Source organism: Acomys russatus, chromosome 17 (genome assembly GCF_903995435.1).
Source record: "Acomys russatus chromosome 17, mAcoRus1.1, whole genome shotgun sequence".
Classification (NCBI taxonomy): Eukaryota; Metazoa; Chordata; class Mammalia; order Rodentia; family Muridae; genus Acomys; species Acomys russatus.
The window spans coordinates 42,175,769-42,315,604 of record NC_067153.1 but is presented as its reverse complement, the minus strand read 5'-3'; the positions used below and the strand labels follow the sequence as shown (position 1 = coordinate 42,315,604).

General features: G+C 51.4%; 3 protein-coding genes across 13 annotated transcripts; 2 read left to right on the top strand and 1 right to left on the bottom strand.

Moving 5' to 3' along the window:
- Positions 1-25,314: 25,314 nt before the first annotated feature.
- Csnk1e (casein kinase 1 epsilon) lies at positions 25,315-64,210 on the top strand. Of its 6 annotated transcripts, XM_051159980.1 has the most exons (12): positions 40,210-40,309; positions 43,348-43,435; positions 52,991-53,101; positions 53,553-53,701; positions 56,968-57,196; positions 57,768-57,938; positions 58,498-58,646; positions 61,718-61,778; positions 62,512-62,704; positions 62,826-62,965; positions 63,662-63,725; positions 64,182-64,210. In XM_051159980.1, the coding sequence occupies exons 2-11, from the start codon at positions 43,360-43,362 to the stop codon at positions 63,676-63,678; spliced, it is 1,296 nt and encodes a 431-aa protein (XP_051015937.1). In that variant the 5' UTR covers positions 40,210-40,309; positions 43,348-43,359; the 3' UTR covers positions 63,679-63,725; positions 64,182-64,210. The 6 variants fall into 6 exon arrangements, with proteins under 6 accessions (XP_051015939.1, XP_051015937.1, XP_051015942.1 ...); XM_051159982.1 differs by lacking the exons at positions 40,210-40,309; positions 64,182-64,210 and adding an exon at positions 25,315-25,387; XM_051159985.1 differs by lacking the exon at positions 61,718-61,778.
- Positions 64,211-78,870: 14,660 nt separating this feature from the next.
- On the top strand, positions 78,871-123,502 carry Tmem184b (transmembrane protein 184B). Of its 4 annotated transcripts, none has more exons than XM_051159979.1 (10): positions 78,871-79,016; positions 103,412-103,660; positions 108,929-109,094; positions 115,322-115,412; positions 115,525-115,600; positions 118,825-118,916; positions 119,647-119,816; positions 120,191-120,385; positions 122,012-122,032; positions 122,796-123,502. In XM_051159979.1, the coding sequence occupies exons 2-10, from the start codon at positions 103,469-103,471 to the stop codon at positions 123,035-123,037; spliced, it is 1,245 nt and encodes a 414-aa protein (XP_051015936.1). In that variant the 5' UTR covers positions 78,871-79,016; positions 103,412-103,468; the 3' UTR covers positions 123,038-123,502. The 4 variants fall into 4 exon arrangements, with proteins under 4 accessions (XP_051015936.1, XP_051015933.1, XP_051015934.1 ...); XM_051159976.1 differs by lacking the exon at positions 78,871-79,016 and adding an exon at positions 79,285-79,376; XM_051159978.1 differs by lacking the exon at positions 78,871-79,016 and adding an exon at positions 79,588-79,692.
- Positions 123,503-127,237: 3,735 nt separating this feature from the next.
- Maff (MAF bZIP transcription factor F) lies at positions 127,238-138,790 on the bottom strand. 3 transcript variants are annotated; one of them, XM_051159974.1, is made up of 3 exons: positions 138,596-138,790; positions 128,541-128,607; positions 127,238-128,190 (listed from the first exon to the last, which is right to left on the bottom strand). In XM_051159974.1, exons 2-3 carry the CDS (start codon positions 128,574-128,576, stop codon positions 127,756-127,758), a joined length of 471 nt encoding a protein of 156 aa, XP_051015931.1. In that variant the 5' UTR covers positions 128,577-128,607; positions 138,596-138,790; the 3' UTR covers positions 127,238-127,755. The 3 variants fall into 3 exon arrangements, with proteins under 3 accessions (XP_051015931.1, XP_051015930.1, XP_051015932.1); XM_051159973.1 differs by lacking the exon at positions 138,596-138,790 and adding an exon at positions 138,110-138,404; XM_051159975.1 differs by lacking the exon at positions 138,596-138,790 and adding an exon at positions 137,933-138,102.
- Positions 138,791-139,836: the final 1,046 nt, after the last annotated feature.

The following is a 139,836-nucleotide window of genomic DNA, read 5'->3' as shown; positions in this document are numbered from 1 at the left end:
CAGATGGGAAAAGTAGGGACTTTTCTTGTAGGCAGCAGGAGCCATGGGCAGGCTGTCTGGGAGCAGCAGAACAGGAGAGGGAGGCGGGATCCGGAAGCTACACTCTGGCGGCTGAGTGGGCTGGAGCGGGGTGGGTGGGCGAGGAGAGCTTACGGACCCTTGTCAATCCTCAAGTCTCAAGGCCCCTGAAGGAAGCTGGGGGAGACAGCGCGGAATGGAGGGGACCAGAGCCTGGGGCTCAGGACCTGCCAAGCCTGTGAGTGATCTCTGGGTTGGGAGGCGCAGAGAGATTAATGACAGAGAGTGGAAGGTTTCCAGTTCCTTCTGACAGGTGAAGGGAGGCAGAACATGGGCAATGGAGCTGGCAGAGGAGGAAAGGGAAAAGAGGCTATTTATGGCCTGGTCCCTGTAGAGAAGGTGTGGGTAAGGAAGCTCTCTCTTCCTGGGTAGCTTTGCCACACCCTGGTGGCTGCCAGAGGACTCAGGCTGAGGGGCAAGGAACGCTAGGTGTACTGAGGGGTGTTGGGTTTTCTTTTCTTGTTTTCCTTCTTTCTTTCTTTCTTTTTTTTTTTGACACAGTTTCTCAGTGTAGCCTTGGCTGTCCTAAGACTCACTTTGTAGACCAGGCTGGCCTCGAACTCACAACGATCTGCCTGCCTCTGCCTCCCAGGTGCTGGAATGAAAGGCGTACGCCACCATGCCGGGCTTACTGAGGGATGTTGGGAGAGTGGAAGGTGGGCAGTGAGTGACTGGAGCAGGTGGGGTATGTGGAGGTGAACCCCGGATCCCTAGACTATTATCACAGCTCCAAGTTCTGGGCTCATAGCATCGCAGCTTATGGGTGTGATATGATTTGCAACTAGAACATTCCCCAAAGGTCCTTATGTTAAAGGCTTTGTTGCCAGTATGTAGCACTGTTGAGAGCTGGTGGGACCTTCAGGAGGTGGGTCGTCATTGGAAGGTGGGGACCGTGATCCTAAAAGTAGAGCACTTGCTCTGTGCGTGCGTGCGTGCGTGCGTGCGTGCGTGCGTGTGTGCGCGCGCGTGCCAGAGACCTAACTGGGATCTGTCACAGAAGAAAGCCTTGAAAACCAAAAGCAAAAATATACCGTTCAGGCTGAGGATGTGGCACAGCTGGTAGAGTGGTTTGCCTGCCACACAAAGATCCTGGGTTTGAGCCCCAGTGCTACACCAGGTGCTGTGGTGCACACCTGTAATCTCTTGAGAGGTGGAGACAGGAGGATCAAAAGGTTCAGGTTATTTCTAACTACAGAATTCATTTGAAGCTGGTTTGAGCTACATGAAGCCCTGTTTCCCCCTGCCCCTCCCCCATTTCCCCAAAACCCACAAAATGTACTTCTCCTCCTCATTTAGTTGATTTCTTTGTTTTGTTTTGTTTTTTGTTTTTGGGGACAGGGTTTCTCTGTGTAGCCTTGGCTGTCCTGGACTCGCTTTGTAGACCAGGCTGGCCTCGAACTCACAGCGATCTGCCTGCCTCTGCCTCCCGAGTGGGGACCAAGGAAGGAAGACGAGAGAATGGGAGACGGGGGCGGCACACAAATGTCCATTCTATGTGACTCTGGCCAAGGTCTTGCCAGAGGTCCCACAGAAGCTAGTGGCTTGGGGACAGCTTTGTTCTGCTGTGTGGCTGCAGGTGAGCCTCTCCACAGCTGGCCACGGCACTGCTTGCTCATCTGCAGGAGGAGGAGGAGGAGGACATGAGGACCGCCACCTTGGGGCTGCTCTGAGTGGCCAGATGAAGCACTCAACCCAGCTAATGGCTGCTATTTTTATCTCCATCCTTCAAAACTCACCTCTCAATTGAGGTGCAGGGTTGACTCTGGAAGGCTACCAGACAACCACAAAGGCCCTTTCTAGTCCTTTTCTGCAGTGCCTGGCTCCTGCCCTGACAGAGCCTGGTGCCCAGTCTGCTGGCGGGAAGAACAGGCCCAGCCACCTCAGGGGCATCTGGAGACCCTCAGTTGCCACACCTCACACCTCTCTTCCACTGTGAAGCCCCAGATCCTACTGCCACATCAGCTGAACTACAAGGTGCTCTCCATTGCCTCAGTTTCCCCTCCTGCCTCAGTGGGCCACAGAATGACTCTCCTTCCAAGAAAAGCTCATCCACCAAAGTGGTTAGTAATCAGGAAAGTATGGCAGGCAGGGGGGTGGGAGTAGGGAAATATTGGGGGTGTCCCTCCCCACAGCACAACCCAGTGGTGGGCTCCAGGACTGCAGGCTTGGGCTGCAAAGAGAATGGATTTCAGCAAAGCTGTGTCTGCATCCCTGTTGGGAATGCCTGCATTTGCAAAGTGCATTTCGCCCTGCATTGATCCCATGCTGCCCTAGAGCCAGGGATGAGAGGCGAGGTCCGGTAACCACAACCCTAATCCACTTCCTAGTTGTTCTCACCAGAAGGTGCCACGCGTGGAAGATACCTACTGATTACAAAGACTTGGCATTAAAAACAAATGTAACATCTCACACATACACACACACACATATGAACGTACGGGCTGGGGATGGATCTCAATGGTAGAATGCTTGCCTGATATTGGTGAAGTCTTGTGTTTTAATTTGCTTCCGATCACTACGATTAAATGCTCTGACCAAGCTGGGCAGTGGTGGCACACACCTTTAATCCCAGCAGAGGCAGGGGGAAATCTCTGTGAGTTCAAGGCCAGCCTGGTCTATAGAGCAAGTTCCAGAATAGCCAAGGCTACACAGAGAAACCCTGTCTCAAAACAAACAAAAATACTCTGACTAAACGCAACTTGGAGAGGAATGGATTTATTTCACCTTACGCTTACCTAGGGAAGCCTGAACAAACACGTAAGGCAGGAACCCACGCACAGGAAGTAAGACAGAGTCCGTGGAGGAATACTGTTTACTGGCATGCACCTAGGTTCACCCGGCCACTTTTCTTATAGAGCACGGGCTCAGTCGGCCTAGGGATAGTACGGCCCACAGTGGGCTGGACCTTCCCACAGCAACCACTAATCAAGAAAACGCTCCCCCTCTCCCCAGCGCAGAGCAAGCTGAGGAAGCTTTCTCTTTCTAGGTGACTCCAGTTGGGCCAGGCTGACAACACTAACCAGCACACCTGGGTTCGCCACCCAGCGCCCTCCCCACCGCCCATCAGATCCTACAGCTGCTAACAATGATTGCGCGAATGGTTTCTTTAAGCAATACGTGTTCATACAAAGCACAAAGAACCGAGCTTTAACAAACAAATCACAAAGAAAATGAGAGGCCGAGTGGGAACCATGGGGGCGGGGGGGCTGTTGACCATCTCTCTCCATTGTCCTCTCTTGTCCCCAAGCCCCTCCCTCTTACCTTAACGTCTGTGTGTGCGCCACCACGTTCCATCAGGCTGCTTGCTTGGTGTAGTTTAATTAGCCGAGAGCGCCAATGGCTTCATCACCGAGGGACCCATAGTGGGTGGAATCTGAGAGACGCTGATCAGTCAGTCATTCCAAAGTGACCAGCAGGGACTAAATACTGCCACCTGATGTTGCTGGGGGATTCTTCTAGGGTGGTAATGGAGTTTGGGTTTTTTTGTTTGTTTTGTTTTTTAAGAAAGGTATAGTGGTACACTTTGTTTGTTTGTTTGTTTGTTTGGTTTTTGGTTTTGTTTTTCTTTTTCTTTTTCCTTTTTTTTTTTTTTTTTTTTTTTTTTTTGGTGTTTGAGACAGGGTTTCTCTGTGTAGACTTGGCACACCTTTAATCTTAGCACTCCAGGAGGCAGAGGCAGGCAGATTTCTGTGAGTTCGAGGCCAGCCTGGTCTACATAATGAGTCCCAGGTTAGCCACCGCTTCCTGTGGCCCTATCTTCAAAACAAACAAACAAATAAATAAACATTTCTTGAAGCTAATGCTCAAATATGTAGAGTTGGTCTTCATGACATGAGATTTGCCTGAAGTCAGTATGGGAGCTACAGGCACTGGGTCTAAGTGACTACTTAGGGTCTCATTCGGTATGATGCTGTTCTTTTGTATATGCTTGAAATTTTCTATGATTAAAAAATATTTTTAAATAAGAAACTGAGTCACCTCTTAGTAAGGCCACCTGGCAACTTGGAAGTGATTTGACTCAGACAAGAAGAGGAGGCAGCGATGAATTGCCCTTCTGTGTTTGGAAAAAGATCAAAAGAATTGTCATTATCACGATGTCAGACGAACTAGACTTCAAGGCAAAGGCATTATTAGAATAGACAAAGGAAGGTAACGCCAGGAAGAGGTAGCAGTTCTAACCGCTTACACACTTCCCAACATTAGCAGGGGGCTGGAGAGGCGGCCCAGGGCTGACGAGTGTGCGCTGTGTTTGCAGAGGACTGCAGTTTGGGTCCCAGCACTCACATCAGAGGGCTTACAGCTAGCCACCTTTAACTCCAGTGCTGAGGGGATCTGACTCCCTCTTTTGGTGTCTATAAGAACTGCATATACATAATTAAAAGTTAAATCTGTTTCTACATGTATATATAGGACAAAACAAGGTGACACGAAAAATCCCACCATAGCTAGTCGTGGTGGCACACGCCTTTAATCCCAGCACTCGGGAGGCTGAAGCAGGCAGATCTCTGAGTTCAAAGCCAGCCTGGTCTACAAAGTGAGTCCAGGACAACCAAGGCTACATAGAGAAACCCTGTCTCAAAAAAGAAAGAAAGAAAGAAAGAAAGAAAGAAAGAAAGAAAGAAAGAAAGAAGAAAAAGAAAAGAAGAAAGAAAAGAAAGAAAGAAAGAAAGAAAGAAAGAAAGAAAGAAAGAAAGAAAGGAAGGAAGAAAGAAAGACCCACCCACATAAATTACAGATTTTTATTATAGCCTTTCAGTGACTGACAGATGAAAAATATGAAAAAAAATCACTAAAGATATAGAAGAGCTAAAAAAAAAAAAGAAAAAGAAAAAAAAAAAAGAAACTCAGTATCATTAGTAATCAGAGAAATGCAAATCAGAGCCACAACGAGTTGGAACCTTACTCCCACTAGTTTGGCAGAAATTATTAATTTGAGGCATGCCAGACTTGGTGAGGATGGAGAGCCTCGGGGATGCTCATGCATTCTGGGTGGGAGTGTAAGCTACCTCACCCTCCCTGGAAAATAGTTCAGTCTTGCCTAATAAAGTCTAACATGTTCCACACATGCTAATTTAGTAATTCTCATCTCAAATTGATTATTTAGGGAAATATATTCTGTGGTCCATCTGTAAGGAAAAAAATCACAGGAGGAGGGAGGAGGCATTTCTGCAGGCTCAGGGTGTGCTTCCAAAGTGTGAATTTCAGGAGCCAGGAACCCATAGGTGAGTATCTCCATTGTTTTTCTTTTTTAAAAAAAATTTTATTGTACTGTTTATGCATATGGGAGTGGGCAATGTGTACATGAGTGCAGTACCCATAGAGGCCAGAAGAGGGCATCAGATCCCCTAGGGGGCCGGAGCTACAGGTGGTTGTGAACCACCTGACATGGGTGCTGGGAACTGAACCTGGGCCCTCTAAAAGTCTCTCCAGCCCCTGTATTGTTTTTATGTGTATTTTGTACGTCTGTCTTATAATAAACTAATACACTTGCATATGTCACATCTGTATGTAAATGCAAATGAGGTGTGGCAGGAGACCCAAGACTACAGTGGCTCATCCTAGAGAGTGCGGTGAGGGGAGAAATGGGGAAGAAAGAGGAATCTATTTTCCCCCCAGCTATTTCAGTGTTAGAATATTTTTACTTAAGTGTGAATGACTTGGTAATTTTAGACCTAATTAAATCAAGTAGAGCAAAACAAATCCAAATGACATTGACTCTCTGGGCTGGAAATGCAGCTCAGTGGTAGAGTATTTACCTCACATGCACAAGGCCTTAGGTTCAAGGCCCCAGCACCCCAAAACACACAAACCAAATGAATAATATTGGTCACTGGGAAATGGCTAAGTCAGGAAAGTTGCCGCTAGCAAGCAAAGGACCTGAGTTCCGATCCTAGAACACACGTAAAAACCTGGGAAAGCCTGTAATTCCACAGCTGGGGTAGAGTGGAAATAGATCCCTGAAACTCGCACTGAGAGACCCTGTCTCAACAAAAACATCAAAAATAAGGCAGAAAAGCAATCAACAACTGGGGTTGGTGTTCATATGCACACACACACAAACTGAGCACATAAAAAAAAAAAAAATGGCAAGCCAGGCGTGGTGGCACAGGCCTTTAATCCCAGCACTCAGGAGGCAGAGGCAGGTGGATCACTGTGAGTTCGAGGCCAGCTTGGTCTACAAAGCAAGTCCAGAACAATCAAAGCTGTTACACAGAGAGACCCTGTCTCAAACAAATAAAAACAAAAACAAACAACACAAACAAAAAAGATGGTTCAGCAGGTAAAGACACTCGCTGCCAAGCCAGACAACCTGAGTTTGATTCCGAGGCCTCACATGGTAGAAGAATAGAACTGACCCCCAGAAAGGGAGCTGTTCTGACATCACCTCTGCTTGTCTTCTGACTTCTGACCCCCACTACAATGCACCGTGACACATGTGTGCCCCCCAAAAATAAATGGATAAAAAAAGAGTAGAATTCCGAGGTGATGTCAGAACACCCCTTTCTGGGGATGGGTCAGGTGACCTCACCAAGCCCAGTGTCTGAAGCTTCAAAATGGAACTACCGGGCTCTCATCCCTGGCAGCCTAGGTGGATGAGGTATGCAGACATGGCAAAGTGGGAGGAGTGTGTGGTTGATTCAGAGGAGGGTTGAAGACACAGGGCTGGGGTAGGGGAGGTTTCAGAAGAGGTGACATCTGTGCTGGGCCTTAGGGGACTAGGAGGACGTAGAATGTAGGTGACATATTTGGCTTGGATAAAGAGGGTGAGGGGAATCTGTCCAGGCAAGCCTTGGGGAGGAGAGATAGAGAAAGTGTTCCTTAGGGTGGCAGAAGCAAGGATAATACAGGCTTTATTTGGATCTAGGGAAGTCATGCAAATATATGCAAAAATCATGCAAATGAGTCTGGCTGAGTGGCCGTCAGGAAGAGGACCCAGCTGGTGATTTGTTCCTCAAGTGTAGTCCAGGGCCACCTGTGACAACATCACCTGGAGAGCGCATCCTGGTTGCCTGCCACCCCCAGACCTGCTGGGGCTGCAGCCCATGTTTAGGGAGCTCGCCAGGTGAGTGTTTATTTCTGCATCCATTTATTAAACACGCACATGGGAATGCATTATAATTATAACACATTAGGATCTACGCACATTACAATATATAATACAAACATTCAAACAGAAAAGTAAGCCTTCCTCCTCTGCATTCTCCTCCCCCGTCCGCAGAGGCAACAACCAGTACCAGTTCCAGAAGGTGTGTCCTTCTGGAAGCTTCTCTGCAGGCTCCCACGGAATCCAGCTCTGGTCTCTCAAGCCCACAACTTCTTAAGAGTCTCAGAGTGATGCCTCTATGTCTGAAGCCAAACTGTTACTCACGAGTGTCTTTGGCCATTCGCTCAGAATTCCCCAGGGCCTTTGCAGTACCACACTTTGCTAAAGTCCAGTTCCCAGAGAGTCTGGTTGGAGACAAAGCCAAGTGTTCGCACAGGCGATGTCTTCTCATGGTTACAGGCTTATACAGCCCAGATGCCTGGGCTCCACAGGACTCCATCTCTGACATTTGATACTTGGTCCCCAGTTGGTGTCGCTGTTAGGGGAGCCCTAGGAAGTGTGGTCACATCAGAGGAAATGTGTCACCCTCTGGCTTTAAGAGTTTAAAGTTAGGTGCCGTTTTCAGTTTCTTGTGGCTCCAGATGGGCGCTCTTAGCTTTCTGCTCAGCCACCAAGCCTCCCAGCTAGCATGCCCCTCCAGTGTGAAGGTGATGGGTTTTTTGTTTTGTTTTGTTTTTTTCTTTTTCTTGAGACTGGGTTTCTTTGTGTGGCCTTGGCTGTCCTGGACTCGCTTTGTAGACCAGGCTGGTCTCGAACTCACAGCGGTCCGCCAGCCTCTGCCTCCCGAGTGCTGGGATTAAAGGCATGCGCCCGGCTCAGGTCATGAGTTCTTATCCTTCTGGGTCTGTGAGGCCACGTAAATCCTTCTTTCTCTAAATTGCCTTGGTCATAGTGTTTTATCACAGCAATAGAAAAGTAACTAATAAAGTTGATAGTAGCCCCACTCCTTCCAGGTCAGCCAAGCTGTGGGTCAAGGTCTCAGGCAGTGAGAGGAGTGGCCTCTTAGGTCAATGATCATTTCCATGCCAGAGACAAAGCCTCGCTTAGGGCAGCAGCCCTGGATGGAGGTCGGAGAGTTTCGCTCTCCTCTGAATGGAAGGGAGAGGGGAAAGCTTGCTGACCATATTGCCACTGAGTCTGGAATTCCCACGCTGTAGAGTCTAGACTGGGTTGGAGCAATGGCTCAGTATTTAAGCAGCATGTGCTGCAGCCGGCCTTGGTGGCACACTCCCCAGCACTGGGGAGGCAGAGGCAAGTGGATCTCTGTGAGTTCGAGGCCAGCCTGGTCTACAGAGTGAGTCCAGGACAGCCAGGGCTGTTATGCAGAGAAACTCTCTCTGTGTGTGTGTGTGTGTGTGTGTGTGTGTGTGTGTGTGTGTGTATGAGAGAGGAGAGAGAGAGAGAGAGAGAGAGAGAGAGAGAGAGAGAGAGAGAGAGAGAATGTACTGCTCTTGCTGAGAACAACTCTGTCTCTAGAGTCCACTCCAAGTGGCTCACAACCACTTGTAACTCCAACCCAATGCTCTCTCCTGGCCTCCAAGAGGACCAGCTCTCATGCACATATGATCACACATCTATACAGTTAAAAACAAATAAATATTTTTTTAATGGGGCAGGGATCTGGCTCAGTTTATAGAATGTTCGCCCAGCGCAGACAGAGCCCTAGGTTTCCCCAGGACCACATAAGCCAGATGCAAAAGTGTCTATCTATAGTCATGCTGCTCAGAAAGGGAATCAGGAAGACTCAGAGTTCAAGGTCATTCTCTGCTATATAAAAAGCTTGAGAGGGCTGGAGAGATGGCTCAGAGGTTAAGAGCACCGCCTGTTCTTCTAAAGGTCCTGAGTTCAGTTCCCAGCAACCACATGGTGGCTCACAACCATCTATAATGTGATCTGGTGCCCTCTTCTGACCTGCAAGTGTACATGCAATCCAAATACCGTATAAATAAGAAACACATCTTTAAAAACATTTTTTTTGAGATCGGCCTGCTATACATGAAATCCTGTCTTAAAAAAACAGGGCATGGGAAGGAGGCTGGAGAGTCAGCTCAGCTTGCTGGTTTTTGTCTGTGTTTGTTTTTGTTTTGTTTTGGTTTGGTTTTTTGAGACAGGGTTTCTCCATGTAGCCTTGGCTGTCCTGGACTCACTTTGTAGCAATCCTCAAACTCGCAGCAATCCTCCTGCCTCTGCCTCCGGAGTGCTGGAATTAAACTCAAGTACCACCATGTCCGGCCTCTTTTTTTTTTTTTTTAAGATTTATTTATTTATTAAGTATGCAGTATTTTGCCTGTACTCCAGGAGAGGGCACCAGATCTCATTACAGATGGTTGTGAGCCACCATGTGGTTTCTGGGAATTAAACTCAGGACCTTTGGAAGAGCAGGCAGTGCTCTTAACCTCTGAGCCATCTCTCCAGCCCTGTTTGCTGTTCTTGAAGAGGACAGAAGTGGAGTTTTGTTCAAAGTGCCCATGTCAGGCAGTTCACAACTGCCAGTAATTCCAGCTCTAGCACATATGATGCCATCTTCTGGCCTCTTTAGGTACCTGTACACATGTATGCATAGCACATACATACACATACACAGGAAGAAAATTCAATATCTATTTTTAAAAATCCATTGCCAGACATAATGGTACCTGTCTTTAATCCCAGCACTCTGGAGGCAGAGGCAGACAGATCTTTGAGAGTTTAACGCCAGCCTGATCTACATAGTGAGTTCTAAGATAGTCTAAAAAAAAAAAAAAAAAAAAAAAAGAATAAGTAGATAGATAGATACAACCTACCTTAAAAATAGATTCTAAGCCAGGCAGTGGTGGCACATGACTTTAATCTCAGCACTTGGGAGGCAGAGGCAGGCAAATCCTTGAGTTTGAGGCCAGCCTAGTCTCCAGAGTGAGTTCCAGGACAGCCAGGGCTACACAGAGAAGCCCTATCTCTAAAAATCTAGACACACACACACACACACACACACACACACACACACAGACACTAGATTCTGATCTTCTCAACCCAAGGATTGGGAGTGCGGCTCAGCATTGGCTAGCATCCAAAAGGTCCCAGCATAGCACAGAAAAGCTTAGATATACCCTTCCCAAGCTCTTTAGAGAGAGGCAGATTTTAAAAAAAATTTGTATTGGTTCCTTGTGAATTTCACATCACGTACCCCGATCCTATTCATCTCTCTGTCCCCTTATACTTGCCCTCCACCCCTGCAACCTCTCCACAAGAGGAGAAAAAAAATCTCGTTATGTAGTGTGTCCCACGGTATACCCTTTTGTCCACAATCCTTTGCTTGCAAGTGTTCATGGCAATGAGTCACTGGTCTGGTTCAAGGCCTCTGGCTTCTGCTGCATTATCAATACTGGTTCTTCACTTAGACTCCTCTCAGATATCCTGTTGTTGCCCTGGGTCATGGAGATCCTGTGGTTTCGCATGTCTAGGTCCAGCCCCTTCACATGCTCCAGCATGTTCACTGATGGGGGTAGATGTTGGGGTGGGTCAACTCAAAGTCCTGGATCTGGGCCTGGGAGGGATCTGAGCTGGTCAGCCTGTCAGCTCTCCCCCATCCACACCACTGGGGTGAACTCTCCAGCATTGCCCCGGCCAGTTCATCCTATATCACAGCCAGCAAGGGGCAGGGCCAGCTCTCCTGCTTTCATACCCTCAGGGCTGGCCCACTTCCACCCAGGTGGTCATCAGGGCTAGCTCTGCTGTGCTGCCCAGGCAAGGCGCAGAGCCCACTCTCCAGAGTGCTGAAGCAGGTAAGGGGCTGGACCAGCTCTCTCCATCTCAGAGGAGCGTTTTTTGTCTGGTTTTTGTTTTGTTTTGTTGTTTTTTGAGACAGGGTTTCTCTGTGTAGCCTTGGCTGTCCTGGACTAACTTTATAGACCAGGCTGGCCTCAAACTCATAGCAATCCACCTGCCTATGCCTCCCGAGTGCTGGGATTAAAAGCAGGCACTACCATGCCCAGCTGAGGAGCGTCCTCACTTTAGAACAGTGCCTCCAAGAGGTGAGGCAACTCCAAGACCACACATGGAGTTGTCTCTGTGGGTGCTCTGCATCTGCCCTGGCCTCTCCTCAGGCTCCTGCCTCAGAGCCTGGCTCCCCCAGCAGCAATGCCACATGGCAAAGGTTTGGGTGGTGAAATTCACCAGTCCTCATCACTGGTGGCTTTGGGTGCCTGGCCTGGCTTACTCTCCCCTACATCTCTGGACCTTAATCTCATGACAATGGAGCACGGCCGAGACAGGGCTTGTAAGGGTACCAGTGCCTCTCACCTTCCCTCTGGGCTCTCTTGACCTCTCCTCAGGGCTAGTCCCACAGTCCCCAATGCCCTCTTAGAGTCATCTTTTCTTGGTCTCACTTCCAGCCTCCAAGTGCCGTAGCTTCTCCCAACAAGAGCCCCGGGTGTCCTCTGTCTTCACTGCTGCACAGGCTGGTTGGGTTCTAAGCGTACCAACTGTAAAAGGGGGACTGGAGGGTAGTGGGAAGAAATGCCATCTCCACAACAGGTCCGGGCTCTCCCGGTTAGCTCTGTTTGGGACACCGAGGGATTACTTTGCACAAATGTACACCAGGATTCTGGAGGAGCAAAAGAGGAAGCGGACGTTTCTCCATCATATAACTGACTTAGAAAACACCTGCCATAATGAATGTGCACGTACATGCCCAGGCCGGGGCCTGCCTGTAGTGCCCAAGGTGACCACACGGGGGCAGCAGCCGAGTGCAGCTTGAATGCTCCAGTCTGGACTGGGCCACAAAGGGCAGAGTAAGGGGCAAAGGGACGGACCTGTTGGCGATAAGGTCTTTTGAGTGTTTTAAACCACCCCAAGAACCTCAGTTTCCCCATATATCAAATGAGCTATATTGAGTGCAAGGGGATTTTTATATTTGTCAATCCCCGAGGATTTGGTTAAGCGTCCCTGCTCACAAAGCGGGATTGGACCTTTGTCCCACAAAAGCCTGGCATGTACAGAGGGAAGGAAGAAGATGGGGGGGCGGAAACCCAGTTTCTGGAAAACTCATAACCACAGGCTCAGGACTTGGTCCAAGGAAAACCCAAAACAGAGTCCTGAAAGGGACAGGAAGTCGCCACCTCTTTCTCTTAACATGAGGACAGGCTAGGGCACCCTGAGCAGCAGAGATTGTCTCCTTCAAGGTCTGATGACTTGGCAGCCCTCACTTGTCCCTCTCAATTGTCAGTTCACTCTCTACAGACCCTGGTGCACACAGGAAGGGCTGCGTGGGGTTCTGGAGTCATTCACCACCACCCTTAACCGCTGCAGGGGCTCTTCCCTGCCAACATCCGGGCAATGGCCTTCAGCAACACCATTTGACCTCAGGAGGAAGGACAGAGCTAGGATGAATGAACAGCCCTGTGGCTCGGAGACCCATCCATCCCTGGGTAACAGCGCAGCAGCCATCAGAGGCAGAGAAAGATCCTGAGGTTCAGAGAGGGGGGGGGAGGGGCAGAACTTGACACACACACCCTTCTTTGTCTCTGGGCCTGTCTACGCTGAGCTGTCGCCTCACAGTTGGTGCAGATAAGGAAAGCAAGGGGAAAGGCCACAGAGCACTCTCTGGGTCTGGCTCTGACCTGAAGGCCGCCCCCTGCTCTCTGGGTTCCCCAGCTCCACCCACGGAGGGGAGGGGCCATCTTGCATCCTATTAAAGTTGAGGCTTAGGCACCACCTGGAAAGGTGGCTGACTGATCCTGCCTCTGCCTCTGCCTCTGCCTACTGAGTTGCTTCCTTGTGTGTCTCCTGACCCCATAGGGTGTTCAGGAGAGTACTTTTATCAAAGATGACCCAGAGAACACACTGCTCCATGCCTCAGTTTCCCTAGCCCTCCCCAGTGGCCTAGGTAGCATGTGATGATTACAGACAGAGCTGGGGCAGCTGGCCTGTCAGGGCAGGCTGTCTGTGAGCAACTTCTGCGGCTGTGTGACCAAGGCAAGCCTGAAGGCCCTTCAGCCACAGGAACCTAGGACCAGCAATGGGGAGGTAGGGGGTGAGGGGTGGTGGCTGGGAACATCCCAGGATTCTAGGCTCCCAGGTTGAGAAGAAAAAAAAAAAAAAAAAAGAAACAAAGAAAGGCAGGGACAACCAGAGTGTCTGTGGGGTGGGGGTGGGGCAGAGATGAGCTGGTGCCTTCCTTTACCATCTCCTCATGCAACTTGGCTCTGCTTAATCTTGTCAGAGGATGGGAAAGACATGATGCTGGTTTCTAGAGGCCACCCTGGCCAAGAAGGACGTCCGTTCCAGATAGGGTGCCAATGAGAAAACGAGATTCCTTTTGCTCGTTGTCAGCAGCAGCAGCAGCAGCATTACCATTGTCATTATTGTCATCCTCGTCATCCTCATCATCCTCATCATCATCGTCGTTGTCGTCGTTGTCGTCGTCATCATCATCGTCGTTGTCATCGTCATCCTCATCATCATCGTCGTTGTCATCGTCATCCTCATCATCCTCATCATCATCGTCGTTGTCGTCGTTGTCGTCGTCATCATCATCGTCGTTGTCATCGTCATCATCACTGTCATGGAATTCAAAGCAATGGGAAGAATTTTCTTCTGTGAGGAGAGGGCCGAGAGTCACAAGTCTAGTGAAGACTCTTGAGGCCTCAGCCAGAGCTGGGGTCTGGGCTGGGGCCAGTAAGGCCTAACGTTTCTTGCTGGAACACCTGGTCTTATTCCTAGGGGAAGGCACCTGTGCCAGGGCTTAGGAATTGAACAGGTTAGAGCTGGTTGGAAAGCTCAGTGGCAGAGTGCTTGCTTAGCATGTAAAAGGTACTAGGATCAACCCTAACACAGCCCCTCCCCCCAAAAAAAGGAAGGGCAATTCGTGTGACCAGGTCCATTTTTGTGAGGGACCTGGAGTGGATGAGTTCACAGAGACAGGGAGAGAAAAGTTGGTTTCCAGGGGCTGGAGGTGGCTGCCAAGCCGGTGGGTTTTTGTTTTTTTGAGACAAGGTTTCTCTGTGTAGCCTTGACTGTCCTGGACTCTCTTTATAGACCAGGCTGGCCTCGAACTCACAGTGACCCACCTGCCTCTGCCTCCCCAAGTGCTGGGATTAAAGGCATGTTCCACCATTGCCCAGCTCTGAGCCGGTGTTTTAAGGGTTCAGTTTCAGTTTGAGGTGATGGAAAGTTCCAGAGACAGATGCTGGTGACGTTCATAGAGCAGTGTGAATGTATGTGCATGACATCATCAGACCTTAGAAATAGCAAGCCCCGTGTGGCAGCTGTGTCACTACTATTTTAATAGTTACTTTCGTTTAAAAAACTGAAAAGACATAAACAGAAAGCTGTTTGTGGTGGCGTATACCCATAAACTCAGCACTTAGGAGCTCAAGGCAGGAGGAGCAGGAGTTCAAAGCTAGCCTGGGATAGATGAGACTCTTTCTCAAAAATAAATAAGAGTTGAGCTGTGGTGGTAGCACATGCCTTTAATCCCAGCCCTTAGGAGACAGAAGCAGTAGACCTCTGAGTTCCAAGCTGATTAACCCCCTCTATTGATCTACATAGAGTGTTCTGCATAGTGGCGCACACCTTTAATCCCAGCACTTGGGAGGCAGAGGCAGGTGGGTCACTGTGAGTTCGAAGCCAGCCTGCTCTACAAAACGAGTCCAGGACAGCTAAGGCTACATAGAGAAACCTTGTATCAAAAAAAAAAAAAAAAAAAAAAAAAAGAGAGAGAGAGAGAGAGAGAGAAGGAAAGAAAAAAAGAAAAGAAAAACAACAACAGAGAGAGTTCCAGGCCAGCCACGCTACACAGTGAAAAGCTCTGGAAAATGCATAAATAAATAAAGTAGCTCCCTAAAAGTGTGGAAAGGGAAACAGATTGTCTCCAAAAGGAAATGGCAAGGAATGTGGACATGCACTGTGACAAGGTGAGTGAGTGGGGCTGGTGACCCTGGCAGCCAGAGCCAGAACACTCCCGCATCCTGCCAGGTCCCCTAGCTCAGCACCCAGAGCCTCCACGCTGCGCCACACTGCACAAGACCCTACAAGACCACAAGGGTGTATTCCTGCACCCCTCCACACAGGGAGCTGGGGAGTCTTCCCATTCTTCTCCCCACCCAGCAGCTGTGCACACCTCTGAGGTGGGGTTGCCAGACCCTGAACTATGGGCACCTGCACCTGCACTCAAGACGTGGCCCTACCAGGATCCCCCGCCACAATTTGGACTCTCTGGGAATATGACCTCCAGCCTTCAAGGTTGACTTTGCTTTTTAATCTGAGAGCTGACCCCGTGGACACCGGTGCTTTCCAGCTCAAATTCTACATCCTACTCAGCATGCATTGAACGTACAGTCAGGAGCAGGCGAATCCTCTGTGTTCCAGCCCCGTCCCACATTTACTGTGTGACCTCAGGTGAGTGTCTCCCCTTCTCTGGGCTTTCCTTATGATCTTCTTAGAAAATGTGACCTACCAGGCAGTCATTCCCACAGGATGTGCTCTGTCAGCTGGAGAGGCTGTCACCTGGATTCAACAGCGTCAAGGTCATCATCCCTGTAGCAGTTGGCTGGGCACTCAACTCACTCAGCACTCACAGCGCCAGCCCCAGCAGCTGGAATGTCAGGGTGTGACCAGAGCTGTGACATCATTGTCTTCATGCCCATCCCATCATCCTTAAGAAGTTCAAAGAATTTCCTTCTTTGCAGAGCGGCCTTCAGCCGGGCATCCTCAGGGTGATCTCTGGACAAGGCTAGCTGCCTGCACCTCAGACTCCTCAGACTGTGTGCTCCTGCCCTCCTCAGATGGGAGGGAGAAGGGTCCCCCCCTGGACGCCTGCACTAGGCCTCACCTCTGGGAGGTCCTCAAGGTGGAATTCTTACTCCCAGCTTACAGGTGGGAAAACTGAGGCCTGAAGCTCTCACCAGGAAGGACAGGGCTTACTCCTAGCCTGCGCTTCTCAGGAAAGGGGGAAAACCAAGAAGAAGAGTGGAGGGGTGGGCAGTGGATGAAGTAGGAGTCCATGGTGAGAAGATATGTGCCTTTACTGTAAACAAAGTTCACAGTCTTGTTTTGGGATTGCCAGAAAACATCTTGAGAAAGGACCAGGCCCTACCCAAGGTCTGAAGCCTGGGTCGTTGCTATTTTAATCATACAATATATATATATGAAAGGAAATAGAAAATATCCACTATGTCCTGAGCACACCAGTCCAGAAATAGAGGAGCACACTTTGAATAAGTTTACAAAGTTTAGAGGTTTGAATGACAGTGACTTGTCATATACTCCGCCCACCTTGGTAGCCAGGCTGAGGCACATGCAGGTGCTTTTCTTCCAATCTTAGTGAGCAATACTAACTCTCAAATCATATGGCACACAATAAATACACCTATGTGTCCTGATGCGTGGATATGGGTTAAGGCCTCGGTGGGCATCCCGGAGGCTTCACCCTGGCCTGAGAAGGAGTCTGGAAGGGGGATGCTGCTGCTGGAAACGCTCTGTAACGCTGCTGGGGTTAGGTTTGAGGAAGCTACAGCATTCAGTTGCGAGGTAAAAGGCTGAATGGGTTCAGGAAGGAAAAGGCGAGGATCCGCATCTAACCTAGGATGCAGTTAAGAAGACATCACCAGAGCTGGGCGGTGGTGGAGCACACTTTTAATCCCAGTACTCAGGGAGGCAGAGGCAGGTGGATCTCTGTGAGTTTGAGGCCAGCTTGGTCTATAAAGTGAGTCCAGGACAGCCAAGGCTACACAGAGAAACCCTGGCCTCTAGGGGGGAAAAAAACCAACAACAACCAAAAAACAAAAACAAAGAAAGCAACAACAACAAAGAAGACATCACCAATAGTGGGGGGCCAAGTCCTCTGTCCTCAACACCCTGGGTGTCAGATGGTTGGTGTGGGGCCATGCTGTTGTAGAGTTAAGCGTCCATCATGGGATGGGGTCTAGGTGAGGGGGTTACACTCTATCTGTGGTTTGGGATATCTGATGAGTACCCAGGCCTGGTGTACCTAATATGAACTTAATAGGTCCATGTGAGCTCAGAGTTTCAATTCTGGGCCCCCTCTCTGTTCCCAGGAACAGGCCATTTATTGGTCTGCACTGGTTGGGTGGCGCCTGTCAGGAAGTGTTCTTTCTGGGCCCACCAGGGGCTGCTGTCATCCTTCTCCCCAAAAGGGGAGTCAAAAGCGGCTGGCTGCGGCCCACACCCTTTGGCTCCGGTACCCAGGGGCAGGGGCAAAGGCAGGTGGTTCTGGGTGAGTTTGAGGCCAGCCTGCTCTTTGTGGTGAGCTCCAGGCATAAGAAGTGGCTTGCTGAGGCTTGGAAAATGGCTCAGCAGCTAAGAGCATTAGCTGCTCTCCCAAAGGTCCTGAGTTCAATTCCCAGCACCCACATGGTAGCCAGCTGTCTGATTTCATCTTCTAGTATGCAGATGTACATGCAAACAAAATAGCATATGCATATGATTAATTAATATTTTTTTAAAAAGAAGTAGTATTTTTTTTTTCTTTTCACAGAAAGGATTCATATTTCTGGAACCTTCTCACATCAGTTAGCCAGTCATGTCAGATTGTCAGAGCTCCTGCTGATAAGAGGAGACTAAGTTGCCACCTAAGTCAGGCATTAAAAAACCGAAGTCACATTGGTCGTGGTGTGTGCTAACCCCACATGAGTTTTGGAGCCCACATTTCACAAAAACAATTGCCTCTTGGAGTTTCCACCTTGTTCCTGTGTCCCTTTGCGAGACGCTGAGATTATTCATCATTTGTAACACAGGCCAGCCTGGTCTACACAGAGAGTTCTGGGCTAGCTAGGGCTATATAGCTGGGACCTTGTCTTAAAAACAAAAAAATTAAAAATGGCTGCTTATAAATGGCACCTCCAAAAATAAAAACAAAAATATAAATAAATAATAAATAAATGAATAAATAAATAAATAAATGGCACCTCCTAGGACAATTCACAGCCTGAAAAGTTAGTGTTTTCTACACTGCGGAGTGACTTGGAGCAGAGGGACAGCCTGGCCTCCTGTCTCTGTGTTGACAAGCTTTACGGCAAATGCTAGTGGTGTTGGAATTTCAGAGAGGGTGGGCTCCTCTCCCTCCCATATGCCATGCCATGGCTTTCCTTGGCCTTCTAGGCCTCAGTCAGGGGTGGGGCAGCTCAGAGAGGTTGCTGCCGTACCTAGTGAGAAACAGCCTTCAGAGCCAACCAAGGAAATCTCAGGAACTCCTTAGAAAGATCTAGAAACATTCAAGAGAGGTGGGAAACTCAAATCTTGAAAGGAGGGACCATAATTTAATCAGGAAAGCAACCCTGGTGATTTCATATAAAAAACAAAACAAAACAAAAATCAAAACCCACAGTTAATTACATTTCCTGGTAAATCTGGGCCTATTCAGAAAGCTGGAACATGCTGGCTTGACCTGGTGTAAACTCCAAACCACTGTTGCTGGATGAAGTTTCTGGTGAGCCAGGGTCAGCCATTACAAGCCTGTGACACTCAGTCTGCTTAGCCCTTCAAAAATGCAGTGTCAACTAGATAAACAATGGCCCACTTTGGGCAGCGACCAGAAAATCTAGACTGAACTTCTTATCCTCCTGCCTTTGCTTGGGCATTAATATGAACCGGAAGCCAGCCTGTACCCCTGCCTCTGCAAGACCACATGCTACCCCAGTGGGCAAAGTGGCTCTGTCGTGTATGTTGGCACCTGTTTTCTTTGTTTCTTTGTTTCTTTCTTTTCTTTCAAGACAGGGTTTCTCTGTGTAGCCTTGGCTGTCCTGGACTTGACTTTAGACCAGGCTGGCCTCGAACTCACAATAGTCCGCCTGCCTCTACTTTGCAAGTGCTAAGATTAAAGGCGTGTGCCACCATGCCGGGCTTGCCTGTTTTCTTCACTCTAAATTCTTTACCTTTTACCATGTGGGTCTGGGTATCAGATTCTGGCGAGTGAGGTACCCTTATCTGCGTAACCATCTCACCAGCCCATAATCTTTATTCTTTAAGCCAATTCCTGACAGGGAGGCGCATTGTTGGGCCCCTACCATGCCGTTAGGCTGACCGTCCACCTCAAACTGCCTCCTTGGTCAGATCTCTCTCACAGCTCTTGTGGCTGGCTACACACTATGACAGTCCTTTGTAAACGAGGAGGAGACTGAGGCTCGGAACATGAGGTGGGCCTCCTGCCTTTGATGAGTCATTTGGTAATTCCCGTCAAAGGTTTGTTTGGTTCACTCTGGCTTTGGTTAGCACAGACTTGGAGGGGCTGTCAGAGATCAAAGAGAGAAGAGGGCAAAGTCTTCCCAGGGGAAGGAGACCCACAGCTGGCCTTCAAATCTGTGTAGGAGTTTGCCCTGATGGAGTAAAGGCAGAGGAATTGCTTTGCCACCTGAGTAAAGACTGAGGTGTGATTTGACCTGTAGCCAAGGACAACTTAGCACAACTGTCTACCCTTGGGCAGGAGGAAGGAGAGCCAGGCCTATGGCATGCTCAGGGTGAGTGGACATTGCTGTGGAGTGAGGAGCACCCTGAGCCCTGGCCAGGGGTCAGAGGATGAGGGCTCCACACGCTGAGGGCAAAGTCTGGGTCTGCGCCTGGGTGTGGGTCCTGTCCCCGAGACATGCTGGGCGCCCAATAATCACACCCAGATAAACCCAGCGCTCAGGAAACTGAGCCGGAAGGATCATTGTAAGTGCCAGCCCAGCCTGGTCTCCTGTCTAAAACCAAACCAGTCTAACACAGTGTAGGCATATTTGTTTACAAAACTTCATTTTGGTTCTTATATCTACCACCCGTCTCCACCCCAATCTCTCTCGACACCCCAGCACTAGGTAGGAGAGACAGAAGGTTGTATAGGGGGCAGTGTGAGATTTTTTTTTTTTTTTTCAGTTTTTCGAGCCGGGGTTTCTCTGTATAGCCTTGGCTGTCCTGAACCAACTTTGTAGACCAGTTTGGCCTCTAACTCACAGCAATCCACCTGCCTCTGTCTCCCAAGTGCTGGGATTAAAGGCATGTGGCACCATTGCCACCACAGCTGTATGTGAGATTTTTTTTTTTTTTTTGACTACTTCCTGCTGATTAGGGGCATTGAGTTCCTTGGGGGAAGCCCAGTCTTTGTCTCATCAGGATATTTCCAACTTCTTATTGTCTTCTTTCCCTTATGACCACATGACAGAGCAGCAGGAGGCACAGCCCTGCTCCCTGTCTTGGGGCTCTGATCTTTTCAGACCCTCTCTAGAGTCCCCAGAATTAAACTATCTTCAGCTGGCAGAGTCACGACCCTGCCAGAGCATGCTCCAGGCAAATAGTCAACTGCTGTGGACAGTCTGAAGCAGCCCCCATATCCCACACCTGGGATTAAAACAAAAACATGTTTACATAATGTAACTGGGTTGTTGTTATTACTATTATTATTAGGGTTTTTTTGTTTGTTTGTCCCCCCCACCTCAGACAGGGTTTCTCTGTGTACTACTGGCTGTCCTGAACTCACTTCGTAGACTAGGCTGGCCTCAAACTCAGCAATCCACCTACCTCTACCTTCCCAGTGGTGTGATTACAGGCAAGCACCACCACACCCAGGTTGTAACTGGGTTTTTGAAGATACCAAAATTCTCACTACAATGCCAGGCGTGGTGGCACACGCCTTTAATCCCAGCACTCGGGAGGCAGAGGCAGGCAGATCACTGTGAGTTCAAGGCTAGCCTGGTCAACAAAGAGAGTCCAGGACAACAGCCAAGGCTACACAGAGAAAACCCTGTCTCAAAAAGCCAAAATAATAATAATAATAATAATAATAATAATAATAATAATAATAATAATAATAAAAAAATAAAAAACAAAAACAAACAAACCAAAAAAAAAAAAAAAAAGAAAAGAAAAAGAAACATTGGAACTAGAGCTGGGAGGGTCAGCAGATCTTCTCCAGAAAGGAAAAAGGCCCCAGGCCAGGACCTCAGGCACAGCTTTGGACCCTGAGCCAAAGCCCAGATCCCTGGGCCACTGATCTAAAATGAGCCCTGCAACTCCACCTGGAAGCACCCACTGTCTCTGCCGAGGTCCAGAAGAAAACAATTAGGACAAGCCATGCTTTCTTTAATAGCTAAAGGATCCCTAGGAAAAAAATAATTAAAAAAAATAAGCCACCAATATAATGTAAATATGACTACAAGTCACAAGAAAAAAAATCAGACTGAAGCTGTCAACCCCTATGAGGGGGTGGCTAGGGGGAGGTGGGGGAGGATGTGGGGTGAGCCTAGGGGTGATACCCAACCTTTCTATAGATTTCATTAAGTTGTCAGGAGAATAGAGGTGGAGGAGTTAGGGAGGAAGGGGTATTATTTACTTATTTTTAGTGTAAAATGTATTAAAATTCTCTTATTCTGTACTTTGCCTGTATGTGCCCATGGAGGTCAGAAATGGGTGTCAGATCCTCTGGGACTAGAGTTCTAGATGGTTGTGAGCCACCATGTGGGTGCTGGGAATTGAACCTGGGTCCTTCTCCAAGAGTAGCCAGTGCTTCTAAGTGCTGACCCATCTCTCCAAGGCCCTAGGGGGAGAAGATGCTGGTGGCCATGGTGGTATGGCAGAGTGGTGTGGTATAATAGGGTGTGGGGTGTGGGGGTGGGGTGTGGGGTGGGGTGGGGTGGGGTGGGGTGGGGTGTGGGTGTGGGGTGTGGTGTGGTGTGGTGTGGGGTGTGGGTGTGGTGTGGGGTGTGGTGTGGGGTGTGGTGGTGTGGTGTGGGGTGTGGTGTGGTGTGGGGTGGTGGTGTGGGTGGGGTGGGGTTGGGGTGTGGGTGTGTGGGGTGTGTGGTGTGGTGTGGGTGGTGGTTGTGTGGTTTGAGTGTGGTGTGGTTGTGGGGTGTGGTGTGGGGTTGGTGGTTGTGGTGTGGTGTGGTGTGGGTGTGTGGTGTGGTGTGTGGTGTGGTGTGGTGTGGGGTGGGGTGTGGTGTGGTGTGGTGTGGGGTGGTGTGGGTGGTGGGTTTGGTGTGGTGTGGTGTGGTGTGGTGGTGTGTGGTGTGGGGTTGGTGTGGTGTGGGGTGTGGGTGTGGTGTGGTGTGGTTTGTTGTGGGTGTGGTGTGGTGTGGTGTGGTGTGGGTGTGTGTGGGTGGGAGTGTGGTGGGGTGGGTGTGGTGTGCGTTGATGGTGTGGGGTGTGGTGTGGTGTGGTGTGGGGTGTGGTGTGGTTTGGTGGGGGTTGTGGTGTGGTGTGGTGTGGGTGTGGGGTGTGGTGGGGTGTTGGTGGTGTGGTGTGGTGTGGGGTGTGGGTGTGGTGGGGTGTGGTGTGGGTGGTGGGGTGTGGTGTGGTGTGGGGTGGGGTGTGGTGTGGGGTGGGGTGTGGTGGTGGGGTGTGGTGTGGTGTGTGTGGGTGTGGTGTGGTGTGGGGTGTGGTGTGGTGTGGTGTGGTGTGGTGTGGTGTGGTGTGGTGTGGGGTGGGGTGGGGTGTGGTGTGGTGTGGGGTGTGGTGTGGTGTGGGGTGGGGTGTGGTGTGGTGTGGTGTGGGGTGTGGTGTGGTGGTGTGGGGTGTGGTGTGGGGTGGGGTGTGGTGTGGGGTGGGGTGGGGGTGGTTGTGGGGGTGGGTGTGTGTGGTGTGGTGTGGTGGTGGGGTGTGGTGTGGGTGTGGTGGTGTGGGTTGTGGTGTGGGGTGGGGTGTTGGTGTTGGGGTGTGTGTGGGGTGGGGTGTGTGTTGGGGTGTGGGGTGTGGTGTGGGGTGGTGGGTGTGGTGTGTGGGTGTGGGTGTGGTGTGGTGTGGGGTGTGTGTTGTGGGTGTGGGGTGGTGTGGGGTGTGGTGTTGGTGTGGTTGGTGGTGGTGTGGTGTGGTGTGGTTGTGGGGTGTGGTGTTGGGTGTGGTGTGTGTGGTGTGGTGTGGTGTGGTGTGGGGTGTGGTGTGGTGTGTGGTGTGGGTGTGGTGTGGTGTGGTGTGTGGTGTGGTGTGGTGTGGTGTGGGGTGTGGTGTGGTGTGGTGTGGTGTGGTGTGGTGTGGTGTGGGGTGTGGTGTGGTGTTGTGGTGTGGTTGTGGTGTGTGTGGTGTGGGGTGGGGTGTGGGTGTGGTGTGGTGTGGTGTGTGGTGTGGGGTGGGGGGTGTGGTGTGGGGTGGTGGGGTGTGGTGTGGTGTGGTGTGTGGTGTGGGGTGGGGTGGTGGTGTGGGGTGGGGTGTGGTGTGGTGTGGTGGGGTGTGGTGTGGTGTGGTGTGGTGTGGTGTGGGGTGTGGGGTGTGGGGTGTGGGGTGTGGGGTGTGGGGTGGGGTGGGGTGGGGGGTGGTGTGGGGTGTGGGGTGTGGTGTGGGGTGGTGTGTGGGTGGGTGTGTGGTGTGGTGTGGTGTGGGGTGTGTTGTGGGTGTGGTGGTGTGGTGGGTGTGGTGTGGTGTGGTGGGGGTGGGGTGGGGTGTGGTGGGGTGGGGTGGGGTGTGGTGTGGTGTGGTGGGGTGGGGTGGGGTGTGGTGGGGTGGGGTGGGGTGTGGTGTGGTGTGGTGGGGTGTGGTGGGGTGTGGGGTGTGGTGTGGTGTGGTGTGGGGTGGTTAGGGGAACTTGACAAGGAGTATGGAGAGATGGAGTGTGCTGATTGGTGTTCAAATCTTAGAGAACCAGCTGTTTGTCAAAGATACTCACCAAAATTCAGTCCTCCTGCCTCAGTCCTCCAAGTGTTGAGCTTACCACCCCGCCTAGTCAGAAAGCCTATGGAAGCTGGTGAACAAACTGGGGGTACAGTTCTCTGGTGGGGCTTCAGCCCGCACCTGCCCGCGGGGGGCCTCTGTCCCATGGCTGCAACTGTCACCCCTTGGGGCTGAAGAGGCCCACCCTCTACAGGAGAGCAAGCTAGAACTCTGCCCCCACCAGGTGGTTTCCAAGTCATGGACTCCTTTGAGGCTATTGCCAAGGATATAACCACTTCCCAATTCCTTTAGCCCAGTGAAACTGGTGACCCTTCTGGCCTGGTGACTTCCCAGAGCTCAGTTTAGGAGGTCCGGTTGGCCTTGGGACAGAGTAGCCCTTCTCTGACCCTTTCGAGTCATGTGACTGGAGACTCGGCTTCTCAGACCTTCATTTCCTCCTCCGAACTCAGGGAAGTGTAAAGAGCTTCCTCCTTCTGGTGTGCAAGGGCTGTTTGTCAGAGGGGCTCTCCAGGTTGTGGTTGGCTAATGAGAACTTTTTAGAAAGTGAAGGCTGGAAGGTGGCTTGGTGGAGGAATGCTCGCCTCTTATTCACAAAGGCCTCAGTGCGGAGAGCGAAGTAAAAACTCTATGGAGTGAAATGAGCCCACTGGACGTTAAGAAGCAAGGCCGGACAAGCCTCATCGTGCTTCCACCCACAAAGGGCACAGCGAGCATTTTCTTCCCAGTGCACAAATTGTGTTTTGTTTTAGACCGTGACTGTGTCTACATCCTGCTTTTAATTCTCTTAATGTTGTAGCATTTCCTCATATTATCCTAAGCTGTTTGTAAACATACCCTTTGATGCTTGCATAATATTCCATTGTGTATTTGTGCTGTTCAGCAACCCCTCACTTCGTTGGGCATTTAGATTAGTTCCAGTTTTGACCAGTGTATATAAAATTAAAAAAAAAAAAAAACAAGAAAACAAAAACTCCACAATACATGTATTCCAGATGACTTTGTTAGGACAGACTACCAAAAACTGACTTGCTGGTCCAAGGCACACACTTTTTTTTTTTTTTAAGCTTTGGGGGTGCCCACTTCTTTACCTGAGCCACCTGTGTACAGTGGCGTGACTAAAGAGACATTCTCAACCAGGCTACCTTTACCTAACCCACAGGGTTCCATAATCCGGTCTCCCAGATCCCTTAGCAGGGGGAGGCGGAATGGGGGAAAGTCGCGGGGGGCCGGGGTGGTGGGTTAGCGAGCTGGTACAAAGAGACTAAAACATTCTGGGAACAGATTCCTGCTCCGTCCCAAGTCACTCCAGCTAGCTTCAACCTAGAGTCTGACGTCTCTTTACTAACAGGAGAGTGGGTGGGGGTAAGGAGACAGGGCAGACGGCCAGGAGCCCAGGCACGCAGGGTGTGAGTGTCGACAGAAGTGTTCAGCATCTCACCCAACAAGCACGAGAACCACGAACCCCGAGGGCTGGGAAGCCGGGGCGGGGCCAGGAAGCAGGGGGCGGGCTTGAATGTGACGTCAGCCCCGCCCTCTCCGACTCTCTCCTCCAGGGCTCACGGCTGGCCAGCGAGTCCTCACCTGGAGTGACAGGTGTGCGCGTCTTGGAAGCCGCCGAGGCTGACCTCGCTGCATCAGGTAAGCCCCGCAGGAGAAGCTCAGAAGCCGGACATGGCAAAGCGTGTTAGGAGCTGGGTCTTGGTGGCTGGAGGTACCGTGCTCCCAAACTCCGTCCTTGTCTCTTAGACACATTTACCTGGATCTCTAAACATAGGCCTTGGAGGGATTTGAATCTCGGGAAGTTGCGCCGGAAGTAGCTGGTCTCCAGTACTTAAACCACAAATACATTATTACTGTTTTATATGATGCTGTCCTTAGAGAGACGTGCACTGGGTGACTGTTAAAGAAGGGAGCTAGGGACGCAGTCCTCGGTGTCACTGAGACACAAACTGATCTGCCGTGGGATTTGAGCTTATGTCCTCGCAGTCTTTTCTGTGCTTGGGGATTTTGGCATCATTTTCTCATTCTGTATTTACAGTTCCTATGTCTTGCTTTCCTCTCAACATTGTATAAGCATCTTCTGGTGTTGCTATTAGTCATGTGTGTGTAATCATTCTTTTAAATGGTTGCACAGTGAGGGATGGGCAGTAGTGATTGGGCGCCATTCTGAATCCCAGAGGAAGGAAGTGAGGGGAGCCGGGTATGGTACAGAAAGCAGCATTTGCCGGCAGAGGTCAGGAGCCCTAGCCCCTGCAGTGGGAGCTTGGGAAAGACCCTCTTGCTCTGAGGAGTTGAGACGCAGAGCTGCTTTCTCAGGTGTGTGAGGATTAAATGAGCTGATATGATCAGCACGGGGCCTGTGTGGTTAGGGCTGAGGACAGGGAGGACTTCCAGAATGCAGGTCTCTGGTCTGGAACAGGTGGGTAGGCACCAAGAGGGACAGTGCAGGCCCACCCGGTGGGGCAGACACAGTGTCCCAGAGGCAGGACCAGTGACCATCAGGCATGTTGTATCAGCCTCTTGGTTTGAGCCTAAGGAAGAGGTTCAGAGTGGATGAAAAGAAAGGAAAAAGAGGCTGGGCAGTGGTGCACGCCTTTAATCCCAGCACTTGGGGAGGCAGAGGCAGGTGGATCTTCATGAGTTCGAGGCCAGCATGGACTACAGAGCGAGTTCCAGGACAGCCAGAGCTGCTACACAGAGAAACCCTGTCTTGAAAGAAAAAAGAAATTTTTATTTTTGTTTAACATTTACATGGGCACTATAGTTCAGGATTATAGTCCCAGCCCCAGGGAAATAGAGGCAGGAGGATCAGCAGCTCAAGGTGAGTCCCTGCTACAGCACAGGCTGCATGAGCCCTTGTCTTTAAAGTCTCAAAAAAGCAGCCAGGACGCAGTGTCACACACCTGTAATCCCAGCACTTGGAGAGGCAGAGGCAGGTGGATCACTGTGAGTTCGAGGCCAGCCTGGTCTACAGAGTTGAGTTCCAAGACAGCCAAGGCTACACAGAGAAACCCTGTCTCCAAAAACCAACCAACCAACAAAGCAGGGGGTGGGGGTGGGGAGCTGGAAGAGGGTTAAGTGGGTAGAGTGCTAGCCCAGCTTGTACAGAGCTCTGGGTTTGACCTCTCACCTCTAGCACTACTCCAACTGCGTGTGGTGGCATACCCCTGTCGTCCCAGCACTCTGGATGTGGAGGCAGAACTGGATCAAAAGTTCAGGCTCATCCGCAGCCACATTTTGAGTGTGAAAGCCAGCCTAAGACATGTGAAACCCTGGCTTATAAACAGACACCCCTGGCCCCTTCCAGAGGACCCAGGTTCAATTCCCAGCAACCACATGGCAGCTTAGGACTATATGTAACTCCAGTGACACCCTCACACGGACATACATTCAGGCAAAACACCAATGCACATAAAATAAGAATGAATAAATCATTAAAAATATCTTTCTAAGTGCCAGGCATGGTGGTGCACACCTTTAATCCCAGCACTTGGGAGGCAGAGGCAGGTGGATCACTGTGAGTTTGAGGCCAGTCTGGTCTACAGAGTGAGTCCAGGACAGCCAGGGCTATTATACAGAGAAACTCTGTCTCGAAAAACAGAAAGGGAAAAAAAAATATATATATGTATATATATATATACATACATACATACATACATACACATACACATGCCAGAATAAAAGCAAAATTCCACATTGGGGGCAGGGGTGTAGTGGCAAGATGCCCCAGGAGGCAAATGGCCTCCTGCCAAGGCTGAAGATCTGAATGTGCCTCCCTGAAGCCACCTGGTAGGAGCAGAGCACTGCCTCCTGAAGGTTGTCTTCTGCCCTCCACACAGCCTGCTGTGGCACACGGGCACAGCATCTCAAAGCTTGACTGGGGCAAGAGGAGAGTGGGTCAAGGGTGAGTCATCACTGTCCTGGGACCAGCTAAGGCTTGCTTAGAGAAAACAGGAGTCTCTGTTGAGTCTCCACTTCCTCCTCTGTGAGATGGGTCTGATAGCTCCCATCTGTATTCACTGCCTGGCCATGCATAGGAAGCCTGGCCAACTTCTAGTCATGCACCCCACCCTGCCTCTTTTTATTTTTTTAAAGATTTATTTATTTATTATATATACATTGTTCTGCCTGCTTGTACCCTGAAGGCCAGAAGAGGCCATTACATCGCATTATAGATGGTTGTGAGCCACCATGTGGTTGCTGGGAATTGAACTCATTGAACTCAGGATCTCTGGAAGAGCAGTCAGTGCTCTTAACTGCTGAGGTAAAGCAGCCCTGTGGACTCAGGGGATGGGGGTGGGGTGTAGGGCAGTTCTGGCTATTCCTTCCTCTGCTTCCAGCCCTGCAGCTGCCTCCCCTGGGACTCTGAGCTTTTTCCTGTGATCTGCTCCTTCGTGCTCCCACCAGATGAGAAGCGAAGGTGGCCTAGGTCTGGGGTGGCCCCTAAGTGTCAGGAGTTTGTAGGTAGAGTCTGTAGTCCATCAGGGGTCTCCTTCTGCCTGATGCTTCAGGATGTAGGTAACTGGGCCCCCTTATACCCAGGAATCTAAGAGGGAGGGGGTTCTGTTATTGTGAGAGTTGAGGTAGTCACCAGGCCATTCACAGACAATAGGTCTCATTTTTGTAGCTACAAAATATCTATGTATCTATCTATTTATCTATATATGTATGTATGTATCTATCTATCATAGGTTTTCTCTTTGTAGTCCTAGCTATCCTGAAACTCATTCTGTAAACTAGGTTGGCCTTGAACTCACAGAGAGAGATCCACCTGCTTCTACCTCTGGAATGCTAGGATTAAAGATGTATGCCATTACCATCTGGCCTGCCTTGGGCTTGGGATCCATTCACTTCTCTTTCACTGATGTGGACAAGACCCATATCTCCAGTCAGACTTGGAGGTATACGTCTGTAATGGGAGTGGCACTTGGGAGGTAGAGGCAAGGGGAAGATTTTCAGCTTGCGAGTTCTACACTACCTTTAGCTGCACTGCCTGACTAAAAACAAAAACAAAACAAAACAAATCAACAACAAAACAGAGAATAACCAGGCATGGGGAGGCAGAGGCAAGAAGATCACTGTGAGTTCGAGGCCAGCCTAGTCTACAAAGGGAGTCCAGGACAGCCAAGGCTACACAGAGAGACCCTGTCTCAAGCCCCCTCCCCCCCAAAAAAACCAACCAAAAAACAGAGAATAACAAAATAAAAGAAACAGACCACCGACACTGCTGGCAAGCCTCATGCCTCGCCATTTCTCTATGTCTTTTACAGCAATGCCAAGTTTGGCTTTTTGTTCCGTTTTGCTTTGTTTTTTGTTTGCTTGTTTTTGTTTTGTGGCTTGCCTTGAGCCTGTGATATAGCTGAGAATGACACTGAACTTCTGATTCTCTTGTGCTGGGAGTACAGGCATGTGCTACCTACCATGCCCAGTATAATAGGGCTTGAGCCCAGAGCTTCCTGTATGCTCAGCAAGCGTCCTCCCAAGCAAGCTCCATCCCCAGTTCATAGTTTACTCTTGTGCTGGGAACTGAACCCAGGGACTTGTGTTTGCTAAGCACCGAGTACATCTAGCCCTCAGAGCAATGCCATGAAAATAGGTATGTTGTCATCTTACAGAGAGGGAAACTGAGGCACAGAGTACAGCCAAGATCCAAACCCAGGCCATCTTATATCAGTATGCTTCTGCTTCTGGGAGTGTATCAAATTCCATACATATGAGTGTTTTGCCTGCACGCATGTTTGTGTATCACCTGCAAGCCTGATGCTGGCAGAGGCCAGAAGAGGGCATCAGGTCTCCTGGAACTGGAGCTACTGGTGGTTGTGAACTGGCTAATGTCGGTGCTGGGAACCAAACTCCAGTCCACTGTAAGAGCAGCAAGTGCTCTTAACCACCGAGCCATCTCTCTAGCCCCTCAATTTTTACAACTTTTTTTTAATGTGTTTGTTTGTTTGTTTAATGTGTGCGTCAGAATGGGGTGCATGCCACAGCATACCTGTGGAGCTTGGAAGACAACTTGTAGAGTTAATTCACTCTTTCCACTGTGAGTTCCAAAGATGGGACTCAAATAGTCAGGGTTTCTCTGCACTGAGTCATCTCACCAGGCCATTTTTGAGACAGGAAACTAAGGTTAAGAAAGACTCTTTAATCCCAGCCTCCCTGGCTACCTTGGAGTAGCCAGTGAAGCACTAGTGTCCTCACACAGATGTGGACATGTGTAGCCCGCTTGTCTAGTCCTGTGAAAATACTTTGAGCATGCATTTTGTGCTTTTATATACATGTTCATAGCATATAAGCTCTGCTATGTTGGCAAATGTATTATAAATATTGCAGTAGAATACTTAGGGGCTGGAAGGATGGTTTTGTTGGTAAAGTGATTACCATGCAAATGTGAGGTCTGAATTTAAGCCCCAGCACTCAAGTGAAAAAGGCATGCGCGGAGGCTGCCGTCTCTACTCTTGGTGCTGGGGAGGCAGAGCTTTAGGACTTGCTGGCCAGCCAGTCTAGGCAAATTGGAGAATTCCAGGTTCACTGACAGACCCCATGTCAAAAGTTACCGTAGCTCCCAGACCCCAAAGAAGGTGGTTCTCAGCAGAGGCAGGCAGAAAGTTCAAGGTCACCCTGGCCTACCTGGGAGTCCTGAGATAGCCCAGACTACAAAGAGATCTAGTCTCAAATTAAAAATTATAAATAAGGTAGAAGGTGAGGCAGATGCTCGACGCCATTCCTTGGCCGCCACCTGAATGCACACGCATGTAAACATATGCCTGCACACACATGCGAATAAATACGTGACATCTAGAAGATTAAATTGGAAGCTGAATGAGAACACAAGTTGTAGTTTTTCTTTATCTATGCTCGCTGGCTCTTACTGGGTTCAGCGACTCAATCAGCTAATTTTGTATTGTTTATGGTTTTTATTTCTTCTTTTTTCCTCTTTCTTTTTCTTTTTCCCCCCAAAGATTTATTTATTTATTTTACTGCATATGAGTGCTTTACAGAATAAGGCAGCAGATCTCATTATAGATGGTTGTGAGCCACCATGTGGTTGCTGGGATTTGAACTCAGGACCTCTGGAAGAGCAGGTGGTGCTCTGAACTGCTGAGCCACCTCTCCAGCCCCCTCTTTCTTTTTCTTTTCTTTTCTCTTCCCTGCCCCACCTTGAGACAGGGTTTCTCTGTGTAGCCCTGGCTGGCCTCTAACTCAGAGATCCACCTGCCTCTGCCTCCCAAGTGCTGGGATTAAATGCATGCACTACCATGGCCTGGCTTCTTTCTTTTCTTTTTTCTTTTCTTTTCTTCTATCCTTCTTTTTCTTTCTTTCTTCCTTTCTTTTGATATAGGGTCTCACTATGTAGCCCTGGCTGGCCTGGGACTCCCTACAGTATAGACCAGGGTGACTTGAAACTCAGAGATCTCCCTGCTTCTGCTTTCTGAGAGGTGAGCTTCAAGGCATGCACCACCACACTGGATGGTCACAGCTATCTGAGAGGTTACCAGAATCCCGGGGGAGTGGATTGTGGTGTATAGACGGGTAAGGGGACTTTTCACTGAGGACCTTAGATACCAGGGGCAGGTCCCCTTTGGCAAATATGAAGGACGCAGAGGCAGAGTGGGCTCCAGGCTCCAAGGCAGGTCTACAGATGCTCTCTGGACTTTCACAGTCTTCCTGAACATCAGCTCAGATTCTCATGAGCTCCGTGACACAAGAGCTCATGAGTACAAGTAGGGTTGCCTTCCACCCATGGGACTAGAGTGTAATTAAACCAAATGCACGAGCAATGCCTAAGAGGCAGCCAGGCACATTGTCAATCCCATACACACCAACTCTGATGCTCCCTGGCCTCCCTCCCCCAACCCCACCTTGCACGCAGATTCAAAGAACTGCTCTGAGCAATCTAGTAGCTGCTCCCGCAGAGTCCTGGAGCTGAAGTGTGTGACCATCAGCACCAGAAGAAAGAGTGAAAATGGGTCTTGGATGCCAGCTGACTGGTTTCTCAAGAGTGACTGAAGTAGAGTGCTTGCTGGGTTTATCTCCTCAGACTTTGCTTCTTCCACCACTCAAATTCTACCTTCCTCCATGCCATACCAGCTCCTTCCCACCACACTGTCAACAGCAAGAGGGTAACTCAACTCCTGTCTAGAATGTTCTCTCGATACTATTTGCCCATCTTTCTTATGTATGACGAGCTCTGTGGGTGATCTTCAAGTCTCAATGAGCAGGCTGGAGCGGACCTGTCAGGCCCCTCAAAGGAGCTGGCATCAGGAAGTGTTTATGTCCACAGACATGTGACATGGCCAGGACAGGAGTCACACGAGTCACTGAGCTAAGGAGGAGGAGAAATCCTCATCCGGGGGGCCCCAGATAATAAGCGGTTGTGAGTCCCTGGGACAGGAACCCTCACCTCCCAGAGAGAGGAGGAAACACATGTTTGGAGACTGTCACCAGCCTTACAAGCAAGGGACATTGTTAGAGGAGTCCAGAGGAACAGGGAGGTGACAGACAAACTGTAGGGAGGCGGGGCTGAGCTGAGGGGAGGGTGAAGGGTCTTTGTGGTACATGGGAGATTTTAGAGTTTCTTGTGGTGAGTACGGCTGGCCCCTCTAGGAACTGATGCCCTGTAGGAGATCCACAGCTGGTTTGCTCACCTCTGGCCCAGCACAGAAGGATGACAGAGAGCCACAGGGAAAAAGAAAGAGCACAGGGCAGTCCCTGAGGAAAGAGTGAGACACAGACTGGCCTTGGTGGGAAGTATCTTCCATCTTCTCCCCTCCAGTCTTCACACAGACTCTCTCACTGTGGGGGCATCTGTGGGCATGCATGAGGTGGGGGTTACCTCTCTTGAATTTTTTATTTTTTTCAAGTATGTGTGTGTATGCGCGCACACAGGCACACACCCACCCACCCACCTACACACACACAGAGCTATATGCACATAAACACAGGTACCCTCAAAGGTCAGAGGCATCAGATCCCCAGGAGCTGGAGTTACATTTGTGAGCTACTGGACAGATGCTGGGAACTCAACCCCAGGCCTCTGGAAGAGCCGCGGGCACTCTCAACAGCTGAGCCATCTCTCCAGCCCCAGGGTTTCTCTCTTGGACCTTATGTTCAAAGACACGGAAAATGGTCTTTCAGCCTGTCTCAGCACTGTGGAGAAAATAAAGCAGGCTATCTTCTAAAGGACACAGAAGAAGTCCACTTCCGACACTGTGGTTGGGGGCTGGAGAGAGAGCTCAGCAGTTAAGAGCACTTACTGTTTTGTGTGGGGGAACTGGATTTCAGTTCTCAGGATCCACATGGTAGTTCACAATCATTCATAGGCACACATATACACCCATAGGCACACATATACACCCATAGGCACACATATACACCCATAGGCACACATATACACCCATAGGCACACATATACACCCATAGGCACACATATACACCCATAGGCACATATATACATCCATAGGCACATATATACATGCAGGCAAAACAGTCATATGCATGAAATAAATACATATTTTTAAAAAAGAACCTATTGGTACAGGCCTGGATTCCCAGGTACTCAAAAGACAAAGACAAAAGACAAATTCAAGGCCAGACCAGACAACTTTTTTTTTTTTTTTTAAGATTTATTTATTTGTCATATATACACAGTGTTTTGCCTGCATGCACACCAGAAGAGGGCACCAGATCTCATTATACATGGTTGTGAGCCATCATGTGGTTGCTGGGAATTGAACTCTGGACCTTTGGAAGAGCAGGCGGCGCTCTTTTTTTTTTTTTTTGTAGACCAGGCTGGCCTCGAACTCACAGCGATCCGCCTGCCTCTGCCTCTCAAGTGCTGGGATTAAAGGCGTGCGCCACCACGCTCGGCATCAGGCGGCACTCTTAACCTCTGAGCCATTTCTCCAGTTCCCAGCCCAGACAACTTAGTGAGACTCTACCTCAAAACAAAAAGTACAAAGAGGGCTCAGGCCAAAGCTTTGCAAGGTGCTAGGTGCAACTCCACAGTTCCAGAGCTGGGTGCTGCATGGTCAAGGAACGTCTTTGAGAAATGACTTGAGCCATGGGTACAGGCAGCCAGTGAAGAGTCTCAGGCAGGTCAGTCTAGGCAAAAGCTTTGGTGTACGATCACATGAAAGACCAGTATGTGAGGTGTGAAATGAGGCCTGGGGCACTTAGGAGGCAAAACACCATGGTTTGGAGCAAGTGGTTTTTTTGTTTTTGTTTTTGTTTTTTTAAATATTTATTTATTACGTACAAGCTGTTCTGCCTGCATGTACACCTGCACTCCATAAGGGGGCATCAGATAACACATTATAGATGGTTTTGAGCCACCATGTGGTTGCTGGGAATCGAACTCAGGACCTTTGGAAGAGCAGGCAGTGCTCTTAACCTCTAGCCCTTGTTGTTGTTTTCTGGTTTGGGGGATTTTTTTTTTTTTTTTTTTTTTTTTTTGAGACAACTTTCTCTGAGTAGCCCCTGGCTGTCCTGGAACTCTCTTTGTGGACCAGGCTGGCCTCATACTCAATGACCCGCCTGCTGGGAATAAAGGCGTGTGCCACCACCCCTCAGCTGTGGATTTCGTCTGTAGGTGTATCCGTAGCTGAGGGGAGGTTCTTAGCGACTGTCCAGCTATTGTAGTGTCCAGGTGAGAGGCAGAAGGTGGAGCAAGAGTGGAGGAGGAACACAAACAGAGAAGCTAGCTCAGTCTTGAGTAGGGGACAGCAAGGGGCAAGCCCTCCTCCGCAGAGCCTGGGCTCATGTGTCCTCAGGGAGTTCCCTGGCACAGAACCCTGGATCTGGAACACAGAGATGGTCCCTATCCACTCCAGCCCAGGGCACAGGGTGGGGAGACCTGTGCAGGTCATCTTGCTCAGCCCCCAGAGAGACTTGAACTCTGTAGGATTCTATTGAAGTCCAGAGACTAGGACTCTTGCAGCCTTGCCTCCTGGCTCCGAAGAAGGAGCCACTGCCAGGGGCCTGACCTGGGAGGCTTGTTTTTGTTGTTGTTGTTGTTGTCTTGTTTTGTTTTCTGAGACAGGGTCTCTCCATGTTAGCTTTGGCTGTCCTGGACTCACTTTGTAGACCAGGCTGGCCTCGAACTCACAGGGATCCACCTGCCTCTGCCTCCCAAGTGCTGGGATGAAAGGCATGCGCTACCACAGCTGGTCTGGGAGGCTTGTTATGAGACCCCCAGCAGCCTGATAGTTAAACAAAAGACCCAGCCTGTGGCTGGAGGAACACCTAGAGCGTCTCCTAAAACATCTGAAGACGGGCAGCTGGGGCCCCACTGAGCAGTAGGCAGCAGCCATAGCCTGGCAGGCCCCTGGGGGATCTCGGAATAAGGGTGAGCTACAAAGACACCCAGGGCTGACTGCTGGAGGCTCAGAAACTCAGAGCAAGACGGGCCAGGCTAGTGGTTCAGTTGAGTGCAAGTAGGCCTGCAGCCTTCCATCCTGGTCCACCCCTGAAGGGGCCGATGATGGTCCTTTGGAAGGAGGATGAAGGAGGCAGGAAGTGACCAGCTGTAGCTTACAAGGCTAAAAGGAATCCTAGTTAAGAGGCCTTGATTTAAGTCAACTTTCCAAAGAGCAGATACCTACAACTGCTTCCTAGTCTTCTAAACAAAGTTGGTTTTGTGAATTTTTTGTTTTTTTTCGAGACAGAGTTTCTCTGTGTAGCCTTGACTGTCCTAGACTTGCTTTGTAGACCAGGCTGGCCTTGAACTCACAGCGATCTGCCTGCCTCTGCCTCCCAAATGCTGGGGTTAAAGGCATGCGCCACCACGCCTGGTGAGTTTGGGGGTTTTTAATCTGCATCATCCTACACTTTACAAATGAGGCTGGAAGGAACTTGCCTAGTATTGTCCCACTAGAAAGTGGAAAATTCATCATTTGAAAACAGCTTCTTCTTCTTCTTCTTGTTTTGTTTAAAAAAATACTTATTTAAAATTTTTAATTATGTGGGGGTGAGGGGGGGAGTATGTGCACATAGGGCAGGCTTCCATGGAAGCCAGAAGAGCTGTTGGCTCCCCTGGCTGGGGTTACTGGTGACTGTGTGCTGGCTGACGTGGGCTTTCCACAGGAGCAGTCAGCATGAGCTCTTAACTGCCGTCCCGTTTCTCTGCTCTCTTGGTTTTGTTGTCGTTGTTGTTGTTTGAGTCAGGGTCTCTGACATACAGCCCTGGCTGGCTTCATACTCACTCCTGAACTGCTGGTGAAGTGTGCTTTACTACGCCTACCCTGAGATGCCAGCCTCTTAACATCACAAGGAGGACTCCTGCTTCCAGTCTCAGCCAGGCTCTTACCCTTCTTGGACATCAAGTCTGTAGGTGGAACTCAGTGAAAGAGAATGAAAAAGCCCCTGGGACCCCACAGTTCTCTGACTGGAAGACCAGAGTTTTGAAATAGTTACTACGACAACGACGACGACGACGACGATGATGACGACGACGACGATGATGACGACGATGACGACGACGACTACTACTACTATATTTTTCAGGACACGGTTTCTTTTTGTGCCCTGGCTGTCCTAGAACTCACTCTGTAGATCAGGCCGGCTTGGAACTCACAGAGATCCACCTGCCTCTGCCTCCCCAGTGCTGGGATTAAAGGCGTGTGCCACCACGCCTAGCCCAAAAATTTACTTATTAAAAATTTTTTTTATGTTTATGGGGGCTGGAGAAATGACTCTAGAGGCCCTTAACTGATGATCAGTCTCTCCAGCCACTTTAGTACTTTAAATTTGCATTTATTTATTGTGTGTGGGCCGAGGAGGCGAGGACACCTGGCTGGAGTCGGTTCTTTCCACCACTCCAGTGGCAGGAAGTAGATGCAGGTTGTCTGGCTTGGCTGCACGTGCCCGTGCCTGTACCGTCTCCATGGCTTTGGAGTTGCTTTACTGGACAGTTTGGAACAGGAGCTGGAAGAAGAGTGCCAAGGACTTAGTCCTTCACAAGCCTGGGTGAAGAAGCTCTGGAAGGCCACTGCCTCCCTTGGGGATGCATGGGACTGTTTTGCGAGTTGAGGCTGGCAATGTGGTCTGTTGCTAGGGCCTTTATACCAGGGACTAGCCCTTCATGTTTGGATGAAAGAGGGAGGGCAGAGGCCTCTCCACAGCCCATTCATTCATCAGTTATTTGTTAAATTTCTCCCGGGTGCCAGACACTATTATAGATATTCACAGCACAGTGGAACCCAAAATAGCATCAGCTCCCTGGTTTCATGAACCTTAGTCCCCTAAGCAGGAGACAGAGATGAACAGCAACGAAGGTAGCACCTAGAGCGTGTTATAGCACTGAGTGTTCATAGACAACAGAGTGCAGGAGAGATGGCAACCCCATGGGGTCTCGGGTCCAGGGTCCGGAATGAATTTTATACAATTGATTTAAAATTTTTGTTGGATGATATGTGGGTGGGTGGGGGTGTACATACATGCCTCAGAGCCCCTATAGAGGTCAGAGGACAGCCCTGTGAAATCAGCCTCTCCTTTTGTTCTTTCTTTTCTTTTTTTCTTATTTTTTGAGACAGGGTTTCTCTGTGTAGCCTTGGCTGTCCTGGACTCACTTTGTAGACCAGGCTGGCCTCGAACTTACAGAGGTCCACCAGCCTCTGCCTCCCAAGTGCTGGGATTACAGGCGTGCGCCACCACATCCAGCTGTGGGCTCTGAGGATCACACTGGGGTCCTCAGGCTTTTGGTGGGGTAAGTGCCTTATTCAATAAGCCACCTTGCCCAGCCAGCAGTAGAATTTTAAATCAGGAGACAGGCAAGCCTTCTCTTAAAAGGCCTGAGCATGGAGCCTCAGGGAAGGGCTTGGTGAAAGTGTACCAGGCAGTTGAATGGCCGGGACCAGGGCAGGGGCCCACAACAGAGGAGCAACCAGGTTGTCTGGAGAGCTGCAGGCAAGGCCATGCAAACGGAGGTCATTTTTAGGACCAACCCAAGCACTTGGCAAGTTAGAATGTCCACAGTCAAGAGTCTAGCTCCTCTGCCAGGTGCAGGACTCCTCTGCACCATGCTGCAAGTTTAAGGCTGTGCCTGAGCTCCGAGCCCAGTGCTCTGGAGTGCCCAGTGGTTATGAAGGGTGTGAAATCAAGAGACAGTACAAATGTCCTGTTCCAGAAAGGAGCAGGGAAGTGGGGGGGGGGGGGCAAGCTGTTGCTTCTGACCACACAGAACGAGCAGGTGTGGCCCCTGGCTAACTGGGTTGCTGTGAGTGGAGGGTGGCTAGGGGAATGCCATCCCGCTACACCTTTGGCCTCCATAGTTGGAAGTTGAGGAGAGGGGAATCTTAGAGAGGTAACACAATGAGCTGCTAGAACTAGGCAGGATTCCTGCTGGGTGGAGAAGTGTCGTGTGCCCGGCCCCCCATGCCCCCCCCCCCCCCCCCCCCCCGCCTCCTGCCTTCTCCTCTACTGGGTTTTGCGTCATGGTTGTTTCCCCTTAGAGCTCAGCTGCAGAGCTCTGTAGAGGACTCACAGCTTGGACTTCTGGGGGTGTAGGAGGGAAGAGGATCAGGCACATGTGTGGGGAGCATCCTCCCAAGGGGGTGGGGCAGACCCGGGAGGGAGTCTAGGAGGGTCCAGCCCCCCTTTACCCCGTGCATTGGAGCTGGGGTCTCTTAAGATCAGCTACCCTTGGATCCCCACCAAGGTGCTCTACAGGGAGAGGGTGTGGGCCGCCAGGAGAGACTGCAAGGCCTGGAATGGAGGACAGGAGACAGCATAAGGTCAGGAAGCTGGGAGAGTGGACTACAGACAGCGCAGTGGGCATGCGAGGGATCAGGCAGGGTGTGGAGAGTGGGTTTAGGTTGAGCTGGCTGGGTTCCAGTCCCCATACACGCTGACCCACACTCTCGAGTGAGTGCTGAGGAGCCTCCAGTCCCCTTTCTGGAAACTGAGGAGTGAATGTCAGTCCTGCCTGCCGCCCTCACTGGAAGGGGTTAAGTGAGCCAGATGCCTCTCCTGGCTGAGGAAGAGCAGGTCCACATTTGGAAAGCAGGGCCCAGGTTGGAAAGTTTGGGGGTGGGGGTGGGGGCTGAAGATAGGACACCACTGGTGCTTGCTGTGTTCTGTTCAGTCTCTGCCTGGGCTCTGACCACAGGGGCTGACCGCTGTCCAGACCAGCTGCTTCTGGTGAAGATTTGTGCCCAGTGTGGTCAAGGCTTCGGGAGAATGAGGGCCTCTAACACAAAGTCAGCCAATTGTGAATCAACTGACAAAAACAAAGCCAAGAAGCACCAAATAGGCCAAGCTCTGCCCACCAGCTGGCTGATGGTCCCTGCCTGGGTAAAGGTGGTACAGAGAGCCAGTGCCCCATTTACCATCCCAGTAGCCTTCTGGGGGTGGCTCCTCCTCTCTCTCCTGCTCTTCTGGACAGCATCCTCAGGACCACCAGAAGACCTTGGCCATCTTGCTGGGCTGGATGGGCCTGGGCAAACCTCTTGCCCTCTCTGGGCCACAGTACCCTGTCCTGTGATAGGACCTGTCTGTAGGATTCCCAGCAATTTGGAGAGCATCTGAGTAAGTCCCTTGGCCTTGGGGAGAAGATGCAGGTATTAGGAAGTGCCTCTTTCAGAGAGATGTGCTTCCGGGGTGATCAGAGGTATTGTGGTGTCCACAGTCACTGTGTGTGTGTGTATGTACACGTGTTTGTGAGAGAATGTAGGTGTGTCATAGGTTGGAGCTTTGCATGACCTAGTGTAAATATCATCATTTTAATAGCCTCCTTGTGCTGGGACCTTTCATGGCTGTGCTGGAAGCTGGTGGGAAGCCTTCATTAACTCTCCCGTGACCTGGGGAGGGTATAGTCCTTTCTCCTTGTTTGTAGTTAAGGAAACCCAGGCCTTGTTTGGGCAATGACTTGGCTGAATGAGCTCCTCTGGGCCCCTGACTCATGTGTGAGTTCTTGGTGGAAGCAGGGGGCTCAATGGTGCGAAGAGACTACATTGGGATCTGAGGGCCTGCCACAGTGGAGGCGAGCGGTAGGGAGGAAAGAGAAAGTCTGCCCTGAGCTTTCTTAGGCTATCTCCTTGGCCCTTGTCCACCCGGCTCCAACCTAGCCCCAAAGCGCCTAGACAGTGTTCTCTGCAGCCTCCAGGCCCCAGAGCCCTACATCTCTTTTTGCAGCGCCAGGAGTGTCGGCCGCTCCTCCCGCTCCTCATCCGCCCCCCAGCCCCCGCAGCTTTGACTGGAGATGGGGCCAGAAGGACAAAGTGTAGGAAATCCAAGTTTTGTGTGCCCCTTCACCCTGGGTGGCAGCGTCAGCGCGCGTTCCCGGGGGCTGCGGGCCCTTTAAATTCTCCGGGGCGGCGGCAGCGGGCGGGGGATGACATCAGCGGGCGGGCCCGGGGCTCAATGGGAGCCGCGGGGACGCGCGCGCGGGTCGGGAGCGCGCGAGCCGGCGGCGGGGGCGGGCAGCGGGAGGCGGCGGCGGCGGCGGCGGAGCGCGGAGCCTGAGCCCGGCCGGGCCGAGCGCAGCGCAGCGGGCCGGGGAGAGGCTGGCGCGCCCGCGGCCCGGCGAATCCTCTGGCATCCGCTCCCGCGGGCCGCCCCGGCGCGGTGAGCATCGGGGGCCGGGAAAGCGGGGTTCCCTCCACCTCTTTGTGTTTTCTTATTGCGCGAGCGCGGGGCGGACACGCGCGTCCGCGCAGGGCTGGGGGCGCCGCCCGTGAGGACAAAGGCGCGGCCGGGGACGCGGAGGGGACGGGCGCTTCGCAGGCCATCGGCTGCACCGAGGCGGCCCCGGGCTGGGGCGGGGGACCTGCGTCAGGGGCCTGTCTAGGGTTCTGGGGGCACAAGGGTTCCGGGCCGGGTGCGACCCCTCCTCTGTGCCCTGGGCTCGGGGTCAGCGAGGCCGTTCGCGTGTAGTGTGGGGGCTCCTGGGGGGGGTCCTAAGTGATCGGGTGCGTGGTCACCCGGGCCACCGGCTTTGTTTTCCTTTGTGGCGAGAAGAAGGGAGGGGGTTATTTATCGCCTGGATTCTCATTGCGGTGTGTGAGACAGCCTTGTGCTGCAAGCCTCCGAAAGCTGGGTGCCTGGGCGCCTCAGAGGCAGGACTCCGACTTAGGCCAGCCCCCTCCCCCTACTTTGTCCTGAGTTTTCCCATATATTTCGTTGGCATAACCTCCCTCTGGGAAGGGGGTCTAATGAGACAGAAAGGGGTACAGTTCCCATGAATACTTGTGTTTGGGACACCTTTCCTAGGCTTAGGATATTCCTTCAGTTTTTATTTCACTGGTTCAATGCCCAGGGTCTTTCTTGGCCCTGGGGAAGGTGGGTGGCATGTGTGAGTCGGGAGGTTGCGTGGGGGGCAGGGGGAGGAAAGGACTGCCCATGTGGCTGGTTGTAGTTTGTAATTTCTCTAACCAGCTGAGAAGTCTTGACTCCTCATGGCCACCCCCTTTTTTTTTTAACTTTGTTTATTCCCCCTCCCCCGTCCCTCCAGTAGGGGGACAGGAAGTGAAGAATTGGAAAGCTACTCTGATCCCCTGAAGAAGCTCCCAAAGAAGTCGTTTTTGGGAGGTGGGGGGCCTTTTAAGTGGAGGAGGGCTAAGACAGACTAGACTTACTCTAAGGTTCTGAGTCCCCAGGGTGGGAGATCCTAGCGTTGGTGGGGTCCTACAGGGTTGGTAGTTTGTAGCCCTTTGCTCTTCTGTGCAGACAGCTGTGAGTGGCGAGGGCTTGGGGGGTCATGTGCATCGAGCGTATTTATGTAAGACTCCCAGACAGAGGGCACTGGTATTTATATAACCTGGTGTGGGTATTTATGTAATATAGGATGCAGTATATTTATGTGCCTTTTCTAACCTGTGGCTTTCCCAGCTGCCATGTATGGTCTCTGAGTTGGCGTTGGTGGAAACCCAGCTTTGGGGGTGGGGGCGGTGTTTGTGCGTACACACCCAGTCCTGTTCCCCCACACACACTTCCTGTAGGGATCTTAAAGTGTGAGCCTCTGCACCCATCTTCCCTTGGCGGGTGTGCTTAGCAAGTTAGACCATGTGTGGACCTGTGGTGCCTGGCTGGTGGGTTTTCTGCAGATATGCAGTATTACTGTTGGCAACCAGGGCAACGCAGCTGGGCCAGGCCTCAGCCATGTGAGCAAAAGCCCATGATGGAGAGCTCAGAGTTTGGCTGGTACCCCGTGGGCCCTTCCTTGTGGTGGCTCTCTGGGAGCTAGTACTAGGCTGGGGTGTCTCTTCTGGCTTGGTTCTCTTTGCTCATAGGCTGACCAAGGAGCCCTAAGTGAGTCTCTCCTGGCTTCCTTCTAGGCTTGGCAGCGGGGGGGGGGGGGGGGGGGGGGGGAGTAGGCTTAGCCCAGGGAAAGGGCAGGCACCCCCTCACGCCACAACAGTTATGGTCTCATCTTCTGGTTCTAATTCTCAAGCCTGGAATGAAATATGTTTTGGGTAGGAGACCACCAGGCAGGCCAGCCTGATTCCCCCTTTCGGTCTTTAGGTGAAATTATGCTGTTGACTTGCTGCTGGCTGGTGTTGGGGGTGGCAGCAAGGCCACTCTAGGCTTGGGTTCCCACACTAGCTTGTATGTAAACAAAGGTCTCAGGAGACCAGCCCTCCACCCCCCACCCCTTTCATAGTTTACCATTCCCTGCGTCCCCATCCCCCAGCAGCCCAAACTTACCCATTCCCTGAGTCTTTTATTTATTTATTTTTTTTTTCTGGCCCGGACCGGACCGTGGGTACCCAGACCTCTACCAGGCCCTCATAGAGGAGTCCCTGCCGTGATGGCCCCGTTCTTGTTACCCATGGGCTTGAGGAGGCATCCAGAGTGTCTCTGGCGGGGGGGGGGGGGGACGACGACGACTGATGACTTAAAATCTTGCTGTACCTGGCATTTCTCTCTTAGAGAAACCCTGCCTGCTAGTCTTCAAGGAAGCCACTCTCTCAGGTGGGGTCTGCTGGGACTGGCCAGCCTAGCCCGGTGCGAACCTAGCAGCTCAGAGATGGGGATGGTGATGGGTACCCTGTGTCCTCAGGAGTCTTGGTGCTGGGGGTGCCAGTCCTTCCCCTCCTGGAGGTTGGGACTTGGCTGGTGGTGGCAATGGTAGTTTTCAGGATGGTTTGCTCCCATGGACCCTGTTCTTCCTATTTCTGTCAGATTTCTGGGGCCCAGGACCTCCCTGGGGGTATTTTTAAGTGTTTTCAGAATGCATGCAGATAAAACATCTTGGAGAGATGGTGGAGATTTACTGCGGAGCGAGCCCAGGATGCAAGACTTGGGTCTCCTGGCTCTTCCCCGTTGCCCCCTTTGTCCTTGATCTTACTTTAGGGCCTTAGCCCATTGTAATCAGCCTCCCCCTGAGAAGGCCCATGTTGGAGGGTCTGCTTGGCCTGCTCTTCCTGCGCCTTGGCCCAGATCCCACCTTTTCTGGACTAAGTGAAACTTGTTCTAAACCTGCCTCAGCTGTGCCCAGGTGTGTGGGCATGAGGGCTCCCTGACACCTGGCTGCCCTTGAGCAAAGTGGAGCCAGATTGCTTCCCAGACTGTGGGAGGGAGAACGCCAGCCTCCAGCGGAGGAAGGGTCCAGGCCCTCGGGTGCTCGAGGTCCTGTCTCTGACCTGTTTCTGCTTCTCCCGCAGCAAGGTTGAAGCATGGAGCTGCGTGTGGGAAATAAATACCGCCTGGGCCGAAAGATCGGCAGTGGGTCCTTCGGCGACATCTACTTGGGTAAGTAAAATGTGGCCCATTGGGGCAGCTCTGGAGATGAGGATAAGAGGAGAGCCTGGGGTTTTGGGATGTGGGGGGCAGAACTTCGCTCTGGTCACGTGGCATGGCCTGCAGGCCTCCAGGGTCATCCCAGGTCCAGAAGGAGGTTCAGGTGATCTGGGGATGCCGCTCACAGCTGGGTAGGCGGGGCTCAGGAGGCTGCAATGGTAGACGGGAGATATATTTAGCAGATTTCCAGCTGCAACTGACCTGGGTCTCTATCGGGACATGGGAAAGCCCTGGCTGGGTTGGCATCTGCACCCCTGGCAGAAGGATAGATAGGAAAGGCTTCAGCCATCCTGGACCCCTGGGGAGGCTCCCAGGAAGTCCAGGCCTCTCCCTTAGATGTGGCTTTCTGGAGTGATGCCTGGGCCTGCTTTGGAATGTCACACGGAGGGTCTCATCCCCCTGGGAGTTCCCTGTACCCTGGATGTGCTTCCTTTTGGACATCTGAGTGTGCCTTGATGTCACTTAGAGCAGATTTCTGACATCTCAGCCTCCAGTGAGGGAGAAATGAGCACCCCCTCCCCCAGTGTTGCTTTCCTAGCTCTGCCATACGCCTTATTGAGTGTTGTTGGCCTGGAGGGGAGAGTTAGCTTCGTAACTGCACAGATGGAGTTGGTAGTCTTGAAGCTGCTATAATGGGATGGCAGGCAAGCCTCCTATGCCATCCTTGGCGCTGCCCCTCTGCCCTCAGGAGTAGGACCCAGCTACCTCTTGTTTTCCTCCTCAGAGAATGAAAATGAATCACTTCTGCCCTGGGCAGAGAAAATGGACAAGTCAGAACACCGTAGTCATTAATCAGTCCATTTGCTCCCCACCCCCCCCCCCCCCCCCCCGCTACAGCTCAGAGTTCCTGTTCCTCAGAATTCATTCCTTCGAGTATGAATTCTGCCACTCAGCAAGCCTCAGAGGCAATGGGTAAGGGGTGCCCAGGCCTTCCTAGCTCTTATCTGCAGGCCCCTTTCTGAACACTGTCATCCTCAAGGCCACCCCAGAACTTCTGATGGCAGAAGATCCAGCATGGCTAAAGTGATGACTGGGGATTGCTCTAGAAAACTAGCTGGGGTGGCCCTAGCCGCCACAGCTCCGCTGAGCGCAAGGGTAGAGGACAGAATGGGAGACGGCCATACCTAGATTCCAGACCTTATCTTGGACAGCTGCCCTGGGACCTCAGTGCCCCCACCCATCTGTGCCCCCAGGTGACCAGGCACTGTTGCAAGACACAAGCAAAGCAGCCACCAAGCACAGTGTTGTGTCTCATATCAAGTAGGTCACTGTACCTTGGTGTTTGTGGAGTATGGTGGTGTATGCCTGTAGGGCCAGCTACTCTGGAGGCTGAGGCACAAAGATTGCCTGAGCCCATCGCAGTGTAGTGAGATAACTCAGTGAGAAGAATAAGCCATATGAGATCAGGGTGTTTTCTGGGATCTCTCATTCCTTTTAGGAGGGGCTGGTATAAGCTTGTGTCTGCTCCCTGACACACCCCACCCCAAAATGTGGCCTGTCCACGGTGGCTATCCAGTGAAGGCTTGAGACATGAAGAGCAAGGAAAGGGGGCATAGGCTGTAAAAGCCTTGATGTGCTAGGATAAGAGAGAGTAGGGATTTGGGAATTGGTGGTCCAGTTTCTGGTTCTTGGTGGTCCTTATTTACTGTGTGATCTGGGCTGTCCTTCTCTCTGAGCCTGAAATAGGTGTGAGGAATCCTTTCTCCCCACCCCCACCCCGTGTGTGTGTGTGTGTGTGTGCGCGTGTGTGTGTGTGCGCGCGCGCGCGCATGCAGCTCTTGAGACATGGTCATCTACCAGCTATTAGACAGCAGCCTGTGCTGGCCCCTCTTCTGCAGAAAGGATGTAAAAGCTTGTGGATGGAAAGGCACAGCCCAAGGCCAGAGGCCCTGGTTCCTGTGGTCTACCTCCCTAGGGGCAGGACTTCCTGTTTATCTGTGGTGTCCCCTGGATTATGATAACCGCCGGGTCAAGATTTACCCCATCTTTGTCAGCTCTGGAATAAGTTGACCCTGGGTCTTTTCCTTTTGCTAGCTGTAAGCTCTGGTTTCCTGCCAGCCTTGACTTCCCCATCTGAGATAGAGTTGTGAGAAGTCGGGCCGTGCTGTGTGAACCCCTTGCCTGTGCAGGCATGGGCGCTTGTGCCTTTACACTGTGCCCACCTTCGGCTTGTTAGGAGCTGTTTCTTTCTATAAAGAACTCAGTCTTCTTGGGGCCTAAGAGGAGGGGAGCCTTTCCCCCCCCCCCCAGTCCAGCTTTGACTAGGTGCATCTATGTTGGGGGTCTATGTGGTGCAAACTTCATGCCTGCCCCATCCTAGACTCATATCTTGCTTGTGTGGGAACAGGCGTGGTTGAAGGTCCTTTTTGACTGGCCTTGCGGGCACACTGTTCAGCGTGCTGGCCACATTCTCGTCATGGTGTTAGGCCAGGGCCTGACTCCAGATGCCTCTACAGGTGGGGCCAGGCTAGGCTCCTACATCTAGCTTTCCAGGATTGGCTTCGAGGAAGTCTTGGGATGAGAAGATTGTGGGGGTGGTTGTGAGGCCCTTAGCCCTCCTTCGAGTCCATCCATAACTCTTTCTCTTTAGGATCTGAAGTTGACTGTGCATCCTGGGGAACTCTCTAGATCTGTTAAAGTGTGGGGAGGCTCTGGGCCTCAACCCTACAAGGGTTAGGGAGCAGGTGGTTATATATAGGGGTGGCCTTTAGTTTGTTTGAGACAGGTTCTCACTGCATGGGCCTAGCTGGTGTGGAACTCACTATATGGACCAGGATGGCCTTGTATTCAGAGATCTGACTGCCTCTGCCTCCCTATTCTGGGATTAAAGCTGCACATCACATGGGCACTGTTCACCCTTTCAATATGGGAGTCAGAGTTGGCTGCTGCTGGCTGGGCACACCCCTCCCCAAGTCTGCTTCTGCATAGGTGGCCATAGTGAGCTCAAGGGGCTGCTCACCCTCTGCCTCCCTCCAGCTTCTTGCCAGGTTTCTAATCCATCTGGAGCCAAGCAGGATCACACCTTCTCTATGTGCAAGGCTGCTTTGGGGACCAATCAATTTCTCCATTTTGGTGTTGTGTGGACCTGCGGACCAGGAAGCAGGTTATTTCTTCTGGCTTCCAAGCCTTCACATGGGTAGCCCCTCAGCCAGGCACCCATATCTGCCATCTGCCCTCTGTCACCCCCACAGAAGGTGAGCCGAGCCTCAGGACGGCCTGGCAGGCTCGGTGCGGTCCGCAGCTTTGTGCTTGGGAACTGGAATGGAGGAAGATGCAGAGGCGTTGGGAGACCTAGGAAAATCCTGGCTCTGCTCCAGCCAGTTCTGTCTGGCCTAGGCCAGTCACTTAGCCCCACTAAACCTTTTCTCAGGAGTTGGCAGGATTAAGGGAAGTCAGAGAAAAGACTGGCTGCCTCCTGATGGGCACCAGACTGCCAAAGGCCTGGCAGTTGGGGAGGGGGAGGGAGCAGAGGCCAGTGTCTGGGGCCTCAGAAGGCTTTGTTTAATAGCTTGGGTCTCGGGTCCCTAACCTGGGCAGTTGTGTAGCATATGGTCATTCAAGCTTTGATGTGTTGGGTTTTCCCTGTATCAAGCAGCGACAACTGTAGCACTGGCAGGGTGGTGTCAGAGTTCAAAGGGTTGGAGAGCCCCTGTCTCTGCTCCCTGCGTGACTGCTGAGTCACCCCGTGCTAGTAGAGACCAACTCTGCACTCTGCTTAGGCATGACCCCCTGCCACGGCCTCTCAGACTTCCCTTCGCTCCTCAAGTCCCTTCCCCGTCGCTTTCTTGTTACACCCACCGGCGATTCTTAATGAGGGTGGCTTTTGTCTCTTGCAGGGCATTTTGGCAAGTTCTGAAGACACTTCTGATTATTACAACATGGGAGTGGGGGTGTGATGTTGGCATCCAGTCTGGAGAAGCCAAGGATATTGCTAAAACCCCCTGACAGTGTAGAAAGAGTTTCCTAACTCAAATATCACGACTGTTGAGATTGGGACCCACAGCTGGGTGACCAAGTTCTTAGCCCCTCGGATCTCAGCTCTTACCTTTACTGTCACCTTTCTTCAGCTGTCCCTGGTCCTCCTGCACCAGACCCCTCAGCTGCACCCTTCCTGCCTTTGCACAGTCCATGTCCCCGGTGTGTCTGGCAAAGCTCCGTCCTGTCCCAGGAGCTCGACAAACAGCCTTCTCTCTAGGGAAATGCTCCCTCACCCGGACTCCATGTTCTCCCTCTTCCTTTGCGCCCATGTGGACAGTTGTCTCTCCTGGCACCTCATTCATCCATCTCTGGCTGGGATGGGTCGCTCAGTGGCCCTCACTGTGGAGTACTTGCTCACCAAGTTCAGCTAGCGGTTTGCAGGAGAGGCACCTGGGCTCAGAAGTAGATGAGAACCATCTCTCTAGCCTGTCTTAAAATAATAATAATAATAATAATAAGGTGGAAGCTGGGCGGTGATGGGGCACACCTTTAATCCCAGCAGAGACAGGTGGATCTCTGTGAGTTCCAGACTAGCCTGGTCTACAAAGTGAGTTCTAGGACAGTCAAGGCTACACAGAGAAACCCTGTCTCGGGAAAAAAAAAAGGGGGGTGTGTGGAGTGGGGTATGATTGAGGAAAATTGCCAACACCAACTTTGGCTTCTGAATAGATGTGTACAGCTATATGTACACACACACATACCATAATGATGATGATGATGTCGTCGTCCCATGTCCAGGAAGTGACAGGATCAGGACTTAGCACCAAGCAGCTTGGCTCTGTAGCAGACAGGCTTATGGTATGTAGCCAGACTGGATTCAAACTCATCAGCCTCCAGCCTCGGCCTCCCAAGTTCCATGCCATCACGCTTACTCACACCCTCCATGTTCTCCTGCTTTTGATGCCTGAGGCAAGACAGGGTACACCACAGCACTCCAGGTCCCTTTTTGTGCCATATCCTCATGACCCCACCCCCACCCAGAAAACTGTGGGCTCTATGGAATAATGACTGTTGATGTGTCAAAAGTACTTAATAGAGCCAGGCGTGGTGGCGCATGCCTTTAATCCCAGCAAAAACAAAAAACAAAAAACCGCTGGGCCTGGTGGCTCAGATTTGTAATCCTAGCACTGGGGATGCAGAAGCCGAGAGATAAGAACTTCTGGGGATTGCTGACCAGGCAGTCTAGCTGATTGGACAAGTGCCAAGCTTAGTGAGAGACCCTGTCTCAAAATATTTATTTATTTTTATTTTATGAGTCTGTGTGTTTTGCCTGCGGCTGCGCCTGTACACTCTGTGTGCAGTGCCTGTAGAGGCCAGAGAGGGCGCTAGATCACCCAGATCTGGAGTTACCAATGGCTGTGAGCTCCCATGTGGGTGTTGGGAGCGGAACTAGGGTCCTCTGGAAGAACAGCACATACTCCTAACATCTCAGCCATCTCTCTAGCCTCTGTCTTAAACAATAAGATGGAGAGCGGGTGAGGAAAATTCCAATACCAAGCCCTGGCAACACACAACTAATAGTAACAATATAATGTAACATAATAACAATAGCTTTAAATGTCTTTCTTTTGTTTTTTGGTTTTGGTTTGGTTTGGTTTTGGTTTTGGTTTTTGAGACAAGGTTTCCCTATTTAGCCTTGGCTGTCCTGGATTCACTTTTGTAGACCAGGCTGACCTCTAACTTACAGAGATCCGCCTGCCTCTGCTTCCTGAGTGCTGGGATTAAAGGTGTGGCACACGCTGGCTAGCTCTAAATTGTTTTGTTTTGTTTTGTTTTTGTTTTTTGAGACAGGGTTTCTGTGTGGAACACCGGTTACCATATAACAGGTGCTTTTATTTCATCGAAGTGTCCAGGCTAGGCAAGTCCATAAGCAGAAAGTGGTTGTGGTCACTGGGGGTGGGGGTGGGGGGCTAGAGGAAGAAAGTGGGGGGCACGGTTACTGAAAGGCATGGGTATTAAAGGCTGTAGCAGACACTTTCTCAGACTGACTGTGAGATGGGTTATATGACCCTGTGGACATCTAAACAAGAAACATTTTCACCGTGCCCATGACCGTATCTCATAGTTTACATATTACATTTCAACAAAAGCGACGCATGCTAAGGCATCCGTGAAGCGCCTCCCCAGGCAGCCATTCTTGTTTCTCGTCATGTGACTACCACCCAGCACAGAAGCTTCCCTGTCTGAGAGAGCAGGGAATACGTGATCTGTGCTTCGCGTTTTCGCTTCCTGTATCTTGGAGACCTTCCACTGTTACACAGAGCGAGCTTCCTCCTTCTCTCCCCGTTGTGCTCTGTTAGGGATCGGCTATTCTTTATTTAGCCGGTCCTGAAAGATGAACATGTGGGTGGCTTTCAAGCTTTTACTTAGTGCAAACACTCTATAGTGGACAGCCTCAGCCAGGCTCTTGCACCATACAAGGATGCTGGTAAACTGGGCTGGGGAGATGGCTCTGCAGTTGTGTACACACCAGATGGGGAGGCGGAGGCAGATGACTCTCTGAGTACCAGGTCAGGCAGGCTGCATAGCGAGACCCTGCCTTCAAAAAGAAAAGGTGCTGGAGCCGGGCGGTGGTGGGGCATGCCTTTAGTCCCAGCACTCAGGAGGCAGAGGCAGGTGGATTGCTGTGAGTTCGAGGCCAGCCTGGTGTACAAAGTGAGTCCAAGAAAGAAAGAAAGAAAGAAAGAAAAGGAAAGGTAAGGTATTGGGCAGTGGTGGTGCACACCTTTAATCCCAGCAGTTAGGTATCTGAGTCTGAGGCCAGCCTGGTCTATAGAGCAAGTTCCAGGATAGCCAGGGCTACACAGAGAAACCTGTCTGGAAACAGAAAAACAGTAACAGCAAAGAGAAAGAAAGGAAGAGAGAGAAAGAAAGGAAAAGTAGGAGTTCAAACTGCTCTTGCAGAGGACCTGAGTTTGGCTCTTGGTTCCCAGCACCTACAGTAGATGGCTCACAGCTGTCTGTGACTTCGACTTCAGGGAAATCCAATGCAATGCTCTGGCCTCTGTGGGTATTCAAATCCATATGTTGCTTCCCTACACACACACACACACAGACACACACACACACACACAAACACAATTTTTTGCAGGGGAGACAAGCTCTTTTTCCTATTTATTTGTTTATTTATTTATTCTCTTTACAGTCTTATCCTAGTCCCTTCCCTCCTCTCTTTCCAGTCCCGCCTTCATGCCCCCCCTTTCCCCATTTCCCCCTCTCTTTCTTCTTATAGAAGGAGAGGCCCCCAAGGGGCATCAAACCCACCCAGGCATCTCAAGTCACAGCAGGACTAAGCGCATCCTCTCCCACTGGGGCTGGACAAAGCAGTCTAGCTAGGGGAAAGGGATCCAGAGGCAGGCAGCAGCGTCAGAGAGAGCCCCTACTCCCATTGTTAGGGGACTCACATGACTGCACATCTGCTACATATATGTAGGGGGGTCTAGGTGATGGGGAGGTCATTTTATGTAGCCCTGGCTGGCCTAGAACTTGCTATGTAGATCAGGTTGGCATTGAACTCCCAGAGATCCACCTACCTCTGCCTCCAGAGTGCTGGGGTTGAAGGTGTGCTCCACCACACCTGGCAAAAATTAAAATCTTAAAAAAAAAGTAAAGAATGGTGGTCAACTTCCTAATGTAGCCAGCTGTTGTGGCTGTGCTAGGTGAAGCCGGCTTCACAAGTCTGTCCTTGTGGCTGCACTCTCCCCTGTGGGCACTTGTCAGTTCACGTCCTCCATCTCGTTTCCCCTGAAGTCTTTCCTGTCCGTTAGCTGTTTGCCTGTGATAAGAATTGTGTGTTTTTCTTTCAACCTTATTTCTGGTGCTTTGGCCAGTGTGAAGGGGTTTTGAATATTTTTGAAGGAGGGGGAACCTTTGACATTCCCCCCCCCACCCCTTTATCTTTATTTGTGTATTTGTATGCTTGTGTGCATGGAGATTAGAGGACAGCTTTTTGAAGTACTTCCTTCCTTCTGTGTAGGTTCTGGGGATTGAACTCAGGTCATGAGGCTTGCCAGCCATCACCTTTACCTCCTGAGTCATCTTGCCATCTCCTTGAGGAACACCCCCTTCTCTCTCCCTTTAACAACACTTTAATATAAGTGTTTGATTTCCTTTTTGTTTGCTGTCACGTCTTGATTTCTTCTGTGTGTATGTGTGTGGGCACATGTGTGCCGTGGTGTATGGCTAGAGGTCAGTAATCTCCACCTGAGGCAGAATGGTCACAAGTTCTGGGCCAACCTGGGTTACATAGTGAGAACTCAGCCAGTGTGCAGTTGTGTGGCTCTTACTGCTGTGCTGTCCCCAGCTAAGTCTCAAACTTCCGTTATTCCTATGAGTAGCTGCTGCCTCTAGCTCCCAGCCCGCTGCAGCTGCAAACCTGCTTCCAGCCTCTGGCTTGCCTCTCAACCCTCTCCTCCTCCACCTCCACACAGGAGGTCTTCTCCTCCACACAGCCCCTAGTAACTACAGTTCTCCCAACTTCTATAAGAATCCACTTCTGACCCATCCTCTCCCTCCTTCCCTCCCTTCCAAACAGGGTCTTACTCCATAGCCCAGGCTAGTAATCATTATGTAGCCCAGGCTGGCTCATGTGTAAACCTAGCTGACTTTGAACTTGGCTCATCCTCTTGCTTCAGCCTCCTCAGAGTTGGGGTTACAGGTGTGAGCCACCGCACCACGTCCATTTTGCCTCGTGACCCCTTGAGGCACAGCCCCAGGCTGAGAGCTAGGCCTTGGAGTGTGTAATTTCCTAAGTAATGCATCGTGCTTCCAGCTGTGAGAAACCAGGAAAGGGGGCGGGCTGGAGCAGTGATGCAGACAGGCCCCCTCACGCCTGGCCTCAGAAGCCAGGAGAGCTGGGTTCACTGTCTTCCCATCTATATATAATGGGGTGGAGAACCTAAAGAGAAGGTTCTAGGGTCGAATTTGGGCCTGCCTTTGCTGCAGAGTGAGGAATTGGTCCGTTCCTTACTGAACTACCCTTTGTTCAGAGTTATGGGGCATCCCTGGTTTCTCCAGTCCTCCCTGGGCTCCCGGGCATCCCTGGCTTCTCCAGTCCTCCCTGGGCTCCCAGACCCTCCTCTTCTCTGGGACCCTTGAGACCCAACACACCCACTGACCTGCCAATCTCTAGGGTTAAGTTCTGTTCCCTAGTGATCTGCAAAGCCTTTTGTGAGTCACCGTCCATTCCCCAACCCCGACAGGTGTCAGTCTGTCTGGGTGCACCTGACCTGTGGCCTCTAAGCAGCTTAGGGTGTGTCGTCTCCTTCCCTTCCATCTCCTTCACATACACCACTCAGAAAGAAAGCCTCTGGAGTTCCCAGTGGTACCCCCACCCCACACACACACCCTGGTTTTTTCTGTGAACAGCCACCCCTGGCTCCCCCCCCCCCCCCGGCCTCATGGAGAGCCTACTGATGCCCAGACAGCCTCAGGCCTGAGTTCCAGCAACCTCTAGTGCTGAGTAGGTGGGGGGAACCACGTAGTCCCCTGAGACTGACCCTGGTCCTCTGCCTCCTCTGACACTGGCAGGTGCCAACATTGCCTCTGGCGAAGAAGTAGCCATCAAGCTCGAATGTGTGAAGACGAAGCACCCGCAGCTGCACATTGAGAGCAAGTTCTACAAGATGATGCAAGGAGGAGGTGAGGCTGGACCAGGGCTGGGAGACAGAGGGAGGTGGAGAAGGAAAGGGATGGGGTGGGGGTATGGGAGGCTGGGGGTCCTGGTGGGGGTAGGGGAGGCTGATGGTCCTGGTGGGGGTATGGGAGGCTGAGGGTCCTGGTGGGGGTAGGGGAGGCTAGTGGTCCTGGTGGGGGTAGGGGAGGCTGGGGGTCCTGGTGGGGGTACGGGAGGCTAGTGGTCCTGGTTGGGGGTTAGGGAAGGCTGATGGTCCTGGTGGGGGTTAGGGAAGGCTGATGGTCCTGGTGGGGGTTAGGGAAGGCTGATGGTCCTGGTGGGGGTTAGGGAAGGCTGATGGTCCTGGTGGGGGTTAGGGGAGGCTGGTGGTCCTGGTTGAGAGCAGGAAGAAGACAGTACTGAGGATGTGGGTGGGGAGTGCTAACCCCTGACCAACTCTCCTTTCCGTGGGCCCAGTGGGCATCCCGTCCATCAAATGGTGCGGGGCCGAGGGTGACTACAATGTGATGGTCATGGAGCTGCTGGGGCCCAGTCTGGAGGACCTCTTCAACTTCTGTTCCCGAAAGTTCAGCCTCAAGACGGTGCTGTTGCTGGCCGACCAGATGGTGAGTCCCCACCCTTGCCGTTGTCCGGGTGACGTTCCCTCTGTGTGAGCCACTGCTCTGTCAACCACTCCGTCACTTGGCTCTGTATACCAACCCTGCGTGTCACCTCCAGAGGTTGGACCTGTTCAGGAGCCGGGGACACTGGCTGCGCATGGTGGAACCCAGAGGGTACTGCTGTGACATGGAGATTCCAGGCTCAATTCCAAACCAGCTGCATTGAGTGCTTTTCTCTTACTGTTGATTAAACATGTAGCCAAAGCAACGTATGGAAGAAAGAATTGGTTTTTGCCTTAAGGGTCCAGAGAGGAAGCCCATTAACAGCAGGGAAGGTATGATGGCAGGAGCAGAGAGATCACGCCAAATCACGAGCATGGAGCATAGAGTAAACTGGAAGTTTATTCACACCCTCCCCCACCCCCACCCCCCCCGTGGTCTTTTTCCAGTAATGCTGCCCCCCCCCACAACCTCTCTAAACAGTGTCACCAATTAGAAACCAAGTGTTTAAAGTCTGTGTGCCTTTGAAAGACCTGCCCGTTTAAATGGCCATACCTGCTGAGTGACCCTCCTGCCAGGCCTGTGGCTGCTGTCCTGGGTATTGCCAAGCTCTATCTCAGTGCCTGGTCTGAAGGGAATACTAAGTCGCCTGAGCGTCAGCCACCTGGTTTGCATCATGGAGATTGATTTAGCATGCTGCGCAGTGCCTGGGCCAGGGCCAGGGCCAGTGTCAGGTCCTATGGCTCTTGATAGGGAAAGCTCTCTCTGAAAGGTGAAACCAGGCCGCACACCCTCTAGGAGTTCAAGCCCACTCTTTGGTATGTCCACCCTTATCTTAGGTTAGGGATACTGTGGCTGTGGTGAAACACCGTGACCAACAGCAAACTGGGGAGGAAAGGGTTAGTTTGTCTTACATATCCTGAGTCCCAGTCCATTGGGGAAAGCCATGGTGAGATCTCAAAACAGGGCAGAGACCTGGAGGCAGCGCTGATGCAAAAGCTATGGAGGGGTGCTGCCTGCCGGATTGCTCCTCATGGCTTGCTCAGCCTGCTCTCTTACAGAACCCAGGACCTCCAACCCAGGGATAGCACCACCTACAATGGGTTGGGCTTTCCCACATCAATTACTAAGTAAGAAAATGTCCTACGGGCTTGCCTACAGCCCAATCTTATGGAAGCATTTTCTCAATGGAGGCTCTCTCCTCTCAAATGACTAACTTGTGTCAAGCTGACAAAACTAGCTGGTACAACCTCTTCTCTGAGCATCCCTATTTCTGGTAGGACCTTGCCTAAATTTGTGTTAAAATTTTTTGTAGCCAGGCGGTGATGCACACCTTTAATCCCAGCACTTGGGAAGCAGAGGCAGGTGGATCTCTGATTTTGAGCTCACCCTTCCAGGGCACCCAGGGCCACACACATAAACCCTGTCTTGAAAAGCCAAAAAAGGCCAGGTAGTGCGTGCCTGTAATCCCAGGACTTGGGAGGCAGAGGCAGGTGGATCTCTGTGAGTTCGAGGCCAGCCTGGTCTACAGAGGGAGTCTAGGACAGTCAGGGCTACACAGAGAAACCCTGTCTCAAAAAGCCAAAAAAAAAAAAAGAGAGAGAGAGAGAAAGCAAGCAAGCAAGCAAACAAAGAAAAGCTGGGCGGTGGTGACACACACTTTTAATCCCAGCACTTTGGAGGTAGAGGCAGGTGGATCGCTATGAGTTTGAGGCCAGCCTGGTCTACAAAGCGAGTCCAGGACAGCCAAGGCTACACAGAGAAACCCTGTCTTGAAAACAAAACAAAACAAAAAAGAAAAGCAAAAAAAATTTTTAGTTACGTGTGTGTGTGTGTGTCTGTGTGTGTGTGTGTGTGTGTGTGAGAGAGAGAGAGAGAGAGAGAGACAGACAGACAGACAGACAGACAGACAGACAGACATGGGTGTGTCTATGCTGGTGCTTGCTGAGGCCAGAGGTATCAGTCAGATCCTGAGCTGGAGTTAGAAGCAGTTGTGAACTAACCGATGTGGGTGCTGGAGACTGTTGGTATCTCAGCATAAAACCTTTTTAATGATTTTTTTTTTGGCTTGGTTCGTTTTTAAAAAACAACAACAGTGAACATCCAAAGTCAGAACTAGGTCGTAGTAGCTCATGTCAATAATCTCAGTGCTCATGAGGTTGAGGCTGGAGGTTTGCCAGGGGTTTGGAGACAGCCTGTGATACTTAGTAAGACTCTTGCCTCAAAGATAAAAACCAGAGCTGGGAATGTTGCTTTTGTGATTCTCAGGAGGCCCTCCCTGCCTTCAATCCGCAGTATGATTTAAAAAAAAAAAAATCACCAAAGCTTACACATACATGCAAACCTGTGCACACGTATGCAAATAACTGCATGATGCCCGGGGCCGGCAAGATGTCTGAGTGATGCAGCCGCTTGTTGCCAAGCCTGAGTTTGATCCTTGGTACCCACAAGGACGGAACTGACCTATGCAGAGTGCTGTCTAACTCCACGCACTTGTCTTGGCATCCACGTCCACAGGCAGACGCAAACACAAATAAATAATAATAAGTCTTAGAAATCTGTACCTGCCATGGAAGATGTAGATCTTGCTGCAGGCGTTAGGTCTTGGTCTGCAGCTGCCGTGCGTTTTTAACACGCACGTATGCACACAGAGGAGAACGGGTCAAGTTCTCACGGGGTGAAACCCAAAAGTCTCCTTGAGGCACCAGCCACGCTGAGACATGAGGCCTGCGTCGTCAGCATAACCTGCCAGAAGATACTTCATATGCGTGCCTTGTTAATTTGAACTTTAAAAATTCTCTTGTCTCAGACAGGGTTTCACTCCTTGAGTGGGTGGCGATCACTCACTAATTAAAAAAATATTTTTATATATATATATACATACACACATACATACACACACACACATATCTCATAAAGGAGAGTGTGCTGTGTGTCTACCTCGCTTTTGGTGGTGTTTGGAAGCCGAGTGATAACGAGGAAACGCCTTGTGCCCCATCTCTCTTGCTCTGCTCCGCGTCTGGTTGACTCTGTCTCTGGTGGCCTGCATCCTGTGCAGGTCGACCCGGCTGCCTTTGTGCCTACCTCTTGATGGTGATCCTGCCCTTTGCGCATTCTGTCTCTCATGTTTTGTGAACTCCTTCGAAGTCTGTCCTCATTGCTCATGGAAGTCTGGCCACTTTTAGGCCTTTCTCCCCGGCCAGGGCAGGAGCCACATGTACATTTGTCATCTCTGTGTTGAGTGACTTGCTGTCTCCTCGCTCCCTCCTCAGATCAGCCGCATCGAGTACATCCACTCCAAGAACTTCATCCACCGGGATGTGAAACCCGACAACTTCCTCATGGGCCTGGGGAAGAAAGGCAACCTGGTCTACATCATTGACTTTGGCCTGGCCAAGAAATACCGTGATGCCCGAACCCACCAGCATATCCCCTACCGGGAAAACAAGAATCTGACTGGCACTGCCCGTTATGCCTCCATCAACACCCACCTGGGCATTGGTGAGTAAGTTGGGCCTGAGCAAACACGCTGTGACTACTGGCCAGGATGGGCCTATGTCCCTCCCTGGGTGGATACCCCAGCAATTTTTCTGGAGAGCCTCACTGAGATGATCCCCACTCTATCTGGCCCAGGCCTGGACATGTACCATATGGACCCTTTTATAAGCAGAGCTGTGTGTTTTGTTTACCGCAGTCTGCTTGAGTGGGTGGCAGTATTTCCCCACTTGTAGATGCAAGCTCAGAGGTCTAACATGGCTGTTTAAGGGCGTGCAGCTTAATGAAGTCCAGCCCTGTCTCACGCCGTCCTGTGAGCCCTAAGCACAAGAAAAGCTGGGCCAGGGGGTGGTGGGTGCCCACACACAGTTGTTGAGTGAAATAGCACCTGGGCTGGAAAAACTGGTTGGAACAGACATAAGAAAGCTCTGCCTCAGGCGGTCTGGAGGAGGAGGACGAGGATGGGTAGCAGTTGTAACAGGGTGTCCGGGAGCCATCGGGCACTGAGGAGAGGGGAGGGCAGGCACATGGTGATAAGTGCAGTCTGACTGGCCCCTTGACCTCCTGACCTGTGCAGAGCAAAGTCGTCGAGATGACCTGGAGAGCCTGGGCTATGTGCTCATGTACTTCAACCTGGGCTCCCTGCCCTGGCAGGGCCTCAAAGCAGCTACCAAGCGTCAGAAGTATGAACGGATCAGTGAGAAGAAGATGTCAACGCCCATTGAGGTCCTCTGCAAAGGCTACCCCTGTGAGTAGCTGGAGGCATGGTATTTCCTTCTAAGGGCAAGCTGGGGCCATCCATGCCTAGATGGGGTTACCCCTGATCTTGGCATCAGGATGTTTATGACAGACTCTCACTGAGATCTCACTGCCTAGGAGCTAAGATGCCTGAGCCCCCCCCCCCAATACCCCACACCCAGCTCTTACATACCAGGTGTCCCCTAGCCCCATTTCCTGCCTTCTCCGGAAGGTCCACCCTTAGCCTGGATGATTTGAGGAAATGCAAGCTGCCTTCTTTTGGCTTAGGTCATGAGGGGACCTTGTATCCCATTGGGCTTTTGAACAGCCTTTGAGTTTATGGCAGTTGTTGGCCTGGTGGCTATGACCCCAGAGTGCTCCGTCAGACAAGTGGCAGGCTGTGCACCCAGCCCCTTAACACCTCTGTTTGAGAGTGGCCTGGACTCATCCTGCCCCTCTTAGATTGACACTGTTTCAGGGACAGTAGGTACCTGGGACAGTGGTGGCTGCTGAGGCTCCCAGTGAGGGTGAGCCTCACAGTGGCCTCTTCTGTCCTTGTGACCCACCAGCTGAGTTCTCAACATACCTCAACTTCTGCCGCTCCCTGCGGTTCGATGACAAGCCTGACTACTCCTACCTGCGCCAGCTCTTCCGCAATCTCTTTCACCGGCAGGGTTTCTCCTATGACTACGTGTTCGACTGGAACATGCTCAAATTCGTGAGTCACCGGCAGTCCAAGGCGGGCTTGGGGGACTGGACAGGGCAGGCCCTGACTCATAAGGCCAGAGTGACCTGGTGGGGTGCGGGGCTTCCATTAAATGGGAGATATGAGCTGGACAGTGTGAGTGACCTCACAGGGGTCCCAGAACCCCTCATCTCCAGCCACCTTGGCATAGGCAGGACGTGTCGCCATGGGGGGCAGGGCCCTGGGAAGGGGCCACCTTCTGTCAGGTGGGGAAGGACCTGGCCTGGCCTCCAGTCCCTCTTGTGTAGCTGTAGCACGTGGATGGCTCTGGCTGGACCCTCTGCAGCCCTGATAGCTGTCTGCACTCTGCTGCTTCTCTTGTGCGTATCCCAGGCGATGGCGGCCCTTTCTGAGGCCTCCATGGCCAGCCTGGACCCCGTCAGAGTGGCGTCTTTGTTCCTGGTTATAGGACCCTGGGTCTTACTAGGCAGTTGTTCTGTCTCCCTCTTCTAAGGGTCCTGGGAGTGGGGAGGGGAGGAGTAGAGAGACACATTCACCAATCATGCCTCAAGCGCTGGAGTCCGTGAAATTGTGTGTCTTGTTTCACATCTCTTCTGGAAAAGGGGGCTTCCTCGAGCCAGGCTCAGCCCCGAGACAACGAAGCTCTGGCATCACCCTGCCCCCGCCCTTGGCCTTGCGCTGGGCCCACGTACTCACCCACTTACTGGTAAGGATCGTCTTGCAAAGCCTGACCCTTCCAAGATTTGTAACTTACCCAGCAAGCATGCAGGCTTAGCCTCAGCTATGCTCTCTCTGTCCTTTCCAGGTGCCCGGCGCCCCTGGGCACCCAAGGACCCCCAGATAGGCCGGTGGAGGAGGTGGAGCAACTGCCCCCCCAAAGATACTGGCCCATGGTCTGGACTCCAGGCCCCCAGTTCTGACACCGCCAGGGTGTCTCAGCCCATCTCGGCCAAGCTTGAGGAAGCATCCTACTGGATGGCGGGGGTGACACCCTGTTCCAAAGAGGTTCAGTGGAAAGGGAGTGACAAAAAGTCCCTGCATGGGATTTTCAAGAATGAACCAGCTGCGTGAGGGCTAAGACAAGCCTGAAGAAGGGACAGGGACGCTGCCTAGGAGGGGCTTGGTGGCATGTCTCAGGCCCTAGTTCCGTCTAGACCCCGTCATTGGCCTCTGTACTGATTCTGAGTTCATTAAACACTTCCCTTCCCTCTGTCCTTGTGTGCCTCTCTTTTCACAGAGTGGCCCTTGGCCCACTCCATCCAGTGTTAAGAACGAACATAGGCCTTGTCCTCCTGACACCAAGATGAGCACACTGATTCGGAGCTTCTCTTCTTTCTGGGCCCCAGTCAGAGCCCCGGGGACTTTGGGGCACAAAGTCTTATCTCTGGGCCTGGAGTTAAAGGTGGGCAACGAGGCTCCTTCCAGCTCAGGGCATGTTAGTCAAGGGCCTGGGCCTGCTGCTAGCTCTTCTAATCACAGGATGGTCAAGGCCTTTGTCACCAGACATATGCTACAGAAAATTGGACAAGTCTGGTTTGGAGATGGGCTTTGGCCCTTTGTCTCAGCGAAGCTCAGAGGATGGATTTTGAGTTCTCTAGTTGTAGGCAGCCCACTGTAGTAGCCTCTGGTGGGGTAGTGCTGACTTTCCACTTATTCAGACTGTTGGAAATGGACGCTGGCCCCTCAAGTCATCCACCAGATTTCATTCAGAAGCCACAAGTGGCTGCCACATCCAGAGTGGCAAATGTGAACATTTGTCATCCTGGGAGGCTCTATGGACAGCTGCCGTAGATGTTTACCTCACAGTGCTCCTTGTGTGACTGGCCAACTGACAGAATTTCAAACTGGCCCAGATGCACACTTCCTGCCCCATTGCTGGGACCATGATCCCCTCCCCGCAGTCTTCTTGGAAGTAGATTCTAGAGTTCAAAGCTGGGCAGCCTTTGCCTCCGCCGTGTGTGACCCATCACCACACTACCAGCTTTATTGCCAAGGACATCTGCAGGACACACAGTGGTAACTTTCACAAGTCATCACCCAAAGACCAGGCCTTCCTGCAGAGCAATAAGCAAGCCATCACCAGTACCCTGCAGACAGGGCTCCGTGAGCAACAGACTGGAAAGATCCACTTGACCTTGGAATGACCTCCCATGTTCCACCCCAGGGGACTGGAATCCCCAGATGCTTGAATCCAGGGATGCCTCTCTGAGAAAACAGCCACTGTTCTAGCCAGGAGGAGACTCCACCCAGCCAAGGTCAGAGGTCGGTACGGCGGAGCCAGAGGCTTATACGGCATTGACACTGACATTTGTGGTGTTTTCTTGTGGGCAAATAAAGGCCATGAGAACTCTCTGCTGTGCATTTTTTGATGCGTCCATCACACTGGGTAGATGCCTGTGGGGCCAAGTCTGGCCTGAGCCTGCTGGAGGTGCTGAGACCCCAGCCATCCACCTGGTAGAGCTGTGCACCCCTAACTGAAGGGCTTAGTCTCATGGAGCTTCAGTTTCTCTAAGAGACTGAAGTGTTGCTGCGGCAGGAGGGACTGTGAGTGCAACAGGGCTCTGTTTCTCTCCAGTTGGGCTGCATTTTGGATGAACCAGGCAGCCAGTGAGTGGGCGGAACTCTGGCGGTCCTGAGCCTTGGTTTCTGAGCAGAGGACTGGGGGTGTCCAAGGCAGGTCTCTGAACAGTGTCCTTTTGAGGGACAGAATGGGACTCAGTGGCAGGACTGTGTTTATCCCCAGAACTGTATGAGCTTTGTAACTCTGGGCAGGTCACAAGGCTCTGGCCAGGCCAAGTGAGGACAAAAGATGTAACCATTTCCCCTTCAGAGGGGCCTCAGACAGGGTTAACAATGCTAGCTGTGGGGGTGAGGTGGGGCTGCGCCTGCCTGGCTTGGCTCCTCTCCCATAGGACTCTGAATCAAGCCACTCAGTCCAGGGGTCCCTGAAGACCGCTCCCTCCACACTTCCCAGAGCAACAGGGCTTCTTAGCCAGTACCTGGGAAGATGCGGGTTTGCAGAGCCCATACCCTACAGCCCACGAGCAGGCTCCCAACTCAGCCTGTAGCTCTCTCCTCCACAGATGCGGCCCCCCTTCCGCCAGCCCCCTGCCCTTCCCTGTGGACGGCCCCAGGACCAGCTAGGTAACTCAGCCAGGCGCTGCTCCCACATTGTTTCTTTCTGGTCCTTTCTTTCTTCCTATTGGACTCGGGGTGGCAGCTTATAGGACAGGCCCCCTGGGGGCCCTAGGCACCTTTTCTAGCTTTGCCTGAGGACTGCTTTCCTCCATGAATCCTCTAGACTTCTTCCTTTCTCCTCTGGCTTCCAGGCAACAGTATTAATGGGGTCCCCTAGGTCTCCTGGCTGTCACCCCCATATAGTAGGAATAATGGCTAGGCCCAGGAGCCGGGGAAAGGCGGTCCCGTGATTGGGCACCAGGGAACCCTGGGACAGTACTTGCTCTGTCTTCATTGGAGTTGTGACTCTGAGCCTACCCTCTCTTCTCCGGTTATGGCCTATCTGTCAGCTAGTTGGGCCTGTGAATGTCCTTCCTGCTTGGTTGAGAACATAGAGGGGGCCAGGTTGGAAGGGCCGAGAGGTACCCTTGGTCATCGTGAAGATATCAGCCAGGACAGGCTGAGCTCTCTCGTGCTTTTCCACCATGGCAGCTCCTCCTCCTAGGTGTTGGGTGGCTTGGTCCCTGTGCACTGTGGTAGAGGGTAATCTCCAGCCCTTCTTGGAGTGTAGGAACTAGGTGGACTAGCTTTTGTAAGCCGTCCACACACCTCTCCCTCCTGCTCTGTCTTGCTGAGGTTCTGGGTTGCATTTGTAGCACCCTCACAGGGCTGACTAGAATCCCCTCTCATGTCCCTGTAGGGTGCAGCCCGGAATCCCGAGGATGTAGACCGGGAACGGCGAGAACACGAACGGGAAGAAAGGATGGGGCAGTTGCGGGGGTCCGCGACCAGAGCCCTGCCCCCTGGCCCACCTACAGGGGCTACTGCCAACCGACTACGAAGTGCAGCCGAGCCTGTGACTTCCACCCCAGCCTCCCGCATCCAACAAGCTGGTCAGTAAGGATCTTGGGCCATGGGCTGGACCTGTGTGTGTCGGGGGGGGGGGGGGGGGGGGAGGTTAGGGGGCTGGCTGCTTGTGCTCACACTGAGGGTGGCTCCCTGCCCTCCCTCCAGGCAATACTTCTCCCAGAGCGATCTCACGGGCCGACCGGGAGAGGAAGGTGAGCATGCGGCTCCACAGAGGTGCACCTGCCAACGTCTCCTCCTCAGACCTCACTGGGCGGCAAGAGGTCTCCCGGATTGCAGCCTCACAGGTGAGCTACCTGGATCTTCCTGATGTCGGTTGACACCTCCTTTCCTCCCCTGGCTCTGATCACCCTGGAGCCCTCTTTTGTTGAGCAAAGTGAGAAACTGAGGCAGTGAGCAGTAGCACACACCACCAGGACCCAGTCTGGTCAGTAGGGATCTTGGGCCTCTTGTTCCTCTTGGGGGGTGGGGGGGCTCAGAAAAGTCACTTGCACTCCTTGCCACGAGGAAGCTCTCAGCCGTTCCTATCAGTACTGGTAACAGCAAGGGATGGGGGAGAGAAAGAGGTCCTGTCTGGTAGCCCCATTCAATGGCCACATCTAGACTCTACCCGCCCCGGGATGTGGTGACACATGCCGTTAATTCCAGCACTAGGGAGGCAGGGCAGATCTCTGAGTTTGAGGCCAGCCTGGTCTACAGCTTCAGGAGGGCCAGGGCTACACAGAGAACCCTGTCTTTGAGAGACAAAATAACAAACAGAAAAAGTAGATGTACCCCAACTCAGACCTGGGATTAAACCATTCTTGACCTCCAAGGAACGCTCCAGCTATAAAGCCAAGGGCAGCCTCAGGCCCCTGAGATCACACAGCCTGCCCTCAGACTGAGTGGCCTCCTGTGATGGAGCTTGACTTTGGCCACCTCCTTAAGGACTTGTCTTGAAACATCCCCCTATCTTTCTTCTCCCCGCCCCCCACCACCTGAAGACAAGCGTGCCATTTGACCATCTTGGGAAATGAGGAGAGCCACCACGGACCAGTGTTTGCTTAGGTAAGTGCTCGTCGTGTCTGATGCTGCGGGCCCTAGGGGGAGGGAAACAAGTGGTACCATGGACTTCCGCTTCCCCCCTATCCAGGCTATGGTTTCTTCCAAGCATTGCAGAATCTGTACATAGTAAAAGTTCCTGGAAACCCTATTTCAGCCTTGGTTCTTCTGACCAGGCTATTGGCCATCATGTGGGCTTCCGGGACTTTAGCCGACCTCTGCCCTTTGGCTGCAGAGTTCCCCTACAGACAGCTAGTCCGTTCAGGCACACAGGTGGCTGGGATGGCAGCTCAGCCCATCAGGCCGGAGGGACACATTGGTTCCCCCTCTTGGGACAGTGGAGCCTTGTGTGCTGGGCCTGAAACCAGACCCTGGGTTCTAAGAGGAACAAGAAGGGGACCTGGTGGCTGGGTAGATGGAGGCAGCCAGACACCTGACCTGATGTGTTTATTTCTCTTATAGTGTCTTCACTGCATTTTCTTTTTTTTTTTTTTTTTAAATATTAAAACAAAGGACAGAAAGAACCACTTAAATGAACAAAAAGAAAAACACACACACACACACACACACACACAGCCCAGCACAAAGTCGACAATGGATTTTGTTTCTTTGATTTATTTTTGCCAATGGCAAAAGGACAAGATGTCCTTAGCACTGAGGGTTCCTGCCCCTCGCCTTGCCCACTGCTCCTAACCTGAAGGCTGCCAACACGCCTCTGAGGACACTGGGTCGGACTCCAGCCGCCTGTTCTCACCACCGCCCACCACGTGCTGCGCTGCCGTTTGGAGGTGCCTGAAGAGCTCGCGCATCAGGGAGAGGTTTGGCCACTCAAAAACGAGTCCCGTGAGATTTCATGAGCCTTGGATCCAAGGAGACACACACACAGCTGCAGCCCCTTGGCGATGACACTGGCCAGTGTGGCATTGGGCTTTCCCAGAGTCCCCCTGAGCATCCTGGTCTTCCCACACACACCTGTCACCTCTGCAGAGACCTTGAGGGTGTGGTGAGATGGTGGCCATGATGCCTTTGTGTGTGTGCGTGCGTGCATGCGTGTGTGTGTGTGTGTGTGTGTGTGTGTGTGTTTGTGTGTGAGAGAGAGGGAGAGAGAGAGAGAGAGAGAGAGACCTGTATTTTTCAGAGCAGCAGGTGTCCTGCCACACCTACCTGGCCAAGTTTCTGTTCTCATCCCCCTAAAGTCAAGGTGGGGTGGACAATGACCTCCACATCCCTCAGGGCATAGAGTCCTTGCCACCACCTGTCTGTCCCCAAATGCCAGTGTGTGGCATCCCCACCTTCCATTCCTGATCTTAGGCAAGTTCTTGGAGTCCACTCCCAGATGGCGTCAGCTCTGAGTTACCAGTTGGTTCCCTGGCCCTACAGTCACCTGCGGTCACCTCTCTTTCCAGGCCTGACTTCTGAGTAGGACCCTGGGTCAGGGCTAAATGTTGAATTTTCCCTTCCTGGTTAACACCTGTTTTTGTTTTTTTTTTTTTAATTATTTTTGTTTGTTTTCTCAGTGTGTGTATTTCCTAATTTATTTACCTCTTTTTTCCCTTTCTTTTTTTTAATTAAAGAGCAAAACTTTTTATTACTTTGTAATTTAAAAAACTGAAAAAAAAATTACTGAAGAACTTTGGGGGGAATTTTGTACTTTTTTCCTGTGTAAATATTGGACTTTTTTGAGCTTTATTGTGGTTGTTAATTTGAAGTAATAAAGTAGAAAAGGACAAAGTGATGTAGGCCACCCTTTGTCCACCTCTTTGCTCTTGGAGTTTCTCATCAGCTGACTTCCCAGGGACAGCCCATCAGAAAGAAACTGGCAGCCTCATACAGCTGTGGCTGGGACCATTGTGACCTATTGTCACTGGGTACATGCAGGGGGCTTTGAGAACTCAAGGTACACAGTATGACCTCTGACCTCTGGCTGCTGGGTGAGGAGTGCACTCCAGGTGGTATAGAGATCCAGGTCTGTACCATGAAAAGCAGATCACTGAGGCTCAACTCGTTATTTACAGGAGAGTTCTGTGGGTTTGAGACACTTGTTTCTCCACCAGAAACCAGCCTGGGGTCACAGCCTTGGTGGCAGAGCCCAGGCCATCTGACCTCCCTTCCACTGACCATGGAGTTCTGTGAGAGATGATCTCACTGGCCCTGTTGAGGTCCTGATGCTGGATCATCACCCTCACCCACGTCATCTCCCTATGTAATCCATGTCTCCATAACACAGAGGCCATTACTACAGTTTTTATCCCAGAGAGAATGAAACTTGTCCAGTGACAGGTGTGCCCTGGGAGGGGAGGTGACCCCAGGAGGTTCCCCTCAGGTGTTTCAGAGTCCTGGGCTTAGCTCAAAGACCCTCCAGGGCTAATATTTGAATATTCTATGACCTCTACAACCTGGCCTGGGATACGATCCTGCTAGCCCTTCTTGTGTGAGAGTTGGGGACAGGGATTGTTACACAACATGGACTTTAGAATGTGTCACCCAAAGCCCTGACTTGGAGTTAGGTTGAGTGGCAGCATCTTTGCCGACTGGGGTGCTGGGGAGATGATGCCTCGCCCTTCCCTATCCAGGAGGGCTGCAGCCACAGCGAGGCCCTGGGGAAACGCAGAGCTTACCAGTTTCCTTCATACTTTCTCATACTGTGCAGTGGGAACTATAGGGTGCTTTTTGTTCTAGAGAGGTCTCACGTAGCCTAGGCTGGTCACTGACTCACTCTGAGGCTAAGAATGGCTTAGAACTCCTTACCTTCAGGTCTGTTTCTCAAGTGCTAGGATTTACAGGCATATGCCACCATGCCTGGCTCAGAATCATAGTTCTTAATGACACGAACGTGTCTTTTTTGCTATGTTCTTGATACAGTTAAGATTCTAAACAGACTGGGCGTGGTGGTGCACGCCTTTAATCCCAGCACTTGGGAAGCAGAGGCAGGTGCATCCCTGTGAGTTTGAGGCCAGCCTGGTCTACAGAGAGAGTCCAGGACAGCCAAGGCTACACAGAGAAACCCTGTCTCAAAAAAATAAAACAACAACAACAACAACAAACAAACAAAAAATAAAGGTACCTGCCACCAAGGCTGACAACCTGAGATCAGTTCCCAGGACACCTATTTGTGGGAGGAGGGAACCTACTCCTGAAAGTTGTCTCTGCCATGTCATGCTCGCTCACTCTCTCTCTCTCTGTCTCTGACACAAACTTTACGAAATATAATTGAAATATAAAGATCCAAAAGATTTTTAATATTAATATTGCCATAAATAAGCCTACAGCCAAGCATGGTGATAGATGCCTTTGCTCTCAGCACTCAGGAGGCAGAGGCAGGAGCATCACTGTGAGTTCAGGCTAGCCTTGAGGATAAATAAATTTAAAAATGTATATATGGAGTAAATATAATGTAAAATTCTTATTTGTCCTGCAGATGCACCTGCATGCATTGTTAGAGCACAGAGCACAAACGTGACTTGAAATCCTCCATTGATGGCTGTCTAATCAATTTTAATGCGTTAGTGCTCCACCTCCCAATTTGGCTTAATTTCTCTGGGTGAACTGTTTATATATAGAAAGTCACGTTGTTAAACAAGAACCCTAATCAAGGTGGCTTGTGGTGACAAGTGCAGGATGCTATGAGTCTGGGGTATGATATGACCCTGTCGCCCCCAAACAAAAGCTAAAACCCAAAATAACTGCAATCAGAACCAGCCCTGTTCCTCCCTCAGGACAGTGGCTCATATGAGGGGAATGAAGTCAAGAGGACACATCAACCATAGTTAATTATTCAGGGCAAATAAACGAACACCAGGAAGTTTTACCGAGGGCAGCCATGCCACCTGGTGAGTCACTGTCACTCACGCAGGAAACATAATGGTGAGACTCAAAAGTATTTGCCATGTGCGGGGCAGAGGAGAAGCAGGGTGTCCAGGGATTGCTTCCAGAGAACTAGGTGTCCTCTCTGTGACCTCGGACACCATCTGAGTTTCCTCTTGTGGGAGGTGAGGTTGGTGAAGCCTGCTTCCCAGAATTTTAAAGAGTAGCTGGATGCAGGGCTAAGGTCACAGAGGGCACCTGGGCTGAGCCTTGACAACCCAGCACAGCTCACCTCTTATAAGCCCTGATATGTGGGTGCAGACACCAAAGCAACAAGACAGGCCCTTGTCCCTCAGCCCAGGCCTTGAACCTTCGCCCCAGCTGGGCATCTGCTGGGAAGGGAAGGGAGGGGAAGGGTAGGGTAGGGTAGGGTTTGGAGAGAAGATGCTTGGCCTGAGCCTTGAGATGGAAGTAGAAGGTCTCAGGATTGAGTGGGGAGGGAGAACATAGTTCTCAGCAGGGGAAACCACATGTGGAAGAAAGGTTTCATTTGCCTTGCGGGGGAGGAGTTAGGCAATCCCTGGCAGCTGAGGAGGCTGAGGTCACATGCAGATGTGGACGCAGAACCCAGAAGGCTCTACTACTTCCTGTTATCTGCAAGCAGATGGTCTTTAAAAACAAGAGAGACAAAAAACAAAGTGAGTTGGGCACAGCCGTGTGTGTGAGTTGTGTGTGTATGTGTGTTTGTATGCACTTGTACACGCCCACATGTGCAAGCAGTTGGCGTGTATGTGAGCACTCTTGTGGAGGCCAAAGGTTGATGGTGAGTGTCTTCCTTAACTGCTCTCCACTTTATTTTCTGAAACAGTCTGTCACTCAGCGTGGACCTCTCTGAATGGCTAGACTAATGCCAGCCTGTCTCCATTCACCCAGCACTGGGGTTAAAGGTATGTGTTGCCAGGCCTGCCTTAAAGTGGGCACAACAAACGTTCTATTGGCAGCCGTCTCTTCCAACCCCTTTTCTCTTTAAAGTGTTTTTTTTTTTTTTTTTTCTTTTCAAACTTATGTCTGCATCGGTGTGTATGCACATGTTCATGCAACAGTCCTGGGGCTGGAGAAATGGTTTAGCGGTTAAGAGCACTGACTCTGCCGGGCGTGGTGGCGCACACCTTTAATCCCTGCACTGAGGGAGGCAGAGGTAGATGGATCCCTGTGGGTTTGAGGCCAGCCTGGTCTACAAAGTGATTCCAAGACAGCTAAGGCTACACAGAGAAACCCTGTCTCGAAAAACCAAAAGGGGGAAAAAAAAGCACTGACTCCAGAGGATGGTCTTCGAGACACGGCAGCTCACAGCTGTCTGTAGCTCCACTTCCAGAGGATCTGACAAAGCACAAGTGCACATAAAAATAATAATAATCATCATCATCATCATCATCTAAAGAAATGTACAGCGGCCAGGCAGTGGTGGCGCACACCTGTAATCCCAGCACTTGGGAGGCAGAGGCAGGCAGATCTCTGTGAGTTGGAGGCCAGCCTGGTCTACAAAAACGAGTCCAGGACAGTCAAGGATGCACAGAGACACCCTGTCTCGAAAAACCAAAAAAAGAATAAAAAAATAAAAAAGAAAAAGAAAAGAAATGTACATCATTTCTGTCTTAGCCAAGCTCGCAGGCATGAACGACCATCCCCGGGCAGCTCATCTCCCCAAGCCCCTGCTTCCTCATCTGTAAAGGGACATTCATGCCCCTTCAGGTACTGCCATCCCTTCTTTGCTTAACCACCTCAGTACCTGCCCGCCTGACTCTGCCGTCAGCTCCTCTGTGAGTTGGAAAAGACATTACAGATGTGCACAGGAGGCCAGCAGTGTGCTGGGAGCCTGGAGGAGGGAAGAACTAGCGAGTTATCGTCACCGTCCAGGCAGGAGGCAAGGATGCTTGGACTGGCAGCAGTCTAGCAGGGTCGGGGTGTCTGGAGGTTCTGAGATTACATTTCTAGAGGGCATGAGAACAGAGAGAGAAAGCTAAGGGGTGGGCGAGGGAGGAGCCCTCCTGGAAGAGCAGAGCTCGTAGCAGAGGCTAGAATACCGGTGGTGCTCAGTGGGTTCAAATAACATTGAGGCTGGCAGAAAAGAAAAACAATGCTGACTGTTTTCCTTTTAGCTTCTTTTTGAAAGATATTTTTATTTATTTGAATGTATGCGCCCGAGTGAGTGTACAGCAAATGTGTGGGCAGGTGCCCTGGGAGGCCAGAAGAAGATGTCAGATCCCCTGACATGGGAGTAGACATTTTGAACCAAGCTCAGGTTGTCTGGAAGAGCAGAACGCACCATTCATCCGGAGCCATCCCCTCTAGGCTCAGGACGCCTTTATTCTGTTAAGAGAGTCTCACACAGCTGGGTGCCCATACGGGCCCATGGAATTGGGTGGTGGTCCAGTTTTCTACATCGCCTTCCAAGACAGGCAGGCCACGCTCAGCCAACAGCAGCAGTTGTGACGTTATAGACCCACCCTGGGGCCGTAGGGAAGAACACTGTCCCTTTAAAGAGGCCTCACTGGAGCCCCCCACAGAGCTGGTAGGTGGCAGCCTGGCTCCTCCCTGCCCTTTGGAGAATGCTTCACAGGTAATTAATACCTTTCATCCTGCACCTTCAAAGTGCCTGTGATTCTGGTGAGCCCCACCCTTGCCTTTGAAGCCAAATCATCCAGGTTTACCCTGAGCAGGCAGAGACTTGGGACACCCAGGCCTCCAGGACTAGCCCCTCGCTCCCTACATGTCCCTTACCTGCAGGGACATGTCCTGTTGTGACAAAATGCCAAACTGACAAAACTTAAGGAGAGAAAATCTTATTTGGGCTCATATAATGGGGGTATAGCCTGTGAGTGTGGGAGCATTGTGTCATCAGGCTGGTCCTCAGTCAGGAAGCGGAGAGAGAGCGCGATGGTGGTGCTCAGCTCAGTGTCTCCCTCTGTTCAGCTTATAGGACAATGCTGCCCCCTTGAGTTAAACCTTGTGTCAAGAGTCACACCCTGAGGTGTCAAGAGTCACACCCAGAGGTTCTAAATCCCTTCAACTGCACAGGGATTAGCCATCAGTTTCCTTTCCTGAGGACCGTGTTTCCCCGCTCTCAGCCAGCTGCAGCCTGGGGATGTGTAAAGGATCTGACATCGGACCTGCTTCCGTTAACAGTTAGCGTGTCTGTTGGTGCTGACTGCCTGTGGAGAGCTGCACCACTCCAGCACTGTATGAGTGCAACTGGAAGACGCAGGGTTCCTCAGGATTGGTCTCCTGCTTCCTGAGCACCACCTGTGACCTAAAACGTCACCACTCAACAAGTAGGGCTGCCTGAGTTTTCTCTTGCTGACTGGTCCCCACGTCAGTCAGGTGATGGGAAAGCATCTGAGATTCATCTCACAATTAGCTGTTAGACTGGCTGCATGCAGGGCCACTCCAGGGGACCTTTGCCAAGTAACATTGCCTCCTTGTGCCTTGCTCGTTAAGCTAACAGAGCTCTGTAGAGTCTCTAACTCCGGTTCCAGGGGATCGGAAACTGTCTTCTGAGTTGGGGTTCTGAGTTGGGGTTCTAGCACAAAGGGCCAGCGGCTCACAGCTGCCTATAACCGTGCAGCTCTAGAGGATCTGACACCCTCCCACCTACCCCACCCACCCACTCCTGTGGCGTCTGCAGGCAACAAACAGGGAGACACATACACATATATGCACATAATTAGGAAAATAGTTAAATATTTTCTCTTTGTTTGGGATAGTGTCTCACTCCGTAGCCCTGACTGCTCTGAACTTTATATGTAAGCCGAACTGACTCTGAACTCTCAAGAATCCACCTGCCTCTGCCTCTGGGGTTCTGAGATTAAAGGAGTGTTTTCCCCCATAAAATATCTTAAAGAAATTGTCTACATACACATGTTTGCACAAATGAACTAAGTGTGTGTTTTATGAATAACATTTTTTTCTTTGTCTTTCTTTCTTCTTCTTTTTTTTTTTTTTTTTTTTTTTTTTTTTTGAGACAGGGTTTCTCCGTGTAATCTTGGCTGTCCTGGATGCCCTTTGTAGACGAGGCTGGTCTGGAATTTACAGAGATCCTCTTGCCTCTCCCTCCCGAGTGCTGGGATTAAAGACGCTGTACCACCACGCCCAGCTCATTTTTTCTTTTGTTAAAAATGATTTATTTAGCCTGATGGTGGGGGTGCACACCTTTAATCCCAGCACTTGGGAGGCAGAGGTAGATGCATCTCTGTGAGTTCGAGGCCAGCCTGGTCTGTGAAGTGAGTCCAGGACAGTCAGGGCTACACAGAGAAACCTTGTCTCAAAAACCAAACCAAATAAAAAATATTTATTTATGTGTATGTGTGTATATGTCAGATGTATTGACATGGGTGCTGGGAACTGAACTCTGGTCCTCTGCAAGAGCAACAAGTGTTCTTAACCACTGAGCCATCTCTCTGATCCTTATCTTTTCTTTTCTTTCTTTATTATTTTTTTTATTTTTTATTTTTTTTGGTTTTTCAAGACAGGGTTTCTCTGTGTAGCCTTGGCTGTCCTGGACTCTCATTGTAGACCAGATTGCCCTCGAACTCACAGGGATCCACCTACCTCTGCCTCCCAAATGCTGGGATTAAAGGCGGACATCACCACTGCCCCGCTATCTTTTCTTTCTGCACCGGGGATTGAACCTAAGACTCTGTGCATGCTAAGCAAGTGAAAACCTTACTGCTGACTTATCTCCCCAGCCTCTCTTTTACTTTTTATTTTGAGAAAGAATCTCATTAAGTTGCCCAGGCTGGCCTTGAGCTCACTCTGTAGCCCAGGCTGGCCTTGAACTTTCAGCTTCTTGCCAAGCCCAGCTTTTCTTTCCTTCTCTTATCTTCCTTCATCTCTCTTCCTCTCCTCTCCTCTTATTCCCCAACTTTTATTATATTTATATATTTTGTGTATACACATGTCAAAGGACAACTTGTAGGAGTCTCTTCTCCCTTTATGTGTGAGTTCTGAGGGCTGAAGTCAGGCTTGGGAAGCAAGCACCTTTACTTACTGAGCCATCTCACCAGCCCTTTTTTCTCTTAAGACAGGATCCCACTCTGTAGCCCAGGGTTATCTGAACTCACCACTTAGCCTAGGCTGGCTTCCAACTTGTAACAATCCTCCTGCTTCAACCTCTGGTGTGTTTGCATTTCAGGTGTGAGCTGTTGCACACCGCTTTTCTCTTTTTATTTATTTATTCATTTTTTTCAGTTTTTGAGACAGGGTCTCATGTACCTGAGGTTAGTCTTGCACTCTTGACCTTCTGCCGCCACTTCCCAAGTGCTGATGTTATAGGCATGCTTTTATCTAATGAGATTGGCCTGGCCCTGAAAGAGAACTTCTGGTATAGCTGAGGAGACGGAGGTTTAGTAGGGTTTAAGCACTTGCCTAAGGTTGCTCCGCCTGTCAGTGGCAGAGCTGGGGCTCAAACTAGGTGCTTTGGCCATTGTACAGGCTACCAGCCTCCAAAGAGCCACCCCATCCTGACTGCTCTACTCTACTTCCTGTTTCTCTGCTCTGGGTGAGGTTGCATTTCAGTCCCACCTCTGGTCTTTTTTTTTTTTCTGGGTGAACCTGGGGGAGGAACCTCTGCTCCCCTCTGAGGCAGTTTCCTCCCTGGTGCTCTTTCTTTCCTCTGGCTCTGACATTCTCCCGAGTACCCTGGCCTCCAGGGAGCTCTCCCCAGTTACAGCCTCTCAGGGAGGGGCCTCATGTTGCATGGCATTTCCTCTCTTCAGAGACTGGCTCAGAGATGGGACCCTTATCATAAGCTGGGCCAATCAGGCAATCCTGGGACAGTCTGGAATTCTTGGGAAAGAAGTGTCCTCTCAGTCAGTGAGGTCAAAGGCCACCTGGGAATGCAGCCAACACACACACACACACACACACACACACACACACACACACACACGAAGTGGGAAAGAGAGCAAGAGACTGAAGGACCCTGACAGAAAGGCACCCTGTTGACCCTGTGTGAGCCCTCAAATCCTCTACCACGAACTTCCTACTTACATGAGCCCATGGCGTCTGTGTTTAGCTTGCCACAGAAGATCTGATTCTTATGGAGCTTGGATTGGGGGTTTCAGCAGCTACTGCTCTGGACGCAGCAGCAAAATACTGGCAGGTGGGAGAAAACTGAGGCACAGAGGAGCAAAGCTATATGCCTAAGGTCATTCTGAGCACATGGCTGGACCTCCTGCAGGGTACTTGGAGGCACACGGGTGACACAGAGGCTGTGGGTCTGCTGGGCCCCTCATCAGCTTGCACACCAGAGGCTTCCACTCTCTCCTCCACACTTCCCTGCCAGAAGCAGGGAGCGGTTGTGTACGCCTTTAATTACAGCACTCAGGAGGCAGAGACAGGCGGATCGCTGTGGGTTCGAGGCCAGCCTGATCTACAGAGTGAGTCCAGGACAGCCAAGGCTACACAGAGAAACCCTGTCTTGAGGAAAAAGAGGAGGAGGAGGAAGAGAAGCTGGGAGTGGACTAGAAAAAGGGGGAGTCACCTTACATTGGGCCTAGGTCTCCTTCCGTGTATTGGGTAGACTTTTTGCCTATGGCTATTTACTGAGCCAGGCATAGGAGGATGCCAAGATTAACTGACCCTGCATCCCTGCCCTGCAGAGAGCCTCTATCTCTCTCAGCAGACAGATGAATTGTGAAGCACAGTGAGAAGAAAACACAGATGGGGACAATGCATCATTTCTTTAAATAACTCTTTGCTAAATTTGAAAATATTACATGCTTTCAAAATTAAATTTTGGGAAAAAAAAAAACCCACTACTCATAACTCTGCCAACTAGGAGGATCCTCTGATGCCCCGTCTCCTTTAGCTCTGGCCAATCTTTTCCTTTCAGCACTTTTTAAAAATGGAGTTCAAGCCAGGCTGCCACACAAACTTCTTCCTGCCTTTATCATATAATATTATTCCTAATCATTTCCTCTGTGGTAAGACTAATCAGGTTGTGAGACTATGCTTTTAGATTGTCTGATTAAGTTTAATTTTGGATATATGTGAGTATGAGCGTGCGCACGCACGTGCACACACACACACACACACACACACACACACACACACACACACACAAGCACGCAGATGCCACGGAGGCCATGGCAAAGGTTCTGATAACTGAATTCCCTTTCTCTGCAAGAGCGGCACATGCTCTTAACCCCAGCCTCATTAAGAGACTGTTATTTTGGTTTGGGTTGGGTTTTCAAGAGAGAGGGTTTCTCTGTGTAGCCTTGGCTGTCTTGGACTCACTTTGTAGACCAGACTGGGCTTGAACTCACAGCGATCTGCCTGCCTCTGCCTCCTGAGTGCTGGGATTAAAGGTGTGCACCCGGCAAGAGACTGTTTTAAGAAGGTTAGAGAGAGATGGCTCTTCAGTTAAGAGCACTGGCTGCTATGAGGATTTGGGTTCAATTCCCAGCACCCATATGGCAGTTCACAACCATCTGTAATTACAGTTCCAGGGGACCTGGCACCTTCTGAGGGTACCAGGCATGTACATGCTTGCAAAACACCCATGCACATAATAATAATAATAATAATAATAATAATAATAATAATAATAATAATAATAATAATAATAATAATAATAATAAATAAAATAAAAACAAGATAGGTTGTTTTAATATCCACAGTGAGTATCATTGTGTGGCTCACTCAACTTCTTTAGCTTTTCTTCAGTGGCTGCCAAGTTGTTTCTAATGTTTCTTTTGGTGAAAAAAACAAATGGAACAGAACAGGGAGCTATCTGGGCAGCTAAGGAAGATTGAGGCCAGTGTGAGCTACAAGGTAAATTCCAGGCTAAACTGAGCTACAGAATGAGGCCCTGCCTCCAGAACAAAAATACCAGAAGAGTAGCTGCAGCATAGCTCACTGGGGTGCAACAGCGGAGGCCCTGGGTTCTAGTCATTGCAGCGAAGGAAATGAACAAGGGGGGGGGCCCTGGGAGTGCTGGTACATTCCTGTAATCCCAGCACTAGGGAGGCAGAGGCAGGTGGATGGATCTCTGTGAGTTCAAGGCCAGCCTGGTCTACAAAGCAAGTCCAGGACAGCCAGGGCTACAAAAGAAACCCTGTCTCAAAAAAAAACAAAAAACAAAAAACAAAACAAACAAACAAACAAACAAAAAACAAAACAAAAAGAAAGAAAGAAAAGAAATGAAAAAGGATGAAAAGGAACGAGAAGTTGGTCTCTGCTGTGGTCCCTGAAGGAAGCTGGTGGCTCCCAGAATAGAAAGGGGGTGGAGCTGCGGGTGGAGAAAAATGGGCAGGTGTGACAGAGAATGGCCTAGAAGTTGAAGCAGGCTGAAGCAGGGTGGTGGCCACAGAAATGGAGAGAAGACAGGGGAGGGATGAGAGATCTTTGAATAGAAAGAACAGGTGGAAGGCTGAGAATAGGTTTGCATGCAGCAGGGGAGGGCTGTGTTCTTACCTTCGTTTTTACATCTGTCTGTCTGTCTGTCTGTCTGTCTGTCTCTCTCTCTCTCTCTCTCTCTATCTGTCTGTCTATGTGGGGGAGGAGAGGGGCTCACATGCCACAGTGTCCTATTGGGGGTCAGTTCTCTCTTTCTCTCATGTGGGTTCAGGGGGGTCTAACTCCAGTCAGTCCTCAAGCTTGGCAGCAAGTGCCCTCCACACCGAGTCAAGCTGGCTTGCTGGCCGTCAGCTTTTCCGTAGGCCTAAGTAATGAGGGGAGCTTTTCCTTCCAAAGAGGCTCAACCAGCTCCCAGTGCACACAGCCCAAAGCTCTGTCACCAGGTCAGGTAACTTTGTGTTTGGGGGCCCTTTCCTGGCAATGCCTGCCTAAAAATACCCACCACCTGCCTGCGCTCCTGCCAGACAAGGCCTCTGAAAGTTGAGAACCATGAGTACCCCTGGGGTGCAGGGACTAAGAATCTGCATTTGGATATAGTTTGTGCCAACAGCTCCGAAGTGGGCAGGGACTAACAAACTGGCTCTGGTTTGGAAGTGCTGCTGATGTGGTGACAGTGGCAGGCAAGGACTTTGCCCAGAGGGGTTAGCAAATCTGGAGCAGGATCTATCTAGGAAGTTGTGAACAAATGAGGGTTTCAAACCTGGGTTGGGAAGAGGTCATTCTTTCTTCCTGTTTGTTTGTATGTTGGGAAGACAAGAGTTTCTCTGCATAGCCCCGGCTGTCCTGGAACTCACACTGTAGGCTGGCTTTGAACTCACAGAGATCTGCCTGCTTCTGCCTCCCTGGTTTTGGGATTAAAGGTGTACACCAGCCCTGCCCAGCTTGTTTGTTTATTTATTTACTTGTTTGTTTTTTGAGTGACTGTCTCACTACGTAGCTATAGCTGATGCAGAAGTTGCTACAGACCAGGTTGGCCTTGAATTCACAGAGATCCACTTACTTCTGCGTCCCAAATAAAATGATTAAAGGCATGTGCTACTATACCTGGCTTTTCTTCTTTAAAAATATTTAGTGTGTGTGTGTGTGTGTGTGTGTGTGTGTGTGTGTGTGTGTGTGTCCCTGTCTCTGTGTGTGCCTCTAGGTCAGAGGACAACCTGTAGGAGCTGGTTTTCTCCTTCTACCCTGTAAGTCCTAGAGGTTGAATTCAACGTTGTTGAGCATCGCTACCGATGTTCTGCATCCTGCAGGGGGCTTTCCCTTAGGACCTAGATATTATTATTATTATTATTTCCGAGACAGGGTTTCTCTGTGTAGCCGTGGCTGTCCTGGACTCGATTTGTGGACCAGGCTAGCCTTGAACTCACAGGGATCCACCTGCCTCTGCCTCCCGGAGTGCTGGGATTAAAGGTGTGACCACCTCTGTCCACCAAGACCTAGATATTGTATTTGTCCATATTACAGATACTTTCTGCACATGTTCGCCACACCAACCGCGCCCCACCCCCCACCCCCCCCGGCCTGAGTACTGGCTTATGTCAGAATAAAAAAAAAAATTTTTTTTTTGTCCTTGGCTGCATTCACCTTTCCTGGAGAGACATGTAGAAAACATCTACTCACTCTAGGTAAGAGACCGAATATGGAGCAAAGGGATGATTCTGCTCAGTCTAGCTTGGTGAAGCAATGAGTCTGTTACAGCTGCTTACAGGAGCAAGGGTGATTGGGGAAAAAAAAAAAGTTCCAATCCAGCATGGGTAATGACCTTCCCATAGCTCTGTAAGAATGCCCATCCCTTCTATTAATTTTCTACCTCCTAAATACTCTAACACTCCTAGAAGCCATTCAGCGGGTGGTACGGAGTTACCCGGTACAGCTCTCAGAACCCCTCCCCCAGGTGGCCACAAGTAATCCCAAAAAACTCTCCGGTTCAGGGAGGGAGAGCTGTGTGGAATCTTTGGTCTGCTGCGGGTGCCCTCCTGCTTGGAGCATGTGGGTGTCTGTTTACATCTCCCCAGAAAACATTAATGCAACAGTCTTTCTGGAACTTCTCAGTCTCCTGGAAGAAGATGAACAATAAGATAGAAAAACTGATCAATACATGCTAGAAATTCAATTTTATTGGGAGGACAGGGCACAGTGAAGTGTTCCCTGTGGAGGGCCTGTGAGGGCTCAGCAAGCTCACGCTGGTAGGAGATTTTTGTCTCAAAACAATCCTGCTTCAGCTTCCTTGGCAAGGCTAGGCATGGCTCAGGAAACTGCAATTCCGTGAGAAGGGATGCAAGTGAAAGGCTCAGAAGCCTACACCTGACTGTAGGGACAAGAGGCTAGGGGTCCAAGGTCAGGCATGCCTGGCGAGGGAGAGTGCCAGACTAAGGCCTGTGCAGATATTTACTTGGAATGACATGGAATTAATTAGTGAAGGGTTCTGAGCAAAGTACTATAGTTCAACTTGATTATTGTTGATTATTATTGTTGTTGTTGTTGTCATTGTTTATTGTGGTACAAAGGATGAAACCTAGGGACTGTTGAATGCTAAGCAAGTTCCTCAGCTGAGCTAGATTTTAAAGGAACCCCTTTGATCCTCACATTGACACAGACCCGTAGAGGCTTTAGGAGAGTCTCATAATACCTGGGCAGAGAGCCTTGACCACATGGCACTAGTGAAATGGGGTGGAGGAGGTCAGAGTCTAGGGATACAGGATGTCCTGTCAAGAGGCAGGTGGAAAAATGGGGGGGGGGGGGAGGAATGGGAGGATACAAGGGATGGGATAAACATTGAGATGTAACAAGAATAAATTAAAAAAAAAAAAAAAAGAGGCAGGTGGAGGCAGGCAGAGTAGGGGAGGGAGCGAGGGGGCGGGAGGGGGCGACAGGGGACGGAGAAGGGAACTCAAGGATGGTTCCAGACCTTCTTCTGGCTTGGAGACTGGAAGTAGGGATGGGGGTTGGAGGGGTGCTGTGAGGAAATGTGCGAGGAAGGGGAGGCAGCTGAGCCCTCTAAGTAAGAGGCGTCGGTAGACAGTTGGAGCTGGAGATAAAAATAAACTTGGCTGCATATTACGCATTTCAGTCAACTGGGTAAGATGTGAGGACCTCTCAAATAAAAATGGGGTGGGGGCTGGAGTGGACCTCCAGAATTAGGTTAGTTTGGCGGCCTGGAACGAGGTGGGGCAGCTCCTCGGGTGCTGGGTGGAGTGGAAAGAAAAAGTCTCTTTTGGTGCTTTGCAGTTTCATTTTGCGCAACTACACAAAACGCTTTGTGGAAGTCCGTTTCATAGTCCCACACCCACCATCCACGTCGCAAACGGCCACTTAGAACTCGTTTCACCTTCAGCGTAGGCGCAGATAGGGTTTTGAGAATTGAAGCGCTTAGCCAGCCGGTGAATGTCCGGGGCAGTCTTGTTCCCCGCGGGTCAGTCTGTGCATCCCAGGACTGCGGTAGGTGGGACTCGGAAGTCTGGGCTTTAGGTCTCTCCCAACGTATCTGCGAGTAGCTAGGGGACCGAGCTGTCCTCCAGACCCGAGATTCGAGCGTGGGCAGTCGCAGCACGCGGCCCCTTTAAGGCTCGGCGAGTGACCTCAGCCGCGTGCTCCGGCCCCGCCCCCGCTAGCTGCGTTCCGACCGCGCAGGCGCGGCGTGGCGCGGCGCGGCGGTACTCGGTGGCGGGGCTCTGGACGCGCCAGCGGCGGCGGAGGTACCGGGCTGCGGCGCCGCCTGCTCCGCCTGCAGTCGCCAGCGCCATGGGCTCCTGAGGTACCCGGGCGGTGGGATGCTCGGGGACAGGGTGGGGACTACGCCTTTGAGGCAACCCCACGCTGGGGACTTCCCACGGGGTGGAAAGGACTCAGAGGCCCCCCCCCCCCCGTGCGGCCCGTGGGTGTGCCCGCTCCGCCAGCGTGGCGGGCCCCTGAGTGTAACTGGACCTGCCGGTGGGGGAACAGGGGTGGGCGGCGCGGGGCCCAGCCTTTTACCGGTGGGACTGTGAGCGCCGCGATGGGTGTGCTGCAGCCTGGCACAACTGAACGGGGTTGGGGAGGCGCCGGTCCCCAGTGCGGTGGCCTTGACGCGGCGGGGTGGTCGGCCCTTGAGGTGGTACGTGTATAAATGGGGTGTGTGTGCCTGCTTTGCACTCGGGTCAGTAGATTTGGAAGGGGACAGATAGGAATCCGAGGCCCCCAGGATGGGATATTGGTGTTCCTCTAGAGACTGGTTTGGGTGTGAGCATCCGACCTGTGTGTTGTGCCTATTTTCCTGGGCACGCCCTTGGACACCTTACTTGGATAGGATTCTGGGGCTAAGAGGCTCCAGGCAATGTGGCAAGGCAAGGAAGTCTGGGGTATGGGGCTCGGATTTCTAGTCTGTAGCCTTTCTAGGTAACTGTATGAGGCACGATAGCTCATCCTCCCTTGCAGGCCTTGGTGGGGAGATGCTTGACTTATACCTGTGTGTGAGGTGAAGGCCCATGTATTATTCATCTGACTGCCAGGTGCTTTATGTAAGGAGATAAGTAGCAATCTGTGCCCTGGAGGCTAGTGCTGCAGACTCAGCCAACACACACACACACACACACACACACACACACACACACACACACACACACAAAAGCACGGAGGTGCAGGTCTCAAGAGGTCTAGTTTTCTTGACAGGCTGGTTATGGCATTCTTCTCTTTGTCAACAAGTTTGGTGGGCCCTGGGGTTCTGCACATCTGAACATCTTGAGAGTTCTGTGTGGTGCCAGAGTTGGAACCCTAGGGTGGGTGGGTGGAGCCCCAGAAGCCAGGCTGGGTGCTCACCTGCACACAGATAGGATGATCCAGGCGTCCGGGAACTCTCAGATGCTTGGGCAGAATCAGACTTGGAAATAAATAACTTCAGGGATCCCAGAAACAAAAGACAAAGGTGGTGTGGTGCAGAGATGGGTTTAGTGCTGGCTTGGGGGGAGGTGGGCAGGCCAGCAAAAATAAATAAATAAATAAATAAAATAATATTTCAGCACAAAGAGACAGTTGAGCTGACGCTGGGTGACTGACATTCCTTCGAGCCTTTTTGCTTTCCATGCATATTTTCCCAGTTCGTTCTCACAGCAGCTGTGTGAGTAAAGTATCGCACATAGTTGTGGTTGAGGAAACTGAGGCAGCATTTCGAGGCGGGGTTGGGGGATTGACTAGTGACTCACTTGTCATCGTGATACTAGTAGTCTCTGGTAGGGTCCGTCATCCCTGAGTCAGGGCCTGTGTCTTGCCAAGTTGCCATGTAACTTTGCTGAGCATCTATTGTGTGCCAGGCTGAGGGCTATCCCCAGTCCCAGCTGTGCCCATTGCTTTCCCTGACATCCCTGGAGTAGAACATGGAGGAGCAGACTGTGGTACCTGCCTCTGGAGGCTCCCAGTCTGCTGGGGAGGTGGCCATACATGGTGACCCCCTTGGCCAGTATGAGTGGAGAGGCACTAAATATCGCCCCCCAAGAACCATAGGTGCCCTGGGTGTCCTCACGCAGTCCTCGGGGATGGGTTTAAGTTGCTCCCAGGGTGCTGGGGTTGTAGTCAGAAGAAGTAGAAGAGGTTCCAAGTGGGAAGGGTGTGAGTGACCGGCTTGTCCCAGTTCAGGCCATTGGCTGAGTTCTGTGGACCTGGACTCCCATCAGCAGGCTGCTTTCTTCATTCCCCTTCTTTTTTGTCCAGGAGTACTCCCTCATGTCCCCAGGCAGTGCGCTACTGAGCCAGGCCCTCAGCCCTCTCCCACTTTGTGTGTCTTTGAGGTTTTGCTCCTGTTTGCCAGCTGGCCTGCCCAGTTCTCTCCCCGAGAGGGGCTCAGTGCTATTTCCAGTCCCTGCTGTGCTCATTTCTCTCTGTACGCTCCCTGGAGTAGAAACTGCTAGGCAAGGCAGGGTACAGCCCTTTTATTGTTTTGAAAGCGAGTAGCAGCAAATGAGACTAGGGAATTTGGTGTGAGTGCTGGGAGGCCTGGAGTTGGACCACAGAGTTCTGTGTGGGGTCTGACCCAAGACCTTGGCCTAGGCTTTTGGGGGTAGCAAATGCTTACTGAATACCTCCTGTGTGCCCCAGATTTGCTGGCCACCAGGGAAGAGATGCCAGAGACCTGGATTTCTCCCTGTCAAAGGCAGTGGTTGGCTAAGGTAGCCTAGCATGTAACTAATACATTTGAAACAGTGTTCTACCTGGGGTAGGAAGAGGGCTCTGAGGGGGCCCGGAGGACAATAGCATCAACAGCTTGTTTCTTGAGCACTTACTGCGTGCCAGGCACAGGTCAAAGTGTTTTCATTTTCATGTCATCCTCACCATCCCCTGATACGGTAGGGCTGCCGCCTTTTATATCACAGGTCACTTGATCCAACCTGTGAGTCTTACTGTTCCCCTCTCCCCCTAAAAGTGTGCCCAGTGCCCTCCTGGTCCTGAAGGACTGGGGGTGCAGGACTGAGGAGGGTTCTAGGCAGCAGGAGCCCTAAACAGACGGAGGCCTGTAATGCTTCCCCTCTCTGAGGGTTTAGATCTGATCCCGGTGTGGTCAACAAAGAGCCTTTGACCGCTCGGGAGGAAGTGAGCGCACAGCCCTGTGTTGTAAAGGCTGTATCATAGCCCTGCATCTTGCTTCCTTCGTTCTGGCACATAACTCCAAGATGACCTGCCTCCTTCCTGTTTGCTGCCTTTTGGTCCCTGGGGTCTCTTTATTGTCTGCTTCTGTTTTTCTTTTGCATCTTCTGGGCTGAAGGTCACTGTGCCCCAGGCCAGGCCTCTGCTCACCTGCTGACCTCTTCTGACACCTGACATCTGGCTCCACTAACAACAACTAAGATTTTTTTTTTTTTTTCTTTTGAGACAGGGTCTCATGTATTCCAGGCAAGATTCGAATTAACTGTGGCTGAGGATGACCTTGAACTTCTGGTCCTCCGGCCTTTACTACCCGATGCCTAGGATTACAGGCATAAGCCACCTGCCCAATTTATATGGTCCTTCACGTGTGGGGGGGGGCAGGTAGCGGGGCGGTTGGGGGGCCACTTCACCTGCTGAGCCAGCCCTGAATTTGTTTTTCTTCCAGGTCTCCTGGGGTCATAGGTGTCACCTTGGGAGATATGGTCTGTCACCCACCATGCTTGTAGCCCTCAGCTCTGTAAATACAGGCAGAAAGGAGCAGGGGCTGGAGCCAGCATTGGGGCCAGGCAAGTTCCGTGTAACCCTGTGAAGACTTGCCCGTTCTGCTTTGCTATGTGCCAGGCTGGCTGGCATCTGGTACAGTGACTTGCCAGTCCGTCTGGAGTTTAAGGAGTTGGATGTCATCCCTTCTCTGGACAGAGGCTGAGATTGTACTCCACTGGGGGCTCTTTGTGGGGGTCCTGCTGGAGCACAGCCATGTGAGGAGGTGGGGCTGATGGTCTGAAGGACACGAGCGAGCTTGAGAGTTGGGGGAGAATGCCCAGTTGGATGCCTTAGGATAGGCAGTTGAGAGTTGAGGGATCTGGGCCAGTGAGATGGCTGGTAAGTAAAAGCCCTTGTTGTGCAAGGCTAAAGACCCAACTTTGATCCCAAGAGCCTTTGGTGGAAGGAGAGAACCAACACCTGAAAGTTGTCCTCTGAGCCAGTCAGATAAAAAGTTGTCCTCTGGCACTCATGTGTGTGTGTACACACACACACACACACACACACACACACGTAGTAATAAAACTACATTTTAAAAGTAGGGTCTTTGAAAATGCCAGAGCAGGAGAGAGGGAGCTAATGAACTGAGCAGTTCTGGTGACCTGGAAAGAGAATTAGGAATTGCAGGTCAAATCCTTGCTTTTATTAGCACCGTGTCCTTGCTTACCAGGTATAATTAATGGTAGCCAGGCATGGTGATGAATGCCTTTAATCCCCACATTCTGGAGGCAGTGGCAGATGGGTCTTTTTGGGTTTTAGGCTAGCCTGGTCTATATAGTAGGCTCCAAGACAGCCAGACTGCATAGTGAGACTTTATCTCAAACAATAAAGCAACTGATAGATAGATAGATAAAATTAAGGTAGTGGTATTGTTGTATATTATGTAATCCTATTTCTTGGGAGGTTGCAGCAGGAGGATGAGTTCAAGGCCAGCCTGGAGAAGGACTAGAGCTGGAGTTTGCCTCTTCTGTAGAATACAGGTACCAACAGCAGAGCATTATAGGACCACCATGACCCAGTGTTTGCACCAGTGCACGGCATGTGGATAGGAGCTAGAAGTCAGCCTTGGATGCTGTTCCTCGACTGCCTTGTTTTTTTTTTTTTTTGCAACGGGCTAGGTAGGCTGGCAGGGAGCCCCAGGGACCAGCCTGTCTCTCCCCTCTAGCCTGGAATAACATGCTTTTTGTGTGGGTGCTGGGCATCGAACTCAGGTCCTCAAGCTTGTGTGGCCAGTACATACCGACCAAGCTCTCTTTCCTGTCCTCACCAGGTTTTGCCCTTTCCCCACAGGCTATTTAATTTCTCTAGGAGTCCTGTGTGTCAGGCATAATGTGGGGAACTGCATCCAGCTAGGGAGAGGGTGGGCAGCTGCAGGATGATTACAGTTGTCATGGGTGCTTTGAGGGTACTTTCGTGCTGATGCAGTGACAGTTACGATGTCACCATGTGGAAAGGTAGAGAAAGTGGGTTCAGGCAGAGGGGACAGCTCACACAGTGACCTGAGCCCATGCCACAAACCAGCCACGCAGCCCTACAGGCCTGCCACACATTCTCACTGAAGGTGCTTCCTGCTTCACAGAGGCCAGAAAGGGGAGAAGTAGCGTGAGGGGCACCATGCAGGGAACTGGGGAGGCCTCTGGGTTTAACTCCTCACTCCTCCTGGGCTGTTTCTGCTATATGAGTTGTGAATAGATGCCTTGCACAACACACACTGAGAAGTCGCTGGCCGCATGTTTAAAGATTTACTAATTTTTATTTTATACGTATGAGTGTTTGTATGTGTGCATGTGTATTATATACCCAGGGAGGTTAGAAGAGAGTACTGGATCCCCTGGCACTGGAGTTACAGATAACTGTGAGCTGCCATGTGGCTGCTAGGAACTGACCTGTATCCTCTGCAAGAGCAGCAAGTGCTCCTAAGCGCTAAGCCATCTCTCCAGCCCCAGCCAGCAGTAGTCTCAACAGCCACTCCTAGAGCTCTGCTTTTCTTTTTTCTTTTTCTTTTTTGGTTTTTCAAGACAGAGTCTCTCAGTGTTAGCCTTGGCTGTCCTGGACTCGTAGACCAGGCTGATCTCGAACTCACAGCGATCTGCCTGCCTCTGCCTCCTGAGTGCCAGGATGGCGGAACTCTGCTTTTCAAAGCCCCAGAGAGGAGAAAGCCACGTGCAGAGGGTGCTCGGGAGCTGGACTTAGCCCAATCACTCAGGCAGCTGTGATAGCATGGCCCAAGCTGTGGCGTGAGAGCAACATAGCCCGCTGTCATGTGGCTTCCAGTGGGTGCCTTCCTGCCTTCAGTTAGCAGCGGCTCACTGCCTGAGTGCAGGTGCTGAGGCGGTTTTGAGTGAGCAAATGGAACGGTGGATGGCTAACGGCACTGCCACTCAGGAGGAAGCTGAAATTACCCTTGAAATGTGATGGCTCCTCCATGGTTATTAGACCAGGCTTGTCCTGTGTGTTTCCTTAATTTGTTTATGTTTTGTTTTGTTTTTTGAGATGGGTTTCTCTGCATAGTCCTGGCTGTCCTGGAACTCATTATATAGGTCCTGGGCTTGAACTCACAAAGACGATTTGCCTCGGCCTCCAAAGTGCTGGGATAAAGGTGTGTGCCACCATGCCCAATGATTTACTTATTTTAGACAAGGTCTCCCTGTATATCCGTGGCTGGCCTGGAATGCTCTCCATTGTGTAGGCTAGCCTTAGACTCACAGAGATCTACCTGTCTCTGCTTCCCAAATTGTGGGTTTAAGGGTGTGTACTATCCTGCCTGGGTTTGCTTGTTTGAGGCAAGGTATTATGTAGCCCAGGCTGGCTCGGAGCTCCTGATCTTCTTGCCCCCTCCTCCTGAGTGCTGGTATGCACTGCCATGTCCACACAGAACAGGATTGTTTATTCCAACATTGGGGGCCAGCAGTGCCCTTTATCCGCCTACAGGGGGTGAGGGAAGTCTTGGGCTTGTGAGAAGCAGGAAGCCCAGCAGACACCTCCTTTTCCTTCTCAGGGATGGAAACCGGAGGGGGAAGATCCCACCCAGAAGGCCTTTGTGTCTAAACCGCGTCACTTCCAGCTCTTCTGTGCTAGAGTCACACGAAAAGAGGTGAACGCAGATGGTGAGGTCTGCAGTTTGGGTCTGTGCTGCAGCCTGTGACCTGCCGGTGCCAGTGGAGTGGCTCCTGTTGATTAAAGCACCTGAACTACTCGGGACCCCATTTCAACCCCTCCACACCTCCCAGGAGGAAATGCCTTTGAGTTTGATGTTCATTCTAGGTGGGAGCTTACACTATCTTGCCACAGGTAGAGAAGAGTGAAGGTCCTGGGGCTTTGCTTGAAGTTCAGTGGGAAAGATGAGGCTCCCAGCCTCCACCTGGCCAATGCCGAGGTGTGGAGGGTGGGCAGGATGTCGGCAGAGCCAGAAACTGGAGTGATGGCCTTGCCAGGCCTCTTGCTGTTTCTGAGCTTCACTCCACAGTGGGCATCTTTAGAAAAGTTCTGAAGGCGCTGAAGTAGCCTGGTCTCCATCTCTGCTTATATCCTGTTAGCAGTGAGTGGGGGATCCCAGCAGCACCCAGTGTGGGTGTCTGCACTGCACTTGATGGGTGTTGGCAAAGGTATGGCATGTCGTCTCTTTTATATTGTTAATATTGGCATGTAGTTACCCTAATTCTGTCCTCAATGTGATTTGTGTAGGGTTTTGTAAATTACGCTTCCCTGTGGCCTTGGCCCCGAGAATCATTATTCTTATTCTGAGACTCAGAGGGTGAATTGCCTATGGCCTAGGAAGGAAGTACCAGGCTTTCTGGCGCTTCCTGGCTTGAGTGACCACTGGTGTTGCTCTTCCCCAGAGAGCCTGCAGCCTCCTGGGAAAGCCTGGCATACCAAATTGCCAGAGGTGGAAAAGTAGCAGCCAGGAGGTAGCGGCCATCTGCTGTGCCTAGGGTGGGCTGATGAGCAAGCACTGTATGCATGGTGATCGTGTTAACTGGAGAGGGAGGGAGGCTCTGCAGACAGTGGGCCATGTGGAGCCCACATAGAGGCCTGGGGCAGCACTGAGGAAGGGTGAGTCTTCTTGAGTGCTTTGGGGTCCTGACTCACCTCCAGGAAGCATCGTATGATGCGTTGTGTGTTACGGTTGAAGGGAGCAGGAATATGACCATCTGGACCTATAAAGGCTGAATCTTTGCTTCATGAAACAGCTGCCCTAGTGCAGCCAGTGGACTGCTAATTGTCACTGTGGGAGCAGAGCCCGCACGCGTGTGGGCTGTCTGCTTCTCTCTAGCAGAGGTCTCGCCTCCTCAGCTGGGGCCAGGGACCCTTTCCTTTCATGCACACTTTCTAGTAGCTGGACCTAATTTGGGGAAGAGGAAGCCCCACCCTGCTGGTTACAGGTTCTCAGTTGCCCTCATTCTTGGGGTGGGGGTTGGGGGTACTTTCTTCATCCATGACTGGCTGGCTTAGTTGGGGTGGCTGTTGGGCACGTGAGTTATGTAACAGTGATGGACCAGGAGCAGGAAGGGTGAATGTCGTGTAGTGTGAGCACTTGCATGACTGTGATGTCCCCACAGCTTTGGCAGGAGGCGCGATGAGAGGTGCTTTTCTCCTTGGGGAGGCTAGACTGGAAGCTAGAGACCCTCCGCTCTCTGTGCCACTCTTCCTTACGCCCCCCCCCCCCCCCGACACTCCCCTGCAGAGTGGTTCCTTCACTCAGGCACAGCAGTTCTCTCTGGGTGTCTTGTGACCTGTTTGTGTCCATCAGGACACCGGAGCTGGAGCCAGGGAGGGCTGATGGTCTAGGCCTAGTCTTTTCATTCTTCCATTTTGGCAGGGCTGGGGATAGACCCCAGCACCCATGCATTGCTAGGCAAGGGCTCTACCACTGAGCTACACCCCAGCCCCGAGTCTCCTTATAGTGTAAGTGGGGGGAGCAAGCTTATGGCAGAGCATTGAGCAAGGCGAGTCTGAGCTAGGTCTGTACCATCCCCTCACGCAGAGCCCTGCTTGTTAAAAACTCAGGCTTTCTCTTCCATCTCCCCAGCAGAGTCCTCAAGTGTCGTTCCCAACACCAAGGTTTGTTTCCTAGGTGGACAACTTAAGTGTACTCCACCTCTGCCTCACTTGTCTGAAATGTGCATTTCTGAACCTCCAGAAGCTGCATGAGGGATTAGCCTGCAGAAGTGTTACCATGTAAGCAGAGCGAGCCAATGGGTTTACACGGCTGGGCATTGCTGCTGCTTTTGAAATAGCTGAAGATTGGACTCAACCTCAGTGTGTCTTTACAGGGAGGCACAATATGATCTGTGCAACCATGGACTACTGTGCAGTCACAGCAGAGGCAACAGCGGGCTCAGAGGCTGGTGCAGATAAACCGCTGAGTGGCAGGTGGAGCATGCTATGTCTAGAAGCCCCTCTGTGACATGGAGGAAGTGTTCCCGTCTGTAGAGGAACTCTGGGGACTGCGATGCCTCTGGGGTGAGGTGTGCTGGTGCTGGCCATTGCTTGCTGAATGTCCTGTGTGCCTTCTTCCACCTGCAAGGAACCTACAGGCTCCCGAACCTGCCCAAAGCTGGCTCTGAACTCCTAGGCTCAGTGATCTTGCCGCCTCAGCTTCCTGGATGCCACCAAGCCTGCTCCCCGTGTATTGCTGATGGTTGAAACCTGTGAATGTTATATCCCTTGCAGAAAATCAAACAGGCTTTTCCTTTGCCCGGTGAAGGATGGCCAGGCCAGGCCACCCCTTCATAGACAGCCAGCCTCACTTAGCCCCTGACCTCATCCAGTGAAAATACACAAAAGAGTCTGAGCAAGGTGCGAGGCTTCCTTAGTAAACAGGACCTCCCGCTCCCACTGTTGTTGGCTTGCTTTGTCATTTTATTTTATTTTTTAAAGATTTATTTATTTATTATGTATATAAATCTCGTTATACATGGTTGTGAACCAACATGTGGTTCCTGGGAATTGAACTCATGACCTTTGGAAGAGCAGTCAGTGCTTTTAACCTCTGAGCCATCTCTCCAGTCCATGCTTTGTCATTTTAAATCCCTGCTGCAGTGGTCAGCTCCCTTCCTCTGAACCCTTCAGGGTTTCCCATGGGCAGCTAAAGCCCTGGTTGTCCAGGATCCCTCTGTGGTGGCCCCTGAGCCATGCTTGCTTGAGAAGCTGGGTTTTCCACCACTGGCGTCCTTGGTGCCCCACCTCCATGCCTGTGCTCACCCGGCTCCTTGGCTACTGCCCGTCCCTCCTAGCAACTCCAGGTGCCACCAGGTCAGTGTCCTTCAGAGTCTGCTCTGCACTGCCCTCTGGCCTTCCCACAGCCTTGTCTGTACCCTGCTGCTGTCACTTGGGACTTTCTACATTGTGTACCAGGTACCCGGTTCTTCCCTGGGCCTCCTTGTGGTCACTTACCGTCCCAGGTAAGAACTCCCGTCACCACTCAGCGCCTACAATTCGCTCTGCGTGGTTTGAAGCATGGCTGTGCGGGCTCTCTGGGACCTGGTTGCTCCGCTCCGAGCAGTCCTTTCTTCTTTTTCACTGTTGTGGAGGTGTTCACCGGCCGACATTTTCACTGTGTAGACCTGTGTTGCCCGGCATCTGTGCTGTGACCTTTGCTGCTCTTGTCTTGAGCCCCTTGCTCCTCTGTCGTGGGTGTGCACCAGGCTGGGCTGCCTGCGCACTATGTGTCTGTGAGTGGAGTTTATTAGTTGGGGTTTGCCACCTACTGAGACTGTGCTGACTCTCAGGGAAAGGCACCTGTAGCAGTCTTTGTTTAGGCAGCCTGCTCACAAGGCAGTGGGAGTGTTGGGGGTTCAGGGTTCTGCAGCCATGTGCTTGGTGCTGGGTGGGATGTTCGTTAGCTGGCATTGTAGAGAGGCTCCAAAGCTCAGCCCTGGAGGCTGCATGTTGATCTGTTCTCAGTGTGGAAGAGGAGTGAGTGACCGGAATTCAGCCTGGTGCATTTAAAAACAAAACCCAAAAACTCTGACATCAGTGGGCATGATGACACCACACTTTTCATCCCAGCACTCAGGAGGTAGAGACAGGCAGATTAGAGAAGAGACAAGCTTGCCTTGTCTACATAGTTATAGGTCAGCCAGGCTACGTAGTGAGACCCTGACTTAGAGAAACCACCACCAACAACAACAAAACCACAAGAATTGCCACTGAATTCAGGGCTGGAGAGATGATGGCTCAGTGGTTAAGGGACTTAATCTTGCAGAGGACCCGGGTTCTTTGTCCAGCTCCTACATGGCAGCTCACAGCCATCCTAATTCCAGTTGAGGGGATTCCTCTCCTCGTCTGACCTCCACAGCTCTAGCTATGCATATGGTACACAGACATTCACACGCATACAGTCAAATCTTTCAAAATAAACAGAACAACAGCAACAATGAAAAACCCCAAAGAAACCCAAAGCAAACCCACCGAGTTCAAGGAAGGATTTAGTAATCCTCTGCTGCAGGACTTGGAATCCCTGCTATTTCCCCCAGGCCCAGGTGGGTAAGTTTTCCTCCGTGCCTCAGACATGGTGTGTCTGGTGGTACCTTGATGGACGACAGCAGTGTTGCGGGAGCAGTGGACTCGTCCTGTCGTGAGGCATGTGACCTTTTTCAGAAGGCTCGCCAGGCAAAGCTGCCAGCTGCTGCCCAGGCACTCTTTGTCTAATCCCCTCTGGAGAAGGCCAGTCTGTGTGCTCTGTCTGTCTCTCATGTGGGTCAGCTTCCCTCCAAAGGCAGCCGCTGGAGGTTGATGAAGCTGAGCAGCGCCCAGAGGCCCAAGGGCTCTACAGGCTGTGTGTGTGTGGGGGGGAGGGGGGGCAGATGCAGTGTTCAAGTGAGCCCTTTGGGGAGAGGGGAGGAGGCGTGTAAAATGGATGTTCCTCCAGGGGATAAAACACCAAGAACACAACTCCCTCTTGGTGTATTCAAATTCCAGAGCCGCTCCTGCCCACCTGTTGCCACTGCAGCCTGGCCTGTGGGTGGCAGCTGCCTGAGCAGGCACTCCTTAGCTACAGCTTGGGAGGATTCAGATCTGAAATGAATGAACAAAACTCTGGCTGAGGGTTGTGGCTCATGCTTATAAACCCAACACTCAGGCTGAGGCAGGAGGCTTGCCCTGAGTTCAAGCTAGCTTATGCTACAGTGAGGTCTTGTCTCAAGAAGAGGGGGTAAAGTTGGGATGAAGTGAGGCTAGGAGGAGGACTCGGTGGTTAAGAGTGGTTGCTCTATGCACAGCCATGAGGACCTGGCAGTGGTCTCACATGCACTTGTCAACCCAGTGCCGGGAGCATAAGGAGGTGGGGTCTGGGCCAGGAGGCTTGCTGGGGCTTGCTGGCTGCCAGCCCTAGCCCAAACACATGAACCCAGGTTCAGAGAGAGAGACCTGACACCTCCTGGTCTCATCTTACACATGTGTAGTGCATACACACCACACACACACATGCACACACCATGTACATACCTAACCACACACACACACCAAACATGCATATATCATATTCACATATACCACACACATACACTATAGACACGCCATATACACCGCATATATATCCATATATAACACACACACACACACACACACACACACACACACACAAGAATCATAGACACATATACTATATACAAACACATACACCATGCACATACACAGGATTTAGAGAAAATCAGTGGCCAGCGGTAGGGCCAGCCTGGGCTCAGAGAATATGACACTCCCAACTCCACTCCACCCTCTGTGATAGGAGGTATGGTGACAGTGAGACCAACAATAGTAATGGCAGCAGCATACAGTAGTCAAGTCTTGTTCTTTCCTGGAAGCTCCTCTGACTTGGATGTGGCTATGTGCCCTTTGTGCCAGGCAGGGAGAGGTTGCATAATTTGCCTCTGACACACAGCTAGAGAGGCAGAGCTGGCAGTCAGGCGTAGGTGATGTGGCTCCAGGGCTCAAGGTTGAAGAAGGGCCAGGCAGTATGAAGAGGGCAGTGTAAGGAGGGTGTCCCCTCTGAGAGGAAAGTGGGCCTGTCTTTTCCCAGAGGAGGCTGTAAATGTGGGATGTACTGGGGGAGGGGAAGTTTACTGAGTGGATTTCTGACTTTGGAGCAATTCTTTGACCAGGAAATGGTTGAATTTTATTCCATACCCTCACCCTGCTTCCTTCTGATTCTGTGCTTTCAAGCCTGTTCTGGGTTGGATTCAGCTCTCTTGACTGTCTGGTGTAAGGTGGAGGGAGTATTGTGCTGGCAGCCCCTCGTTTTATGAGCTGGGTTTGCCCCAGCTTGCTTCCTTCTTTCCCATTAGCCACAGGCCAGAGCTTTGTGAGCTACCCAGTGCCACTTGCACTGCCCCTGTGTGAGGCATTCTTGACACAAGTCTGCTCAAACATCAAGAGGGCACAGGCTGCCTCCACATTATTGTCCATGCTGTGTCTCCTGTTCCCACGTGAGTGTTGAGCAGGTACATTCTAGCCCCCATCCCCTCACAGTCAGCCAGCCCTCAGGGCCATGGTCCCTGCTCTCCTGGAGCTCCTCTCACTCAGAAGGCAGATGTTAAGTAACCAAATAGCAGCATAGTTGAAAAGGCTATGAGAGAAAAGACCAGGCCAGCAAAGATGTCACAGCCATGGATGTGACAGAAGGTGGCCATGTGTGGGCAGTTGGGGACAGAGCTCTTCATTGAGAATGGCAGAACATTCCAGTCCCCAAAGTAGGTGCCCTTAGGCATGAACTTTGCCTCCAGAAGGTTGTATTGTCTTAGAGGAGGCAGGAGTGAGCCCACCTACTGTTAGTGTCCCTAACTCGGGGGAACTTCCTCGGTCCAAAAGCAACCAGCCCCTTACTTGAGTGTTCCAGCCAGTGAAAGCACACTTGTCACAGACTTGACTTCACGTTGCCTCCAGCTGTGATAATCCTTGCTCTCCTTGGTGTGGCCTTTCTCGGTTGGAAGGCAGCCGATGTGACTCAGCTCCCATCCTATGCCCTCCCCATACCTTCCCTCCAGTCAAACTCTCAGATGTTTAAGCCAAGCTGCAGTGTCAGCAGTGGGGAGGGTCCAGGTGACAGCCCACAGAGTGGGCTGGGTGGCTCCAAGGCCAGGCTTCCCATTGCCCCGTTGCTCACGCAGTTGCCTGGCATCTTGGACCTAGAGAATTTGGGAGGCAGGAGTGTTGGCCTCAACACTGAGCAGTTAGCACAGTCAGGCTCTGCTGGAGTGGGCGGGGCCTAGGAGGTGTGGTGACTTTTATGGCCAGGTGAGAGTTAGTGGTCCTGGGACCATGAGGACCAGGGCAGAGGAGAAGCACCTGACCACTAGACATGTGCTCACACGTGCAGGGCAATGGGGCTTCTGCCGCTGATGCCCAAAGAGGAGGTCAGGAAGAAGGCCTGGGACCGTGGTCACTGGGGAGTTAAGACTGCAGCCCACCCGTGACAGTGTTGAGTAGGTTACAGGATTAGAGGGGGCATTGTTAGCATGGAAGTCAGTCCTTGTGCTCCAGGGCCTCCCCAGCCATGCTTCTTCTTCACCACGGTAGACTCCAGATCTCACAGAAACCCCAGAGGCTTCTCCTCAGTCAGCAGCAGACTCATTTCACAGCAAAAATCTGACCTGAATTGATGTGAGACTAATTATATCCTTTAAAAGGTTTCACCTAGGCGGGTAAGCTGCATTTTTCTCCATGGGAATGCTGTGCATGGGAGGTTTGGGGGGTTGCCTAGTCCCTGTATGAATGTTAGACCATATGCAATTCTGTATTTATTTACTTCCTTATGCATTTAACTTTGTTGAAACAGTTTCATACACTCCAGGCTGGCCTCAGCTCACTCTGTAGCCAACACTAGTCTTAAACTTGCGATCCTTCTACCTCCACCTCCCTAGCGCTGGGATTACAGACATGAGCCATCTCATCTGGTTTATGTGGTCCTGGGATGGAATCCAGAGTCCCACTGAGTCACGTTTCCAGCCCTACATCCTTTTGAAAGGTTGCTAAGTTCATTGGCCCAAAGGCCATAGCAACAGGACAGTACCCACCTTTGCTCTGCTCCCAAGATAAGAGCCTGCTCACGTGTTCAGGCCCGGCTCAGGTGACAGCACAGATTCCAGCTCCACCACCCGACTGAGGAGCTGGGACAAAGTGCCAGCTTGAGGCCTGGCCTCTTCAGAGTTGCCTGCTGCCAGGTGAGTGGTGGATGGTAGAGTGACAGTACTCACTGCTAGGTAGGCCACTGGGTGGACCAACAGTCCTTGCTTGGCTTTATTGAGGGGGCTAAGGGGCTGTGCTGGGAGAAATAAGGACAGACTGCAGAAAATTGATAGTGTCAGCTGGGCATGGTAGCACACGCCTTTAATCCCAGCACTCGGGAGACAGAGACAAATGGACCTGTGAGTTCAAGTCCAGCCTGGTCTATAAATCAAGTCTAGGACAGCCAAGACTGTTACACAGGGAAATTCTGTCTTGTAAAACCTAAAAAAAAAAAAAAAAAAAGGCAGTGTCAGTGGTCTTGGCTTGCTGTACTATTGATTACACATTCTTCAGCAACAGAACCCCCAAACTTGCCACACTTTTAATCCTGGCACTTGGGAGGCAGAAGCAGATGGGTTTCTTGCGTTCCAGGCCAGCCAAGCTACTTAGTGAGACCCGGTCTAAAAACAAAACGAAACCAAACTTGGCCTGTGAGATGGCTCAGTGGGCAGTGCCCTTTCTGTTGCAATTGTGAGGACTCATGTTTGGCTCCCTGCCCTGGTGTAAAAGCCAGCTGTGGCTGCACATGCTGGTAACCGTAGCATAAGTGGGGCAAGATTGTTGGGGCTGGCTGCATGTACATCTAGCCAGAAAATAGTAAGTTCCAGATTTGGTGAGGGACCTGTCCCAAGGGGATAAGGCAGACAGCAACAGAGGACACTCGACACCCTCCTCTGGCCTCCATACCTGGGCACCCAGGTGGACACACACACAGATGAATAAACACCAGGCTGTTTGGGGTTTTGATGTACTGAGAAGTATCTATGCAGCTTACCCTTCCCGTGACCCTATATCTGTAAGACCCATTCTGCATAGATGTCAGAGGACAAACAGAAGATGTCAGGAGCTTTAAAATTGGTGTCACTGATGATGGCACCTGCCCTCTGGCTTCCTAGGCTGGTGTGTTCTGGGCAGGCAAGCTTTAGCACTGTGGAGGGATATCTGGAAGGCCAGCCCTGCTTCCTGTGTTCCCATGCCTGGTTTTCGTGGCTGCCTTCCTTCACAAAGCTCCGTGCCCTGCAGCAGCACAGCCGAGCATCTTCCTTGGCTCCTCTCAAGTCAGGTTACTCACTGGGCCATCTCAGCTACTGACTGTGCAAAGAACTGTCAGGATTCAGCTGGTACATTTCCATTTCCTCTGTCAGTCAGATGTTTTTATAAACCAAACAGAAGGCATTTGCTCAAAGTCGTTCAAAATACACTCAGATTCGCTGTTTTGTTTTTTAATCAGCTAGAAGATTCTATTTCATAGTATCTTAGGAGTCCAGATTTGAGAACTTTTTAAAAATTGGTACCAAATACACTATTTTTGGTCACAAAGCCCTGTGTAGAGCCTCCATACTTGCGTTTTCTGATGGTGGTATCATAGGGCCTCTCAGACAGCAGTTCTGTCCTGTGGAGAAATGCCATGGGTGATATGCCTGAGGACATTTTGAGGGCAGTTCTAGGACGCTGGCCTCCTACAAGTAGTGTAGAACTAATGTCCATACGAGGGACAGTTTGCTCCTTTCTTCTCAGTGCTTAAGACAGAAGCACAGAGTCTAGCCTCAGTTTCCCTATTGTTTGGTTTGGATACTCAGATGCTTTTCTGCAAAGCAGGGAGACAGTCTCCCCCTTAGGCGTTTCCTCAGTCACTTGCCCTCAGCTTCTCTGGGGTTTCGATGTTCTGCCTTACAAGTATTTCCTGATGGAAAATCCCTTACCTGCTGAGGCCTCTGCTCTCCGCACCCCACACCAAGTCTCAGCAGTTGTCCATGTCCATACTCATCTGTCTCTCTTCCCTAAAAGAAGCATGTCAAGATGGATGCAGTGCTCAGGCTCCAGGAGGCTGAGGCAGGAGGATTTTCCCCCCTTTTTGAGACAGTGTCACATAGCCCTGTCCAGCCTTGAACTTGCTAAGTAGCAGGAGATGACCTTGAGCTCTGTCTCCTAAGTGCTGCCTTTGCATCTTGGACTACCGTGCCCACTTCAGTACAGTGCTGAGAGCTAAAGCCAGGACTTCGGGCATGCTTGGCAACACTCTACCAACTGAGCTTCACCCCAGCCCAGGGGCATCCCTTGAGCACAGGACAGGACTTAGGGCCAACGCTGGGGGTGGGGATGGGGTGGGGATAGAATACCATGCTGTTATTCTTTACCCTTATAATATACCAAGATGCGTCTCTACATGCTGGCGACTTTAAAACTCAATTTTGGGCTAGAGAGCTGTCTCAGCAGTTAAGAACACTTGTTTCTATTCAGAAGAACTAGGCTCAGTTCCCAGCACCCACACAGTGGCCCACAACCACCTGTAGCTCTATTTCCAGGGGATCTGATACCATCTTGTGGTCTCCAAGGGCGCCAGGTACACATGTGGTACACATAACATATAAAGCAGGCAAAATACTCATACACATGTAAAATAAAAATTAAAAATCCAAAAACAAAAAAACAGACCCAAATACAAAAACTGATTCTCTATTTGCAACAATTGGAGATCTACAGGAAGTTACAGGCCTGGTATAAACGGTGCAGTGCTCCTTGGCCATGGCTGTATCAGAGCAGTTCACGGAGGGCAGTACGATGGGAGTCAGTTCTGTACTGTCGCCTGTGGGCGGGCATGTGTCTGTGTGGTTTATCTCACGTGCACGTGTGGACCCATCACTACTGTCAAGATGCCAGCTGTCTCATCAGTGGAGGAACCTGCTTGCACAACACTTGTCCTCATTGTCCCTGCTCTCCACTGGCCGCTCACCTGAGCTCCACCTCCATAGTTTTGTTGTATAAATAGACTCATTAGACAGTTTCTGACTTTGGGATTGGCTACTCTGACTAAGCGTAATGCCCTCGGGGCAACCCAGGTGTGCGTGTGGGGGTGGGTGGGTGGGGGAAGGGGGAGTAGGGGGGTGGTATTAACAGTTTGGCTTTTTAAATTCCTTCTTTTGGCTGGATTTCCTGTACCAGACACGATTTCTCTCTTTTTGAGCAGGTCTTACGTTCCATTAGAAAGCTGTTGGTCACTGCCATAGCACTCATGCCGTTACTGCATCCCTAGGGTGATGGTGTTGTGATGGTCCTGTGGTTCATCAGCATCACAGCTGGGCAGAACCATTGTTGGTTGCTTCCCTCCTTACAAAGCTTGCACCATAATGGCTTCGGGTACCATGGAAGCTAGTCCTTGAGGAGGCGTTCAGGCTAGGTCCAGCTGAGGACCACCAGGCCCTATGTCTGAAGTGCGTGGTGTGGTGTCTTCAGCTGTAGGAGTCTAACTTCTGCCTCTGGAAGGCAGCCAAGGGCCATTGCGGCAGGCTGAATGTTTTAGGAGTTTCTTGAAAAGCCCTGGCCAACAGAGAGGGCTTCTGGTGCCTAGTGTTGGGGTTTGTGGGTTTTTTGTTTGTTTGTTCGGTTTGGTTTGGTTTTTTGGTTTTTCAAGACAGGGTCTCTCTATGTCAGCCTTGGCTACCCTGGGCTCACTTTGTAGACCAGGCTGGCCTCGAACTCACACCGATCCACCTGCCTCTGCCTGAGTGCTGGGATTAAAGGTGTCTGCTACTATGCCTAGCAGGGTTTGTTTGTTTGTTTGTTTGTTTATTTGTTTGTTTAGGGTTTGTCTTTTTAAAGCGAGAGTTTAGCCTGTCTTTTGTAACCCTGGCTGTCCTAGAACTTGCTTTGCAAACCAGACTGGCCTCGAATTCAGAGAGCTACCTGCCTCAGCCTCCCTAGCTCCAGGATTAAAGATGTTTACCACCACTACCACCACCACCAGGCTGAGTGTTGTACTGCTGTGTGGTCTGAGGTCTGGATGCAGTGTTTACTCAGTCTTCACATTTGGGCTATTCTCAGGCTTTTTAAAGGAGAAGGGGCTCATCATAGCTCACAGTTCCTGCTTATAGTCCATCAGGGTGGGGAAGTCAGGCTTCAGGAGCTTGAAGCAGCCACTCAACACTTCATCAGTCAGAATCCAGTGGATACATGTGTGCTTGTGCTCAGCTTGCTTTCTCCTAGGGAGTGGACACATGTGTGCTTGTGCTCAGCTTGCTTTCTCCTAGGGAATGGCATCACTCATAGCGGTCGGGCCTTCCCACCTCAACTAACATAATCACCCATACTTGTGTGTGCACTACCCATTTCCTCTCCATCCCCCCACCCCCACCCCACCTGCCTGCCTACCTGGCTGCCTGTCTTTGAGACAAGCTCTCACTAGGTAGCCATGAATGATTGGAACTCACTCTGTAGACCAGGCTGGCCTCAAACCTAAGAGATCGACCTGCTCTGCTTCCCAAGTGCCACCACGCTCAGCCTCTCTTTTATAGTTTTATACTTTGTATTAAAGCCCCAGTTTGGGGCTGGAGAGATGGCTCAACAGTTAAGAGCACTCATGGCTCTATCAGAAAACCTAGGTTTGGTTTCTAGCGTCCCTATGGTAGCTTACAGCTATCTGTAATTCATGTTCTTGGACCTGATGCCCTCTTCTTACCTCCAAGGGCACCAGATACATATGTGGTACCCATATATACATGCAAGCACACTCATACAACTCATACATTAAAAAAAAATAAAAATTTATAATAAAGTAAAACCCAAGGTCCAAGTGAACATGGTGGGTAATGTCTATAGTCCTGGCACTGGAGAGGCTGAGGCAGGAGGATTGCTGCTAATCCGAGGTAACCTGTGCTACGTGTTAAGACCCTGTCGCAAAGCAAATGAAAAATCCACAGTCCATTTCACATTAATTTTTTTTCACATAAAGAAGCACTTATTTAGGGCCAGGCATAGTGACACACACCTTTGAACCCAGTGTCCAGGAAGTAGTGACACATAGATAGATCCCTTTGAGTTCCAGGATAGCCAGGGGTACCAGGTGAGACTCTTGCCAGCACCACTACCACCGGAAAGCATTTATTTGAGGGTTAACATAAAATGACACGAATCATATGTAACTGAACACACATCCATACCGAGTGATAACAAGAGGAAAGGAAGAAGCACACACAAACTAATTGGTGGTTGTGAGCAGTTGGACACACCATGTCATGTGCTTAGAGTCTTTTATACAGGGGTCATCGTAGATCAAGAGAGGATAGGCGGCATTCAGTGCTGTCTTAAAAGACAGCGAGTCCAGAACAGCCAAGGCTAACACAGAGAGACCCTGTCTCAAAAAAAACAAGATGGCTTTTTGCGTCGTCTTTCTCCTTTATCAGGGTGAGTAATTATCTTGGCTTTGTTTTAAGTGCGCTGTTGATTGCTGGAGTACATGCCAGAGTCCCCACAGTTATGTCCGAATTAATTTAAAATGCTATTTTATTTGTTGTAATAATTACTATTATTACTTTGTGTGAGAGTGTGTATGTGAGTGTGTATGTGAGTCTGTGTGTGTGTGTGCATGTGCGCACAGTTGCACGAAAGAGTGTGTAAGTGTGTGTAAGAGTGAGTGATGTGGGGAGTGATCAGAGGGCCTCCTCCACATTTATGTGAGTTTCAGGGATTGAACTCAGGTCATCAGACTTGGCAGCAAGTGCCTTTATCCAAGCATCTTGCCAGTCTTGAGATAGACACTTTTAATTGTAAGCCTATTTATCACTGGGACTCTAAACTGGAACCCCTTGTCACTTACATAGTTGCCTTGGAATGCTATAGATCAAGAAACTCATCTGGAGCCGGGCGTGGTGGCGAACGACTTTAATCCCAGCACTCGGGAGGCAGGGGCAGGCAGATCGCTGTGAGTTCGAGGCCAGCCTGGTCTATAAAGTGAGTCCAGAACAGCCAAGGCTACACAGAGAAACCCTGTCTCGAAAAAAACAAAAAAACAACAACAACAAAAAAAAGAGTGGGATCCGTGGCTGGGGAGATGGTGAACCACATAAGAGTGAGCTTTGAAGTTTGATCCCAGAACCCATGAACAAACAGGGAGAAGAGGTAGCTGAATTGGAAATCCACAAGCCCATACAAGCATGCCTGTACATAGATGAGCACCCACCCCCTCAAAAAAAGGGGAACCTGCTAGAGCAGTTGGAACTCTGAGCCTTGTCTGGTATGTCTCCTCCCACCTTGAACATGGAGTATAACAGGGAAGCCACAGAGAGCATGTGGATTACAGGGGCTGTGCCAGCTGCAGTTACCCAGCCACAGGCACTCTTGCTTTTCTAAGGCTCAGGTCCTGCACCAGGCCAGCGCTCTGTTTGTTCTGGGATCTAGGCCGGCAAGTGCTCCCTCCAGGAGCATGTCATGGTGTGGAGCAGCAGGACATAGATGCGCCCCTCCTCACCCTCTGTAGGCAAGTGAGCAGTTCGGCATGACGGAGACTGGATTGCAGCTGTGATTGGCAGCCACTTGGGTCCTGGGTCTGGGTGGAGGAGCCGCTACACCTGCCTTTCAAGGGGACCAGGGACCAATGTCTATGAGTGAGGGCATTGCTTTAACTGTTGTCTGAGAGAATGTTCTAGACACTTCAGATTGTTTGGCAGGGGGCTGAAAGCCAAGTTCACATCTTTTTTTTTTTCTTATTTCCAAGATATAGATAGTGTTACTTCAAAGTTGCCACGAGGGGAAAGAAAACAAACATGAGATAATATTTGAGGGAAGTGCTGGAGATTTAGGGTATTTGTTCTTGCTTTGTTCACCCCCATGCTTATTCTTTTAATCTAGGGTGACAGGCAAAGACGTTGCTTTACAGTGCAAACCTTTCTAAAGAAATATCTCAGGCTCTGGGGCTTTCAACTTGGCAGCCGTGCCCACAGCAGCTATTATTAGGCTGTCATGGTGTCTTTTTTTTTTTTTTTTTTTTCCCCCAGAACTTGCCACCAGTCTTTATATATAGATTTTGAGTCTTGAATCTGTCTTGCAGTTGGTGGGCTAGGGGATTGTTTATGTGAAGGAGACGAGCAACGTATGGGACTCTGCTTGAGTCCCAGCGTGTGTGGGAACTGACAGGTAGATGTGTGGACAGGATGTTAGCAGGAGCCTGGGAGGAGGTGCAGGTGCATCGAGGGCAGGCGTGAGTTGTTTGGACCCCATGAAGAGGCTGGGAAGCCTTCCAGTGTCGCTACATTCTGGCCTGGATGTCAGCTCCAGGATTTGGAAGGGGCCGTGAGGTTGGTCACCTGGGGACCCAGGCTTCAGTCAAGCTTCTTCTCCAGTGTCTGTGATGTGCACCGACTCTCAACTTATCCCTCTCCGCTGTGTGTGCGCTGGGGCAGGCTGGGTCCTGGCCAGAGCTGGTGGTTTGGACTGTTGGTCTTCTGGTCACCTGATGCCTTGGGTGGCGTTGACTGTTGTCAGTAGGTGGCAGCACTGAAGAGGACAGATGAGGCCTGTAGGGCCTGACAGTGGGTAGAAGGGGGCAGTTGGTCTTCTGGTCACCTGATGGTGGATGGCAAGGACTGTTGTCAGTAGGTGGCAGCACTGAAGAGAATGGATGAGACCTGTAGGGCAGGGCACTGGGTGGTGGTGGTGGGTCCTCTCTAGCTGCTATAACAGCATGCCGGAATCTGGCTTGTTTCTCACTGCTCTAGGGGCTGGGCAGTTGAGATCCAGGCACTGACCACGCTGTCCAGTGGAGCCCATTTCTGGGTCACAGACATCTCTTCTTTGTCTTCAAGTTGCAGAAAAGGCAAAGGGTCTAACACCAGGGTATTAATCCCGTTTATGAGGGTTTCACCCTCCTGACCTAAGCACCCCAAAGGCCCCGCCTCCTAATTCTGTAACTGTGGCAGTCAGTCTGAAGCATCACACTCCTAATAACACATCCCCATGGCCCTGGAAAGCTTTGTTCTTGGAAAGTAGCTCTGGTCTCTGGGCCATGTGAGGATTACTTCTCTCTGTGAGATGGGACCCCAGCTCTCTATCTAGAAGGCTTTGCTTCCACAGGGATGCCATCTACCCTCTGCTTTCCCACCGGAAATTTCCTTGTTGTCCCCCACTTCCTCAGTTCTGCTTGTTCCTTATGTGCGGCACCTCACTCACATTCTTTTGAAATACGGATTGAAAGACAGTAATGAAGTCGAGCATTATAAACGGCCTGGGTCTGGGCGTGGTGCTGGGCATTCAAAGATGGGCATAGGGTACTTACTGCCTGTGAGCAGGCAGGAATATAGAGACGTGAACAGAACGCAGACCATGTGCTCCTTAGAGACTAGTACGGGCATGTGAGTTGGGTTGGGGTATTCGGTTGGGGGAGGTGTCTGGGCAGGGTTTTAGGAAAGAGAGTTCCTATGCTGAGTTAGAAGGTGGTCGTTAGGGACTGCTGTATACATCAGTGGTAGAGCACTTGGCTGGCGTGTGTGAAATCCTGGGTTCTAGAGTTTAGAGTTTGAAGGTGCACAAATTGAGAAGAGCCACAAAGTCTCCCAAGACAGCACAGCTGGGTCCAAGGGATGGGTAGCTGTTATTCATTAGGAAAGTCAGAGAACGATCTCAAAAACCAAACTCTTGAGGTAGATGTGCATAGCAATAAAATAGTCTTGCTAAGCCAGGTGATAGTGGCACACACTTTAATCCCAGGACTCTGGAGACAGAGGCAGGCAGATCGCTGTGAGTGAGTTCAAGGCCAGCCTCATCTGTACAGCAAGTTCCAGGATAGCCAAGGCTACACAGAGAAATCCTGTCTCCAAAAAACAACAGCAGCAACCACAAAACAATTTTGCCACATCAGGGTGGTATACGTCTGTAATTCCAGTCCTCAGGAACCTGAGGCAGGAGGATTGTGAGCTCAAGGCCTGCTTGAGCTATGCAGAGCAAGACCTTGCTTCCAGAGGAGAGTGACAAGAGGGCCCACGAGGCAGCTCTGTGTAGTGTATGAGGGCTCCAGCTTGGCGCAGCAGCACTCAGGGACTGCCAGGGTTGCAGGTGGGCCAAGCTGTTCTTGACAGTTGTAGAGGGGTGCTTTTCTGTACCTCTGCATTCCCAGCCATGTTTTGGTCTCCTAATTTCATGGAGAATGGTGAGGACTTTGGGTAGACAAAGATTCTGTTCTGACTATGGTCTCAGAACACCACAAGCCTGTTGTGTATTGGCCTAGAGAAACCAGGGCGAGGGCAAAGGAGGGCGTAGCTGGGCCCAGTGACGCAGACCTGGAAGTCTGTTTCTAACACTGCTGCTCACTCCGATTTCTTCTCCAGGCCAGCCCATCACTCATCCAAGAGATTCTCTCAGGGAGTGTGCTGCTGCTGGGAGCCATGACAGTGAGGGGGGCTGCGCTGGCCCCACACCCAGCATCACCCACAACCGCAGCAGCTTCACCTAGTGTCTCTGCCACCCCCGAGGGCAGTCCCACAGCCATGGAGCAGCCTGTGTTCCTGATGACCACCGCCGCCCAGGCCATCTCCGGCTTCTTTGTATGGACAGCTCTACTTATCACCTGCCACCAGGTACCTGGGTGTGAAGGAGTAACGTCTATAAGTGTCCTGGGTGGTTTCTAGTCCAGCAAAGCATGCTTTAGGCAAGCCAAGCTGCAGCAGCGCAAGCTCTGCTTCCTAGGAGTGCTCTCTGACACCCTAGCTCAGCTGCCAGCAGGTGGTGGCTCTGGAGTCATCTTCACTCCTGTAGCAACCAGAGCAGCAGGGATATGAGGAGACACACAGATACTTACCCACCTTGATCTTACGCTAAGTAGCTTTGGGCCATGCCCATGTCCAGCCAAAGCCACAGAACTACGTGTTGGACATGTCTTTCAAAGGAGAGACTTGAGAGCCTGAGGGAGGTGGCAGAGGAGCTGGTCTCTATCTGTGGGTGGCAGGTCAGGGAGGGCAGTCAGGTCTCCTGTCTCCTGTACGCTTTGCCTCATGGGAGGTTGTTATAGTAAATTGTATCAGTTCAGCCTAAGAAGCCAGTAACTGACACAGGGAGACTGAAAAGTACTTTAACGGTGCCCGCACTACGCAGGGCAGAATCTAAACTGATACAAATCTACTTGTAAACTAACATAAATTACTCTAAACCTCATAACATACATATATCCCAAGCACTTTCCACTATAATGCTCGGAGACCTCTCTCTGCTTCACAGTCAACTGTCTTCTTTTCCCTCTCAACTGTCAAACTTGGCTCCGTCCCCTCCAGGAAATCCCACCTTCCACTTCCTGTCCTTCTGCCCAGCTTATTGGCTAAACAGTGCTTTGCTTTATTGACAGTTGTTACACCCACTCAAGACATTCCTCCACAATTCCCCTTTTTAGTCTAATAATAAAAAAAACCCTTTTACCTATATGTTTATATTATTACACCAGTATACAATATACACACACAGGAGCCACAAGACAGGTGTTATATTCATGTTACACTCATAATGTGTTGCTGTCTTCAACCCCACCAGAGACTTGAGGAGGAATAAAATTAATTAGCTGAGTAAATAGGAAGTGCAGGTTAGCAGCTTCCAAAATGAAAAAAATGACAGAGATGCGTTGCTGCCTGAACAGTCACTCAAAACTCTTTAACATGGTGGAGTATCGTCTTCAGCCTTCTGGCCCAAGATATCTGACAGGCATTATTTGTGAAGCAGGGACTATTGAGGACTTGCCTACCCTGTCCTGGCCGAGTTTGGCCGTCAATTCCACCTGCATCCAAGCTTGCCCATTTCAGGCAGAATTCTGTCTGTGGCAGAAAACAAGGACATTTTTGCCCAGTGGCTGGTTTGCCACATCTGAAGCCATCTCCATAAAGAAGGTTCCTTGATGCTCATTGCCTTCTTTGAGACAGGCTGGGTGTTGCCAGGAGTCAACCTGTCTCATTTTCAAAGAATCCTCAAAACAATAAAAAATTCTTTAAATGCCATATTCTGTGGGTCTCTAAGGTTTTTGAAGACCTTATCTGAATATTTTACCTTATCTATCTATTGAACCTAGGATGTATATTCTTGTGATAAAATTGAATAGTACAATGAATTAAAAACAAACTTATTTTACATTGATATATAATATTCTATACCAATGAATTAGAAATAGGCTTGTGAGTAACAAGTAAGGCCTTAAGTTGAAGAGTAGATTCAATAATCTACCTTTTGTCCTATCATCCCTATATGTTTCTATATTCTCAGAGAAAAATCCCTGAGTCCAATATCATTCTCTCTCTGAATATAACCAATAATAACACAATTCCCAATGAAAATACACATCCATAGCCCAAAACCTTACCCAACCCCCCTTTAAGGGAAAAGGAACGGTGTTCTCTTTTTAAGGCTTCTTCAGGCTGATTTGGGAGGAATAATACCTATGTAGGGGCCCACATAAAACTGGGAAAATGGCTAAACACGCTAGAGATAGCATTTGTGGTCCAGTCTCTGAATCTTGAGAAATTCAGGCTTAATAAAAGTCCTGTGTGGGACAGTCTGAAATGCTGGACCAATTGGAATCAGGAGCTTTCTTCGAAGCTGTCCTGGGACATGTTCTGTTCTGGTGACGAACAGCAACCGATGGATGAAACATGAGGGATGCAGGATGCCAGCATCTCAGCGTGCTGGAGGATGCATCCTGTCGGGTCTGATCCAGCATCAGTGTCTGGTACTTTTGTTCTGTAAATATATAATTTCTCACAAGCGTTATACAGATCTAAAACTATAAATGCATGAGGTGTGCAGGATACACAGAACAATCGAAGCTGGTTCTGTAGTTTGAATTCATGAATGTATAGACTGACTTAAGTTAGCAGTCTCCCTTCCTTTCTTTTCTTTTCTTTTTTATCTTTTTTTTTTTTTTTTTTTTTGGTTTTTTGTTTTGTTTTTTTTTTTTTTTGGAGACAGGGTTTCTCTGTGTAACCTTGGCTGTCCTGGACTCGCTTTGTAGACCAGGCTGGCCTCAAACTCACAGCGATCCACCTGCCTCTGTCTCCCAAGTGCTGGGATTAAAGGCGTGCACCACTACCGCCCGGCCCAGCAGTCTCCCTTTCATCCAGGTCTGTTTTATTTTGACCTCTTTCAAAGAGGAAGTATATATTACCATTACCAAAGAACATACAATGATTATTTAATTGAAATCAAAACAAGATTGTATAGTTCTAAATGTCTTTCTCTAGGCTCTGTGGTGCTGGATGTATAGGCCAGGCCACTACCTGTCTCCCAGAATGTGTATCCCGTTTTAGAGACAAGCCGGTTGCCTGAGCAAAAGAAGAGTCATTAAGCCTTAAATAAACTTATGCACACCCTAGGCATTTGTACCTGGGTTTTTACATTTATTAAAGGTGGTTTTGTCTCACCCTTTCTGTTGAGATGGATGCTTCCACCTTTTAAACTTTATATAAACTCCCATTTTAGAGTTTATATAAACTCTTGTATTTGAGTTTTCACACTTATATAAACTCCCATTTTAGAGTTTATGCATACCATAGGCATCTTGTACCTGGGTTTTCACACTTATATAAACTCCCATTTTAGAGTTTATCTATACCCTGGGCATCTTGTACCTGGGTTTTTACATTTGTTGCAGGTGTTTTTGTCTCATCCTTTCTCTCCATAGGGGTGGACACTTCCACCTTTTAAACTAAATGTCCTTCTCTAGGCTCTGTGGCACCTGATGGATAGGCTAGGCCATTACCTGTCTCCTGAGAAAGTGTATCCCATTTTGGAGACAAGCCGGTTGCCCTGAGCAAAAGAAAAGGCATTAAGGTTACCCTTTTAAGTATATGAATTTTATCCTTTGAGTTTTTGGGACCCAGCTAAGCTGATGTGTACTTTGTTACCTGCAAGTCTTTGGTGTCTTTTTGCATCTGGTGTGACTACCACCTGTCCCCCATGAAAGTAGCTCATGTTTAGAGGGATAAGCTGGCTGCCGGAGCAGTGTCACCTCAATTCAGCATACAAAAGCTTTTCAACGTGGGAGGCATGCAGTTTGCATGTCTGTTAAGGAAAAATTTGTCAGTTTAAATCCTGGGCTGTTTTTGCAAGTAACTTTATCAGCGGGGGGGGGGGGGGGGGGGGGGCAGGGAAGAGGTTGTCACACCCTGTGGAGACCAGGCTGGTCTAGAACTCATAGAGATCTACCTGTCTTTTTTCCCACTGTGTTAAGATTAAGGGTGTGTGCCACCCCCACCCTGCACAAATATTTTGTTCAATTCCAGTCAAAATCTACAAATACCTTAAGTAATATTCAAGAGTTAACAAAAAAATTCCAAGTCTTGGGTCAGTTGCGCCAATTCAGGCTTCAGTAAGTGAAGTCCTGTCCACCATTCTTTTCAATTTAGTTATTGCTAATTCACATAGGCGTAAGCTAATAAGTTCTGAAATCCAGCTGCTAACAACTCTATGGAAGAGTTTAGTACCTTCTTTCCTTCTCATTGTGGGTAACATAGCCTAGCATCTCTCAGCTTTCGGCCTTTCTCCCTGACAACAAAAGCAAAAAAAAAAAAAAAAAAAAAAAAAAAAAAGCCAAAAAGGATCCAGGAGCCTTCTGCCATAGAGACTTATCTCTTAGGGAGCTATTCCCCCACCCCCCACCAAACCATAACGAAGTATCCTTTTTTAAAGGGTGTGGATACACTAAATACTTTGGGCACCAATTTGTTACAGTAAATTGTATCTCTTCGGCCTAAAAAACCAACAACTAACACAGGGAGACTGAAAAGTACTTTAAAGGTGCCAACACTACACAGGGCAGAATCTAAACTAATACAAATCTACTCCTACACTAACATAAATTAGTCTAAACCTCATAACATACATATATCCCAAGCACTTGCTACTATAATGCTCGGAGACCTCTCTGCTTCACAGTCAACTGTCTTTTCCCTCTCAACTGTCAAACTTGGCTCCGCCCCTTGCCAGGAAGTCCCGCCTTCCACTTCCTAACCTTCTGCCCAGCTTATTGGCTAAACAGCACTTTATTGACAGTTGTTACACCCACTCAAGACATTCTTCCACAGGAGGTTGGGCACTCAAGAAGGAGGCTTGATGGACCCCGCCTCCCACACCCCATTTAGAGGGCTGGGTGAGTGTGCTCAGCCCCTCACTAGCTGCAGTGAGGTTCTGTCTCTTTTAGATGTATTAGTGTACAAGGCTCATGGGGGATGGGAATAGTTTGTCCTTTTCTTCAGCCAGGGCTGGGCGGGGCCAAAAGTGATGTCAGAGAGTCAGGACCAGGACTGGGGTTTACTCTTGGTTCTGCTTCCTCGGAGTTGCACTGCCTTCTCCTGCCTCCCTGGGACATTGCAGTGCTGCCTTGGTTCAGCAGACTGAGGAACCAGGCATGGTGTGATCACACCACTATGACCACACAGCCCGGAAGTATGTCGTGTTCTCCAGAGTGATGCTCCCGTCTGCCCCACCTCTCTAGCACCCGTTAAGGGACAAGGCAGAGGGGCCATAGCCAGATGGCTTCAATTGGCCTTTGACTGACCCTTGAGTTAACCCGGTGCTGCTGAGTCTCGCAAGACCCTGAGAACCTGGCTTTGGGAAGGCAGAATGGTCAGGAGCACACACGAGGATCGCAGCGTTGACAACACTGTGGCCTTACTCTCCCTGTAGCCAAAGGTGGCGTGTAGATGCTGCCACACCAGCTTTATGTGGCCCGTTTGATTTGACTCTCACAATGGAAGTTTTACCACCTACTTTTACAAAGCAGGACTGAGGCTCAGGGTGGAGCAGGCGGGAGGGACGGGCGGGCAGGCAGGTGGGCAGCAGTAGGACTCGCCTGACTTGGTGCCGTCACACAGATCTACATGCACCTGCGCTGCTACAGCCGCCCCAGTGAGCAGCGCCACATTGTGCGCATCCTCTTCATCGTGCCCATCTACGCCTTCGACTCCTGGCTCAGCCTTCTCTTCTTCACCAACGACCAGTACTACGTGTACTTCGGCACCATCCGTGACTGCTATGAGGGTGAGGACACAGTGTGGAGTGGGGCTTGAGGGGAGGCCGGGGAACGGGCCAGGGGAGCAGGGGGAATGCACTCCCCTCACTCATTTCCAGGTTCTCAGTTCCTCGGGTCCTTCCCGGATTGATCTGGATTCCGCTTCTCCACCTGGCTGTCCGTCTGTCCCTAATGGACGGGCAACCATTCCTGTGTAACCCAAGGGTCCCCATACAGACAGGCTTTGGTATGGGGGATTCTGGGACAGCCTCACAGGTGCCTGGAGGCAGGAGCACCACTTCTGGCTCATTTAGTTTTCAGCTCTGGCTTCTCTAGCTGGGTTGGCAACTTCCAAATAGTCCATTTATGCATGGAAACCCCAGGTATGGTGGGAGGATTTACACAGCTGGCCCTGCAACCCCATGTGTCCCCTGTGGTGCTCTGTTGTATCTCAAAGGAAAGGACTGGTGCCCTCTACTTAGCTCCTCCTGCCACGTCCCCCCTTACTTCTGTGGCCTCCGCCACCTCCTCTTCAGGAGACACATCAGCCTCTACCCCAGCTGGCCAGTAGCAGTTTCTTGGTGGTGAGAGCTGGTGTGGTTTGATGTCTCCAGCCCTGTGTGGCCTGACCCTCATCCTGTTTCTTCCCAAGTGTCACATCCTTCTTGGGCATCCATGGTCGCAAGCCATTGCCTGCCTCTTCAGTGGATACAGCCCTGAGAGGAGGCTTCACTCAGTGTGACACATGATAGCAGTTGGCCTCTCCCCCCTAACCCCCTTGAGACAGGGTCTCACTTCAAGCCTTTCTGGGGAAGTGTCAGGGTCTCATTTTGTATCTCTGGGGTGGCCTGGAACTCACAGAAATCTGCCTCTTCAGTACTGGGATAAAGGTGTGCACCTCATATGCTTTGTCTGTCTGTCTGTCTTTTACGTATATGAATGTTTGCCTGCACGTGTGTCTGTCACCACACACGTGTAGTGCCTGGGGAGGCCAAAAGGTGGTAATGGGAATCGAACCAGGATGGGTCCTCTGGAAGAACAACCGGTGTTCTTAACTGCCAAGCCTTCTCTCCAGCCATGTGCCGAGCATGTGTCTTCTTTAAGCTATACTGCAGCCAACTCAAGGGGCTTGAGTAGCTCACACTGCGACCCCTGTAGAGCAGCATTGATTCCCAGGCTCCCTCCTCCTAATTCCTTCCAGGAGAGAACATAGAGGCAGATGGGGCCATGCTCAGTGCTCCACTGTGCTTGGCGTTCCTGAAAGCAGACAATCCCCTGGGAACCCTTTGGCTGGGAAGGAAGGCGCTGCAGCCTCAGGTGGGCGCCTGGGGCAGCTTCTGCTCACCTGGTTCTTTTAGAAGCAAAAGGCTGTTCCTTGCTGTGTATGTGTCTCTGTTTTTGTGTCTGTGTGTCCTAGTGGTCTAGGGGTAAATACAGGCTTCGGTTGTGCCCTGCAGATAGGACATCTAGGTAGAGACACGGGGAGCTCCAGTCTGTCCTCACTCAACACCCCAGTATAGCAGCAGACGGTGCGCAGTACCCCCACTTCAGAAGCCTCTTTGTTCCTCCCACCTACCCCAGCCAGCCCTCCTGCCAGTGGAAAGGAAGCCTGCCACTTATCTCCTAGCAACTCTATTGTCTCTGGCCTGTCATCTCCCAAGCTCCCAAGGAGTTTACAACAGCACAGGGCCTGGAGTTGAGGCTGCCTGAAGTCACTGGCTTTAGTGTCTTTGAGTCAGCAGCCTGGCCCTCCCTCTCACCTGTCCTTCTGTACTTTCACATCTCTTCTGCCTCTGTGACAAAACTAAAAGCACACATACATGCGTGATACACATACGCATGCACGCACGAACACTTCTCTTTCCCTCACCTTGTAGGAGCCTGGACTACAGTGTTTTCCTGGGTGTGCATTTACTGTTTGCGTTTATATGTTTAAGGATTGTCCAGAGCTGAGCCTCGCACTGCCCACACTCCCCTTCCTGCCTTTTGTTTGGTTTTGTGACTGGCTCCTTATGCAGTTGGTCCTCCTGCCCCCACTCCTGAGTGCTGGCCTTGCAGGTCTCTTCCAGTTTTCTGTGTTGAAGCCTGGGTTTTGCTACAGGTAATAATTTTGTCTTAATTTTGGGTTTGTCTGGTTTTCTATGCTTATCATTCGTTTATCCCTGAACATCAGCACAATTGGGTTTTTAAATAACCAGCCTGCTTTCCCTAAAGCTGCGGCTTATGAATCTTGAGCACTGGTTCTCTCCTTCGTTTGTGGTTTGCTCTCTCTGTTGGTCGGAGCCCATCTTCCACCAGCCAGGACCCTTAAAAAACAAGTACATGGGGATACTGTGTGATTGACATCTGTGAGAAGGGACCACACTTCGAGGTTGGGAACGGTTCTGTGGTTCTCATGGGCTTTAGCTCCTGCTGTTGCTTTTGAGAAGTCTGCTAGATTTTGATCCTGCCTGGCTGCTTCCTTCTTGGCTTTTAAGATATTCCTTTCAGTCTTAAGTTCCAAAATCTGACAGAAGATAGAATCATCACTGTGCTGGAGGCCTGGTGAGCTTGGACTCCCCAGCTCAGTACCTGAGACCTTTTCTTTTTCTTTTCTTTCTTTTCTTTCTCTTTATTCCTTCCTTCCTTCCTTTCCTTTCTTTCATTATGTTTATAGTGTTCTGCCTGCAGCTAGAAGAGGGCACAAGATCTTATTATAGATGGTTGTGGGCCACCATGTGGTTGCTGGGAATTGAACTCAGGAGCTTCAGAAGAACAGCCAGTGCTCTTACCCACTGAGCCATCTCTCCAGCCCCCCAGACCTTTTCTTGTTTGTGTTTTTGGTATTTTTCCTTTCCTTTTAAAAATTATTTAAATATTATTGTTTTAGGTAGCAACCTGGCAAGAGCTGAGCCTCAGAGATGTTGGGTTTCCCAGGATGCCCTGGCTCCATACAACAGCCATCTGATAAGGGCTGTAGTTCATACAGCACTGGGCACAGTCATGGGGCCATATGCATTTTGGTGTCTTCGTTGGCTTTGGGGTGAGGGAAGGACCCGGAAGGTTCGTGACCAGAGGTGGAGATGCAGCTCCCTCCACTCCCTTCAGTGTGTTTTGTTGCAAATGTTCTGTGGCATTCACAGTTTACCCCGGCTCCTCATCATCATTAGCACATTCTTACCTCCCAGTTACCAGGTGGAGTAAGTGTCGCACACCCATTGCACCTGTGAAAACAGCACTGCAGATAGCTGCAGACCTTGCCCAGTATGACCTGATGGCAATGAAACAACAGACTCTGCCTGGTCCTTTGCAGCCAGACATAGTGAAGGAGACGGAAAGGACCCTTGTTTCCCCCCGGAAAAGTAGAAACTCTATTAGAAGGAGTTGACATGCATAGGAGGAACACAGTGTCTCTCACCCCATCTCAAAGTTCACATTCATGTTTTTGAGATGGGTCTTGCTGTGTAGCCCAGGTTGGTCTCAACTTCGTGATCCTCATGCCTCAGCCTCCTTTGCATTACAGCTGGACATCATCACATCTGGCCCAGAGTTCAAATTTTAGATACAACAGATCTTGACATGTGGCCCCAAATAAACCGTCTTTCTTGACAGAGGGTACAGGGGCCAGCGAGGCAGCTCAGCCACTGAAGATACTTGCTAAAGATACTTGCTAAGGTGAATGACCTGAGTTTCCTCCCCAGGATCCATATGATGAAGAGAGAAAACCGACTCCTAAAACATGTCCTCTGATCTCCACGCCCATGCTGTGGTGCACACATGTCCACATAAATATGCAAATAAACAAATTAATGTAATAATTTAAAAAAGAGCCATAGGCCGGTGTGCTGCTAGTAGAACACCCTGACAGATAATGGCACCACTGGCCACAGCTCACAAATAAGTATAAGAGCACAGTGGAGCTGAGTAAAGGGACAAGGCTGATGGAAGAGGGACCAGAACCAGCACGTGGGGTGCTGGGAGCAGGAACAAGCAGGATGCACAATAGATGAGGAGCCACGAGGGAGGGGAGTTGAGAGCAGTAGACTGGGGACATTTACACAGGGGCAGGTCCCCTGTCCTCCAGGGTTGGTCCATTGTACTGTGATTGGCCACATGCCCCTGAAAAGTAGAAGGGACGGTTCTGAGGCTCAGTGTACCAAACAGCAAAGACTTCAGTCCACAGCAGGCAATTAGTTTTCCAGACATATCCTCAGTTATCAGGAATATCCCAGATAACTTGGTCTTTCCAGATCAACTCAGAGTTTATGTGTAGCAGAGGCAGAGACCAGCTGAAGATGCTCAAGTTTGACAGAGAGAACGAGCGAGCAGCCAGGTGCACTGAGGACCATCAGTTCTGTACACAGTACCTAGCAAACAGTAGACTATAGTCAGGGTGTGTGTGTGTGTGGCCTGGGGCGCAGCTGCAGAGACAAATAGAGGACACTCCTGAGCAGGTTCTGTCTGAACTCCTAGGCTGTGTGCTGTAGTTGCTTGTTTGTGGGGACTACAATTGAGACGCTGAGTGGGCCATAGTGCCTTAGACTGTAGCCTCCTCTCCAGGTAGTTGCTAGCTACAGAAGCTGCCACTGAGGGCTGGAGGGACCCTGCCTCTGCTGAGGGTTGCCTGCCACTGACGCCTGTGTTTAGTGGCCAGCTCACAGCCCCCTTCCCTGATGATGCTCATTAGTCAGGTATGATGGCACATGGTATAGTCCAGTACTTTTGGGAGACAGCCACCTCAAGGCCAAAGGATCTCTGCCAGTTGGGGGCCAGCCTCAACTACATGATGAACCCCTGTCCTGAAAACCAGGGAGGGATAAATAAAGGTTTGTTCGTTCTGTTAAGTGAAGTCTCCATGGGACTAAATGCCCTGTGACCATGAGGCTCCTGGCTCCTGTGTGGACATGCCTCTGTGTTCCATCTTGACCCTCATTCTTCCTTCCAATGGCGTGCCCTTGTCTGTAACTTGACATGTGGTGTCTAGAATGGAGCAGAAAGTTGTAGATATCCAGGGCAGGAGTTGTCCAGGGTGGGAGTGAGAGAGACCATCACTTCCCTCTAGGTTGTGAGTCTCGTGATCACTGACATGTCTCCGGGCCTAGCACATGGCCTGACATACAGGCTGTGGTACGTATTTAGAACGCACAGGGCCTTCCTAGAGACCAGGTCTAGAACCATGTTTAGTGTGTGGCAGGGTGACAACCTGCTGCTTGAGTGACCCCCCACTCCTAGTCGTGTGTTAGCTTCTCTCTGTTCTGTTTCTGGCCTGTGTCGAGGCCTCTGGCCTAAACAGCATTGCTGGATGTTTGAATCTGTTCTATGTGGGCCTACATTTTCCTAGGAAGGGGATGGTCAGGGGCCTGATTTGACTAGTCAAGTCTTATCTAGGGAGGTTGTCTCTGATCTCCTTTCTCTGAGAATTGATGGGGTCCATTATTGATGCACTAATGATCTTTGGTGTGAAACAGCACAGTGGCTCTCCTGTGTGCCTGTTAAGAAAGACAGTCCTGAGCTCAGTGCTGAGCACAGTGTTAGCCCAAGCAGTTCACCCACAGCTGGGTGTGGCACAGTTGACCAGCTGCCTAGAAGTGGAAGGATGTGAGCTCAGGTGGTGGGTCCTCTGCAGGAAAATATCGCAGGGACTGCTTGGCAGGAGGAGGTGGTGGGCCCTGTGGCTTCTCTGGAGGATCCACCTCAAGAAAAGTTCCCTTCCTGGCCTGCCAGAGGGAGAGCCTGTGAGAGTCAGCCTGAGAGTAGCCTGCAGCCTGCCCAGGGCCTTTGCCATAGCCGCATCTACGATAAAATGAAATGAAAGCCATCTCCTTGACTCACCTTCCTTCATGTGGGCACAGGTACCAGGGCTTTGCGTTGTTACTGGGACAGGACTCAGTTCCTGCCCGCAGCGTGTTCACTGCGTAGTGGGAGGGTGGGGAGCATCATTCTATTTAATGAGCACTGGCATGGGAACCTAGCTTTCAGTAGGCCCTCAAATGGTCACTGCTCTTCTCCCCACAGCAGATCCTAAGGAAGCAATTGCTACTAGTTCACAGATGAGAAAACAGGCACAGAGAGCTTGAGAAATCTGCCTAAAGCCACACAGCTCCAAGTAATAGAAGCATGCTCCACAGCTGGGCAGTCTGGTCCCAACTCTGTGCCACTCCATATCCTGAGAGGGTCAGACGTCAGAAGACTGCAGGGGCTAAGCATAGCTGTGGCTCAGCCACCCTCCTTGCTGCTCTATTCTGCTGACCTAAGTACTTTGTTCTGGACTTCACAGCCTTTGTCATCTACAACTTCCTGAGCTTATGCTATGAGTATCTTGGGGGAGAGAGCGCCATCATGTCTGAGATCAGAGGAAAGGCCATTGAGTGAGTATGGACACATGGTCCTCCCCACCCCCTGGCTTGTTTGATTGTAGAGGGCAGCCTTTCCCAGCCCCACCCTTCCCACCTCCCAGCCCTCTCTACTTGTCTTTCCCAGGTCAAGCTGTGTGTATGGCACATGCTGCCTCTGGGGAAAGACCTACTCCATCGGATTCTTGCGGTTCTGCAAACAGGTAAGTGCCTAGGAGCAGCCCTGGGGCATCAGCAGGACGAGGAAGCAGCTGTGGTGGCTGCAGCAACCACTAAGGCGCTGGTTCAGATCTGCATCCCTGGGGTGATTTGTGCTGCATGCTGACCTGTGCCGTACCCCAGGCCCCCAGCTGCTCCCAAGCCGTTCTGGAAACACCATAGTAGTGGCATCTGCAGAGGCTGGGAGTATCAGGGGCAGCCTGGGCCCAGAAAGGCTGGTCCAGAGTCTTGCTCATTTGGACTGAATCTTGATGTTTTGAAGAACCAGTAAGTGCACAGGAGTTCTAGACTGTCAGTTTGAAAACGCATCTCTGTTTCTGGGGCAACAGGGTTTAGACATTAAAGGTACATAGCGGACAGGACCATGCAGTCCCCGTCCTCTCCCACATTCCAGTCATAGCGTCATAGCTTCTGGTTTTCTTGGCCACCACTTCCTGGCTAGAGTTGGATTTCTAACTTGTCTGACTGTGACCTTGGATGTTTGTTTAGCCTCTCTGAGCTATTTGTCTGTAAAATGGGGATGGCAGCACTTACCTCAAGGGGTGACTAAAGGAACAGACGAGGCAGTGGATGTAAGCCTTTAGCACAGGCACTATCAGGGAGATAGTATCCGAAGGTACCACACCCAGAATCATGACTGTCCTTGGCCTCTGTTAGTCCCTCCAGCATGACTAAATAGTCAAGAAAGAAATGACACCCCCCCACACACACACACACACGTCCAGGGCCAGCTCCCTTAGGGCTACCCTGTTTCCAGCCTCAGTGGAGGGCTCAGGGCCCCAAGCATGGCTACCCACACAATAGCATGTCAGTGCACATGCGCAAGCTTCAGCTCCTTCTGTTGCTGGCTCTGCCTCCCTGAGGGAGCATCAGCTTCTCTCCCATCGAGTAGCCCAGAAAGGGTTAACACTGCCTGGGCCAGGGTGGGGCTTGCAGAGCCTTTGTTTACATGGTTCAGCCACCAGTCTAGGCCCAGCTGTGACTCATAGCCGCCTTTGATCATTACATTGTCCCCAAAGTTTTGCTCTCTGAGCAGAGAGCACAGTGGCCTCACCCCAGTCACCACCAGGTCCAGATCATTGCCCTCCTGGTGGGCCATGTGGCTCCCATGTTGAACAGGGCAGTGAGGGCAGGGGGAGGAAAGGAACACCTCCCACATGCCAGCCCCAGCTCTCATAGTCTTGTCCTCATTCCAGAGACACAGGGTGGGCCAGGATGTCCTCCACCCAGAGCCCAGTGTCTGAGACGTTTGGAGCCCTTGTTAAAAGGGGAAATTCCTGGGCTGGGCTACAGTGTGGTGGAAAATCACTTGCCTTGCTTGTGTGAGGTCCTGGGCTCTGTCCTTACCACTGCCTATAAGAGACAGAAGAGAGGAAGGGGGAAGGGGCAGAGGCAGGGAAAGGAGAGAGGGAGGGAGGGAAGTAGAGATTCTTGGATCAGTGACACGCCCCCTCTTCCCCCAGCCCCACAGAGGTCTAGAAAGGATGCCCACCATGGGACTGACAGGTGCTTTTGACGTCTCACCTGGTCTATGGACCTCAGACTCACCTAGGGCTGGACAACATCTCTGAGGCCTGCTGGCTTGGGCTCCAGTTTTTCTGTCTGCCGATTCAGCTCCATGCCTCAGTTTCCTTGTCTGTGACTGAGGTGATGAAAATACCTCATAGAACAGACCCCCAGCTCACTGGGCACCTTGGTGTGAAGCCCTGCCCCACACTTCCTCTGACTGGGATTTGCAGCCCAGAGATTCTGTGCGTTTCTCTGATAGTACCACACAGCTCTGCCTGTCACATGTTCCTCTGCCATGGTCCTCCCACAGGCCAAGTCCTCAGTGGAACAGAGATGGGTCCCCAGGCTGCCTTCGGCCTCAGCCACTGATCCTATGCTGGCTAAGCCATGTGGCTGGAGCTTCATGTGCCCGCTGCCTCCCTTCTTTCACTCAGGGCTCCTGGATGAGGGTGACGGCTTTTAGGTCTGTGGGCATCTGTGGGTGGTACAGACACCCCACTGGACTGCAGGAACTGCAGCACTGGCCTAGCATATTCTCCCATGTTGAGCAATTTTGAAAAGCCTGACTGTGCATAGAAGGTAGTTCCAAGAGGACACTGCTGTCTGGCTCTTCCATCACCAAACTTGCAACTCTGTGCTGTGGGTATGGGTGATTTAACATTTAAGGAAATGGCTACCACTCCTAGACCAGGTGACCGCCTGAGTGACTACAGTGACTACAGTTGACCAGGCCTGAATTCCCATATACCTTCCAGGTCTCCCACTTATTAAAGGGGCATCCTTTCCCCACTTGCTGCCTTCCTCCCACCCAGCCTCCTACCCCCGAGACAGGGTTTCTCTTGTAGCCCTGGCTGTCCTGAACTTGCTTTGTAGACCTGACTGGCCTCGAACTCACAGAGATCCGCCTGCCTCTACTTCCTTAGTACTGGGATTAAAGGCATATACACCCAGCCCCACTTGCCACTTTTGAAGGCTATCTCCAGCCTATTCAGACCCTGGCTCCACATAAACCTTAGCCCAGGCCAGAGCATGGCCAAAGCAGCAGACCAGAGGATGAGACGACAGGAGGCCCTGGCCCCCACCCATTCCCTGTGTGGCCAGTTCCTCGTTAGAGCGTGAGGTCCTGGATCTGCTGTTCTTCCCGGCTACCTGCCTGCTGTTGTGCTCTACTGCCCACTCCCCATCCTTGTTCACACTCTGCCCAGGGTGAGCCTCTCTATGAGCCACTCCCCATTAATTGATTGATTGAGCATGTCCGTGTGTGTGTGTGTGTGTGTGTGTGTGTGTGTGTGTGTGTGTGTGTGTGTGTGTGTGTGTGTGTGTCCGTCCGTGTGTGTGTATGTGAATATGTGACTTTAAAGAGGTTCTCTCCTTCCACTGTGTGTTCTGAGGATCAAACTTCGGTCAGCGGGCTTGACCTCTACCTGCTGATCCATCTCACTGGCTTGGAGCTGCTCCCTCTGCCTGGAGCCTGCCCCTCCCTGAAGGCCCTCATCCTCCAAGCTCTCTGAGGTGTCTTTCTACTCCTGGTTGACAGCCCTATATTTTTAGCCCTTGAGTCCCCAGCACGCTTTGTTTTCTCACACACTCTGCCTCCCCCTGCAGACAGTTCGCTTTTCCTCCTTCCTAGCAACCAGCAAAGGCCCAGCTGTCAGATCCCACACCCTACTGAATCCTGCCTTGTCTGTCTCCCAAACAGGCCACCCTACAGTTCTGTGTGGTGAAGCCACTCATGGCCGTCAGCACTGTTATTCTACAGGCCTTTGGCAAGTACCGGGATGGTGACTTTGAGTAAGCAGGGGTCCTCCCCTGGGATCTGTGGGTAGAGTATTGACACAGGGTGGGTGACCTACCTTGACAACAGAGCCCATGCCTGTGATCTTCCTAAACCGCACAGGGCTCAGACCTCCCTGAATCTCTGACCCAGAGCCTGGCGGTGGCCATCTTGCGCTTGGCCCTGATACTGGTCTCAGAAGGTGGAGCCTACTTTAAGACAGCTTCTGAAAGTGAAGAAGCTGGGGAGGCAGCCTTCAGCCCAGACGTAAAGGCCCAGCTGGGTAAACTAGCCACACGTGTTCACTGTGTGTTAGTGAAGGCGGCCTTCGCCTGGCCCTGTGCTCCAGGTCTTCTCATCAGCTGTAACCTATAACCTGTACCATAGCCCACCTAGGCTGATGAGTACACTGAGGTCAGGAGGAGAGCAAGCTTAGGAGTCACCTCACGTCAGTCTGCGCCCTCTACATAGCCCTAGCTTTCCTCTAGCGTCCTCCATGAGGAATAGGTTCAGGGCAGGGCCACCCTGTGAGTGAGTGAAGTGGTGGTGGAAAGCTGCCTGCGCACAGGCACACAGCTGAGCCACATCCCAGTGTGTCCCCCATCCCCTGTCTCCCCCTCCAGTGGGTGGTTGTGCCTTGCTAGAGAGCACAGCCATGACCCATGGGGAACAGGTTGTGGCAGAGCAGAGGAGGGAGCAATCTGCCCTTGAAGGGCTGGTTCCAGCCCCAGCATGCTTGTTCCACAGTGTCACCAGTGGCTACCTCTACGTGACCATCATCTACAACATCTCAGTCAGCCTGGCCCTCTACGCCCTCTTCCTCTTCTACTTCGCCACGCGGGAGCTGCTCAGCCCCTACAGCCCTGTTCTCAAGTTCTTCATGGTCAAGTCCGTCATCTTTCTCTCCTTCTGGCAAGGTCAGCCCCTTCTCAGCCTGGTGATCATGGCCCCCATGCCCACTTCCCTTTCAGTCCCATGTGTTCCCAGAACTGTGGGTCCCAAGCCAAAGTGCTGTCCTTCAAGATCGTGGCTTGGAACTCAGAGATACCTTGGCCACTGGGCACTTGGGAGAGGTGAGGCTTTCAGGAAACTTCAGTGCAGCCATGTACAGTTAGCAATGTCCCAGTTTTCTGACTGACAGGTAGCTAAGAGTGGGGTTGGCAGAGGCCTGCCTCCAGGAGCAAATGAGCCCTATTGTGCCCTGGCGTGTGGCTATCTGGGTGGTACTGCCTGAATGCAGGGCATGGGGAGGGGTCCAGTGTGTAACTGGACAGTGCTTCTCCCTGCCCAGGCATGCTACTGGCCATCTTAGAGAAGTGCGGGGCCATCCCCAAGATCAACTCAGCTCGAGTGTCAGTGGGCGAGGGGACCGTGGCTGCCGGCTACCAGGACTTCATCATCTGTGTTGAGATGTTCTTCGCAGCCTTGGCCCTGCGGCATGCCTTCACCTACAAGGTCTACGCCGACAAGAGGCTGGACGCTCAAGGTAGCAGCTCGGTTCAGCTTCAGGGCCGCCCATCCCCCCGCTTCTTGTAAGGGTTGAAAGAAGGGCTAAAGAGGTCACAGCCCAGAGGGACCACTACTTGTTTCTAGAAGCTGAGTTCACCCGTGTAGTGTGGAGATCCACAGATGGTATAATATACCTATAATCCCAGCATCCAGGAAGCTGAGGCAGGAGGATTACTGTGAGTTTGAGAAAAAAGAAAAAAGTCAGGACAGAGACTAGTGCACACCAATGTGTGGCATCTGCTCTGTCCTGTCTTCTCTCTGCTGAGGTTCTTCAAGGAATAAACAGAAAAGCTGCTCCCCCAGAGAAGCAGGGTCAGAGGGCAGTTTCCACAGCTTGCTTTTTATAGCTCTCATCCTTGTTGCTAAGGCAGTATTCCATAGGGTACAGAAGAGTGCCCTAGAAAGATCTGGGCGGGTTGGACTCACCCTGGGCATCCTGTGATTGGCTAGACCCTGCGCAGCTGTCTGGAGAAGCAGGGGCCAAGGGGGCAGAAGGCATGTTCTGAGAGGAATGCCTGAGACTGCTGGGGCGGGAGAGGGAGGCCTCCTGTCCAAGGTGCCTGCCATCCAGTTGCTATTAGCGTTCCTCCATGACTGAAGGCCAGAAACCTTCTCCTCAGGCTTCAGTGCCCACCATAGGTCCCTGTGATGGCATGGAGATTCTTTTTTTCCTTTTCTTTTTGTTTTTTTGAGATAGGGTTTCTCTGTGTAGCCTCGTCTATCCTGGCCTCACTTTACAGACCAGGCTGGCCTTGAACTCACAGAGATCTACTTGCCTCTGCCTCCCGAGTGCTGGGATTAAAGGTGCGCGCCACCACAGGCACAGGACTCCCTGCCCAGCCCCTCTGCTGGACTGTGCTGTACCCCATACTGTGGTGCACTAGTTGCCATCTTGGTCCTTAATGGCATCCCTCCTCTGTGCTGAACCACTTGCTGGCAGGTTCGCCCCCTGCTGTGCCCATCGCAAGCGGGTCGGGGTGGGGGTTGTCTGATAGCATTCATCCAAGCCCCTTAACTCTGGTTGGACAGGCCCTGGGCCTGGAGCCACTGGAAGCAGGTGGGTTGTCTGTGGCAAAGGAGTGCTGTGTCTTGGAGGCTCTGCAGGGGCACTTTACTGGTGACCTGGCAGTCTTTCTATGTGCTTCCCTCAGGCAAGCCCCCCTCCCCCCAAAGAACCAGTCCCACCAGGACAAGCTGCTTTGCCTGTGGGGCCCTAGTCCATCCTCGTAGCCACAGCACCAGTGCCTCCCAGCTCCACATTAGGCTGGGGTGAAAACCAGCACTGCTCCCTGATTGTCTTCTGAGCCTTGATGTCCAAAGCTGTGAGAGGAAGGGGCTTTGCAAGGTACAGGGCTCCATGCAGGCATAGCTTAGCCCTCCTCCTGGGAGGGTGGGATTAGGGCACCTCAGAGGTGGGATGGAATTTCCACTGCCTTCTGGGTGACCGCTGTTAGCGTGAGCAGTGTCCTTCAGTGGGAGGGAATGTCACTGGGCCTGGGGCAAGTGGGCAACTTTCACTCAGCTGTCTCTTGTCTTCTCTGTCCCTCCGCCTTCTCTCCCTGCCCCTTTACTCTGCATTTGCCCTGGGGTTGGCCTTGGGCAGTGCTGACATACGGCCCATACGGTAGGTCTGTTCTCTGCTGTCTGCACGTCCGTCCTGCACGTCAGTCTGGTCCTGTCACTGGCATGTCTTTTTGTAGATCCTCTCTCTGTGTACCCATCTCCTCCCAGCTGGAACTCCTGCTTGAGCCCTGAACACCTGACTAAGGGGGCTGCCCTTTGTAGAGCTTGGCTGCCTCTGTTCCATTCTCTAGTTTTGAAATACACCTTGCTAGGTTCTGGGGCACAGTGCTCCACTAAGGGAGTAGTAGGGACATTTAGCAGTGTTTTCAGGCCAGAACACAGGGGTCGGAGTAGGGAGACTATGAGCCCCAAGTCCTGGACCCAGGCTGTGTTCATTTCTCCAGTTGGGCTGGGCGGCCTGCACAGTGCTTCCACCCCTACCCCGGAAACTGTGGGGCACAGAGTCAGCTGGGTGAGTTGGGAGCATGGCCTCTCAGAGGAACAGCCAACAGGCCAGCCTGCGCCTGAGATTGAGGGAGGCTCTGATACTTGGTCCAGCAGCCCTCCCAGGTTGGGCTTGGGGTGTCCCAGGTGACTGCCTGCAGCCTCTCCATCTGTGCCAGTCCTTTTCCACCTGTGAGTGCCCTCTGCCCTGTTGTCTCACCTTCTGTCACAGCCCCATGTTCTCTCCTAGTCAGCAGCAGCACTGTTGTCCCAAGCAGCAGCACTGGGGTGGGGTCTTCCCTTGTCCCCTACCAGCAGGGACTGATCAAGTTCTCCTCTTCTTGCTTTGGCCCCGGGCCCCACCTGCCTCCTCTCTGCAGGCCGCTGTGCCCCCATGAAGAGCATCTCCAGCAGCCTCAAAGAGACCATGAACCCACACGACATTGTGCAGGACGCCATCCACAACTTCTCACCTGCCTACCAGCAGTACACGCAGCAGTCCACGCTGGAGCCTGGGCCCACCTGGCGTGGTGGTACCCATAGCCTTTCCCGGTCCCACAGCCTTAGCGGTGCCCGTGACAACGAGAAGACTCTGTTGCTCAGCTCTGATGATGAGTTCTAGGTATGGGCACAGGTGGGGAAGGGGCGGTGCCCCCTCCAGCCCCGAGCCCAGCTGGGGAGCAGCCAGCACAGTGCTGCTGTTGCCTTTTTATTTATTGGACCAGAAACACTCGCAGGATTATGGCCTCAGGAATATGTCTACATGGCCAACCCTGCACTACTCGGGGTGAGAGCAGAGAAGACTGGCTGTAGCTGCCACACCTCTGCTGCCCATTCTGTACTGGGGACACATCTGGAACCAGCCATGCCTGGGCCAGATGCTTGTGTGTTGGCCAGAAGCTGCATCCTAGCCCCCTCCCCAACAGGATATCTGCTGAGCTGTCAGGCCCAGCCCACCCTACTCCGTGCAATACCCAGGCCCAACCTGGTCTTTTCCCACCTGTCCCCACTTACCAGTTGACCTTTGTCCAATATGGGATCTGTCTCACTCTGGGCAGGAGATGTGAATGCCCTGTGGACCCTTCCCCTTCCCCAACCTAGGCCTGCCTGGCATGCTGCAAGAACCAGAGCCAGACCCCAGGACCCTCAGGGCCCACCTAAGAAGGATGCCTCCGTGCCTATGGGCCTTTCGGTGACACATGCGGCTCTGGACCCTTGAGTGTTCTCTCAATGGCCACTTGGCCTCCTGAGATGACAGCCAGCAGCCCACCCTACCCTCTCACTTGGGTCCAGTTCTTGATAGTTTGGGGCAGTGCTGCCCCCTCCATACTTCCTGACTGTGCCAGGGCTTGGGATCCTCACCACCTCCTCAGTGGAGCAGTCAGACTCCTGCTAGGTCCTGGTCTCTCTGGGGCTTATCCCTCAAGTCACAGGAGAAGTCTGAGTCTCAACATTTCAGATCACCTACAGAGGGAGGCTGGAGGGATGGTTATGCGGCGGGGCCAAGGTAGGGGTGTTCTCAGACTCTCCTGGGTCCCCTGGCCTTACAGGGCCTGGTGTTCTGCTTCATCTGGCCCCCAGCCCATCTCTTCTGTGCCTTAGTCATGTACGAAAGCCCCTCCCCGGTTCTCATCAGTTCCAGGCACTTCCAGGGGCTCCTTATTGAGCTGCTGGCACTCAGGGCTCTGCAGCGTGGGGCTGGGCATCCTTGTCTGGGACCACCCACTCTCTCCCCTGGCCCCCTCTACACTCACATCCCAGAGCTGCCTCCAAGGTAGGGTGGCAGAGGGCCTGGTGAGCGGATTCCAAGCAGCACTTGGGTTTGGCTTGGGCAGCCTCTTGAGATGAACAATGAAGGAGAAGAAAGAGCCCTGTCGTGTGGCCTTCACTGGACGCTCTCCCCTTGGTCACCTCTGGAACAAACAGGTTCCTTCCCTCCTCATGGCCCAGAGGCCAGCTCTCAGCCCCACCCAGTGGGCCTGGCCAGCTGGTCCCAAGTTGCCCAGGAAGGCGGCTGGCAATGGTTCCCACCTGGGACTGCTTCCACCAGTTTGTTTCTCAGACCTTTCCTTTCCTTCCAGGCCAAAGTATGTTGCTGGTTCCTGTACCCACTGGTCCCCACCCGCCCTGCCACTTGCCTGCTGACATGATGGGTGAGGCTGTGGGGAGAGCTCAGTGGCAGGAAGCTAGTGGTCCCTGGGGACATGGGACAGAAATCTGTACCCGACTGCCCAGTTCTTTCCTTCCTATGATGCATAACCTATCTTGTCTCATTTATTTTTTATTTTGTTTCCAGATAGAGAGTAGCTCTTTGTACATAAAAGAAAAATACTTGAAAATTAATCATATGATGTATGAGAAGACAGAGCCCCCTAGTTTTGTATTTCGTCGTGTGACTGCCATGCGTTCCACCAGAAAGCCGCTCTATTTTGGTCTCTGTGATATTTTAAATGTGTGACAGAAGCAAGCAAATAAAGTCAGGAAGAAATATATATATATATATATATGAGATAATATAGATTGTATCAAAATCTCTCTTGCCTACCAGTGAGGTTTTTTGTTAGTTTGCTTGTTTGTTTTCCTTCCCCCTCTTGTCTGGGAGAAGTGCAGTGGTGGTGGGCAGGATGTCCATCCTCTTCCTGTGTGAGATGTGTATGTAGATCACATCTTATTTATTTTCTGATGTAAAGTGACCTCTTGGACCAAAAGGGTGTTTACACTGTCTGGGACTAAAATCAGGTTCTACATCCCTAGTGGACAGTTTCTCCTTTCTTCAGACAACCGACCACAAGGGGTTTCCTCTCCCCCTCCCCATGAAGGCTGGGCCTCATTCCCTGTTTTTTTCCAGAGGCAGGTGGTGATATTTTTGTAGGTATCTCTCAGTAGATCAAACACTTGGGCACCTGCCTTGAGCCCATCTTCCATCCTTGGGAACCAGGAGGCTTAGGGCAGGGGTACCAGGCATGGGTATCTTCCCTGCTTGCACCATGCCTTTCTAGGGGTCTCGCCTGTGGGTGACAGGCGTGGCTGAAATGTGTGTGGGCGGGGCAGCTTCCTAAGCAGCCTATAACCTGAAGGTAAACAGCCTACGTCATCCTTGCACACGCCCACCCCCATCTGCCACCCCTTCCTCCTGGCAGGCCTGGGTTTAGCCCCTCAGGAAGGAGTCTTGGCAGAGCCCCAATCTGAGGAGAGAGTTCTGTGGGTCCAACCAAGCCACGTGATTGGCGCTTCCCTATACTCAAACTTTGCCCCTTTTCCTTGGTCTCTCCCTCCCTGTCCAGCCACATAACAAGGTCCTCACCCTAGTTCTGTGGACCGTCATTTTTTGTGTTTTTAGGGTTTGCAGCCCTCCTGGCTTTTCTAGACTGTGGTTCAAAGCGCCTTCATTTTAAAGTACTAATTTTCAACCTGTGGGTTGCGAACCTGTCACCCCTTTCCCAGAGGTCAAATATCAGATATTTACATTTTAACAGCAAACGTACAATCATGAATAGCAACAAACTTTTATGGTTGTGGGTCCACAACATGAACAGTATTAAAGGGTCACAGCATTTAGGAAGATTGAGAACCACTCACTGTTTTAAAGTAAACTAGAGCTATAAGAAACCAGTAAGTGCCACTCCCAAAAAAGACCACTTAGGTTCAAATCCCAGCTCCCCTCACCAGGCACGACAGAGTCCATATGAGTATGGCACACACACATACCCTCTAACCTACGATTAAGGCTGAAGCCTGTTGCCTAAAACTAGCAATCTACTTCTCTCTGAGCCTTCAAGTACACTGGGAAGTAGTTCTCACTATGCAAATCAGGCCTATGTGAAAGTGGTAGAAATTTTCAAGACTTAAAACCGCTCTTTGCCTGGGACTATGTACTGTGTGATCGCGGCTCTTTCACCCTGTCTCTATCCGTAGCTGCTTGCAAAAGCCAGCAATGAGATTTAGCCTCCCGGTTCGAGGCCAGCCTGGTCTACAAAGTGAGTCCAGGATGGCCAAGGCTACACAGAGAAACCCTGTCCCGAAAAACCAAAAAAGAAAAAAAAAATTTAGCCTCCCGTGACCCAGAAGTTCCTTCCACCCATATCAGGCCGCTCATTTAAAGGACACACAAAACACTCTAGGGTGTACACTTCATTGTGGAAAAAGAGAACTCAACTTTATTTAGAAAGTCTACAAAATACTCAAGATAGATAACTGGCTCACTTTACATCAGAAAATAAATAAACTCTGGGAGCTGGGCAATTAAAAAAAAAACCTACTGTTGCCATCCAGCTTTCCCTAAATATACGATTAAATGTGATTTATTTGTAGATATAAAATATAAGTCCAGCTCAAGGCCCACATATTTCCCAGGGAAGACGGCTTGGGCTCTGGCTGGCGAAAATAATTTAGGTTCGTGCAATAAATAAGTGTGGAGGGGTCAGCTGCATACAGTGTTGGGGAGGTGCTAGGGCCGGACTTCCCAGGGGACAGTGGTCAGCCCCCACTCCACCACAGACCTTAATTTCAAGGGACTCATCCCCCCTCCAATCCCCACATCAGGACTGTAGTGTCACCTATCACAATGGTCATCTCCATTGCCCCTTCTCTGGCTGGCCAGCTCCTCACCTCATCTGTTTGTGTCACCTCCTCTCTCCTTCAGCTTCTCTTTCCTTACCACATAGCTGTCTCCAGAGCCAGGGAGGCTCTCCTGCCACTTTGTTAGGTCCCTGTGTCCTATCCCCCCTGTGAAGTCCGTGCTTGGAATGTTCTTTGGGCAGCTGTGAGAAGGCCCATTTGGGCTTGCAGCTCAACTACTCGGTATTGAGTAGCCTTGGGCAGGTTTTTTGTTTTGTTTTGTTTTGTTTTTTTTTTTTTTTTTTTGCCCGACAGCTTCCCCATGTGTCAACTGAGCTTAATTAGCCTGGGAAAGTCTGACATTCCCAGGTCCCAAGCAGAGTTGGGAGGCTTTTTTGAGTTCTGCTTCACAGGGTGGCGTGGCAGCCCCACAAGGCCACACCTACTCCTGAGTCCTGGGAGGGTCGGAAGGGCATGCTGGCACATTCCAAAGCCTCTCCCACCAGCTCTTCTCGCCATTTCTATACCCCCTCCCTTCCAATCTGAGACAGACTTTCAACCCAGGGAAACCCAGAACCCCAACGCCCTCCCCCCAACTTAGCAAAGGTGCCCCTTCCCAGGGCCATCAGGTCCCAGTCTGAGGGCCTGCAAGAGTTAGAAAGAGCCCAGGAAAGGAATGTGAAGACATCACAGTGGGTAGCGGTGGCAGATAAAACGGGAGACCGCGAGAGGAAGGCACTCAGGCACTTTGGGAAGGGAAGTTTTCCAGGGGTAGGGCGGGTACTAGGAGCAGGGGGCAGGGTCAGGAGCAGGGGAGGGGCCTGGCGTCGACTTGACGATAGTGATGACGCTGGCGGGTGCCACCAGCGCCGCGGGCCCACGGGCGGCGGCCACGGAGCGCGCGAAGCCCTGCAGCGCCTCACACTTGCCGCGCAGCGCGTCGAGCTCCAGGCGCATGGCGGCGTTCTCGCGCGCCAGCTTGTCCACCTCGCGCTCCAGCTCCGACTTCTGCTTCTGCAGCTCCTCCTTCTGGCACACGCGCTTCACGCGGCAACTGGCCGCGTAGCCGCGGTTCTTGAGTGTGCGGCGCCGCTGCTTCAGCCGGGTCACCTCCTCCGCCGACAGCCCGCGCAGGTTGCGGTTCAGCTCGCGCACTGACAGCCCCATCAGCGCCTCATCCGACAGGTGCGGTGTGTTCTCGCTCAGCTCGCGCTTGACCTGTGGGGCCATGGGGAAACAGAGGCACATGGGGATACCACCCTATTTCCCAGTGCGCCCTCCTCTCCCCATTTTGGAGGTTACTGGACTTGAGCCAAGACCTTGAAGGTGAGCTGAACCAGCGTCTTCACACAGGAGGCTACCAGGGCCTCAAACTACACAAGCGTCAAAACCTGGACCTAGCTGAGAAACCGAGCCTGGAAAGCCCCTCGCAACGGGAAGTGACCTGACCCGTAAGCCCCGTCGCTGCCGAGTCCCCTCCGGGGCTTCCAGGAAGGAAAGGGGAATTGAGATGTCGCTGCTCTACCAGGAGCTGCAGCAGAGAGAGCCTGCCGGAGCTAGCGCCTCACCTTCAGGGCTTTGCTGGATAAGGGATCCACGGACATTTTCGCAGAAGGTGCCCTCTGGGCTGGAGGCCTAGGAGAGAAAGAAGTTCAGGGTCACCCTTGGTTGGTTCGTTCACGTTTTTGTGTAAAATCCAACCTCCATACCCTGGCATTCAAGGCACCTGTTTCAGAATTCATATCAACTTCCTCTGACCCCAACAGTCCAGCCTTTGCTCCTGCTGTCCCTGTACTGCCCCAACTCCCCCATGGTGACTCCTCATCTAGGCCTCTGCCCAATGCCACCTTTTCAGAGCTGTCTTCTCTGGCCACCTCCCATCCCACTTGATGGTTTGTCCCTTCTAGCCCCTTCTCCACCAAAGCACCAGTTTCACCACAGCCTCACCACACCAGGGTCAGTGCCTGTATACACTAGGTACTCAACAAATGTGAACTGGTCCTGCTCATGATTTTCCCACATGGGCCAGGGCATGCATGTTTTGGGTTTCTTTCCTTTGTTTGTTTTTCGAGACAGGGTTTCTCTGTGTAGCCTTGGCTGTCCTGGATTCACTTTGTAGAGCAGGCTGGTTCTTTCCATTTTTTTTTTTTAATTTACATTTATGTTTACTAGTCAGGTACACCAGAGCCATTGCAATTGACAGTTGTGTGGAGGTCAGAGGGTAATACACAGGAGTCAGTGTATTTTCCTTCCACCTGTGTGGTAGGGGCTGGGGGGCGGAATCCATTTCAGATCCTTCAGCTTGGCAGCAAGCCCCTTTGCCCACACAGCCATCTCACGTGTGGCATTTGCCCAGGCTGGCCTCAAACTCACTATCCTGCTGCCTCAGCCTCTTGAGTGCTGAGATTACAGGCTGCCAACAGAAATGTGCCCAAATCCGTGCAGGTCAACGAGCACCCCATCAAGATGCAGCCCCCAAGTCTCCTTTCCAGCAGCATTTGTCCAAGGTCGTATTTTAGAAAGATTTCCCCAAACTGCCCGGAGTCTACCCACCAGGAATTCAGCATGGTCCTAAAGCAGTGGTTCTCACCGTCCTAACCTTTAATACAATTTCTCATGTTGTGGTGACAAGCCCCCCGCCACCACCACCATACAATTATTTTCATTGCTACCTCCTAACTGTAACTTTGCCACTGTTATGAATCATAATGCAAATATCTGATATGCAGGATGCCTGATGCATGGTGACTCCTATAAAAGGGTTGCCCGACCCACAGGTTAAGCACCACTGGTCTAGAGAGAACAGCAGCTATCCCCAAGCCTAAAGCCAGCCCATCCATCCCCAAAGCCTTCCCCGTGATCCTGGGAGCCTCACACTCCTTCAATGACTTTTTCCTGATTAGCCGGCACTGGGGAGACAGGTGAATAAAAACCCCTGGAGGGAAGCTGGTGTGGTGGTGAACATCTGTATCCCAGCACTCAAGAGGGAGAGGACCAAGAAAGACGTCAAGACCAGTGGTGGCTACATAGCAAGTTTGAGGCCAGCCTGGTTATACGAGACCCTGTTACATAAATGTTCTTAACCTCGGAGCCATCTATCTCTCTAACCCTTCTCCTTTCTTCTTTGTAGTGGGGTGAAGGAGAGATAAACCTGTTTTTTAGGATCCCAAGTATGGGATCAGAACGTCTCGTGAGAGAGCTGAAAAGATCCCGTGAACAGACTCTAGGAGGAGCTATATAAATGAGCCCAGACTGGAGGCGGGGCTTTTTGGAGACTTTCGATAGTTTTGGCTGTTCATCACTGCACTTTGAGATGCTCCTAGAGAGAACCACTCAAGGGAAGGCTTCAGGGCTCTGACTCCTGCTGAGGTTCTGGGTTCTGGTTACTCCAGGTTCCAGCAGAAGAAATCCTGCTGATTACGTCAGGAGAATTGTTCCTCAGAACTGATATCCTTACGGTTTTGTTATTGTGTTCCTTAATCCTCTTTTCCTATGGTTTTGGTTAGTCAGGCTATAAGTGACATATGCTCAGTTACTAAGTTGTTAATAAAATATATTGGTTAAAAATATTGAGCCTACACTGGGGATGGAACATATGGTACACAGGCAGGCCTGCAGAAAAATACTCATGCAAATGAAATAAACATTAAGAATTTAAGAGGGAGGACAGGCGTAGCAGTGCACACCTTTAATCCCAGCACTGGGGAGGCAAAGGCAGGCAGATCACTCTGAGTTTGAAGTCAGCCTGGTCTACAAAGTGAGTCCAGGACAGCCAGAGATACACATAGAGAAACCTTGTCAAGAGAAACCAAAAAGAAAAAGAAAAAAAGAAAAAGAAAGAAAGAAAAGAAAAAGGCTGGGCGTGGTGGTGCACGCCTTTAATCTCAGCACTGGGGAGGCAGAGGCAGGTGGATCTCTGTGAGTTCAAGGCCAGTCTGGTCTACAAAATGAGTCCAGGACGGCCAAGGCTGCACAGAGAAACCCTGTCTCAGAAAAGAAAGGAAGGAAGGAAGGAAGAATTTAAGAGGTCTAGAGTTTGGATCCCCAAGATCCATGTAAATGCAGGGAGAGTGTGGTACCCCACCTGTAATCCCAGCATGGGCCAGGTGGAGATGGGCAACCTAGCTAGCTAGGCTAGTCCAACCAAAGGCCACAGCAATCCAGAAGGATGCTCTGTGCCAACCTAACACTCACATCTCACACCGAGTCTGTAGCACACTCATATGCATGCAGCGTCTTGCCCAGTGTCAGCCCTGTGAGGATGGTCCCTCTCCAGCAGTAGGGACCTTGTCGAGTCCTCATTGGTTTCTCCAGGGCTGAGAACAGGATCTGGCCAGAGAAGATGCTCACGTGGCAACTGTGGAGTTCTCAGTGTGACTCAGGCCTGAGGTGGGCACAATCTGGAGCTTCTGAGGAACTCCCACCAGATCAGTGGTCTAGCAGCTCAGTCAGCAGGAAGGAGTAGGGCAGGAAAGGGAAGTTGGCCATCCAAGACACTGTTCTGAACTGAAACAGCTACTGTAGTCCCAAGGCTGGCAGTGTTTTACAAGGTCTGCTGGGGAATAGAGGCTCAGGCCAAGGATCCCAGCACTCAGGAGACAAACAGAAAGGTCAAAAGTTCATTACTGCTAGATCATGAATTCCAAGCCAGCCTGGGCTACATGTGACACTGTCTCAAGAAATCAAAATAAAACAAAATTTAAAAAGCCACCAAGTGGGCATGGTAGCACATGCCTTTAATCCCATCGCTTGAGAGACAGAGGCAGGCAGATCTCTGAGTTCCGGGCCAGCCTGGTCTACAAAGCGAGTCTAGGATGGCAAAGCTACACAGAGAAACCCTGTCTTGAAAAACAAACAAACAAACAAAAAGAGCCACCAAACCAGGCATGATGGGAAGGTTGAAGCAGGAAGAGCTTTAGTTCATCCTTGGCTACATATCAAGTTCAAGGCCAGGCTGGCCTATGTAGCTAGACCCTCCCACCATGCCTCTTAGGATGTAGCCAGAAGAAGCTGTGCCTGGGGCCTGGACCAGGACTTGGGCAGATCTAGGCTCCGATGCTGATTTGGGTGAAGGACTCTACTTGACTTTACAGGAGAGCCTAGAACTTAACTATCCTCCTGCCTCAGTCACCTGAGTGGTGGGATTACAAGTGTGGTGGGCCATTATGCCCGGTTGCAGTGGCATTTCTTTAAACAGTCCCCTGCCTGAGTCACACACTGGGGGGTTCGGGGGTGGGGGTGGTACCTGTCCACCGAGAAAATCGAACATGTCATGGGCCACGTGGACACCTCCCATGGGTCCCATTGATTCCCTACTAGGCAGAAGACAGAGTCCAGGCATCCACGCAGGCCCAGCCCCACCCTGCTTCCACCAGCCTGCTGTCCTCCATCTGCCTCCAGCCTGCAGGGATCTCTTTCACTTCCTCTCCCACTCTTGCCCTCTCACCTCCAGATCACCCCCACCCTCTGACACCTCTCCTCTATGCCCTCAGTTGGTCCGCCAGGTTCCCGCTCACCCTCTGTCCCAGGGCAGGAAGCCCTCCCTGACTCATAGGTCTTGCTGGGTGCCCTCTGTCCCCCAGCCCTTCTCCCTTGGTGGTGTAACTATTCTATTTCCTTGCTGTCCCTATACCAGACAGCTGAGTCAGCCCTGGGTGTTTGAGGCTGCCCAGCCAAGGCCCAACAGGGGCAGGGAGCAGACAACGGGGAGGTGGGGGCAGTTGGTTTGGAATTTCTGTCATGGTGACCCAGCTGGTCAGTGTCCCCGGGCAAGTTCCAAAACTAACTTAGGGGAACACAGTGTGAGTGAAACCTGCTAAGTAGCCGCCTCATCCTTCCCCTTGTCAGCTGCCTCCCTGTGGGGGCAGATATCACAGGTGCCAGGAGAATTGGAGCAAGCATAGGGACCCTCCCATGTGACCTTTGGCCCAGACCAGGACATGGGGTACTGGGCAGGAGGCAAGCCTAGAGTTTGAATCCTGTCTGTGTTTTCTCCAGGCTGTGTGACCTGAGGTGGTAGCTGGGTCTCTACTGTCCCATCTGTAGAGTGGGACAAGGGTTTCCACAGTTATAGTGGAAGCTTGTCATACAAACAGAAGGACAGAGAACATCTGGGAACTTAGTAAAGTTGCTGAGCCTCACCAAGTGTCAGGGCTGCAGCCAGCTCTGTGGGCTTGCTCCGAGCCAGCATGGCCAGCCAGGGTCACCTAAAGTACTGCGTGTAGGAAAAGGCCTAGAAAGTACCCCAAGTTAGCGATCTGAGTGAGCACGTCTCTTGCTAGAAGCCACACAGATGCCCGTCAGCAATTGGGGCAGGATTCTGATTCTGACACTCAGGATGACTCCCCCTCCCCCGAGGCACCCCCAGACAGAGTTTCTTTATGTAGCCTCGGCTGTCCTGGAACTTGCTCTGTAGACCAGGCTAGCCTTGAACTCAGAGATCTGCCTGCCTCTGCCTCCCGAATCCTGGGATTAAAGCGTGCGCCACCACATCCTGCCTTCAGGACTGAGTCTAGATCCTTTCCTCCATCGTCTTCCTGATAACACAGTCAGGTAATGCCCAGCGAGGGTGACAGAGGAGACACAGCCACACAGGGCAGAGCCCAGACTGAAGCTACACTGACTGAGCCAGACAGCTCTGCACAGTATGCCCTCTGAACAGTATGCTATTTTCTGAGCCCTGTTTCCTCACTTCTGTGAAGAGAAAACAACTTGGACTGTGTTGTGCCTGGGTTAGGTTGGCTAGGGATGGGACATGCAAGTGACACCACATATCCAGGCCTTCTTTGCCAGTTCTGCAGAGCTGAACTGGGGGAGGGGGGAGGTGCCGATAACTGCTTAGTCAAAAACACTCTGAGGCACAGGCTAACTAAGACCTGCTGGGTGCTGAGAACTGGGATGCAGTGCCTGGCCACAGACCCTGGCAGTGTAGCCTGGCTCCTGAGTCGACAGTCCTTCCTGAACCTGGTCTCGCTGCTTGTAGAGTGGAGTCGGTGTGTAAAATGCAAGCCTCTTAGGTCCAGTCAGAGTCGGACTTGGTTGGCTGAGCACAGACAACTCTAATCAGTCCCTTGTTTCCAGTGAGATGAAACAGCCCCCTGAATCTTTCAAAACTTCCCTGATTTCTTCACACAGCCAGTGCCGCCCCCACCCCCCAGTGATGGGACTGCAGCCTCTCTCTTTGCAGACAGTGAGTGCTCGGCCTTAGGAGGGCTGGGACCTGCCCATCCTCCTCCCTCCCACCAACCCCCATTCTAGCCTCAGGCCCCTCAGTGGCATCCTAGAAGTCCACAGAGGCCCGCATCTGCCCAGGAATGTCCTAGCTCAGCAGTCAAGCCAGTCACAGAGGGAAAGTCCCAACAGGAGAAAGGGGATTTTCCCATCACCTTCACCTTTCAGCTCCCAGCATCAGGGGCCCCAGTTTCTAGAACACAAGGCACCAGTTGCCCTGACCAAAGGACCCCACCCTCAAGGCTTCCCTTCTTCCTGGGGAAGCCAGCAGGGCCAACTCCAGGTCTGAGGTTCCTAGTATTCTTCGGAGACCCAGGAGTGAGCTCATTCTTGGGGACATGACGGCTGCCTAGCCAGGGGCCATGGCCTTCCTGTCCCTGTCTCTGGCCCCTTGCTGTACACCCGAGACATCCTGCAGACGGCCCACCCACTGGCATGGGCTCCTCTCTGGCTGCTGAGCCATAGTGCTTACTTGGTGAGGACAGAGGGAAAAAATGTGTTTGCCTGGGTCTTGGCAGCACACGCGGGGCGCCTCCTCCCTGCCGGAAGAGCACAAGACTGAGAGAACTGAGCAGTGCAGGGAAGCAGCAGGCTGGGGTCACAGCAACCCCATTCTGCTACCCACACCGTCACCGTGTGACTTCAGGTTGTCACTCCTGTTCTCTGGGCCTGGATTTCCCAACATGTCCAACCTCCCCTGAGCCTAAGGTAGACACCCAGCAATGACAATGTTTTACAGCAGCAGATTCCGGCCCAGCATAAAACTCCAAAGCCTCCAGCAGGGTGGAAGCACTGGCGGGAAAGGAAAGGGAACCCCGGAGGGCCTCCTGGAGGCAGAAGCAGGACAGCACCAGTAGCCAGCCTACCAGCCCTGACCTCCTTTCTCCTCCACCTTGCACAGCTGGGGGCCATTTCCTCTTCCAGCCAGACCAAGAGCGAAGCGGCCTCACCACTGCCCTACAGGCTCCTTTGCCTCCACCTCCACTCTCGTCAAAGGGGGTCACTAGAGACACACACCTACAAACTTGGCCATGTTTGGCTTGTTTCAAGACCTCGTACTAGTTGGGTGTGGTCACGTACACCGTGGTCGGTCGAAACCCTCAGGAGGCAGAGCAGGGAACACCAGAAGTCCAAAGCCAGCTCAGGCTACACAGGACCCTATACACACACACACACACACACACACACACACACACACACACACACACACAAAACAAAAACAAAAAACTGAGCTAGAGAGATGGCTCAGTAGTTAAGAGCACTTGTTGCTCTTGCAGAGGCTCTACGTTCTATCCTCAGCACCATATCAAGTGGGTCATTCCTGCCTGTAACTACAATATCAGGGACCTGACACCACCTGGCCTCCACCGGCATCCGTACTTATGTGGAACACATGCATTTCCTAAGGCACAAACATCTACTTAAAGAAAAAGTGAGTTTAAAAAAAAAAAATCAACACCATGGAGCCCATGCTTCATCTGCCCCAGGCCAGGAAGAAGCCTTCAGCTGTTAACATGTTCCCTCCACGCCCCCAGCATCTTTGTTGCTAATCACCAACAAATAAACGGAGTGGATTTCCTAATGACTACTGGCCCAAAGGAACACAGTCTCTGTGTGTGAAGGAGGAACTCGCCTGCACCCTGAGGGACCTGCTCACATGGAGGCGGGGGGGGGGGGGGGGGGGCACAGAAGGGGGTGGTGGAATTCCTTCAAACCTCCTACAGTCCACAGTCTTGCTTTCTGCTTGCTTCCCTGGATCCTGGGGTCCTCTTTCTATCTGTGTCACTGAGCTCAAGGACACACACCCATTGCTTATTTCCTCACCTATCCACATATCCAAGAAGCACCTACTGTATGCCTGGCCCTGTGTTGATTCCCGAGGGCCCAAAGAGGAATCATAGCCCTTGTCCTTGCAATCCCAGAGTCGCCGGCAGCCACCTACTCCCTAGCCTCTGCCCCAGGGAAACCTCCATGATAGCTCTGGCTAAAATAGGAGCCCTGTTACTACTTAGGCCACGTGACTCTCCCATCTCAGCAGCTGCTCTGTATTTACGTCTTTGGCTCTTTTATTTGTTTCCCGGAAGGCAGTCAGTATCTGGCTCTGCCTGTTCGTCTCACCCCCAGTGTCCAGCCCAGGGTTTGACCATCAGCAAGGCTTCCTGACACATTGAGATGGGAGCCAGTGGCCCCACACTACCACAGCCACACCTTCCTTCCTGCCTCGATGACTGCACATCCCCTCACACTGTAAGTCTAAAGAAATCCTCCCCTCCAAAATAAGGTGGAGAGATGGCTCAGTGACGAAGAGCAGCACCCACATGATGGTTCACAACTACCCGTAACTACAACCTCAAAAAATCCAAGACCGCCGGGCAGTGGTGGCGCACGCCTTTGATCCCAGCACTTGGGAGGCAGAGGCAGGTGGATCTCCCTGAGTTCGAGGCCAGCCTGGATTACACAGCGAGTTCCAGGACAGCCAGAGCTGTTACATGAGAAACCCTGTCTCGGAAAAAAAAAAAAAAAAAAGAAAGAAAGAAATCCAAGATCCTCTTCTGACCTCTGCTGGCACTAGGCACACACACACACACACACACACACACACACACACACACACACACACTGCAAACACATACATGCAGGCAAAACAGATTTTTTTTTTTAAGCATAATTTAGGGATACTGGGCCTCAACAGACCCCTGGGGATTCAAAGGGAAACAATGTTTCAATACTAAGTTTCCATCTGTCAGCCGCTTCCCTCACCTCTGACCCCCCAGTCCTGGGGTGGGGAATGTTTCCTGATCAGGTGTGAGGGTGGACCCACCTGATTCCTGTGGTCCTGGCCACAAACCCCCAACCCCCAACTCTATGGACTCGGTGGCTCCAGGCCTAACAGGCTGTGCACCGCAGCTGCCTGAGCCTCTCCTGACATCCTGCTGCACACAGAGACACTGGAGTCCCCACAGTGGCAGCAGAGCTCACTGGGCTCAAAGTTAACATTTCTATCCTTTGGCAAGCCCAGCTGCCAGACCGTGGGAGACCGAAAGTCTAGGGGGGGGGGGGTCACAGGGTTCCCAGAACCAGCCATCCTTCAGGTTGCTGGCCTACACCAGTGTTTTCTTTCTTTCTTTTCTTTTTTCTTTCTTTTTTTTTTTTTTTTGGAGATAGTTTCTCTGTGTAGCCTTGGCTGTCCTGGACTCACTTTGTAGGCCAGGCTGTCCTGGAACTCACAGAGATCTGCCTGCCTCTGCCTCCTGACTGCTGGAATTAAAGGCATGCTCAGCAGCTGCCACCCCCTGGCTACAGGTGTTTTCCTGCAGTGCTCCCCTCCCACATTAACCCTTCCCTCAGGAAGACCAGGGAATAGCACTGCCAGCTAGCTGATCTTGCTGATCTGGGTACTCCCGATAGTTGATCCAGTCTTTCACAAGCCCTGGGGTCCAGAAGTCCATCTGAGAACTGAAACTACCAGGAGCCCGGCAAGCAGGACCCAGGAGGTGCAGCCTCAGACACCTACACCAGCCACAATAGCCACCAGAGTAGCCTGGGAGCCTTGCCTTCCCCAATCACAGTCGGCCACAGGTTTTCTGGCCCTCCCAGTTTCTCCAGAGGAATGGGACAATCCAGGGATGAATAACGCATACTGAGCCAGAAAACCTGGGGCCAAGGAAGGACTTCCACGCACTAGGTAACCAGATCCACTAGGTGGCCAGGAGAAAGCTGGCTCGCTCACCTCTTCTCTATTTTAAGGCTGCAGGCACCCGCGCTGGGCAAGGAACAAACACTGATGTCACATGGCTCCAACCAGGGGAAACTCCGGAGACAACTGGGGCCGGGCAGTCCCGGCTGGTGGAAGGGGGGAGGATAGCAGAGGGTGGAGAAGAGGGAAGGAAAAAAAAAAATTCCAGACCTGGCGTGACCACCGACTGGGCCACTTCCTTCACTCGGCTCCTTATTCCGCATTTGCTCCAGTGGACACCCGTGCGCACCCACTTCAAGGTACACCGGGCTAGTGTCAGTCTCCAGGGAGCGCGTGCGGCCACACACAAACACAAACCCCGAAGTACACGGTGCGCACGCAGCCCGAGGAACCCAGGGCGCTCCCAGCGAACACACGCGCACGCACGCCAGCGGGGGACGTAAACAAACCGCGCACACACGGTGCTGGGCGCGGCTCCAGGGACTGTTCTCACCGAGTCACGTACGTGCACGCCCCGCCCCCGCCCCCGCCCCGGCTTCCTCCCGGGCTCGCGCACCGCCTCCCAGCCAGCCCCTCTAAGGCCCCGCGGTGAGCAGATGCTCAGGGGGCGCCGATGCCGCAGGCCCACGCGCGGCCCAGGAACCACCCGGAGGACACATTCCTGGCGCTCGGTCCCCGGCTCTGACTCGTCCTTACCGTTCTCCGCCAGGCCCGGCGCTCCGCGCGCGGTTGTCGCGGCTGTCTCGGTGGCGGTCCCAGGCCACTCTGGAGCCCCCACTCCTCTCCGATCGGGACCGCAGTTCACTGGAAACCGGGTTCCACGCACCGCCGCTCCGAGTTTTGTTATTGAGCGGACGGCGCAGGGGGCCTGAGCCGCGCGCAGTTGTAAGGCGAGCTTCCCGGAATTACTCACGCACAGGATTCCTTTCATTCATAAAAACCCAGTCATGCAGTGACGTCACCACCCCTGCCTCCAGCCGGCCCCCAAGCGGCAACCAAGAGCTAAGGCCCCGCCCCCAGTAGGCTGGGCTCTAGAGGCCCACAGCCAGAGCCCGCAAGGTTCTCAGTTCTGGGGACTGTGTCCTTTGGATACATTCACGTGACGCCTATCGAGAAGGACGTGGGTGGAGATGTCACTTGCTTCACTTTACGGTTCACTGTCTGGCCTCATTTCTCTTCGATCTACACCCTTTGCCCAGATGATCTCATCCAGTCTTGTGATTTTAAGTGCGGGCTCTGTACCTGTGAGCTCTAGGTTTGTATTCCCACAGCCACAGCAACTGCCTGTCCTGGGCCTTCACAGGTCTTCTCCAGCCTTCTTCAGCCTTACTTCCACTCGCCCAAATGACACCTGCTTCCTCCATGTGGGTAAAGGTGCTTGTCACTAACTGACTGCTGGAGTTCGGTCTCCACAACTTAAAGGATAGAAGGAGACAACTGATTCCTGAAAGCTGACCTCTGACCCCCACGTACTTGTGGTGGTATATGTGCACTCACACACAGACACATAACAAATAAACGAATTTAACATAACATAACATAAAAGTTATAAATAAAAAAGACTTTTAAAAAAATTTAACTCTGGGCTGGAGAGATGGCTTAGAGGTTAGGAGCACTGCCTGCTCTTCCAGAGGTCATGAGTTCAATTTCCGGCAACCACATGGTGGCTCACAACCATTTACAATGTGATCTGATGTCCTCTTCTGGCATGCATACATGCAGGCAGAGCACTGTATACATAATAAATAAATTTTTAAAAATAAATAAAATAAAAAATTTAACTCTGATTCCTGGCACAGTGGTGCATACCTATAATCCCAGCACTCAGGGAGGGGGAGGCAGGCAGATCTCTCTTGAGTTGGAGGCCAGCCCGGTCCACAAAGCAGTCCAGGACAGCCAAGGCTACACAGAGAAACCCTGCCTCAAAACAAAACAAA

Excerpts from the sequence above, each read along its gene's own strand:
- Csnk1e (XM_051159980.1), top strand. The coding sequence starts at position 43,360 with ATGGAGCTGCGTGTGGGAAATAAATACCGCCTGGGCCGAAAGATCGGC. Across the intron at positions 43,436-52,990 it reads CTTCGGCGACATCTACTTGG|GTGCCAACATTGCCTCTGGC; the intron begins GTAAGTAAAATG and ends TGACACTGGCAG. Across the intron at positions 57,939-58,497 it reads CCTCTGCAAAGGCTACCCCT|CTGAGTTCTCAACATACCTC; the intron begins GTGAGTAGCTGG and ends GTGACCCACCAG.
- Tmem184b (XM_051159976.1), top strand. The coding sequence starts at position 79,323 with ATGTCCGGGGCAGTCTTGTTCCCCGCGGGTCAGTCTGTGCATCCCAGG. Across the intron at positions 103,661-108,928 it reads TACTTATCACCTGCCACCAG|ATCTACATGCACCTGCGCTG; the intron begins GTACCTGGGTGT and ends GCCGTCACACAG. Across the intron at positions 109,095-115,321 it reads CATCCGTGACTGCTATGAGG|CCTTTGTCATCTACAACTTC; the intron begins GTGAGGACACAG and ends TGGACTTCACAG.
- Maff (XM_051159973.1), bottom strand. The coding sequence starts at position 138,162 with ATGCGGAATAAGGAGCCGAGTGAAGGAAGTGGCCCAGTCGGTGGTCAC. Across the intron at positions 128,608-138,109 it reads CCAGTCGGTGGTCACGCCAG|GCCTCCAGCCCAGAGGGCAC; the intron begins GTCTGGAATTTT and ends TTTCTCTCCTAG. Across the intron at positions 128,191-128,540 it reads TATCCAGCAAAGCCCTGAAG|GTCAAGCGCGAGCTGAGCGA; the intron begins GTGAGGCGCTAG and ends ATGGCCCCACAG.